Raw genomic sequence first — 130,260 nt, 5'->3', positions numbered from 1 at the left:
TTCTCCATCTCTCTTCTAGGTCCCTTTTGGCCCCCATCACAAAAAAAGGGCAAGATCCGAGTAAATGGCCAAATTTCTAATTTTTTAAAGTAGAGGATAAAATACTCAATTCATCGGAAAACTATCTGGGTGACGGACACAAGATCTCACAGCGAATATATGTTGGAGTCAGGAGCCCCAAGTTCAAATCTTCAATCCAAGTCATGATGCTTTCAACTACCCTTGAATGCCTGAATCTTGGCTCTACCATTTACTATTTGTATGGCGGTTGGTAAATGATTTTATCTCTTTGAGCCTGAATCTTGGCTCTACCATTTACTATTTGTATGGCGGTTGGTAAATGATTTTATCTCTTTGAGCCTGAATCTTGGCTCTACCATTTACTATTTGTATGGCGGTTGGTAAATGATTTTATCTCTTTGAGCCTCATTTTTTTATCTGTAAAATGAGGCTCAAAGAACTCTTCCTGCAGGTCTCAAAGGTTTGGGATATCTTTATAAAATGCTGTCCATATGTGAGTTGTTAATAATAATGATGACGGGGGCAACTAGGTGCTGCCTAGCTGGAGAGAAGGTCTGTCTTGGAGACAGGAGGTCCTGGGTTCAAATCTGGTCAGACACTTCCCAGCTGTGTGACCCTGGGGAAGTCATTTAACCCTTTGCCTAGTACTTGCCACTTGGAATCAGTATACACTATTGATTCTAACATGGAAGGTCAGAGTTAAAAAAAATTTTTTTAATAATGATGATAACATAATGGCATTTATATAATGTTTTAAGGTTTGAAAAACACTCTGCAAATATTATTCTATCCTTATAACAACCTTGAGAGGTAGGTGCTATCCTTTACAGATAAGGAAACTGAGGCAGGTAGCAGTTAAGTAATTTGCTGCGAGTCACACAGCTGGTAAGTGTCTGAGGCTACGTTTGCACTCCAGTCTTCCTGTCCTCTACCCACTGAATGGCCTGGCTGCCTCAGGTTAATAGGATGCCAGCATCATTTTAGAGCCAAAAATGCCACCTAGTGCAAATCCCTCGTTTTATTGATGAAGTGACTTGCCTGTGGTCAAATGGGAGTAAGAAGCAGGGACCAGAATTTGAACCCAGGGCAGCTGACTCCCCATGAAACTGGAATCAGGAAGAGTCCTCTTTTTTTTTTTTTAATAAAAACTCTTATCTTCCGTCTTGGAGTCAATATTGTGTATTGGCTCCAAGGCAGAAGAGTGGTAAGGGCTAGGCAATCCCGGGGGTCAAGTGACTTGCCCAGGGTCACACAGCTGGGAAGTGTCTGAGGCCAGATTAAGAGTCCTCTTTTTGAGTTCAAATCTGGTCTCAGACACTAGCAAGTCACTTAACCCTGTGTGCCTCAGTTTCCTCATCTGTAAAACAAGCTTGAGAAGGAAACGGCAAGCCACTTAGTATCTTTGCCAAGAAAACCTCAGATGGAGTCAGGAAGAATCAAGTCATTTCTATTCTAGGTATCAGGCATCCTGGGGTTGGGTTTTATTTTTATTTTCCTGCTGGCAATCTCTAGGAGCTTCCTTTGAATCCTAAGTTGACACGCTATCCTTGTTCATTTTCTTCCCTGGAAAGGGATGGAGATGTGCTCAAAGCCTCAAGTCACAGAAGCCAGTAAGAGAAGATTCAAGAGGGGAAGGAATGGAAGAAAAAGCAATGAGATGAGATTAGCCCAGGGAGGAGGATCCTTCTGAGTTCGAGGGACCTTAGAGGCCATCTCATCCAACCCTCTCATTCAACAGCTGGGCTGCGGAGACCCAGGAAAATCTAGAATGGTTGTTAAGTGGCAAAGGCAAGATTTGAACCCCTATCCTCGGGCTCTACAGCCAGTAGGCTTCCACTGTATTAAATGCTGTTTCCTAGACATTTTCCCCTTGGAGAATGCTATTATTCTCCCTGGGTAGAAGGCTAGAGTCTGAAATGTGACAATAACTATGAAAGTGGCAACGGAGACTCAGATATTTAAGTTTTTCTTTTGTTTAGTCATTTCAGTCACATCCAACTCTTTGTGACCCTATTTTGAGGTTTTCTTGGCATAGATACTAGAGTGGTTTGCCATTTCCTACTCCAGCTCATTTTTACAGATCAGGAAGCTGAGTCAAACAGGGTTAAGTGACTTGCCCAGGGTCCTACAGTTAGGAAGTGTCTAAAGTCAGATGAGAACACAGATTCTTCCAACTCCAGGCCTGACTCTCTATCCACTGTGCCATCTCAATGCCTTCTCGATGTTCTTTAAACAGACTACACTGATAATGAGAAATACTGAACTAAAAAACTTTAGTTACCAGTTTCTTCTCTCACCAGACCCTTCACTTTGAAGCTTGCTGACCTCAGGAGTTGAATCTCCTTTGCCTTCTTCCTATTTCGAGGTATAGACAGACACAAGTCCTTCATTGGTGAAGCTTTTAATTTAATTTGTTTAATTTATAATTAGCAGAAGGTGGGTGGCAATTTCCGATTCTGCCACAATTTCCATATAACCTTGGACAAGTTGGCTATCCTCTCTGGGCCTCAGTTATCCTTTTCCATAGAATGAGCTAATAATTTTTGTCCCACCTACTCCATTAGAAGAAAAGGACAAAACTGAAAGTTCTTAGAATACCAAGAATAAGAATAAGCATTTTTATCTAAGCAACCTTCTGTTAAATGATCGAAATTACAACCACTGCCTGGGTTGCACCCTTGAAGATAACCAGACCAGCTAAGGGGGAGTTCTAAAAGCGATGTATTCCTCAGGCAAAGCTTTCACTGGCTCTGGCCATCTCTGGATCATGCTCTAATAAAGCCAGTGTGTTCCCTTAGAGGGGCCAATAAACCAACCTTCCATTCCCATAGTCTACCTTTGGATCTGCCCTTGCAGACAAATCATGTGTAGAGTAAAAGTGCAGCCCCTGCCAAGGGAGCATGGAAACATCTAGAAGAAGTGGGGTAGATCATGGGGGGGGGAGACGTCAAGCCAGTTTCAGAAGCATTTATGAAGTCCCTCCTTACTAGGAACTGAAAAGCTGGATTTAGAGTCCCAAGACCTGGGTTCAAATTCTGGCTCTCTGCCTTGTGGCCCTGAGCCACCCACCCATCCTCCCTGGGTCTCCTCAGTGGCTCTGAATGAGCTCAGAAGCTCTGCTGGTTTTACACTGATGATCCGCTCCTTGAGCATGCAGGAGAGGAAGTCTAGCTAAAGTTTTAGACTCTTTCCTTGGCCAGGTTTATTTTTTGTGCCCAGGCCATTTTCCTCCCCCCTCCTCCCCGCCTTTATTTCCCTATTTCCCAATGTGGTCATCATTCCAGCAGCTTCTGAGACAGGTCTAAGGCTAACATGATATTTAAGCCACCAAAGAATAGATTCGTTCCCACATGTAGGACTGCGGAGATTCCTGGAGTTGAGGTTCTTGCCTGTGGCAGAGAGATACCAGAGCCAGCCTATAGGTGGGTTTCTCTTTGTTTTCTGGGTCTCTGCTAGGTCAAGTTCAGTTCTAGCCTTATCCCAGGTTGGGTCCTGGGCTGCTGCTTAGGTGTGGAAAGCTAAGGGAAGAACAGGGAGGACATTTTGATTCTACTTTCTGCAAAGTGAAGGGTAAATCTAGGGCAGTGATGGTGAACCTACAGCACAGGTGCCAAAGATGGCACACAGAGTGCTCTCGTGGACACATGGCTGCCTCCCCCACCCCATCCCCCAAAAGTTTGTTACTAGAAAGACAGAGGGACTTGGAGGAGCTGCTCCCCTCCTCTTCTCTACACTGAGGACATTCCACACTTCTCCTGCCCCACTGTCTAGCCACCCTATGGGAGTGTGTCCTCCCTCCCCTGTGTGAGATAAGGGGGGGCATGCCTGGCACTTGGTGGGGGGCTGTTAGCTTGGTCTGGGGCATGGCTTGGGGTGGGGCCCGGCACACTATCTCTAAAAAGTTCACCATCACTGGTCTAGGGGAATCCATATAGAATAGCATTGGTGAAGTATCGGCACAAGTAAGGCACAAGCCTGGGCTCAGGGGAGCTGCTCTCCTCCCCCTCTTCCCAGCACCTGAGGAGATTTTTGTATGCCCTGTCCCACATCTAGTTGCCCAGAGGGAGCACTTCCTCCCTCCACTCTCTCCAAGAATGGGGTCAGAGTATCACAGACAGCTTGAATTTGCTTTCTGGGCATTCAAACTCAAAAATCTTCACCAAAGCTGATCTAGGAGTTATGAAAAGGGAGATACCATGGCTTGATTCAGTGAAGCTACTTAGACTTTGCTCTGAGAATTATGGCTGGTTTTGTTAAATTCCATTTGCCTACAAAACTCAATCAATATGAACCACATGATCGAATGTTCCAGATCATTGATTAAGAGAGAAGTCCACTTTAAAACCATTCTGAATTTCATCTCAAACATATTGACTTGGTAAAGATGATGAAATAAATTGTTAATGGTGGAAAAAGTATGAGGCAGATCATTGGAGAAGCTTCCCATGGTTCTGGAAAGCCATTTGGAAAAACGCAAAGTCATTAAATTACTTATGTCCATTGCCTCAGAGATCCCATTACTGAGCACATACCCCATTTGGGACAAAGACAAAAAGGGGACAAAGACAAAAAGTTACATATTAACTGAAATATAGAAGCCTCCCCTACCCTTCCTTAATCAAAACCAAAATGGAAACAAAATGTTTTTACTGAGTGGGAAATGGCTAAACAAATTACAGCATTGTGAACATAGCATAATATGGTAAAGAAAGCACTGGGTTTGGAATCAAAAGACTTGAGCTTGAACCCTAGTTTCATTCAAGGCTTACTATCTAAGTCTCATTTGTTTTGTTTGTTTTTAAACCCTACTAAGTATTGAAACTGTAAAAGGTGAAATTATGGTTGAGATTGAAAAAAATCTAAATTTAAGTGGTCGCCAAGGGAAATCCCAAATAATAAAATACCCAAGTCAGCTGCCAAATTTTATGGTGATTTAATTGATAGTGGAGAAGATTAAGAAGAAGGAAGAAGGAGTATGTTTTTTCTCACCCTCTTCCCCTGCCTGATTAGTAATATAAATTAGTAATATAATATATATAATAATTAGGAATGTAAATAATAAAAATTTCACCCTTTACAATTCCAAGGCAGAAAAATGGTAAGGGCTAGGCAGCTTGGGTTAAAGTGACTTGCCCAGGGTCACACAGCTAAGAAGTGTCTGAGGCTAGATTTGAACCCAGAACCTCCTGTGTCTGGGCCTGACCCTCCATCTACTGAGCCACCCAGCTGCCCTTCCCCACCCCACCCCCCAAGTCTCATTTGTAAAAGATAATTGTATTGGATGATGGAAGAGTTAGAAGCCCACTGGGAAAGGACTTGAGATCAGTGGTGTTAGAACAACAATTTCTTAGGGCTAGCCCTAGAATCCTGAAGGGAGACACAGTTAGTTACCCCTTGGGGACCCAATCTGTCAATGCACTGGGGAACTGGGAAAGTGACCAAGGACTGGGGGAAGGGGGAAAACAGGACTGATTGACACTTTGGGGGCTAAGCAGAATGTAGAAAAGTGAAGTCACCTTGATGGCAAACCAATCAGCATTTATTCTTATTGTGCTTTATAGCTCACAAAACATTTTCCTCCCAATAGCCCAGTGAGGAAGGTAGTGGGTGAACTACCATTTTACAGATGAGGAAACATTCTCCCAGCTATGCATATTACTTTTTGGACTACAATTCCATACCTCAGCTTTAGTTTCACTCTAGAATTTCTCTTAGAGCTTACTCCCTCTTTATCCCCCAAACATCCCTCTGTCATGTAGGCTCCTCTTTTCTAATTTTTAAGTACTTCCCAGAGCCTTCATTTTGAGAAGAGGCATAGGTCAGCCAACCTTCATTCCACACTCCTCCCTTCCTATGTGCTTCCAACTTTCTGGACTTCAATGCCAAACCCTAGAGGGGTATGCCTCCCTTTCTCCCTTTTGTATATTATCTTCCTTCATTAGAATGAAAGCTCTTTGAGGGCAGGGACTATCTGTCATTTTTGCTGATGAAATGGGTACCCATCTGGATAAAACTGTGGTTTCTCTGAATAGTGGTTTGGGTTTTTTTTTTTTTTGGTACCAATTTAATAGATTTATTTCCCTAGTAGCTATTTTGATGAGATTGGCTCTTTTATAGCTTAAATTTAACTTTGGAGATTACTCACCTCTTTGAAATAAAATGGCAATGTTTTCAAAATGGGAATATCCACATACCTACTAAATGAGGAATTTTTGCATTGATATTATTTTATTGTTTATGGTACCTTTTAGCAAGATGTAATTTCCTCCCTTATCTTTTTTAATCGGCTCTATTTTTGCTTTAGTTTTGTCTGAGGTCATGATTGCTGCTCCTGCTTTTTTCACTTCAGATGATGAACAATACATTCTGCTCTAGCCTCTGACCTTTACTCTGTGCTTGTCTCTCTGCCTCAAATGTATTTCTTGTAAACCGCATATAGTAGGATTCTGATTTTTAATCCACTCTGCTATACACTTTGTTTTGTGGGTGAATTCATCCCATTCACGTTCAGATGTTTTTTGCATATCATATTGTCCTAATTATCTTGTTTCTATATCCTCTGTTTATGCATACTCCTAACTGCTGTACCACTGATTTAAAAAATTTTTTTTAAAGAATTACCCATCCAACATATATTTTGACCTTATTGAGTCCCTTGCTTAGGTCTGGCATTTTGATCAGGAATGCTTGGAAATCTTCCATTTTACTGAATGACCATTTTTCTTCTGAAAGAATATACTCAATTTTTCTGGATAGGTGATTCTGGGTTGTAAACCTGGATCTTTCACCTTCCAGGATTATCATATTCCATGCCTTTTGATTCTTTAATGTGGAGGCTGCTAAATCCTGTGTAATACTGATTGTAGCTCAATGATATTTGAATTGTTTTTTTTTTTCTGGCTGCTTGCAGAATTTTCTCCTTGATTTGAGGGCTCTTGAATTTTGCTATAATATTCCTAGGAGTTGTCATTTGGGGATTTCTTTCCAGAGGTGATCTGTGGACTCTTTTATTTTTATTTTTTACTCTCAGGGCAGATATATATATATATATATATATATATATACACACACACACACACACATACACACACACATAATATCATGGCAGTTTTTATTGATAATTTCTTGTATTATGATGCCTAGACTTTTTGTCTTGTTCCTAGCTTTCAGGTAGTCCAATAATTCTTTTTTTTTTTTTTTACAAATATTCCTGATTTTTATTAGTAGAAGCAACCATAATTGGAACAATGTTAATCAATCTCATTCCTAAAAAAAGAAACCACTAATTTCCTGCATAGCAGGCAGCTAGCAAAATGCTAAGCTGCAAACACCCTTACCACAGAGAATGGTGAGTCATTTCACATACTGAGTCCATGTCAAAGATACAAGGGCAAGGCCTTCCATGCCAAAACAACTACTTTAAAAAGGTACCCGTATTACTCCTGTCTGTAACCCGGGGAAAAGGAAAACTAGGAGAAAGGGGGAAAGCCATTCTCTATTCAAGTAATGTTAGTGTAGTCATTCCCACTTTGTACCAGAGATGGTCACATTCACCATATAGTCAACACTTCAGACAAAGAATCAGGGAGACCCATCAAACACTGAAACCACGGAATGTTCACTTTATGTAAAGACCTACCAAATATGAACAGGAAAACAAGTGATCACACACACAACACACACACACACACACCCACACAAATGTCCTGGTCTCAATACACAGTGAGGAAGCAAAGGGAAAGAAATGTGGAATTTAAGAGAAAAGAAGACATGAGCTGGCTGAAGGAGAGGAAGGTAATCACAGTTCTAATCTTCCAGACTTCGGAATGCATTCTGCATATCTTCAAAAAGTTGAGCATATTCACTCTTGATTTTGGCTTCACCCTCTTTCACTGGGTCCTTGAATTTCATGGAGGTAAGTCTGTAGAGAATTTCCCCCATATTTTCTCGGATAATAGCCCAAGTGATTTTATTATCACTCTGGGCAGTCGTTTCAATAGCTCTTCGTGCCAAATCATAAAAAGCGATCATGTTAGAGAGTATGCCTACAGTCTTGTAGAATGGGCAGAACCTGTCATAAGACGAATATCCATTTTGCTGCAGGAAATCATCTTTGAGAAGTTTTGCTACCTCCAGAGTAATTTTATCCCCTTCTGCTAAAGAAGCCTTCCCCACGAGCTGTACAATTTCTGCCAAATCCTCTTCTTCCTGCAGGATCTCCTTGGCCTTGGTCCTCAGAGGAACAAATTCAGCAAAGTGCTTGTCATAGTACTCATCCAAGGCGCGTGTATACTTGCTATAGCTGATCAGCCAGTTTACTGAAGGGAAGTGCTTACGCTGAGCTAATTTCTTATCTAAGCCCCAGAACACCTGAACAATACCAAGAGTGGCAGATGTAACAGGGTCAGAGAAGTCACCACCAGGCGGAGAAACAGCTCCTACAATGCTGACACTCCCTTCCCTTTCTGGATTTCCAAGACATTTTACTCGGCCCGCTCTTTCATAGAAAGAAGCCAAACGAGCACCAAGATATGCAGGATAACCACTATCAGCAGGCATTTCAGCTAAGCGCCCTGAGATTTCTCTAAGGGCTTCAGCCCAACGAAAGGTAGAGTCAGCCATCATACTGACATTATAGCCCATGTCACGGAAATATTCAAACAGAGTAATTCCAGTGTAAATAGAAGCTTCTCTAGCAGCCACAGGCATGTTGGAAGTATTGGCCACCAAAGCGGTTCTCTTCATTATAGACTCCACCCTCCCATCAACTTCCATTGTTAACTCTGGGAAGTCTCTGAGTACTTCAGACATTTCATTTCCTCTTTCTCCACAACCCACATAGATGATCACATCACTGTTGGAATACTTAGATAAAGACTGGGATATCACAGTTTTTCCACAGCCAAAAGCGCCAGGGATAGCAGTAGTTCCTCCTTGTACACATGGGAAAAGTGCATCAAGGACTCTCTGGCCAGTTAATAGAGGGTGATTGGCTGGCAGCTTTTCAGTGACAGGACGCACTTGACGGACTGGCCACACTTGGACCATGGTGAACTTTTCTTTTACTCCCTCAAATTCAAGCTCCAAGACAACATCCGAGGTATCATAGTTGCCAGGTGGAGCAATGTATGACACTGTACCTCGGCTGCGTGGTGGCAACATGATTTTGTGGTCGATGAGGGAATTTTCATGTACTACTCCATAAATATCACCCCCAGTGATATGACTGCCAACCCGAAAGTTTTTAGAAGGTGTGAAATCCCATTTGATATCTTTACTAAGAGCAGATATATTGACTCCTCTAGGAATGTAGATGCTTTGAGTTTGTGTGCTGATGTCTTTTAAGGGCCTCTGAATTCCATCAAAAATGGATCCCATTATGCCAGGTCCAAGCTCCACTGAGAGAGGTTTACCAGTTCGGAGTACTGGATCACCAACAGATACGCCAGATGTTTCTTCATACACCTGGATAGTAGCCATTTCACCTTCCAATCGAATAATCTCTCCAACTAGTTCACTATGGCTCACTCTTACCAGTTCATACATTGCTGCACCGGCCATGTTACTGGCAGTGACCACAGGTCCTGAGACTCCATATACATAGCCAAATGCACATTCATGGTCTTCATCACTGATTTTGGGTAATTGGGAGAAATCCATCTTGTTTGTTCACCGCGAAGCGAGCTGTGAAGGACTGAGCAGGCGGCCGGGGTGAGAGGAAGCCCTTCAGCTCTGTCACTCTAGTCCAATAATTCTTAAAGTGTCCCTCCTGAATCTATTTTCTAGGTCAGTTATTTTTTCAATGAGATATTTCCCATTTTCTTCTTTTTCTGTTTTTTTTAAATTTTATTTTATTGTTTCTTGGTATCTCATGAACTATGATTAGCTTCTAGATGCCCAATTCTAATTTGTAAACAATGATTTTCTTCTTGAGCTTTAGAGTCTCCCTTTTCAGGATCATTTCTTCTTGCATTGCTTTCATTTTTCCTCAACTTCCCTTAATTTATTTTTGAGATCCTTTTTGAGCTCTTCCAGAATCTGAGAACAAGTCATAGTTTTCTTTGAAGCTTTGCATGTGTTTGCTTTGCTTTCAGTGTTCTCTTCTGTGTCTGTGCCTTGCTCCTTTTCTCCATAACATTTTTTTATAGTTAGGGTTTTTTTTTTGGATGTTTGCTCATTTTCCCAGTCTTTTTCTTGACTTTTACTTTTATTTTAAAGGTGGGTTCTATTCTTAGGGAAGAAAGGACACTCTCTTAAGCTTCAGTTCTTCCTTGATGCTATCCTTAGCCTTATTTCTGGGTTTTGTTTTGTTTTTGCAAGTTTCAGTTCTTTCAAGGTAGCTCTGAAAGGCACCTCCCACTGCTGATTCAATCACCCACTGAGAACGTTGATGGCTTCCAGAGCTTAGAGTACTATGAACTTCCCTATACTGGGGCTCAAAATATAGCTTCAGGCTTGGGCAGGGTTTCACTCTGGGCTTGATCAGGTCCAGCACACAGTGGACTGCCTTGCCCTGAGGTTTTGCTTTGAGCTTGATAAGGCCTACCTAGATCTGGACTCCCAGAGGCCAACACTATCTTGGCTGGAGATCAGGTCACTGAGGGGGGAGCCTAGCTCTGAGTTTGCACAGACCTGGGGTGTAGCACATACTGCCTCAAGCTGGGATTCAGGTCCCCACAACAAGCCTGGGCTGGGGCTCCTGGCGTTGCTCTGGATTTGTACAGGTAAGCAGCATAGACTGCCTCATGCTGGGATTCAAGAACTTATCGCAGACTTGCTTGGAACTTTATGGGGTGTGTGTTGGGTTGCACTGCTGTTGGCGTAGGCAGAGTCTTAGGGTCTGGACGTGGCTTGAGCCCAAGTTCAGAACCTGAACAGTAGGTGTAGGGTGGGAGGGTTTGCTGCTGGCCTGCTTCAGTACTCTCTAGTGTAGCCTCCTGTTGGCTGTGCTCCCCTCTGACCCCACGAAAGCTGCTTCACTCCATCTCCTTGTTCTTTCACCCCAATGCTCATTTTGTGGCATCATTTTAAGGTTGGTTGGAGAGGATCCTCATGTTGGTTCGAGCTTTCCCTGCTTCTTTCTACTCCACCATCTTGGCTCTGCTTCTATAAATGAGGTTTTTTGAAGAATCATGGGCAAATTTGCAAGCATTACTTAATAACTGTATATACTATCTGAGGGAATCAGTGAAGCTATGTATTTATTGACACAGTGAATCTTGACAAGTCATTGCTAGAATGTGCCTCTGATTCTGGTTAAAGGCCCAGGAAAGGAACCAAGCATTTCCCTTCTCACTTGGCAATGTCTTGGGGTACTTGGCCAATAAGAGTCCTCCTGACTTTCCTTTCTATGTTCTTTTTTTCCCTCTGAAGCATTTCATTAGACTCATAGATGATCAGAATGATAACTGATGTCCCTCTCAGTACTAAATTTAACCTAGTCCCCTCTAAAAGGAAGACCCAGGCAGATGAAGGAAGCAGAACACAGGTCTCTGGATTTCTGATTCCATTTGCCCTCAACATCACTATTTCTCTCCCTTTCCCCACTGATGGATGCAGAGTCATGATCCCTTTCTCCTAAAAAATCTCACTCTCAGAGAACTACTGATTTCAGTCATTTAAAGTTTTGTTTGCATTTCTTTCAATATATTGGCTCTCCCAAGATATTTCCACACTAAGCATTATCTCAGAGGGTGAACTGAAAGGCTTTATCCCCTGTTGTGGGTTTTCAAGCCACCTCCAGTCCAGGAAGGCTTGAGAGAGGGATTAGAGAACCTTCCTAAAATAATATCATTAAATAATTAAAAATTTAATTTAATTTAAAAATTAAAAATTAAAAACAACTTCTGTTACATTAACCTAATTTCAGGATTTTTCTGAGTCAGAATTAGCTTGGCCTGTTTGCTTGGGCCTTTGATCCTCTGGGTCACTATGAAGGACCAACATTTTCCTGCTCTGGCTTGTACAATGCTTTGAAATAACTGAAGATCCTATTCAAGAGTCATTGTGGGCATAGCAAGATTCTGATGGGTTTTCTCCTTTGTCTAAGTACACCAGAGGTAAATTTCTTCAAATGTTTCAGTCATTCAATGGGAACTTTTTAATTTTTTTTAAATGCCTGTAGGAGACAACTTTAGGTTGCTTACAGAAATCTTAAGTGTCAATGAAGACATAATTAAGACTGAATACTTCCACGCTACAGTAGAGCAAGGGAGTGGAAATTTCAATCGGCCAACCACTTATTGGGTCCACTTTTGTTTTTATCAGCCTTCTATTGCTGAAGCAATGCTAATTGGTTTCTTCCTGTCCCTTGTACCAACATTCAAATGGTAAGTGAGATTCCAGCTTGGTCAGGGTCACTTTTCCTCATTTGCAGTCAGTACAAGCATGGGTGGCCCATTCTGTATGTATGCTCATGCCCCTTGTTAAGGAACAGCAAGATTGATTTGAGTTTCATTTCATTCTGAATGTACACACTCCCCCTCTATCCATCAGCTGGCTGGCAAAGATGTTAATGGCCAGCAGGATGTCTAAAGGCAAAGCAAAGGGCACTCCGAGCCCCTACCACCTCATCCCACCCCCTGAATGATTGGAGGAGTTTTCTATATTGTGTTAGAGAGCAAATAAAAGCAACATATTGTCCTCCGGCTCTAGGAAATTTGGCATGCACTGAGCAAACATTTAGAAAGTGGACAGATACAATGGTTTGCATCCCAAGCCACTTCTTCCATCTGTTTTCAATTTGGCTGGAGGGCTCGGCCTGTGAAATCTAAAGCTGAAATTGTTCATGGGGGCAAGATGGTGTAATAGGAAATAAATTCTGGAGTCAAGAGGCTGTTTGAGACCAGGATTTTCCAATGAATTTCAGAGTGACTTTGGGTAGATCACTCAGCCCCATGTTCACATGAAGGAAACTGAGGCGAGACGGGTTAGCAGAGCATCTATTAAGCACTTACTACATAACAGGCCCCAGCCTCTACTCTGTCACAAGGTTGGTGTGAGAAAAGCACTTTATAAACTAAGTTAATATTTTAAAGTTAGGAAAAGGTTTTGATTACAGATACAACTTTATACATGTATTCAGCATGCATTCGTATTAATGAATGGCAACGGTGACAACATTCAAAAAACATCTATCTGAGCAGCAGAGAGAGGAGTCTACAAGGAGCAGTGGAGGGCCAGAATCCCAACTGAGAAGAATGGGAAGCCAGAAAAGAATGAACAGAACTTGTAACTAATACTTGAAAGCACTGTCAGCCATGCTGTGTTATCTGAAGGAGCCGGTCTCAGGAAATGCCTAATGTAGGATCAGGAGATGAAGAACTCTGAAATGAAAGAAGCTTTGTTGATTGTACAGTGGGAGTTTCCAAAGGACACAGTGGTTGGGGGGGGGGGGTGGCCAGATTACTTTGAAATTAGTGGGAATGAAGAAGCAGGCAGCTGGATAGCCAACACCTATTTGGGGAGATTTGAGAAACTCTCTGAGGTGCAGGAGAGCAAATTCTCTGTCTTTCTCTGTCATCTCTCTCCCTCTCTCTCTGTCATCTCTCTCCCTCTCTCTCTGTCATCTCTCTCCCTCTCTCTCTGTCATCTCTCTCCCTCTCTCTCTGTCATCTCTCTCTCCCTCTCTCTGTCATCTCTTTCTCTCTGTCATCTATCTTCCTTTCTGTCATCTGTCTCTCTCTCTCCCTCTCTGTCATCTGTCTCTCTCTCTCCCTCCATCATCTCTCTCCCTCTCTGTCCTCTCTCTCCCTCTTTCTGTCATCTCTCTCTCCCTCTCTCTGTCATCTCTCTCTCTGTATCATCTATCTCCCTTTCTGTCATCTCTCTCTCTCCCTCCTTCTCTCTCTCTCCCTCTCTCTGTCATCTATCTCTCTCTCTCCCTCCATCATCTCTCTCCCTCTCTGTCATCTCTCTCCCTCTTTCCATCATCTCTCTCTCCCTCTTTCCATCATCTCTCTCTCTCTCTCTGTGTCATCTCTCTCTCTCTCTCTCTCTCTGTGTCATCTCTCTCTCCCTCCTCTCTCTCCATCTGTCATCTATCTCTCTATCTACTCCTTGGGTATAGAGCAACAGGAGAGGACGAGCCACTCCAAGGGTTTCTGTACCTCATCTAGGAAATGAAAGTCCCTAATCCTAAACTTGGTGATTGTGTGAAATGGCTTCTTGATCTTGCCTAAACTGAAACAAGGATCAAAGGAATAAAGTGACTTATCCAGTAAGTTGAAGGGTCAGGTCTCCTAACCTAAAGACTAGGGCTTTTTTCAAAGGGTCTAGGCTTTGCCATGATAATCTTTGATCGAGTTCATAGTGTCCTTATTTTACAGATTTGAGAACTGAGGCCAAGAGGGGAAGTCATTTGCATGCCTTACCCTTTTCTTCTTCCAAAACAGCCTTTCTGAGTCCCAAGATCTCTCCCATGACCCGAGTCCTGAGTTCTCTATATGTCCTATGGTATTTGCCCCAGGCTAGGGAATGCTGATTATACTGCTGGTTTCTATAACTAACTAAGAAAAACTAACTAATTGACTGCTGGTAAGGATTTAGAAATAAGATAAGATATTAATAAGCACATGAAAATGTGTTCTAAATCTCTTATAATCAGAGAGATGCAAATCAAAACAACCCTGAGGTATCACCTCACACCTAGCAGATTAACTAATATGACAGCTATGGAAAGTAATGAATGCTGGAGGGAAAAGTGGAAAAGTGGGGACATTAATTCATTGTTGGTGGAGTTGTGAACTGATCCAACCATTCTGGAGGGCAACCATTTGGAACTATGCCCAAAGGACTTGAAAGGAATGCCTGCCCTTTGATCCAGCCATATGACTGCTGGGTTTGTACCCCAAAGAGATAATAAGGGAAAAGACTTGTACAAGAATATTCATAGCTGAGCTCTTTGTGGTGGCCAAAGATTGGAAAATGAGGGGATGCCCTTCAATTGGAGAATGGCTGAACAAATTGTGGTATATGTTGGTGATGGAATACTATTGTGCTAAAAGGAATAATAAAGTGGAGGAATTCCATGGAGACTGGAACAACCTCCAGGAAGTGATGCAGAGCGAGAGGAGCAGAACCAGGAGAACATTGTACACAGAGACTGATACACTGTGGTACAATTGAATGTAATGGACTTCTCCATTAGTGGTAATGCAATGACCCTGAACAACTCGAAGGAACCTATAAGAAAAACCACTATCCACATTCAGAGGAAACACTGTGGAAGTAGAAACACAGAAGAAAAACAACTGCTTGAATTCATGGGTCGAGGGGATATGGCTGGGAATATAGACACTAAAGGACCATCCTAGTGCAAACATCAACAACATGGAAATAGGTTCTGATCAAGGACACATGTAATACCCAGTGGAATTGCGCGTCAGCTACAGGAAGAGTGGGGGAAGGGGAGGGAGGAATAGAATATGATTTATGTAACCAAGGAATAATGTTTGAAATTGACCAAATAAAAAATATTTAAAAAAGAAAGAAGATAAGAGATTGACAGAGTTAACCACAGCAATTCCCCAAACTAGCTTCCATTTCAACACTTTCTGGAATTCTCTGCCTCTTCTTTCCCTCAAAATTGCTCAGATAGCATTTCCTCAGGAAGCTCTTTTGGTTGCCCTTGGCTGCTGGAGTCCTGTTCCATCTTCACAACTACCTCTGCTCCCATTTTTTTCCTGCCCTATATTTGTTCTTTCTCCTAATAGGATGCCCTCGTTAGCCTCCTTCCATCCCCACCACGTACACTCACATATCCCATGCTGGTGCCTTCCTTTGGAGATAACTTCCCATTTATAGTCTCCATATCAGATATTTGTACGCTGTCTCCACCATTCCCCTGTGAGCTCCTTGGAGGCAAGGATCTTTTATTTATTTATTTTTTTTGCCACTTGGCACAATGTAAGTGCCTAATAAATGCTTCTTAACTAAACTGAGATCAGGGACACTCATTTTTATCATTATGTACTGAGGATACAGTCAGTGCTTAATAAATGCTTGCACATTGATTGGTTAGTTTGTGCCTACCATAGGTGTTCTGGACTATGGAACTAAAGGGCCAAATGAGAAAGATGTACAGTAGGGTCTTTGCCTTTCATCTCAAAGCCTAGTGTGATGAGGACTTTCTATTCATTCCTGGAAAGCAGCCTACACTCCCACACACTTCTCTCAGATGTCAGATCTATAAAACTACTGATTTAAATCCAAAAAATAGATGTTAGCTTTCCCATGAAGTAGCTGTGAATTTAAAGTGGATGGAGATATGGACTCAGGGCACAATGTCATTTTGAGTTTGACTCAACCTAAAATGTTTGAAAAATAGATGAGAATGCTGGAATTTGAATGCCTTTAGGTTCTATAACAGCACCCTCCAGTAATTTTGCAAATTAGTTCTACACTTTTCCAGTTGTTGGCAGGCTTCAACATCTTGCCCTTTTTCATGTAAAAATAAAACTGTCAAATTCAGGGTCTTGTTTATGACTCAAAAATTTGGAAGGATTATAATTCCAGCCATCTTCTCTGAGGTGGTAGGTGCTCGCTCCATCATTGTCTCTAGTTCTACTCCCTGGTTTACTCTTAGAGGAAGCTTTGGGGTACAGTGGACAGACCACTGGACCTGAAGTGAACCTACATTTAAAAAAATTTTTTTAACCCTTTCTCTGTATTGTTTCCAAGGCAAAAGAGCAGGAAGAGCTAGGCAATGGGAGATTAAGTGACTTGCCCAGGGTCATGGTGCTAAGGAAGTGTCTGAGGCCACATTTGAAGCCTGGACCTCTTGTCTATAGGCCTGAGCCACCTCGCTGCCCCACTAAGCCCAAATGTGGCTTCATTTATTAGTGGTGTGACCCTTAACTTCTATTTTCTTCATTCCCCTCAGCTCTAAAATGGGGATAATACAACTCTGCTAATTATCCAAATTTGAATTCCTCTTCCAATGTCCATGCTAATCATGCCATTTTCTTTATATGGTAATAATTAATAGCTGCTCTGCAATATGTCCTCATTCTGTAAAAGCTTGGGAAGTTGTGATCCTTTGGACACAACCACCCCTGTGGCACTTTAGCATGGATTCCAAGCCAGAAGGTAAGGTGTTTTTGTTGGTTTTTTTTAACTACACTAATACTTTTGGGACACCAAATAATAAAAGGAATAAATGAGGGGGCAGCTGGGTAGCTCAGTGGATTAAGAGCCAGCCCTAGAGATGGGAGGTCCTAGGTTCAAATCTGGCCTCAGATACTTCCCAGCTGTGTGATCCTGGGCAAGTCACTTGACCCCCATTGCCTAGCCCTTACCACTCTTCTGCCTTGGGGCCAATACACAGTATTGACTCCAAGACTGAAGGTAAGGGTTTAAAAAAAAAAAGAAATAAATGCAAAAATCCACATTTAGATGAAATCAACTTTGCAAGGACAACGTGGATAGGCTGTAGTTCATGTAAAAGACAAGGGGAAGGTTTTCCTGAATTAAAAGCTTGACATTCATTGGTAGTGAGAAAGAGCAATCAAGAAAGTTAAAATATTAGTTTATATTAAGTAAAGTCTTCCAAGGAAAGGGGAATGGTGATTCCTTTGGGCTCTGCTCTGATTACACCAAGGTGGGAACCACTGGGCTAGTTTCTGGGAGCCCATTTTAAGGAGATGGAGAAGCCGGAACATGTAGGGTGACCAAGAGGGCAGAAGGACACAGAAAGACTTTGAAGCAAGATAGGAACTTGGGTCTCCCTGACACCAGCGAGGGCTGTGAGCCAGGACAAGACACTCAACCTCTTTGGGATTCAATTTCCTCCTTTCTAAAGTGGGGAGGACGCCCCCCACCCCCCACCCAGGGTTGTGGCAAGGATCCAGGGAGTGAAGATGCATGAAGCATTTTGCAAAGCTTCAGGCACTCTCTACATGCTGATGCTGCTTATTTAAAGAATGAATGATCAGTTGTTGGGTAGGTTGTTAAAGGAATTATTTCTCTCTCTCTCTCTCTCTCTCTCTCTCTCTCTCTCTCTCTCTATATATATATATATATATATATATGTATGTATGTATGTACACATGTCTAGATGGCCCCAATATGCTTTCCAGCCCTAAAATTTTTTATTCTATTATTATTCAAGGAAACATGATCAGATAAAATACAGAATTATTGAATGCCACACTCCTTAAGAGAATTATAGGATGAATCATCATAATGGTAGTCGATACTTATGACACTTTCGTCTTTGCAAAGTATTTTACTCTGGACTCTCAAAATAATTCTAGAAGTGAGATAAAAATGAACAAAAATAAATGTATGAAAGAAAAAGTGATTAAGTGCTTTTTGTGTGCCAAGTATTGGTAATAGAAATAGAAATAGCAAATGCAAGTCAGACCCTGCTTCTAAAGAGGGCAGCTCTCCAAATTTATTAAGACAAGGCATAAACATGTCAGGAGGCTGCAGTGCATATTGGCTGGTCAAAGGATAAAGCCCCAGAAAGAACTCAAAAGGGAATGTGTGAGGGGTAGCTAGTTGGCGTTTAAGGTGCCTTCAAGGTCTATAATCAAGTAGTTCACGGAATATAGAGTAAGTCATGGAATCACATACTTAGAATTGGAAGGGACTTTAGGGGCCATTCAGTCCTACCCCTCTCCCCTACTTTATAGATGGGAAGACTGAGGCCCAGAAAGTATAAGAGACTCACTCGGGGTCACTTATTAAAATGTAAGCCCTCAAACGTAGGACTTCCCGAAGGCTCTGTTTGCTGGGCCATCCATGTGGCCACCACCAGTTTGGCGGAGGTGGAAAATGGAGAGGAATCGACATGCAATAGAACCAGAAAGGTAGGTGAGGCAGCATCAGACTGAGGAGGGCTTTAAACACTAAGTAAAGGCATTTGGCTTTTACTAGTATTTAATAATAAATAGCATTTACATTGAACTTTAAGGCTTGCAAAGCACTTTACAAATATCTCATTTTATTCAAGAGGAGGAAGTGATTGACTATCGATAAAGGCCAGAGAGAGGTCAAAGAGGATGAAGGTAGCAGAAAAGCAGCTCAGAGCAAGCAGAAGGCTAGCTGTAAGACTGTGGATAGGTAACGAGTGAGTAGATGAGTAAAAGATGGCTAGGTTGCTTAGTGGATAGATCAGCTGATCCAGGAGTCAGGAAGATCTGAGTTCAAATCCAGCCTCAGACATTTACAAGCTGTGTGACTCAGGGCAAGTCATTTAACTCTGTTTGTCTCCATTTCTTCATCTATAAAATGGTGTAAGATTTAAATTAATATCCAGTAACTCCAAGGATTATATTTTATAAAGTTGAAATAGAAAGAAAAAAAAAACAGAAGTTCAAACCTAATTATCTAACAAATAGTAAACCCACGTGTGTAGATTCTCCTGACTGGCATACAGCCCACTTTCCCAACTGCGATCAGAGGAAAAAGAGAGGGTGGAGCTATAAAAACTTATATCTTCCCTATGTTAGGGTAGATACATAAATGGGATGCTGGGAGAGCAAGTCCCTGAGTAGCAAATCCCTATTACACAATGGACAATAGAAGGAAATGGCACACCACTTGGGTGTCTTTGCCAAGAAAACCAAAATGGTGTCATGAAAAGTGACACAAAGGAACATAAGAAGAAGAAAGGATATCACAAAAAAATTAGCACCAAACTTGTTCTCTTTCTGGATAGGCAACTGGAACCTAGATGAGGATCATCCAGGTAGGATGTTTGCACTAGTGCTTACAACATCTTTGTGTAAATACATTAGCTCACCAATCTGTGCCTTTTGTCACTCTTGCCTTAGGTTAAGGATTGAGGAAAGACAGTCCTTAGCTGCAGGGATAGATCTTAGGTCAGGACTCCCCAGCTTCTACTATACTGCAGACTCGTAAAATCAATAAATTCCACACTGTAGACCTTTGCTCTCCACCACCAGGGAGATGAAAGAAGAAGGGGGGGGGGGGGAGTCAAGTTTGTAATCCTGGAGTCCTTGTTGGGACTCTCTTCCTCCTCCCAATTCAGATTCCCAGGTGACTGCCTCGAGGTCATGTCAGGGTATATTCTGTTGGTCTGGACTCTAACTCGAGGGCTTATGAACGCACCTGTACCCTTTCCTTAATCGTTGTTCAACAGACAATAATTGGTTCGAAGGAAAGGCATTTACTATGAAAGTATCGTGAAATAGTAGCTGTAACACATTGCTCCTGTGAACACGGGGCACACTCTACTCCAAACATACCCCGTATCATGGGGAGCCTGGAGAGTACACCAGTAGAGAAATATACACATGGAGAATGTATATGACACGGTTGTGCCTTGTTTATTTTCTCTTCTCTGAGTATCCCCATAATGCTTCCCTCTTGGGTTCTTCCATAGGGCAGGCCACCCAGCTGGGTTCCCTGAGTCAGCTTCTCTCTATAGTTTAACTCTCAAGTGCCTGGGCTAATTCTCTCTTGAATCCATTGATGGTTCTCTTCTCTGCTGCTGGGAATCGCCCTCCTCAAAGCTGTGTCCTGGATCAACTCTCTTTCCTCCTGGTCATAGCATTTTCTTCCTGGGGGCTGATTGCTCTGCTGCAAAATGTCATGACCAGTGTAGGAGTGGGAGGGAAATGAATCCTCTCCCCTGTCCCTCTGGTAGAGGAACAAGGCTCTCTCAAGGGCTGGGATTCTTCTTTGTACCCCTTTTGTACCCCTTTGTACCCTGTTCTCTTCTCTGTTGCCAGGAGTTACACACTTCTCCGAACTCTCATGTCTCAACTGTCCCTAGAGCTGGCAAGTTTGTAAGATCCTTGAGGGCAACGATGGTCTTTTGCCTCTTGTTGCATCCCCATTTGGCACATAGTAGGTGATGAGTAAATATTTATTAATTGATCAAATGATCAAAGGCATCAGGGGCATGGCTGATTTTTATAGCTAAGGCAAAGTGCTTTCTAATTACACCAAAGAGAACTCCTTTACCCTTCCCAAAGAGACAACTCAGTGAAAACTGTCTTCGCATAAGACTCTACTTCCTTGTTTTAACTGTTTGAGTCCTGCATCTCCTGTGCTTTCATCCACTGGGCAAGGGGGAAGGATAGACCCCAACAGAGCAGAGATTTTCCAATCAAATCCAATCAAATTTCCAATCAAATAAGTAACTAGGTTTTAGTAAGTGAGGATAGTGATTCAAAAGCCTCTTCAGAAACAAGGGATGTTCTACTCCAACCCTCATCCTTAGGATTCTGGTCTTCTCCCTCCATTTTCCCTTTGGCACTATTCCCTTGACACATCCTCTTCAGTTCATTCTGTGCACAGCCAGACACAGGATATGTGTGGCTAGTATAGAAATGATGTTGGCTCAGTACTGGTACCATACTCCTACACAGAGCAGGCGTGGGAATGCCCTAGAAAACAGGGGACAGTTTTTTAGTCATCTTCAGTTGTCCTTCCTAAATCATCCTTTTCTTCTGTACTTTGCCCAAAGCCAAACTATTTTTCTGTTTCCCAAGGAAGCCGCTCTCTTTAAGGGCGATGTGCTTTCCCTTAAAAAAAAAAAAATCCTTTAGGGAGCTCAATTGAAACCAGACTGAGACCTCAGGAGGTCACGTGACCCTGACTCTGATTCAGGAAGGTCGCTGTGGCTCGGGCCTCCTACTCGACCTAAGAAAATCCCAGTGAGGAAAGTTAGCCTCACTGCCAGGCCTACTCTCATTCTGCAGTTGACAGTGGAGACACATAAGAAGATTGATTTGTCACTTAGGAATTCATCTCAAAGAGCCAATGAGGTGGTCGTGATGGAATCGAGGCCAAAGGAACGCAAGCTGGCCAGAATGCGGCGGCTTCCCTCACGGACACAGAAACGGTCCCTCGCCAGCTGCGGGCTCATTGCTCCTTTCCATGGACCGCGAGTGTATGACAATGGCTTGGCCTCCAGTTATCGCGGCACCTTCTGCTTCAGAGAGGGGACACCTGGGAAGGGGGCGTTCTCCTCCTAAAATGGCAACTGTTGAGATTTTAGCTCTTCCTCAGCATTCCTTGGAATTTAAGGCAGAATGTTAAGCAGCTCCCAGGAACTCTAAAGAATCCGTCTCACTTCTCTCCCTGGCTTTGTCCCGGCTGGTCTAAGGGGATGTGTCCATCCAGGCCCGCCTCTCCCAAATTAAATGTGATGGAGTGGCTGGGTGGATGGCTGTGATTTTCATCTTTCTTGAGCAGTGACAGATGATGCCGCAACCTCGGAGCAAATAAAGTCATCAAGTCCCAAGCACCACTGACATAATCAAAAAATCAGAGGCTGGAGAGCCACAGGCCTTCCATTTATTATGGGAAATAATGGGAGAAGAGCGAGCAATTAGGATCGACTTTGGGATGCGCTGCTGGGAGGGAGTGAAGATTTGTAATTCCTGCCCTCGGGCCATATCAAGATTTGGAACCAGAGCCCAATTTGAAATAACACAAACTAAAAAAACTTTATTAGACGAGGTGTCATTTGGAGTCCAGTTCTTTGAACTAGCCCTAAATTCCTGCGGGTTATAATCTAATGCGCAATCGCGGCACCCGGTTCCAGGAGGGGCCGGGTATGGTAGGAGCAGGATGTGTGACGGGTCCTTGAAGCCTTGCCTGGACCTCCAAAGACCTTTTATTCTCTTGTCCTTTTAACCCTCCTGCCTCACGCGAACCACAGTGCTGAGTGCAGGGCCAAGCAGTTCAGTAATTGAGGCTGATTATAACCAGAGGTGTCCACTGAACGACCCTAAAGGCATGTCAAGTTGGGGGATGGCGAGACGCGGAGGTGAAGGCTAAGGGTCTCATAGCCCAGGGGAATCCCACGTCGCCTGTCCCCTAACTCTAGAAAGTTGGGTCAGGGCCAGCTACAACTTGAAATGTGGAGTCCAACTTAATGGGGGAGGGGGATGCCAAAATAGCTAGTTAGAGTTCAGTCTCCGAGTAGTCCACTTAGGGGGCGGGGAGACGCGGAATGTGACGTCATAGTAGAAGGGACTGAGGGATGGAGGGGAAATGATTTCGCCAACATCCGGGAGCCATTAAGCAGCTCGGACTGCAGCCTGCCACCAATGAGAACGCAGCTCCCCTGTTTCTTTCATTAGGGTCCGGCGCATCCTAGAAATGGAATTTCCCCTGATTGGTCCAGGAAGTGAGGAGAAACTGCAGAATGGGTCTGTCTTACATCTCTTTGCTACCTGCCTCTGGGGGACATAAAGGGGGTCGCATAACTTCCAAGGACACCGAGACTTTTGGCTTGCACACCGACTTCAATTGATAGCTGGCAACCCTTCGTTCTTACCTTTCAGGGGCTACGTTGGAGCTAAGCATCTCTGCGAAGCCTTTCAATAAATCCCTCAAAGGGGGCAGCTGGATGGTTTAGTCTTAGTGGATGGAGAGCTAGGCCCAGAGATGGGAGGTCCTGGGTTCAAATCTAGCCTCAGATACTTCCTAGCTGTATGACCCTGGGCAAGTCACTTAACACCCCCCCCCCCCATTGCCTAGCCCTTACCATTCTTCTGCCTTAGAACCAATGCACAGTATTGATTCTAACACAGAAGGTGAGGGTTTTAAAAAAAATAAATCCCTCAAAGACCAGGATATATACTACAACACATTAACTCAGAGATCTGGGTTTAGGAAGTCAATACATGTTTGCTTCCAAGGATTTAACAAATAGAAACTCCAATTAGCTAAATAACCATGGATGAGTTGCTAATTAAAGGGCCCCAGGAAAACAAAAATATGTGTGTAACAATATATGCATACACATATGTGGGCATATATATTAGAATGTACACATCATTCATTCTTTCCTTGTAGGGATCATGGGGAGAAAAATTGATTCTTTCCACCCGTTAATTTTGCTTATGTGCTTTACTAGATAGAAACAAGGAGGAAAGAGGGAAAAGACAGAAAGAAACAGATTCAAAAGAGAACTCAGTTTTTCTTCTGCTGTTAGGAGGGAAGTATACTATTCAAGTGAATTTTTCAGATTAACAAAGATTACACCTTTAAGTGGCAAAATATTTTTGTTTCAATCATTAAAATTTTTTTTTTAATTTTGTTAGATATTTCCCAGTTACATGTAAAATATTTTATCATATAAATTTTGGGAGGATTCCAAATTCTCTCCCTCCCCTCCACCTCCTTGAGAAGGCAAGCAGTATGATATTAATTATACATGTGAAGTCATGCAAAATGTATTACAATATTGGGCATGTTACAGAAAGAAAACACAGGCAAACTTCATGCACACACACACACACACACACACACACACACGCTCCCCCCAAAAACCAAAGTTAAAAAAAAGTATGCTTTAATCTGCATTCAGACTCCAGTTCTTTCTCTGATAGCATTTTTCATCCTGTATCCTTTGTCATTGTCTTAGATCATTGTCTGGATCTGAGTAGTTAAGTCTTTGATCATCCTTACCATACTGCAGTTGCTGTGTACAATGCTTTTCTGGTTCTACTCACTTCATTTTTTTAAAACCCTTCCTTCTGTCTGAGAATCAATGCTAGGTATAGTTTCCAGGCAGAAGGATGGTTATGGCTCTGCAACTGATGTTAAGTGACTTGCTCCAGGACTTCACAATTCTACCAATAATGCATTAGAATTGTCCTAATTACACCCCCTTCTGCATTTGCTGTTTTCTTTTTTTTTTACCATGTAAGCCACTGATAGGTGAGGTGATATCTCAGAGATGGTTTAATTTGCATTTCTCTAATCAGTAATGATTTGGAGCACTTTTTCATATTGATAGCTTTAATTTCTGAAAATTATTCATATTTCATGATCACTTATCAACTGGGGAATGGCTCTGATTTTTTATAAATTTGGTTCAGTTCTATATGTTTCAAAAATGAGGCTTTTATCAGAGAAATGTGTTGTAAAATTTTTTTCTGTTTCCTATTTTTCTTCTGAATCTGGCTGGATTAGTTTTGTTTGTACAAAAGCCTTTTAATTTCATGTATTCAAAATTGTCTATTTTATTTCCTGTGATAGTTTTTATCTCACTCTTCCCTTACCTATAGATCTTACAGGTACATTTTTCCATGATCCCCTAATTTACTTATGATATCACTTATGATATGTTTAAATCGTTTATCTTTTTTGACCTTATTTGGTATACAGTTGAGAGACATTGATTGGTCTATGCCTTCCTTCTGCCAAGCTTTCCAGTTTTCCAAGCAATTTTCTTCAAACAGTGAGTTCTTACCCCCAAAACTTGGATCTTTGGGTTTGCTAAACACTAGGGTTATTATGATCATTTATTACTGTGTATTGTATGCCACATCTATTCCATTGATCCACCACTTTATTTCTTAGTACCAGATTGTTTTGGTGATTATTGCTTTGTAATATAGCTTAAAATGTGGAACTTCTAGGCCACCTTCCTTCAATTTTTGTTGTTGTTGATTCCTTTCCTTAAACTTTTTTCATTGATTCCTCTGATATTCTTGAACTTTTGTTCTTACAGGTGAATTTTGTTATTTTTACTAGCTTTTTAAATAATTCTTTGGTAATTTGGTAAATTAATTTAGTAGGTAAATTAATTTAGACAGAATTGTCATTTTTATTCTATTGGCTTAATTTGTACATGGTGATATTATTTTTCAGTTGTTTAGATTTGTCTTTATTTTTATGAAAAGTATTTTGTAATCGTTTTCATACAATCCCAATACTTGTCAGCAGATAGGCTCCTAGGCATTTTATATTGCTTGCAGTCATATTAAATGGAGTTTCTCTATAACTTCTGGGTTTTATTGATATATATATATATATATATATATATATATGAATACCAATGATTTGAGTGGATTTAACTTATATGCTGCAACTTTGCTTAAGTTGTTAATTATTTCAATTAATTTTTAGTTGATTCTCTGAGTCTCCAAGTATACCATCAGATCATCTGCAAAGAGTTATAGTTTTTCTTTATCATTGCCTATTCCAATTCCTCAATTTATTTTTCTTCTCTTATTGTCATACATGTTCAGTATTTCTAATACAGTATTGAATGATAGTGGTGATGATGGACATCCATGCTTCACCCCAGGTCTTTTCACATAATGCTTACTCTTGGTTTTCTACAGATATTACTTATTTTAAAGAATGTACCACTGATTCCTATAAGTGTTTTTAGTAGGATTAAGTGTTGTATTTTGTTAAAGGCTTCTTCTGCATTTAAGGATATAATCCTATGATTTTTGCTTTTGTAGTGGATAGGAGTATGCTGATAGTTTTCCTAGTATTGAACCAGTCCTGCAGACCTGCACCTTGTCACAGTGTATGATCTTTATAATATATTGCTGTAATTGCCTTGCTGATGTTTTATTTAAAATTTTTGCAACTATATTAAGGAAACTGGTCTATAATTTTCTTTTTCTGTTTTTGCTCTCCCTAGTTTAGGTATCAAAGTCACATTTGTGTCATAATAGGAATTTTGTGGCACTCCTTTAGCTATTTTTCAAATAGTTTATGTTGTATTGGGATTAACTGTTCCTTAAATGTTTGGTATAATTTATTTGTAAATCTATTTAGTCCTGAGGATTTAAAAAAAAAACAAAAACCCTTGCCTTTTGTCTTGGAATCAATATTGTGTATTGGTTAGAAGGCAGAAGAGTAGTAATAGTAAGGGCTAGACTATGGGAGTGAAGAGAATTGCACCTCCCATCTCTGGCCCTGGCTCACAATCTACTGAGCCACTTAGCTGCCCCTGGGGATTTTTTTCTTAAGGAGCTCACCAATGGCTTGTTCAGTGTCTTTTTCTAAGATAGGATTAAGTATTCCATTTCCTTTTTTTATTAATTTTGGCAGCTTATATTTTTGTAGATATTAATCATTCTCACTTAGATTTTCAGTTTTACTGGCATATAATTGGTCAAAATAACTCCAAATAATTAATTTAATTTCATCTTCATTGATGGTTTGTCTTTTTCATTTTTGATGTTAATAATCTGGTTTTCTTTCCTTTTAAAAAAAATCAAATTTACCAATGATTTACTATTTTATTGTTGTTGTTTTTTTCCTTAAAGCCAGCTCCTACTTTTATTACTTCAACTTTTTTTACCTTCAATTTTATTAAGCTCTCCTTTGATTTTCAGGATTTCCATTTGGGTGTTTAATTGAGGATTTACAATTTGTTCTTTTTCTAGTTATTTTAGTTGCATGCCCAATTAACTGATCTGCTCTTTTTTTTTTAATTGTGGTGAGCATTTAGAATATTAATTTCCCCCAAGTGCTGCTTTTCTTGCATCCCACAAATTTTGGAATGCTGTCTCATTGTCATTCTCTTTAATGAAATTGTCATTTACATGATTTGTTCTTTGACCAGCTCATTCTTTAGGATTAGATAATTTAATTTTCAATTAATTGGTAATCTATGTTTCTGTAGCCCTCTATTAAATAAATATTGCCATTGTGGTTTGAAAAGAGTGCATTTAGGGGGCAGCTATATGGCTTAGTGGATTGAGAGCCAGGCCTAGAGATGGGAGGTCCTAGGTTCAAATCTGGCCTCATGTACTTCCTAGCTGTGTGACCCAGGGCAAGTCACTTAACCCCCATTGCCTAGCCCTTACTACTCTTCTACCTTAGAACCAATACACAGTATTAATTCTAAGACAAAAGTTAAGGGTTTAAAAAAAATAGAAAATGAAAGAGAGCATTTAATATTCCTTCTTTTCTGCATTTGGTTGTGAGGTTTTTATGCCCTAATCTTTGATCAGTTTTTGTGAAGGTGGCATGTAATTCATTTAAATTTTCCTTTAAGAATTTGGATGTTATGTCATTTAGAGCATCACATTCAGTATTGGTATTACTTCAATGTCTATGGTGTCATTTAGCAACTTTGTGTGACTGAGCATGGGTTTTTGTTACAAGAGAGTGCTTCTTGTAAAGATTGACATGTTTTCTAGAACCTTATCAAGAGTATCCAGGGAACTCTCTAGAGACTGCTCCTATGTCTAAAATGCTCAGCTATGGAAGACCTAGCTATTATAATCAAGACAATGATCTAAGACAGTGTTGGCGAATATTTTCAAGATTGTGTGCCCAAACTGAACTTTCAAGCTGCCTTTGAGCCCCCTGCATTACCACAGCCAGCAGAGGAAGTGCTTACATTTGGCAGCTGGGCACAGGGATGGGGCATGTAAAAAATGTCCTTGGGTGCTGTGGAGAGGGGGAGGGGAGCAGCCCCTCCAGCATGCCTGGGCATCTGTGCCTCACCTTCACCAACATGGATCTAAGGCAATTCCAAAGGATTCATGATGAAAAATTCTATCTACTTCCAGAGAGAGAAGTGATTAACTCTGAGTACAGATTGAAGCATACTTTTTTTACTTTGTTCTTTTTTTTTTTGAACAGCATGACTGGTATGGAAATATATTTTACATGATTTCATATGCATAATTGATATTACAGGTATCCCTTCCATATTACAACTTTCCTCATCATAGTTTTTGATGTATAGCAGGTTGGCAGAAGAAATTAAATGGGAATTTGAGGGGGGGAGTTTTGTGGGAGCCACAGATTACAAAGGCAAAAATGATAAAGAGCCACAGATAACAAAGACAACACATAAAAAGTTCAGAAAATCAGAAATTATATGTGTAGCATTATATGATATCAACATATTTTATATTTGCTATCATAAATACTGTGTATATTTTTTCTTTTTTAATGTTAAAATAACTACAGAGTTAAAATTTGTGAAAAGAATATAAAAGCCAAAAAATTTTGTGTAGATATTCCAAATTGTACCATGGACCTAACCCCAATGTTGTGGAAGAGATACCTGTATATTGCTTGCTTTCTCAATAGGTAGGGGAAGCAAGGAAGGCAAAAAAAATTTGGATCTCAATTTTTTTTTAAATGAATGTTAAAAACAATGAAAAAATTAAAGAAAAAAAAGTCTTCCCAAGCTTCTTTTTTGGCCATTTTTATAATGTAATATTTCATTACGTGCACATTCCAAAATTTATTTAGCCATTCCCTACTTGATGTTTGTTGAGTTTGTGTTTTTTTGTTCCTTCAAAAAGTTCTGCTAAAAATATCGTGATGTATATTGAACTTTTCTTTGTGACTTTAAAGTTATTAAAATACATACCCAAATAAATTGTAAGTTCTTTGAGGGCAAGAGTGTCTTTTGTCACTTGTTGTGTCCCCATTGTTTCTAGTACAGTACCCGGCACACAGTAGGGACACAACAATTGTTTATTATTGATGGTGGAATTTCTGGGCCAAAGGGTATATGTAATCAAATGACTGTCATAATTCAAAATTGCTTTCCACAATTGTTGTGCCAAATTAAAATTCATCCATGATGCTTTAATGTACGTATCTTTCCACAGTCTATCATTATTTATGATTTTTGTCTTTTGTCATCTATGCTACTTGAATTCGTGACCATTCCCACTTTTCCCAGGGAAGGGGCTGCTGAGCCGAGAAGTTCCTTAGACAGCTGCAGTACCTTGCTTTTTGTTCTCTGGCACGTAGAGGACACAATCACTAATAGTCCTTTGGTTCAGGATATTGAGTCATTGGCCCTAAGGAAGGTGATCTTGGACCCTTATTTCCCCTGCCCTATCAGAATATTCACTTTTTATCCAAATAGTTTTAGGTGTCAGGCTTAGGATCAAAACTCAGCTGTGCAGGTAGGATGTAATGCAGCTATTGTGAGGGGAAAGGGCCCAGGCAACCCAAAAAAGGAGAGAAGAGCATTTAAATGCCTACTGTGTGCACAACACTGTATTAGGTCCTGGAGGGAAAAGATTTAGACACCATAGTCAGAAAGCCTCTCATTTCCTACTCTGTGGGAAGAGATTCAATGTGTAATTCTCAGAGTAGTATTTGTCTTGTAGCCCCAATTCTCAAGACCCCTTAGGATTATTATTCCTTAGAATAAAACTGCTCCCTCCAATAAAATTTTTACTTTTCCTGACCTTTTTTTTTTTTAAATAATAACCCTTACCTTCCATCTTAGAATCAATACCAAGGCAGAAGAGTGGTGAGGGGTAGGCAATGGGGGTTAAGTGACTTGCCCAGGGCCACACAGCTGAGGTCAGATTTGAACCTAGGACTTCCTGTCTCTAGGCCTGGCTCTCAATCCATTGAGCTACCCAGCTGCCCCATCCTGACCTATTTTCAAAAACTTTGAGAAGAGTTGATCTGTAGCCCAGGAAGCATGCCAACTCCAGTAAAAGGCTGAGATAAACTAAAGGAGGAACAGGGAGTTTTAAATGTATTTCTACTGTCCCAGGCTGAAAATCACAAGATAGTCATAGGGGTTTGGTCTTTAAGGGTCTGTAATGCTGAAAATCAAGCACTCAAGATTTGAACCGTCACAGCCCTCCCCCCCCACCCCCCTTGGACAGAGGGAAGGAGGAAAATCTTGTGTCAGGATTATTATAAAAGTCTGTGATTGTATGCAGAAGGAAAAAGGACATTTTTGTCCCAAGCAAGCAGCTTGTGTGGGCAGAATCCCTTCCCCTTCCCCATTCTCTGCTGTTTTCTCCAAATAAAGCTGCAACCTGTCAGCATCTTATCCAGGTCTCCTGTCTGCTCATTAGAGTGGCTTTGGGGTGCAGACTTTGAGATTCCACTCCACACACTACCAAATTATAAACTCTAACATCATGAGTTTAGAGAATTATAAAAGAATGTGTGAAGTCCCAAGAGAAAAGTTGTTTCCTAAGGGGGGAATCAAGGAAGGCTTCGTGGAAGAGGTGACATTTGTGTTAGTTTATAAAGATAAGAATTCCACAGACAGAGAGGAAGTACATTCAAGCACATAAGTCAGGAGAGGGGAGGGGGCTGAGAGTAGACTTGTTTGACTTGGGTAATGGAGTATGTAAAGAAGAGTAATGTGGGAGAAAGCTGGAGATGTTGGGGAGCTCTAGATTATGCATAGTCTTGAATGCTAAGTAAAAAAGTGTTATTTTTATACAGTTAGCAATAGGGAGCCATTGAACATTTTGAACATTTGAGTATAAGAGTAACACAACCAGGCCTTGCCTAAGAAAAATGACCAGAAGTATGAAAGTAAGAGAGCTTGAAGGAGAGAAAGGAGAGATCTGAAAAGACCTATTTCAATTTCATCCCCAATTGACAAATGGTCAAGGGATAGGAAAAGGCAGTTCTCAGATGAAGAAATCCAAACTATTGATAATCCTATGAAAAAGTGCTCTAAATCCCTTCTGATTAGAGAGATGCAAAGTAAAACAATGCTGCAGGGTATCACCTCACACCTGCAGACTGGCCAATATGGAAGCAAAGGGAAGTGATGAATGCTGGAGGGGATGTGGCAAAGTAGGGACATTAATGCATTGCTGGTAGAGTTGTGAACTGATCCAACCATTCTGGAGGGCAATTTGGAACTATGTCCAAAGGGTGATAAAAGACTGTCTGCCCTTTGATCCAGCCATAGCACTGCTGGGTCTGTACCCCAAAGAGATAATAAGGAAAAAGACTTGTACAAGAATATTCATAGCTGCGCTCTTTGTGGTGGCCAAAAATTGGAAAATGAGGGGATGCCCTTCAATTGGGGAATGGCTGAACAAATTGTGGTATCTGTTGGTGATGGAATACTATTGTGCTCAAAGGAATAATAAAGTGGAGGAATTCCATGGGGACTGGAATAACCTCCAGGAGTTGATGCAGAGCGAGAGGAGCAGAACCAGGAAAACATTGTACACAGAGACTGATACATTGTGGTACAATAGAAGGTGATGGACTTCTCTACTAGCAGCAATGCAGAGATCCAGGACAATTCTGAGGGACTTATGAGAAAGAACACTATTCACATCCAGAGAAAGAACTGTGGGAGTAGAAACACAGAAGAAGAACATAGGATTGATCATGTAGATCAATGGGGATATGATGGGGGTTTTGATGTTAAAAGATCATTATTGCAAATATGAATAATATGGAAATGGGTTTTGAACAATAATATGTATATAACCCAGTGGAATTGCTTGTCAGCTCCAGGACACGGGAGGGAGAAGAGGTAGGAAAGATCATGAATTATGTAACCATGGAAAAATGTTCTAAATAAATAAATTGTAAGAGAAAAAAACAAAAATTCAATTTCATTTCCAGTTCTGAATTCCTTCCTTCCCTTGTCACCTTCCCTCACACACTGAGAAAGCAAAGAAAAACAAAATGCACTATGAATATTAAAATCAAGCAAAACAAATTCCAACATTAGCAATTTGTCTTCTAAAATAGTTTGTCTTTCTAGTGTTTGTCAGCAATGTAGAAATTTTGGTTTGCTTTCTTCACTTTATATCAGTTTATATGGCTTCCCAGGTTCTTTCTGAAGCCATTCCAGAGTGCTGATCATTTCTTAAAAATAATAACATTCCATCACATACCTCTACCTAACTTGTTCAGCCATTCCCCAGTTAATGGGCATGCCCTTAGTTTCCAATTCTCTGCCATGAAAAAAGAACTATGAATAGTTTTGTACATCTAGGCCCTTTCCCTCCTCCTTTGATTTTTTCTGGGAGTAAAGACCTAGTCATAGTATCATAGAATCAAAGGTTAGGCACATTTTATTAGCTTTAAGTGCATAGTTCCAAATGGCTTTCCAGAATGGCTAGACCAGGCCACAACTCCAACATTATGTATGATTGCGCTTTTTCCCCCAAAGCCCCTCATGGAGAATTTTGAAAATCAAGCTGAGGTGCTGATTGTAGAGATCATTCCTTGTTGATCGTCGTGCCTCTGATGGTTATTTTAAACTTTTAAAAAATTTAATGATGCTGTTTAAAAAAAATCATTGTCACTTCTTCATGTCCAACTTTATCTTCTCTTACAGCAAGGAGTCAAAACAGAAAATCAACACTTCAGGTGCTACTGAATGTGCCAATCTACCAGCACTGAGTGAGGCCAATGTTGACTCTGTTGCTAAGCTGTGACATGTAAACAAAGCACAGTTCAACTCTATACACTGCATAGCAAACTCTTGAGTCTCCTGCTGTCAACCCCAAAGTGCAATTGCTGGCAGTGATGCAAAGTTGTGAGGAGTTGGGAAACAAAGCCTGGCTAGACTGATTAGAGTGACTTGGGGACACCTTCGCTCTTGTTTTTGACAGTTTTCCTTTAAGGCTACGGACACCTCTTCTATTAAGCCTTCCTTGACAGCTCTGCCCCACCTAAGGTAGAATTTCCTTCTTTTCTACTATTTTTATTTTTACCAACTTTTAAAAAATTAACAAAGAGGGGGTGGAGGGGATACGATTGAGGAAAGACTCTAAATGAACACCCTAATGCAAAAACCAATAACATGGAAATGAGTTTGGATCGAGGACATATGTGATACCCAGAGGACTCACGCATCACCAATGGGAGGAAAAGAAAATGATCTTTTTTTCTAATGAATAATTGAAAATGACCAAATAAAATAATGTTTTAAAGGAAAAAAAATAAATAAAATACCTAAATAGCTTAAAAAAATTAACAAAGAGCTATTTTCTCTCACTTCTAATTCCACCCTGTGTCCTGCTGGGGAAAAAAAAAGAAAAACAAATCCTTATAACAAATATGAAAAGTCAAGCAGAATAAATTTCTACATTGACCAGGTCCAAAAAACCTTACATTTCAGTTTGTACTCCACGTCCATATTCTTGGTCAAAACATGCTTCATCAGGGATTGTTGGGAATCATAATTGGTTATTATGTTAATCAGGTTCTTAAGTCTTTCAAAGGCATGTATCTTTATAATATTTCTAAGGTATTCATTTCACTTAGATGCTTAGTTCATACAAGTCTTCCCAGATTTCTCTCAAACTATCCCTTTTATAATGTTTATAGATAGCATTAATAGTATTTTGTAAATCTCAAATGTTGTCATTTGTTCAGCTACTTTCCAATTGATGGGCACTCCCCCTTTTGGTTCCAATTCTTTGCCATATTAGGCGTGTCTAAAATATTTTTTGTATATACATCCTTATCCTATGACTTTAGGTATAGATCTAATAGTGATAACAGTGGGTCAAAAGATATGTACAATTTACTTTCAGGGCATTATCGTAAATTGTTTTCAAGAACGGCTGGACCTATTTATGGCTACCCCAACAGTGCATTAATATGCCCATTTTACTTATCAGTCATATTAATCTTATGGGTATGAGAGAGAACCTCAGGTTGGCTTTAGAGTATATTTCTCCAAATATTGATTTGGAGCATTTTTTTATATTGACAATTTAGATTTCTTCCTTAGAAAACTACCTATTGACCATTAGTCAGTTTAGGGAATAACTATTATTCCTTATATATTTAGAAATAAGACCCATATCAGAAAAACTTCCTACAAAAAAATTTCCCCAATGTTTTCCTTCTAATATTTTAATATTTAGTTTGTGTAAAAAACCTTTCTATTTTACATAATCAAATTATCCATTTTATCTTACATAATCTTCTTTATCGTTTCTTTGGTCCTCTAATGTCAAACAGGTATTTTCTACCTTTCTCCTCTAATTTGTTAATAATGCCATCCTTTATGTCTAAGTCATATCCACTTGGAGAATGTCTTATTTGATGATGTGAGATAGTGCTCTATAACTAGTTTATCAGACAACTTTCCAGCTTTCCCAGTAATTTTTGTCAAATAGTGAATTTTTGCCCTAGTAGCTGGAGTCTTCATGTTTATCAAAAATTAGACTACTATATTATTTTCTTCCATATGTCACATCCTTAATCTGTTCCATGGATCCAGATATTTCTTAACCAGTAGTAAATAATTTTGATGAGTATTGCTTTATAGTAGATTTTGAGATCTGGTACTATTTGGATACCCTTCCCACTTTTTTCATTCTTTGTTTGTTTGTTTTTTCCCCCTCAGTATTTTATCCCCCCATTACCTGTAAAAATAATTTTTAACATTCACCTTTTAAAATTGTGAGTTCCAAAATCTCTCCCTCCCTTCCTCAGACAGTAAGTAATTTGATATAGGTTATACATGGGCAATCTTGTAAAAGATTTTTAAAAATAAAGAAAATAAAGTGAAAAATTGTGTGGTCCAATTTATATGTGGTCTCCAGATCTTTCTCTGAAGTAGATAGCATTTTTCATCATGAGTCCTTTAGAATTGTCTTGTATCATTGTATTGCTGAGAATAGCTAAGTTATTCCCAATTGATCATCATAAAATTTTGCTGTTGTATGTACAATGTTCTCCTGGTTTTGCTCACTTCACTTTGCATCAATTGATTAAATATTTCCATGTTTTCTGAAATCACTACTTGTCATTTCTTACAGCACAATAGTATTCCATTACCATCTTATACTGCAACTCCTTCAGTCATTCCCCAATTGATTGCTATCCCCTTGATTTCCAATTCTTTGCTACCACAACGGGGAAAAAAAAACCCTGCTACCAACAATTTTGTTCAAAAAGGTCCTTCCCTCCATCTCTTTTAAAAAAAATCTCTGGGATACAGATTTAGTAGTAGTATTACTGGATCAAAAACATCTGCACAATTTTAGAGCCCTTTAGGCATGGTTCCAAATTGCTCTCCAGAATGGTTAGATGAGTTCACAACTTCACCAATAGTACATTACTATCCCAGTTTTCTCACATTCTCTTTGCCATTCATCATTTACCTGCACTTCATATTTTTGCTTCTCTGAACTTTCCTACAAAAATTCTAAAGGTTGCTTCTATCACAGAATGACAGAGAACATTATGACTAGCATGGTGCTGTCTGGATCAGCTTTGGTGAGAAAAGTCCAAATGCTTCTTAAAGACAGTTTATTCGGGGTTCAGCCAAGATGGTTGAGAAGGGGCGCAGACTCACCTGATGTCTATCAAATTACCCTCCAAACAACTCTGACCTAACATCTCAAAATGAATTCTGAAGAAATACAACCCACCAAAAAATGGAGTGAAATATGTTTTCAGATCAAAATAACAAGGCTGGCACAAAAGATCTATTGCACCAGGGTAGACGTGCGGCATTAAACAACATGCTAAGACAAGCCCCATCACAGTGACGTGGGCGTTGCTAAATCAGCAGGAAAGGTTTCTGGAGCTCTTACATCATTCATAGATGTAAGGGCAGAATCAGGCAACTGCTCACAAAGAAATTACAATTTGCTGCTTCTGGGTACAGTCTCGAAGTGAGGAGTGGCACTAGCACATACCAGTTCTTGTAGTGGCAGTAAACAGGACCCTGATTGCAGCTCCAAGGCAGAAAAGAGTGCTTATGGTTACTTGCAGACCAGAGCACAGGCCAGGAGAGAATTAAACACATACTCTTTCTATCTAAACCACTTAAGAACTGAAAAATATAAATTGCCAGAGCTAGCTCTTCAGTTGTACAAAGAACCTGAAACTTAGAACAGTGTTCTCTTTACCATGGGAACAAAGCTCAGCTTTAACAAATTTTTAAGCCCTTGCCTTCTGTGTTAGAATCAATATTGCATATTGACTCCAAGGCAGAAGAATAGTTAGGGGTATGCAGTGGGTGTTAGGTGACTTGCCCAGGGTCACACAGCTAGGAAGTATCTGAGGTCACATTTGAACCCAGGACCTCCCATCTTTAGGCCTGGCTCCTAGTTCACTGAGCCATCTGGCTTCCTCCAACAATTTTTTAAGTTAAAAGAAGCCTGGAAAATGAGCAAACAATTAAAAAAGAAATCAACATAGTTATTTTAGTAGCAGGAGAAATCAAAACACAAATTCAGAAGACAAAAAAGTCAATACTGCTGCATCCAAAGCCTCCTAGAAAACATATGAATTGGTCTTGAACCCCCAAAGAATTAATAGAAGAGCTCAAAAAGTATTTTAAAAAATAAATAAGAAGTAAAAGAAAAATTGGGAAAAGAATAAGAGTAATATATAGGAAAACCACGAAAAAAGAATCAGCTTGGTAAAGGAGGCACAAAAAATACTGAAGAAAATAATGTCTTAAAAAATCAGATTAGTTGGTAAGAGAAGTATAAAAATCTACTAAACAGAGGAACTCTTTAAAAGTAAAACTGTTCAAATGGAAAGAGATAAGCAAAAAGTCACTGAAGAGAAAAACTTCTTAAGAGGCAAAATTATGGCTATATGGAAAAAGATGATCAAAAAATCACTGCAGAAAAGAGCTCTTTAAAAAGTAGAATTGGTCAAATGGAAAAGGAGGTACAAAGGCTCACTCAAGAAAATCATGTCTTAAAAATTAGAACTGGGTAACTGGATGCTAATGACGCCATGAGACATCAAGAAACAATCAAAGTCAAAAGAATGAAAAAATAGGGAAAAAAATGCAAGATATCTCATTGGCAAAACAACTGGCCTAGAAAATAAGTCCAGGAGAAATAATCTAAGAATTATTGGACTACCTGAAAGCCATGATCAAAAAGAACTTAGAGATCATCTTTCAAGAAATTGTCAAGATAAACTACCCTGATATTCTAGAATAAGAAGGATAAATAGAAATTGAAAAATCCACCAATCACTTCCTGAGATCCCAAAATAACCAAAAACAAATATTATAGCTAAATTCCAGAAGTCCTAGGTCAAGAAGAAAATATTACAAGCAGTCAAAAAAACCAAGAACAAATTCAAATATCAGGGAGCCACAGACAGGATAACAAACGTTTTAGCAATTTCTACATTAAAAGATTAGAGGGCCTAGAATATGATATTCCAGAGGAAAAAGGACCTAGAACTTCAATGGAGAATCACTTATCCAGGAAAACTGAGCATAGTCTTTTAGGGGGGAAATGGGTATTCAATGAAAAAGAATTAAAAATTTATTTATTTAAACATATTTTTCCATGTTTACATGATTCATTTTCTTTCTTTCTCCTCTTTCCTCCCCCTCCCAGTGCTGACAAGCAATTCCACTGGGTTGTCACTTGATACCTATTTCTATATTATTCATTTTTTCTATAGAGTGATTTTTTTTTAAGGCCTAAACCCAAATCACATACCCAAAAGTGATGTCATATGTTTTTCTTCTGCACTTGTACTCCCATTGTTCTTTTTCTCAATGTGGTTATCATTCTTTCCCATAAGCCCTTCAGGAGTATCCTGGCCTACTGCATTGCTACTAATAGCAAAGTCTGTTACAGTGGATTGTTCCACAAAGTTTTACTTTCTGTGTACAATATTCTCCTGGTTCTGCTCATTTCACTCTACATCAGTTCATTGAGGTTCTCCCAGTTCATAGGGAAAGCTTCCAGATCATCAATCTGAAAAAGAAGACTTTCAAACATTCCTGAAGGAAAGACCTGAGCTGAATGGAAGTTTAACTCTCCAATACAAGACTCAAGCAAAGCATAAAAAGGCAAACAGTGTAAGATGGGATTTTAAGATGGTAATTGGGTTGTTGAATGAGATGAGTTGACTCTCAGTCTGTTGGTGATTTTTCCCCGACACAGAATGATGGCTTCTCTTTCTATCTTTCAATCTTGAACACGCAATCTGACTCCCATTTGAAACAGTAACAGGTTTATTCTAAAGTGTTGATTAGAATAAGGTGAGGTATGTGGGCTAGGGATTTCCTCTCACTGAGAATTTCAACCTTTTCCCACACCACTGACCTTGCAACGGTCACTTCGATCCTCGGCAGAGTTGAGGCGACTCTCACTCCCTCTCTGTCGCTATTCCCAGTCCCATCTGACTCCCTAAGCTAAGGCCACACACATTAGTCTTTAGCGAAAGCCCGAGATTGTTGTTGAGTCAGGAACTGATGTCAGGCATGACCTAGTCAGCTAGGTGTTGGCGGAGCCCGCCAAGGTAACTCAGAAGTTCAGGTTGCTGTCACTGGTGGTTTCCTCTTGAGACGTCACGCCATGTTATTTCAGAGTCTGGGATCAAAGAGGTTTATCTGGAACTGGTAGGTTTCTCACAGGATCCAGGATAAAGATGAGTAGTGGAGAGAGCTAGTTTAGGAGCTGTTTACTTCTCCGGGTGAGTTACCCACTTCAGAATCCTGCCCCAGGATTCCGAGATCTTCCTTTGTACGTTCTCGTTTCCTACATTCCATCAGACTTCTGGGTCTCCACTCTGATCCATACCTTCTTTCCAAAATCCTTGCTATCAAAAGGAAAGAGCAATCAACAGATAGATATTCAGTAAGTTTAAACGCTGTACATCTCTTCATGAGAAGATGCTTCCAAAGAATTTTATCATTATCAGGGCAGTTAGTTTAACATTATTAGCTGTGAGTTGAATATGATATCTAAAAAATAAAATTAAGGAGAAAGGAATGCATCGGGAGAAAGGGAAAGGAAGAAATAGAATGGAGTCCATTATCTCACACAAAAGAAGTATGAAAGCTTTTACAGAGGAGGGGAAGTTGGTAGAGGAGAGGAGCACTTGAACTTGACTCTCTTTGGAACTGGCTTAAAGAGGGAAGAACATACGCAATCACTTAGGTATAGAAATCCTTATCCTACAGAAAAGTAGGAGAGGAAGAAGGGGATGAGAAGGTTGGGGCTGAAAGAAAAATGGCACATTCAGAGACGTGGTGGTCAGAAGCTAAATGCTTTTGAGAATGGAGAGGGAAAAGGACAAGCCGTGTTGGAGGGGAATAGGATGGAGAGTAATACACAATAATCATAGTGGTGAAAAAAAAATTTTTGTAAATGTCTCTAGTACAAGGCCTCATTTCTCAAATACAAAGAGAAATGAGTCAAATATATAAGAATAGAAGTCATTCTCCAATTGATAAATGGTTAAGAATATGAATAAGCAATTCTCAAAGTTATTAAAGTTCTCTATAGTCATGTGAAAAAATGTGATTAAAAAAAAACAAAAAGGACCAATATGTACAAAAATATTTAAATCTTTTTTTGTGGAGGCAAAGAATTGGAAAATGAGGGGACACCCATCAATTGGGTAATGGCTATGTGCTATAAGAAATGATAAGCAGAGTGGGGCAACTGGGTGGCTCAGTGGATTGATGACAAGACCTAGAGACAGGAGGTCCTAGGTTCAAATCTGTCCTCAGATACCTAGCTGTGTGACCCTGGGCAGGTCACTTAACCCCCATTGCCTAGCCCTTACCACTCTTTTATCTTGTATTACTATACTATATGATACTATACATATACATATATATATATATATATACACACACTATATTATAATAGTAATGTTATGGTATATTATTATACTATATATACTATACAATACTACAAAGTATTAATTCTAAGGCAGAAGATAAGGGTTTAAAATATATATGTATATACACTTATATACATAATGAAATGACAGCTGGAGTTCAGAAAAAGCTGGAAAGACTTACATGAACTGAAGCAGAGTGAAGTAAGCAGAACCAGGAGGACACTGTACATTATGATGGCAATACTGTAAATAACTTTATTCTCAAGCAATACAATGATCTGAAACAATACCAAAGGATTCATGATTAAAGAAAAAAAGCTCTCTGCTTCCAGAGAAAGAACTGATGGAATCTGAATCCAGACCAAAGCAAACTTTTTTCACTTTCTTAATTTCTTTTGGTTCGTTTCCTCTACAAAAGGATTAATATGAGAGAATGTTTTACATGACTGAACATGTACAATCCACATCAGATTGCTCACCTTCTCAGCAGGGGTGGGAGAGGATGGAAGAAATTTGCAAAAATGATGATCCTAAAACAGTCAATGAAAAATGAAAAAACAGAAGAGAGTGTCTTTCTCTATTAACTCGAATTCTGAGAAGAAAGCAGTGGTCCAATTTCCCTCAGGGGTAGAAGGAGCTTGACCAGTTCTACATGGTTGTTGGCAAAATCTAGAGATGCCTACATGTGTTTACAGACTTTTCCTCCCTTCTTCCTCTCTTTTATTCTCGTTGTCATATGAAGAAATCCAGGGCCACCTCAGTGTGGTCAGTGTTGTCAGCACTGATGGCCTCTGGGAGGAAGGAGGCCATCTAAGCCTCTTAAGACACGCCCAGCATTTAGAATGGGAGGAGGGGAAGAGAGGTGAGAGGAGACAAAGAGATAATGCTTTCTTCCTTCCAATAAACTGACTCCTTTGGTATTCTCTAAGGAGATGAGCTTGACAAGCTCAAGAGTTGATTTCTAGGAATCTCATCATAGCCCGAGACCAGGCAGAAGAAAATGGGCCACTTCTCAACAGCATAGATGAATCAGTCAGCTTGAGTCAGCAAAATGTGGATTCGTTTTGGATTCCCTGCTGGTTTTCCCCTTCCAGCAAGATGACTGACCCTCCTTCCCTGATACACACCCCTTTCTACTGCATAGGAGACACATCATTCCTTATTCCCTAAAAATCTTGTTAACAGTGCCTAGAATGAGTGGGAATATTAGTTTTCAAGTTCTCTCTCAGGAATTGTTTTCTATTCAAGGAAGACTGTTTAGGTCTTTGGTTCAAGTGAAACTCAAGAACAGTCATTGTATTATTTCTAAGCATACAAAACAAAACGGAGGCCTTGGCTCTGTGCTTCTCCTCTAGCACAGTGCATTCTACTTGAGTCATTTAATAAATATTACACCAAAAAGAGTCAGATCAGAATGGTGGTACTATAAATAAGCATGCTGGACTTGGAGTCCAGACTTGAGTCCAACCCTGACTTCAGATACTCCCTAGCTGGGTGACCCTGAGCAAGTCACTTAACTTCTGTCTGTGTCAGTTTCTTCAACTACAAAAACAAAACAAAACAAAACCTACAACCTAGCAGTCCTATCTCCTTGAGACTTTCAAGGAGATAGGATTGCTCCATCCAATGAGATCATATTTGTAAAGTGCTTAGCCCAGTGTCTGGCACATTTGTAGGCATAATATGTGTCATTATGATGATAATGGTGGCAAACAGAATTAGCTCACAATTAGTGTGAAAGTGGACACATTGTTTGAATTTGAACCCCATGTTCTCCCTTGGTTAGAACCAATGACCATATTTCTATATAATTATAATTTAAAATAGTGTAAATTAAGAGTACATGCAACCACCTTAACAGATTCATCATCAGCATCAATTGGGACCAATTGACAAATGGTAAAAAGATACAAACATGCAATTTTCAGATGAAGAAATCAAAGCTATCAAATATATTAAAATATTCTAAATCACACTTGATAAGAGAAATGAAATTAAAATAATTCTGAGGTACAACCTCACACCTATCAGATTGGCCAACATGGCAGTAAAGGAAAGTGATAAATGTTGAAAGGGATGTGGCAAAATTGAGTCACTAATGCATTGTTGGTAGAGTTGTGAACTGATCCAACCATTCTGGAGAGCAATTTGGAACTATGCCCAAAGGGCTATAAAACTGTGCTTACCTTTTGATCCTATAATACCACTACTGGGTATGAATATCAAAAAAATTATTTAAAAAGGGGGAAAGACCTACTTGTACAAAAAATACTTATAGCAGCTCTTTTTGTGGTGGCAAGAAATTGGAAATCAAGGGGATGTCCATTAATTGGGGAATGGATAAACAAATTGTGGTATATGGTGGTGACAGAATATTGTTGTACTATAAAAAATTATTAGCAGAATGATTTCAGAAAAAAGCTGGAAAGACCTACAAAAATTGATGCAGAGCAAAATAAACAAAACCAGGAGATCATTGTACACAGTAACAGCAATATTGTATGATGATCAACCATGAAAGATTTAGCTATTCAGCAATATAATCTGGGAAAATTCTGAAAGCCTCAACAGAATGCTATCCACCTCCAGAGAAAGAACTGTTGGGAGTCAGATGCAGACTAAAGCATACTAGATTATTTAAGGTTGTATTTTGGGGTTTGGGGTTTGAGTATTCCCTTACAATAATGACTAATATAGAATATGTTTTACACAATATTATATTTATAACCCAGATGAAATTGTTCACCATCTCCAAGAGGAGAGCAAGGAGAAAGGGAGACAATTTGTATCTTATAATTTTGGCAAGCATATGTTGAAAATTGTTATTGCATGTAATTAGGAAAGTAAAATATCTTTGAAGGAAAAAAAATCAATTGATACCTGGATGTGAATGACAAATTCTCTTACTATTTTTTGTCTAATATTAGAGTGTAGTACACTCATTTTCCTATAGATGGCACTCGAGGGCAATCCAACTCTCCTCCAATAAGCTTCAACCTTTATTTAGCCAATTAGAAGCCAAGAACTGAAGCTGTCTTCACAGAGACCAATCCAGGCTAGCATTTCTAGCCCTCCAGTCTAATCCTTCACTCATTGGATCATATCAGAACCTCCTCAACAGCTCAGTTACTTCCTTCAAATATCACAAAATCCAACTAGCTGCTAGTGATGGAACCAAAAGTCTTAGTCATTCCATAGTTTTTGAATAGCTATGTATTATTTTATTCAATTGAGTTAAACTAAAGTGTCTTAATATGTGCTCCAAGCACTGTGCCAACTGTTGAATATACAAAAAGAGGCAAAAGACAGTCCCTGACCTCAAGGAGCTTACAATCTAACAGATCTAATGCAAACAAATATATACAAAGCAAGCTATAGACAGGACAAATAGGAAATAATTAAGAGTGGGAGAACACTGGAATTAAGAGGTGTGAGGGAAGGTTTCCTATAGAAGATGTTTTTCAAAATCACTTAGAGTCCTTTGTTAATCCTTTTAGCCTGAGGCATGCCTCTGACCTTAACCTCTAGCCAATAGTGCCATTCACTGGTAAAAAAAAAATTACAATGAGTCTAATAAGTAAATTAATAACACTTAACATGGATTTTATCAACATAACCCAAATTAGAAACATGTTGTCTATACTTGGTTTAAAATGACTCATATGTTCAGAAAACATTTTTCAATATGCATATATAACCTGTGAAATAGAGTTGATACTCTACATATCATACCTTAAGAAAAAAACAGGAAAATATTTTATTTATACTCAAAGCTCAAAATGAAAGTATGGAGAATACTTTGTGGGAGATAAAAAGTTCTATAAAAAACAATGGGAGAAATTTTAAAATCCTCCAGAAAAAATCTCTCCATACTTCCTCATTATTGGAGCCAATTCAATCTCTGTCCCACCCTACCCTACACAATATTGTTCCTCTTACTCAACCTATCCCTTCCCCAACCCTGCCTTTACCTCAGTCTCTCCTCCCCCTGCTCAACTAATTCTTTCCCTTGTCCCTCCTGCCCCTGCCCAAGCCTCTTCCCCCCCTGCCAAACCTATTCCCCCACCCTGCCCCTACCTCTTATCCCTCTACCCCTCCTACCCAGAACACCTCCCTCTTCATACTCATCCCTCTTCCCCTCCTCCCCCTGCCCCTACATTTTATCCCTCTGTCCCTCCCTGCCCAGAACCCCTCCCTCTCAGCTTACCTACTCACCCCCTCCCCTATGTATCCTATTAAAAACCAAACATCAAACCTACAGATAGAAATACAAAATAATCTGGCTGAAACCCTATACTCCCTGAAGTTAGTGTCCACCTTTAATAAGAATGGGGATATAGTTTCCCTTAGGCACTATTCACCATTCACCCCCCCCTCCAATAGTGAAAGATTCAAACAAGACATCTTTTGAAGATGAACCAATAGTGGTAAAAACAAAAACAAAAACAGAGGGTATCTTTCGCACATATGACCCCAGGTGGGTGGATGTTGAAAAGCTACTACAAGCCTTCTTTACATAGAGGGAGAAAAATAAGATTATCTCTCTGGTTAATCAGGCCCAAAGAAGGAAAGCAATTAATTGGTCATGTGATGACCCAAAATGGAATCCCAATAATGAACAGGATTACACAAAATTATGCCAATCTAGAGAGACATTATTAACAACAATGAGGGCTTGTTTTGACAGACCAGCCACATGGATGAAATTTGAAAACTTGAACCAAAAAAACAATGAAACTCCCTCTCAATTTATGGACAGACTCATTGAGCTAAGAGGTAGATATATAGAACTGTATGTTACCAGAGAAAGGGATGCCAGACAGATTAGACAGCAGTTTGTACAAAACTGCTGTAAAGAATAAAAACAACTGCTTCATCACATGGGTTGATGGGGATATGATTAGGGATATAGACTCTAAATGATCGCCTTAGTGCAAATATCAATAATATGGAAATAGGTATTGATCAAGGACATATGTAAAACCCAGTGAAATTGCACGTGGCTATGAGAAGGGGGTAGGGGGAAGGGAGGGAAAGAACATGAATCTTTTAACCATAGAAAAATATTCTAAATTAATTAAATTTTAAAAAACCAGCTGTGAAGTCATAAGAGATTATTTTAGAATCAACTGTCTAAATTGGTCCAGCAGAAGAATTAAGGAGATAATAACCTTGAAGAATTAAGGAGGAACAATATTGTGTAGGGTAGGGTGGGACAGAGATTGAATTGGCTCCAATAATAAGGAAGTATGGAGAGATTTTTTCTGGAGGATTTTAAAATTTCTCCCATTGTTTTTTATAGAACTTTTTATCTCCCACAAAGTATTCTCCATACTTTCATTTTGAGCTTTGAGTATAAATAAAATATTTTCTGTATATATAGTTGGAGGCCACCAGAGAAAAAATGAAGAAGACAAGGAATCAATGGAGGAATTAAAGAGAGAAAACATTTTAAAAGAAAAATTTGAAAAAAAAGATCATGGAGTGATGCTAGGACCTTTATAAAAATCCACAAATCAAACCACCAAAATGTTATTTATGTGGAAGAAAAGGCCATTTAAGGTTAAATTGCAGAAACTGGAATCAGGTATTCAATAACATGAATTTTAGCAATGGTAATTTTACAAATAAGAGATATAACAATTATAAACATTATAATAGAAATAATTACAGAAATTATATTACAAATGAAGAAAATGATACACAAAATACCGAACAACAATACATCCAAAGTGGAGCTTATCCATGTTATGCACAGAGTGAAAATCCCTCTCAGTGTGGAGGATCCCAGAGAAATGCCAAAGCACCTTTATGAATGTATGGGGGTGGGGACAAGAACCTTGGAATCAGAAAATGAAATCTTCAATCTTCCAGAACCTGATGTGTTAATGCAAATTATTCCTATCCATTCCCCCCAAATAGTAATGAACTACATGTAACCCTAAAAGTAGGGAACTTATATTATGGCTGCCTTTTAGACACTGGAGCATCTAGATCAGTTCTGGTGAGTAAACCAGATGTAAAATGTGATCCTATTGGATCTATAAATGTAGTAGGTATATCAGGAACACCGCAAAAGGTTCCAACACTTTCTCCTCAAATGGTATCCATGGGACCCTTATCTATAGAACATTCTTTTCTACTAATACCTACCTATTATGTAAACTAAAAGCAACAATAACATGTGCTCCAGATGGCTCCATGTCACAGGAATTACCTGAGGAATCTTTACATTTGCTCCCTGTACTTCTCTCAGAAAGCTAGGAGGTGAAAGAGCCTCCCACCTTTGAAATACCAGCTGATATACCTGAGTCTCTTTGGGCCACATCTTCTTCTGATGTAGGCCTACTAAAATCAGCTGAACCTGTTCAGATTAAGATTAAAAATGAGCCACTTCCTTCCATTTCTCAGTACCCCCTATCAAAAGATGCAATTGAGGGAATTACCCTGGTAATAAATTCATTAATTGAGCAAGGAATAATAATTCCATGAAAATCAGAATATAATACACTTATTTTACCTATTTAAAAGCCAAAATTAGGCCCAGATGGAAAAGCTGTATATCAATTCATTCAAGATTTAAGAGCTTTAAATAATCATGTCATAAATAGACATCCTGTGGTTTCAAACCCACACACAATAATTTCCTCTATTCCCAGCACAGTCATATACTTTACTGTAGTGGATTTTGTGCTCAGCATTTTTCTCGATACCAATTCACAGAGATGCCAGAAATATGTTTGCTTTTACCTGGAAAAGTTCATAGTAGACCTGGTGTCAATTGCTACAAGGGTACATGGAAAGCCCTACCCTGTTTGCACAAATTTTGACCCAAGATAAAGATAATATTCAATTTAAATATAGTCACTTAGTTAAATATGTGGATAATTTGCTCTTGGCTTCACCAAATACAGCAGCATGCCAAGAAGATAGTAAACATCTTCTGTTAGAAGTACATGAGAGAGGTCACAAGGTCTCAAAGGCAAAGGTTCAATGTTGTCTCCTCAAAGTGGAATATTTTAGGGTTCATTTTAACTGCAAGTTCCCTTTCTATTTCTCCTAAGCATATTAGAGATATTAAAAAATTAAGCCCTCCCACAAAGAACAGTTAAGAGCAATGTTAGGAGCAAGAGGTTTTTGTAGACAATGGATTCCTTGCTAAGGGGAAATCACTAAACCCCTTATAGAACAAAAGATTCAGTCACTGAACCGCTTAGATTAGAACCAGAACACCATTTAACTCTGTCAGATTTAAAACAGGCTATCTTGTCTGCCCCTGCTCTAGGTATCCCAGATTATAATACATCATTCACTTTATACATGCATGAACAAAAAAAGGGGTGGTTTTACGTGTTTTAACCCAAACTTTGGGACTGGCTCAGCATCCAGTTGCTTATTTTTCAGTCCAGCTAAACCAAGTAGGTTCAGGAGTATCAACATACCTTAGAGCAGCGGTTCACAACCTGTGGGTCATGACTCCGGCAGGGGTCAAATGACCAAAACACAGGTGTCGCCTAAAGCCATCGGAAAATACATATTTCCAATGGCTTTAGCCACTGAGAAATTGTGCTACTTTACAGCAAAATCTCAGAAAGAACAGGAACCCTGCTGCCCATACATTGTACTAATATTAGTTACCTATCAGCAGTCCTCCCCCTATGAAAGGCAATGGATTTACCCTGTTGCCTGGAGACCAGACTCAAACAGAGACCCAGAGAGAGCACTGGGTGCTGGCTCCGGAGGGGTTAAGAACGAGTCCTGGAGCGGATAACAGAGCCGAGTAGCCCTAGCAAAGTGAAGCCTCAGCTCGAGCTGAAGGGAGACAACAGGAAAAAGAAGGCAGCATCTGCGGCCCCCCTCCCCAGGCAGGACTTACCTCCCGCCCCAGCACTCAGGCTGCCTCCTGCTGGATTAATATTTCTCAACATATAATTAAATATTGTTTTTGTGATTAATCACTATGTTTAAATTATGTTTGATTTATAGCAATGAGAATACATAATGCATATCAGGTATTTACATTCCAAATCATAACTGTAGCAAAATTACAGTTTTGAAGTAGCCACCAAAATTTATAAATATTGTAAATATTTAATTTTTATTTATTTTTAATATATTTTTTAATTTTTTTAATATTTAATTTAAATATAAAATAAAAATATAAAAATAAAATAATTTTTTGGTTTGGGGTCACTGCACCATGAGGAACTATATTGCGGGGTCACGGCATTAGAAATGTTGAGAACCACTGCCTTAGAGGCATAGCTGCCACAGCTTTATTAGTAATTAAGGCAGCTAACTTGGTATTGGGATGCCCATTGACAATTATGTGCCCACATGAAGTAGAAGCATTGTTGCTCAGACATAGAACACAGGCATTTTCAGATCAAATACAAGATAGAGAATAATTTTATTAAACAATGAAAATATCACTTTAAAACATTGTACATCTCTTAACCCTGCCACTTTGCTTCCTGATTTACCAGTTTCAGAAGAACCATTACATAGCTGTGAATCTTTAGTGTCCATAGCTGAAAAGCCTTGAGATATTCTCCTGTACACTCCTTTGGACAACCCAGATCTAGTCTTATTCACTGATGGTTCTTCTTTCATGAGGGATGATATATGTTACACTGGAGCTACAGAAGTAACAGAATTTACCACTATATGGTCAGCTTCATTGCCCTCAAATATAAGTGCTCAAGATGCAGAACTTATAGATTTAAAACATGCCTGTATTATTGCCAGAAAAAAGGACAACAATTTACACAGACTCTAGATATACATTTGGAATTTGCCATGCAGTGGGTATGGCTTCAGAGAGGATTCTTAACCTCAGATGGAAAAACTATAGCCAATGCAAAAATTATTAATGAAGTTCTTTCTGCTCTCCAGCTACCCAAAGCCCTAGCCATAGTTCATTGCTCTGCCCATACAGGTGGAACTGGCCCTATTTCTAGAGGAAACAACCAAGCAGATACCACTGAAAAGCTATTGGCCACAGAAGAACCCGAATTTTAACTTTAACAACAAATAATGAATCAGATTTATCACTTTCCTATAATGAAAAGGAAGTAGAAAAATGGAAGCAAAATTTTAAAGCTAAAGAGATTAATGGAGTATGGATGTCATCTGAAGGAAAACTCCTACTCCCTAGAAATTTATCACCAAATATGCCAATACCTGCATAAAAATGTTCACTTTGGCACCCAAGGCATTGTAGACTCGGTTAAAAGAGTATGGATAGGCCTTGTACTATACAGTACACTATAGCCTCTAAAGTGTATACAGTCTGCCCCACCTGCCAAGCATATAATCAGTATGCCTTTTGTGGCAAGGCATTTGGTGGGTGCCTTTTGACTTACACACCTTTTGAACACCTGCAAATAGATTTTATTACAATGCCAAAAGCTGGACATTATACATTTTATTTAGTCATAGTAGATCAGCTGACCAGATGGCCAGAAGCGTTTCCTACTGCCTGAGCCACAGTGGCTTTTATTGCCAAGGCACTCTTAAAAGAGATTATTCCTCACTTTGACCTGCCTGCACATATTGATTCAGACAGAGGAACTCATTTTATCAATTCGCTTTTATCTCAGGTTTATTCCTGTTTGGGGATAACTCTCAAATTCCATGTATCATATCATTCCCAGAGCTCAGGCCAAGTTGAAAGAATGAAGAGAGCTCAAAACTAAGATTAGCAAACTATGTACTGAAACACATCTAGAAAGGGCCTGAAGCTCTCCCTCTAACTTTATTTTATCTCTGAAGCAGGCCTAGAGGAGATCTATACATCTCACCATTTGAGATGTTTTTGGACATCCTCCTATACAAGCTAAACATTTTTCTCCTGCATATACATCATTATTAGGGAGAGATACTTCTATTGCTACAAGAATTGCAGAACAAATTGCATGAACTCCATGAATTCAGAGCTGCAGTACAAGCAGGACCTATATAGATTTTTCACTTCATGACCTAAACCTAGGAGACAAGGTATACATAAAGAACTTCCAGCATACTGGAGCAACTCAGGCTTTCTGGGAAGGTCCATTTCAAGTTAACCACTGCAACAGCTGTAAAAATTGGAGAAAAGGACTCTTGGATTTATTGCTCACATATAAAGAGAGTGGTTTTTATTGAAACTGACTGACTATACCTCATAACTCAATCATATATTCCAAGCTGATATGATTGTTGGTCAACATCCTCCTCAAGGGGGATCTCAGGGAGGATTGTATAATTGCCACAAAACTAAAAAAAAAATCTTCTGAGAAAGAAAGATTTTAGGAAAAAGAGCTCGATAACTCTTTGAATCTAGAAGATGAATTGTTTGAAGAAGGCACCATGAAGATGCCTGAAGAAAATGTCCCCAGTCAGAAGATCCAGCATGAACTTTGGAACATAACTGATTGAACATCGGGGGGTTGAAGACAAGTATTTTCAATGTAAACTTGTATGCCACAGGGGATTGCCCCCCCAATTTGCTTATTGTCAATGAATCTAACAAACATTGGTTTGTTCTCTCTCTCTCATTTCCCTCTTATCTCTATTGAATATTGTATGTACCTTTAGCTAGAAGATCTTTAGAGATACAAGATAGTTATATAAAATGATTCATTGGGGAGACTAGTCTCCCAAAGAATCACAGGGGGTTTTGTGTAAGGAAATTTTTGGTTCTCTTTGCCTAGTTGGAGTTATACTTTGGAATAACAATAACTTAAGTACCCTTACTTAGTACCTCACTAGTCTGAAGAAAGGATTAACTCTCCTTTGTCTACTTTTGAATTAATCAACAAAAAGAATACACCCATACTTCATTCTAAAGTAAGGGAAGTCCACAAATTCTTACTCCTAGGACGAGAGTTAACACCTTTAGAGGTAAGAAGCCAGCAAAATACTTGGAAGAGCTCTACCCTTTTTTCTAACTCAGCCAGAAACTCTTGAATTCTGTTAAGAGTTCACACACTTGGTAGAAGTAGGCGGACTTCCGGTCAAGATGGTGGCTTAGAGAAAGCTAAAGTCCAGATCTCCTGAAACCCTTCCTTACCGATCTCAAACCGAATGCTCCTAGGGCACCGAAATTCAAAACGATCAACAACATAGACCCTGGGAGTCCTCCTCCTGGACCTGGACCTGAATCAAAAGGTACGCCCCCCCCCAAAAGCCAGAACCCGAGACCACTCCGACCTAAGGGGTAGGCAGAAGGAAGGTCCTAGGACCTATCCCCCCCAACCCAGAGCGCCAAGTCCGAGTCCGAGGCAGCAGAGGCAACCTCAGAGCCCCACAGCCTACTATTCTGAAGGCAGCTTCCTGAAAACAAACTGACCCAGTCGAGGGGGCACCCAGACAGCAGGGAAACAGAGAGAGACGAGGGAGCTCTTAACCCCCTGGGAGGAGCCCTTGGAGCTCCAGGAAGCCACAGCCCCTCCCCCTCAGAGAGCAGGGTCATCTGGAACAACAGCAACCCTCAGGGCTGGCAAAAGGGCCTTGGGAGCTGGCTATTCTGAAGGCCACATCCTGAAAACAACCTGACTCAGTCGAGGGCGCACCCAGACAGCAGGGAAACAGAGAGAGAGGGGGGAGCTTGTAACCCCCGGCTGGATCCTTCCATTGGAGTCTCACGAAAAAAAGTCCCTGCCTCAAGGCATACTAAATTCAACCCAGGGAAAGCTAATCTCATTAGGAGCCCTCGGAGCTCCAGGAAACCGCGGCCCCTCCCCCTGCAGAGTGCTGCAGCTGACCGGCTAAGGCACAGGAACAAGGGCCAAGCTAGGCTCAGAGTGTGGAAGTAAGGCAACGGAGAAGCATTAGGAGGATGCCGAGGAGAGGAGGGCAGTAACAGGGACACACCAGCAATTCCTGGCTCCCCAGGAAGACAGAATAACAACTGCATAGAACGAACAATCTGCCTAGGGCTAAAACCTCTGAACGCCAGACAGAGATAAGAAAAGCTAATCTTCCCCCACTCAGATAGAGATGGCAAACTACACATACACAGAAGGACAAAAGTCCCAAAATTCCAAAAGAAACAAGAAGGGGGCGACTTTGGACACATTTTATGGAGCAAAAATACAAAACACAGGAGACAGAAGAGGAAACACAAGCAAATGCTCCAATACCTTCCAAAGGAAATGGAAACTCTCCACAAACCCATGAAGAATTTGAATCTGAAATGAGCAAAAAGATGGAAGCCTTCTGGGAGGAAAAGTGGGAAATAATGCAAAAGAAATTCACGCATCTACAAAACCAGTTTGACCAAACTGTAAAAGAAAACCAGGCTTTAAAGCAAGAACTAATAAAGCAAAGCCAAAAGACCAAGAAATTAGAAGAGAACATAAAATATCTCACTGACAAAGTGACAGATATGGAAAATAGAGGGAGAAGAGATAATTTAAGAATAATTGGACTTCCAGAAAAGCCAGAAATAAACACCAAACTCGACATCGTAATACAAGAGATAATCAAAGAAAATTGCCCAGAGATTCTAGAACAAGGGGGCAATACAGCCACTGACAGAGCTCACAGAACACCCTCTACACTAAACCCCCAAAAGACAACTCCCAGGAATGTAATTGCCAAATTCCAAAGCTTTCAAGCAAAAGAAAAAATCCTACAAGAAGCCAGAAAAAGGCAATTTAGATATAAAGGAATGCCAATCAGGGTCACACAAGACCTTGCAAGTTCTACTCTAAATGATCGTAAGGCATGGAACATGATCTTCAGAAAGGCAAGAGAGCTGGGTCTTCAACCAAGAATCAGCTATCCAGCAAAACTGACTATATACTTCCAAGGAAAAGTATGGGCATTCAACAAAATAGAAGATTTCCAACTTTTTGCAATGAAAAGACCAGAGCTCTGTGGAAAGTTCGATATCGAAAATCAAAGAGCATGGAATACCTGAAAAGGTAAATATGAAGGAAAGGGAAAAGGAAAAAATGTTATCTTCTTCTTTTACTCAAACTCTCTTCTATAAGGACTACATTTATATCAATCTATGTATACTAATATGTGGGGAAAATGTAATGTATAAATAGGGGGAAAAGAAAGACCAAATAGAATAATCTTTTTCACACAAAGATTCACATGGGAAGGGGGGGGGGGAAGAAAACTCCTATAAGAAGGAGAGGAAGAGAATTTTTACTTAAACCTTACTCTCAGGGAAATCAACTCAGAGGGAAAAACATCCAGATCCATTGGGATCTTGAATTCTATCTTACCCAAAAAGGGTAGGGAGAAGGGAAAACCAAGGGGGTGAGGGGGAGAGGGAAAACAAAAGGGGAGGAAAAGAGAGGGGGAAGGGGATGGAACAAAAAGGGAGGGACTAAAAAGGGAAACATATCAAGAGAGGGGACAAGGGGGACCAATTTAAAGTAAATCACTCGACTAAAAGGTAGAGCCGAAGAAGAAAAGGTTAGAACCAGGGAAGGTTATCAAAATGCCAGGGAGTCCACAAATGACAGTCATAGCTTTGAACGTGAATGGGATGAACTCACCCATAAAACGTAGACGAATAGCAGAATGGATTAGAATCCAAAACCCTACCATATGTTGTCTTCAAGAAACACACATGAGGCGGGTCGACACCCACAAGGTCAGAATTAAAGGATGGAGTAAGACCTTCTGGGCCTCAACTGACAGAAAGAAGGCAGGAGTGGTAATCATGATATCTGATAAAGCCAAAGCAAAAATAGACCTGATCAAAAGGGATAGGGAAGGTAATTATATTTAGTTAAAAGGGACTTTAGATAATGAGGAAATATCACTAATCAACATGTATGCACCAAATAATATAGCACCCAAATTTCTAATGGAGAAACTAGGAGAATTGAAGGAAGAAATAGACAGTAAAACCATATTAGTGGGAGACTTAAACCAACCATTATCAAATTTAGATAAATCAAACCAAAAAATAAATAAGAAAGAGGTGAACAAAGTGAATGAAATCTTAGAAAAATTAGAATTAATAGACATATGGAGAAAAATAAGGATAAAAAGAAATACACCTTCTCAGCACCACATGGCACATTCACAAAGATTGACCATACATTAGGTCACAGAAACATAGCATACAAATGCAGAAAAGCAGAAATAATGAATGCATCCTTCTCAGATCACAAGGCAATAAAATAATGATCAGTAAAGGTACATGGAAAACCAAATCAAGAACTAATTGGAAATTAAACAATATGATACTCCAAAATCATTTAGTTAGAGAAGAAATCATAGAAACAATTAATAATTTTATCGAGAAAAATGACAATGGCGAGACATCCTTTCAAACCTTTTGGGATGCAGCCAAAGCGATAATTAGAGGTAAATTCATATCCCTGAATGCTTATATTAACAAACAAGGGAGAGCAGAGATCAATCAATTGGAAATACAAATAAAAAAACTCAAAAGCAATCAAATTAAAAACCCCCAGCAGAAAACCAAACTAGAAATCCTAAAAATTAAGGGAGAAATTATTAAATCTAAAGTGACAGAACTATTGATTTAATAAATAAGACAAGAAACTGTTACTTTGAAAAAACAAACAAAATAGACAAAGTACTGGTCGATCTAATTAAAAAAAGGTAGGAAGAAAAGCAAATTAACAGCATCAAAGATGAAAAGGGGGACAGCACCTCCGATGAAGAGGAAATTAAGGCAATCATTAGAAATTACTTTGCCCAATTATATGGCAATAAATACACCAATTTAGGTGATATGGATGAATATATACAAAAATACAAACTGCCTAGACTAACAGAAGAGGAAATAGAATTCTTAAATAATCCCATATCAGAAAATAAAATCCAACAAGCCATCAAAGAACTTCCTAAGAAAAAATCCCCAGGACCTGATGGATTCACCAGTGAATTCTATCAAACATTCAGAGAACAGTTAATCCCAATACTATACAAATTATTTGACATAATAAGCAAAGAGGGAGTTCTACCAAATTCCTTTTATGACACAAACATGGTACTGATTCCAAAATCAGGCAGGTCAAAAACAGAGAAAGAAAACTATAGACCAATCTCCCTAATGAATATAGATGCAAAAATCTTAAATAGGATACTAGCAAAAAGACTCCAGCAAGTGATCAGAAGGGTCATCCACCATGATCAAGTAGGATTTATACCAGGGATGCAGGGCTGGTTCAATATTAGGAAAACCATCCACATAATTGACCACATCAACAAGCAAACTAGCAAGAATCACATGATTATTTCAATAGATGCAGAAAAAGCCTTTGATAAAATACAACAGCCATTCCTATTAAAAACACTAGAAAGCATAGGAATAGAAGGGTTGTTCCTAAAAATAATAAAGAGTATATATCTAAAACCATCAGCTAATATCATCTGCAATGGAAATAAACTAGACGCATTCCCAATAAGATCAGGAGTGAAACAAGGATGCCCATTATCACCTCTACTATTTGACATTGTACTAGAAACACTAGCAGTAGCAATTAAAGAAGAAAAAGAAATTGAAGGCATCAAAATAGCCAAGGAGGAGACCAAGTTATCACTCTTTGCAGATGACATGATGGTCTACTTAAAGAATCCTAGAGATTCAACCAAAAAGCTAATTGAAATAATCAACAACTTTAGCAAAGTTGCAGGATACAAAATAAACCCACACAAGTCATCAGCTTTTCTATCTATCTCCAACACAGCTCAGCAGCAAAAACTAGAAAGAGAATCCCATTCAAAATCACCTTAGACAAAATAAAATACCTAGGAATCTATCTCCTGAGACAAACACAGGAACTATATGAACACAACTACAAAACACTCTCCACACAACTAAAACTAGACTTAAACAATTGGAAAAACATTAACTGCTCATGGATAGGACGAGCCAATAATAAAAATGACCATCCTACCCAAACTTATTTATCTATTTAGTGCCATACCCATTGAACTCTCAAAATATTTCTTTACTGATTTAGAAAAAACCATAACAAAATTCATTTGGAATAACAAAAGATCAAGGATATCCAGGGAAATAAAAAAAAAACACATATTATGGGGGCCTTGCAGTCCCAGACCTTAAACTATATTACAAAGCAGCAGTCATCAGAACAATTTGGTACTGGCTAAGAAACAGAAAGGAAGATCAGTGGAATAGACTGGGGGAAAGCGACCTCAGTAAGATAGTATATGATAAACCCAAAGATCCCAGCTTTGGGGACAAAAATCCACTATTCAATAAAAACTGCTGGGAAAATTGGAAGGCAGTATGGGAGAGATTAGGAATAGATCAACACCTCACACCCTACACCAAGATAAATTCAAAATGGGTGAATGACTTAAACATAAAGAAGGAAACCATAAGTAAATTGGGTAAACACAGAATAGTATACATGTCAGACCTTTGGGAGGGGAAAGGCTTTAAAACCAAGCAAGACACAGAAAGAATCACAAAATGTAAAATAAATAATTTTGACTACATCAAATTAAAAAGCTTTTGTACAAACAAAACCAATGTAACTAAAATCAGAAGGGAAACAGCAAATTGGGAAAATATTCATAGAAACCTCTGACAAAGGTTTAATTACTCAAATTTATAAAGAGCTAAATCAATTGTACAAAAAATCAAGCCATTCTCCAATTGATAAATGGGCAAGGGACATGGATAGGCAGTTCTCAGATAAAGAAATCAAAACTATTAATAAGCACATGAAGAAGTGCTCTACATCTCTTATAATCAGAGAGATGCAAATCAAAACAACTCTGAGGTATCACCTCACACCTAGCAGACTGGCTAGCATGATAGCAAAGGAAAGTAATGAATGCTGGAGGGGATGTGGCAAAGTAGGGACATTAATTCATTGCTGGTGGAGTTGTGAACTGATCCAACCATTCTGGAGGGCAATTTGGAACTATGCCCAAAGGGCGATAAAAGACTGTCTGCCCTTTGATCCAGCCATAGCACTGCTGGGTCTGTACCCCAAAGAGATAATGGACAAAAAAGACTTGTACAAAAATATTCATAGCTGCGCTCTTTGTGGTGGCCCAAAACTGGAAAACGAGGGGATGCCCATCAATTGGGGAATGGCTGAACAAATTGTGGTATATTTTGGTGATGGAATACTATTGTGCTAAAAGGAATAATAAAGTGGAGGAATTCCATGGAGACTGGAACAACCTCCAGGAAGTGATGCAGAGCGAGAGGAGCAGAACCAGGAGAACATTGTACACAGAGACTAATACACTGTGGTATAATCGAATGTAATGGACTTCTCCATTAATAAGTGGTGTAATATCCCTGAACAATATGCAGGGATCTAGGAGAAAAAACACTATTCATAAGCAAAGGATAAACTATGGGAGTAGAAACACCGAGGAAAAGCAACTGCCTGACTACAGCAGTTGAGGGGACATGACAAAGGAGAGACTCTAAACGAACACTCTAATGCAAATATTAACAACATGGAAATGGGTTTGAATCAAGAACACATGTGATACCCAGTGGAATCACGCGTTGGCTATGGGGGGGGGGAGGAAAAGAAAATTATCTTTGTCTTTAATGAATAGTGCTTGGAAATGATCAAATAAAATATTATTAAAGTTGAAAAAAAAGAAATTTGCATAAAAGCAAAAAAAAAAAGAGTTCACACACTCAAAAACATGTGAATCCAAAAGTGAGAACTCAGAGGTATAACAACTTTGGAAACTATGATTGGCCCCTGTGAAGAAGGGCGGGGATAGGAAACCACCATAAAAGATACAAAATCCATAAGTTGGCAGTCTGGTGAAGTTGAGTCTTGTGGAGAATATCTCCTGGAGATTGTCTTCAAGAAACCTCATTGGAGACTGCTGCGTGGATCCTAACTTCAACTTAGATTCTGACTCCTGGACTACTTGGTTGGGTGAGTGAAAAGGCTGACTCCTTTCCTAGTTTCCTAAGAGACTAGTTTCCATCTTGGAGGAGGCCATGTGATTACTCACTACTGGACCTCCTGGATGAGGAGTAGTATAGTAGTTTCTCTTCTCTTTCACATTTCTCTATTTTATTGTTTCTCTTCTATTTTGGTAAATAAACTGCATCTAACCATTAAATTTCACCTTTATACCACTTTGCCCTTTTTCTTGGACTCATCTTGGCATTACTTCTCATTTCTCCTGTTCTTCATTCTTTGTTGAATTTTTCCATTCAGCTTTACATGCCCAAGCAGCAACTGATTAAGTCCTGTACCACTTTAATCTGATCAGACCTGAGTGGAGCTGGGTGTCCTATGACATGAAAATGAGTATCTCCAATGCTCTATCCCCCCCCCCATTCTCATCTGATAATTCCTTTCTTATGACTCAAATCCAAGTATAGTCCCTTAACTATGTAATTAACAGCTCCACTCTGGTGAAAATCATCTTTTCTGCTTCACACAATCCCACGTACCCAGTGAAAAAGGGAGGGAGATCCTGAGTTGTTATTATAGATGAATGATCAAGTGGGTTTTGGTAACCTGAGTTGTCAGGGTATTCCCTCCTAGAGGCAGAGAGCAAGATGGCTACCCTTTGTCTTGGATCAGTGCACTTTGGTGGGCAAGATGTTGCAGCAATCTGTGTCAGGATAGAGAACGCCTCAGGAGAAGAGTATAGTTGGTTGGCTAGGAAGTTTGCTGAACCTAACCTCTCCTTCGAGGTCCCCTTCTGAACAGAAAACTGCCAGAGAGAGCAGTAACAATAGATGACTCGGGAGTTAAACATATCCTGGTCTTGAAAAAGCTCTCCTTCCAGGGAAAAACCTCCACTCATCAACTTTCTTGACTCTTCTTGATACTTATCTAACTGCTTTTAATCTATTAACAGATATTTATTTAAGGATAGAGCAACGAGGGTGAGGTTAGGGAAGCGGGTCAACAGGGTTTCCCTAACTAAGAGACACAGGTCAATGGCAGGTCCTTTCAGCCCTCAGCTAACCCCAGGGACTGGCCTGGAAGCCCTCTCTGTCTTCTTCTATGCTAGCTAACCTAGGCTAAACTAAGATGCAGCAGTGTCTCTAGGTGAAGCTGGAATGGATGAGGAGGTTCAGGCTTTGAAACTGGTCCAGTCTACCCTTCAGGGTAAAACCCTCTCAGGCAAGCTGAATGATCAGTCCACACAGGTCTTGAATTCAGAGAGACAGGTCAGTAAAGAGTCACAGTAGGCTTCAGATATGACAGGGAAAATCCTCAGGAATGGGGTTATTCCAGTCCTGAAGTGGGTCTAGCAGCTGTTTTCTCTCCAGGGTCAGAACTGAATTGCCCCAGAGTTTGTTGCTCTCCCAGAAACCCTTGCTCCTGAACGTTCCAACTGCTCTTGCCTGTCATCTCTGCTTCTCCAGCATTCCATCTCATGTCTGTGTAAAATCCTTTGCTTCTCCAAAGAACATGAGTAACATCTCTACAGTCTATGGGTCATGTACTGTCAGTGTGCTCATCCACCCTAGTTCAGCAATAGCACCTGTATCACCTGAAATAGCTCCTGTAGGTTGGTTTACATGGTGGAAGTAATGGGGGTTTGTAGAGAATTTCACTAAAAATGTAATATGGTAGGATTGTTTATAACTGGTTATTGTCTTACTTACCAATGTATCTAGGACTGGTCTCATTTGCAGATTTTCTGAAGCTCACACTGACTTCCAAACAAGTACTTTATTTTGCTATCCTTATGTAGATCTCAGGTCTAACACTACTTAGCCTAATAACCCTACACTAATTTTGTTTGTAGGGAGCAGGCATTTACATCACTCCTACCAATATGCAGTCTTGTGGGACTCCTGGTCTCTCTTATCAACCATTCTACAGGCTCATTTTGTCATTCTTCAGCTTGCAGTTTGGGTAGTTGGTGGCACCACCATAAATGTGACACCAGCAACCAAAAAAATAAAAAAACAGTGCATGGGGGCCAGTCATTTATCTTTTTTGTCTATGCAGTCCTACCTTTTATAGGGGGAACCAGCATATGAGCAGTCTGTGGAAGTTTTAAAACTGTTCATTTCAACTTCCTTTGCCATCTCTGGTCTCCAAGTTAAGGTTGATTCTCTAGCATGTCTGTTTGCAAAACAATAAGGTACTAGAACTCATCATGCCTCTGAAAGAGGAGCATGTATTTTATGATAAATCAAAGTTTTATTGCTTATATATCTGCAAGTCTAAAGACATACAAACTTCCCTACATACCTTACAGCAAGTAATTGAGGAATCTCACATTAACAGCTGAGACTCCTCCTGATGTGCTCTCATGTCCTGGTTATCTTGGTTACAATTAGGAGGGGTTGGGTAGCACATCTTCCAAGGCTTTATTTTTCTTGCTTGCACTCTTCACAATCCTTGTTGCTTATCCCTAGCAACTAGATGCTCTTCTCACCCCACTTCTCTGATGCCCCTTAAAGTAGACTATCATTCTCTCCAGAAATCTTGAATAAAGCTTTTTAAATAAGTGACCTTGGTGTTAAAAAATTCCAGGATGAAGGAATGGAATCATTATATTAAAATAGCATTAGCAACTCCACTTTGCATTATCCAACATTTTATAAGAATATGTTTTGACTTCTTATAAGTCACTTGATTTTTGGAAAGTGACAACTCTGAACCCTTCCCAACTCTGAAAGTCCCAGTCCTCTCCACCAACAACAAAGAAGGTGACTAAATCCCTATAATCCTATTTTTTCTTCCTTTCAACTGTGTAATAATTGTGGAAAGCAAAGTTCAAGATCCTTGTATCCTTGTACTGAGACCCTTGTACTCAATTTATTTTTGCAATCACATGCCTTGCTGAATAAATTATCTGGATTAGATTCAAAATCTTTATTTCTCTATAACAAAGACTTTCAGATGGATGATTGGAATTGTTCTTTTGAACCAGGAATAATGGGTACAAAGAAATTGAGGTGCAAGGTTAGGAAAGATGATATAATTCACCAAAAGGTTAAATAGATTACCTTGTAAAATAGGTAATAGACTTTCCCTCATTGGAGGTTTCTTAACAGGGGTTAGATGATCAATTTGTTGGCCATGATATGCTAGAGATTCCTTCTTGGTATGAGTTGAACTGAATTACCATGATGATCCCTTCTAACTTTAACATCCTGTCATCCTGTGACCTTTAAGGTAGCCTAGTCTACTTTTATAAAGTTCCACTATATAGGAAATATTTCTTTTATATCAAGGTTAAAACCCGCTGTTGTTATATCTGCCACCCAGTGCTCCTCATTTTGCAATGTGGGGCCAAGTCACACCAGTCTGATCTCTTATGCCTGAAACTTTCTAAAATACTTGAAAACACCCTATTAGGACTCTTTTTTTTCTCTGACAAGTCTTTTCCAGTAAAGTGCTAGGTAATCAAATCATCATATTGATGAAGTTCCTTTATTTAAAACAAGGGTTCTTAACCCAGTGGATCTACAAACTAATTTTATTTTAAGTGCTTTTCTCACAATAGCCCTTATGAGATAGACAATGAAAATAGTAACCCCATTTTATAGAAGAAATAACTGAGGTTCATAAGAGATGAATAAACTTGCCCATAATTACAACTTATAATTAGAGCCAAAGCTCCATACTCTAGTTCCACTGCTACAGAACTATTCATTCACAAATCTAACATTCTTTTTGGACAAATATAGTCATCAAAATGACCTTCTTTATAATGTACGTTATATCCTTACCTCTGAAGCCTATATAGCCCATCTCAGAAAAAATTAAGAGAATTGTAAATATCTGTATCTCTCAGGTTGATTGGATAGCCTCTGCTACTGAGCCTACACAGTATTGGATCATAATTATCAAAAGCCATATTGGCCTCTTCCTGAGCAGCTGTTCTTAGATAGGAAAGGGTAAGGGGGAGAGGCCAATGATGAAGAACAAACAGGTGGCTCTTGAATTGTGCTTGGGGCTGCCTCTTCCAGTAATCCCATCCCATCCCAAATAGCGCTGATGGCAGGTGGCATGGTCTGCAGAGGGACTGACTCTGGCACCTTGGCAGATGTGTCTAAGTAATGCACAGATGCTTGATTCCAGACTAGTCAGAGAGGGAATCAAACTGGTCCACTCTTTGTATGGGAAAGCAGCATGATGCAGAGATGAGTTACATGTCTAGCATTCAGAGTCCAAGAAGAGATTTTGAACCAGTGTATACAGCCTTCTTAAAAAGCACCAGAAGAGACCATTTCTTTCCATGAACATAAATCCACAAACAGGCCTCAGCATTTCAATTAAAGCACATTATTTCTTGAGTCAAAAAAAAAAAACAACAAAAACCTCAACCAATCAGAGGACTTGGAAGGTCAGCAGCAGCATTTCAAAGCTCTTTCTACCAATAAGCAGTCAGAAAAGGGAAATTTAGGATGATACGAAGAACCATGAGAAATTCTCTCTCCTTCTGCTCTTTAATTGAATTTTTATTGAAAACTTATTTTCATCACCTTCATTTCTAAATATTTTCCTCCCTTCTTAGTCATCTCTTATAATGAAGGATAAGGAGGAAAAGTCAGTTCAGTCAATTAAATCAAACACATTTTGGATATCTAGGTGGCACAGTGGATAAAATACCAGACTTGGAGTCAGAAGCCCCTGAGTTCAAATCTGGCCACACTAGCTGTGTGACTAGGCTAACCCTTTTTGCCTCAGTTTCCTCATCTGTAGAATGAGCTGGAGAAAGAATGGCAAACCTCTCTAGTATCTTTGCAAGAAAACCCCAAATGGGATCGCGAAGTTGGTCACTACTGAAAAATTACCAAACAGCAACAAGTTCTGCAAAGAAGTGAAGAAAAAGTACAATCTGCCATTTATTATTTAGCACAAATCTTGGACATCATAATTTTTCAACATTCAGTTTTGCTGTTCATACTTTTCACTGTTGTAGTCATTGTGTGGATTGTTTTCTTGGATTTTACTCTGTATCAGTTTATATAACACTTTCTATTTTTCTCCAGATTCTTCATATTCACTGTGCCATGTAAAGATGATGGAATATTGCTATGCCATAAGAAATAATTTTTTCATCTAGTCAGTAATATGTGGCTATTTTTTCTGGTTCTTAAGTATCATTAAAGTGTGACTGATATTTAGAAATATATGAAATATAGCAGTGAGATCATTAGGACAAAGGATATGGGCATTTTAGTCACTTATTTTATATTATTGTGGACTAATTGACATCTCGTAATAATAATAGTCTAACTTGGATATAAAATCAGACACAGGATCTAGGGATAAAAGAGAGCTTAGTTTTTGAAGAGCTTGGCTCAAATGATGCGCTAAGGCCCAAAGAAGTCTTTCCTATTAAGTTATAGAAGGACCACAAGACAAGGAGTCAGGGATCTTCCCCTGTACTGACCCCTATTGCCCATTCCCAGCAGGTGTTAGATGCCTACATTCTGTTGGCTGTTGACACAGCTATGCTACCAGGGTTTCTTGGGGCCTTGCCACAATCAGGACTCCCTTGGGACTATTGATAGGCTGGGTCTCCCCTGGTGGATGACTACCCCAGTTTGATGATTTCTGTGGGTTCAAAGGATATTTGGGTGGCACAGAGGATAGGGTGTCTGGTCTGGAGTCAGAAAAATTCATCTTCCTGAGTTCAAATCTGGCCTCAGACTCTTTCTTACTTACAGACTCTTAACAAGTCACTTAATTGTCTTTGCCATGATTTCCTCATATGTAAAATGAGTTGGAGAAGGAAATGGCAAACCATTCCAGTATCTTTGCCAAGAAAACCCCAAATGGGGTATCACAAAAACTCAGATATGACTGAAAAATGACTGAACAACATAGGTTCAAATTCTGTGAGATCAGATGCCCCAGGATGGCCAATTCCCTAATAATACATTTAATAGAAGAAATAAAAGAACAATTTTCTGGGATGATCAGTTCCCTGTTTAAGGATAAAAAAGATGCAAGGAGGCCAAAAAGTATCCCAAATTCTTTTTATCCTTGTACTTCTTTGGTAATTCATTTATGACTTGTTCAGTTTCTCTAGGATTAAGATCTTTATTTCTTATTTGGGGTATTTTATAAATCACTCATTTCCTTTCAAATTGTTGGTTGTGTTCAATTCTCAGTTATATGTAGTTGCTTCTGATAATTCTATCTTTAACCCTTCCTTCCTCTCTGCCTGTCCTGTGCTTCCCTTTTAGGGAGAAGATCCTGAAGGTCCTGGTCACAGTTTCTAGTTCTACCAGTAATATTATAGTGTGGCTATCCTCTGTACCCAAAGAGGACCAAAATAACATCAGTATGTCAGTATCAATGTACAGTGTGTTGGACTGAATCTGATCAGACCACTCTGAGCTCAGAAGACTCTACTACGGTCAGAGACAAATAGCCCATGTGTGCATTTGAGATGGAGATGTCAAAATGGATACACCTCGTGTTTCTTTTGCGCTACAACAATTCTGCTTTACTCATAGAGCACAGCACCTTCTTTGATGTGGATACACCATGCTAGCGAGTCCAGTACCAGAGGTCACTCATATTTCATAATTGAAAAGGATTTATGACAGAGAATGCTATCCCATTTCCAGAGAAAGAACCAATGGAGTTGGCATACAAGTCAAAGCATACTATTTTTCACTTTAGTTTATCTGTATTTTTATTTGGGGGTTTTGGTTTTATATGCATATTCTCTTACAACAATGACCAATATGGATTGCTTTTGCTTTATAGAGGGCAATAGAGACAACCTTGGTCTCCTGGAGGATAATCTCCTCTTGCCATATAACCCAGAGAGTCTTAGCCCAGCTTTTGTATGGCCAGTGGATCCCAGGCTTTATAAATCTTTGCTGGAATGGAATCAGCACCAGGTTCTTTGCCAGATGAGAAGAGCCTAACAGCACTCAAAACCTCTTCTTTAGTTAGAAGTTCAGCTACCTAGGGATGGACTTCAACTAGAGAGAGAGATATATAGCCAATCGCTTCAGCACTGGTTGACGACAGTCTGTTGAGAGCACCATGGAGGTGTCAAACCCATTTCTCTAGATTATGTCCTTACCACTGATCAGTGACTCCATCAACTCTCAGTGGTTGGGATGTATCATAGGTCTTTGGCCCATAAATAGCCTTGAGCCCACAATAAGCACGTTGAGTTGTTCTTATCAGTTTAAAACTGAATTTCATCTGCCTTCTGAGCCAAGAATCCTACATCTCTAAGTTTTATTCGCACTTCGCTTTTGAGGGAGTTAAATGCTGCCTTAGAAATCAATGAACTGTCCTGCTGATAAACTCTGTGGAGTTCTCATTTTTCATTTAGTATAGGCTGGAGCAGTGGCAGAAGTAATACGCTTTTCCCGTAGCTCCTTTCTAAGCAGAAGAGTTTCAGGGATGTGCTAGAGATGCAGACGTCTCAGACTGCAGTCACGTAGAGGCAAGATTCTCTGACTTCACCCAAAGCTGTCTGGGTTCCATGACCCAGGAGTTTCCCCAGTCATAGAGGATTCAGCAAGGTTTGCTTTTACCTACTGTGAGTGACAGCTTATCGTATGCCAATGCAGAGGCAGAGGCAGGACCACTTGGAAGCTGTTTGCAATGATGCCCAAGACATCTAGGTTCTTATGGTAAGGAAAGATAATGAAGGTATAAGGACTGAACTAGATTCAAAATACAGAGTATAGAGATAGCACTGATATAGGGATGGGGCAGCACACTTCTGAATGTGCGGGGAGAAAAAAAGGGAGCATCGTTTACTATGCAGTATGTCTTGCTTTGAATTGAACATAATCCAAACATACTATAAACATGGGAGTAGCTTTCAAAGTAAAATTAGAGAAGGCCCCATCTATGAGATGGAATATATCAATTGCCAAATAAATGACCACTTCAGTGGGCAATGCTACTGCCCCATCATTCAAGGTTAGTCCTTTACTTAGAAAATAGCACTTCATCAATCACAATAGAATAATCCATAACCCAAAATTAACCAGGAGAAATCAGGAGCTCAAAAGACAGAGATGAGCTGGGAGCCCACTATTCACACAGCTTACAATGAAAGAAAAATTAATAGCAGACACAACTGGTTTGCAAAAACACATGAGATTTGGCATCTCAATCTAGAGAGTGTAAGGTATTCTTTTCATATCTGATCACAAGAATTTCCTCTTTACAAATCCAAATTTATCTGGTCACAAAGCATATTGATCCATATTGTTGACCTACCTCCCAGGAGTCCATAGACATGATAAAAAACCAAAATGGACCCTTATTTGCACCAATATTCATAATACATGTTAGCTTCTCAATTGTGGTGGGAGGATATATACTCAAGGGAAGCTACAGGCATTTGTATAGCTCCAACCCAGTATATTTTAGCTTCAGTGGATGTCAGAAGTATCAAAGAAACTAAATCTTAATGGAAGGCATGGAGATTACTGTTCACTAGACTCTAGAAATACTCTGGGTACTAGCTGAGTATGAACTTTAAGGCCACTGTGGAGGAGGGGGTTCATAACCAATCATCTGGGTTTTTAGCAATTCTAGTTGGCTTGTAGATTATATACTATTTGATGACAAAAAGAGTATTTATAGATTTATGCCACTCTGAAGTATAATGTACAGAATTGTGTATTCTACTTATTCATGGCAGTTCTGAGAAAGTCTGCCTGGTGCAGGAAAGCTTACCAGTTTATTCACCAATGGCTATTTTTACTTAGTGACTAGGAAAGAAAGCACAGTCTTTAGACCTTGAAGACATCATTCCCAAACTTGTGTTGATCATAACAGACCAAAGAGAAGGGAAGGTTCCAAGAACATAACTTTCTCATTAAGGCTCCATATTGTAGTAAGCAAAGAAAGATTGCAAAAGGATTTTGCAAAATGAACTGCATTTGTTTGACAGGGACATGTGACAGAATCACATGGGAGCCTGGGTCAAGATTCTAAGGTCCCAACTGAAAAAAGTGTCCTGGGGGAAGCTTTTGGAGATAGTGGAGATTTCCATCTTTCTACAAGGTTTCTGGCCCTTTGTAAGATACCAGCTCTAGAGGAGAAAAAATTGTTTTTACTGGCTGCTAGCAGCTGGACAGAAGACCAAAGAAGAACCACTTCTCTGCTGGACCTACTTTGGACATTTCCTCTGGAATCTTGGCTCATTAACTGGACTCTGTTTTGGGAAGTCCTGTTTGGGGAAACTTAACTTATTTAGCCTAGATAAGTTAGCCATTAGGATATTAATAAGGAAATTTAGGTTTGGGGAATAAGATTAAGTACTTTCTTCTCCCTTGTTACCCTCCTTTCTCTCCCTTTCCCATCAATAAACATAAAATATTTATGTTTCCTCCTGTCTCCTTCCCCTTTAACAATAGCACCATAACAATATATAGGCTATATATTGTAGCAGACCCTCCTGGGCACTAGATAATTGGATTTCATATCCATTCAGTGGTTAGGAGGCTTAACTCAATAATACTAAAGGAAGGCCTGCCTAGATCAAGGAATAAACACTACTAGGGATCTGAAATCCTTAATCCTTGAGGGACTAGGGAAAAACAACCCCCCAAACTCTATGGAAACCTAAAAAGGACTCTGAGGAAGAATATCTAGAGTCCACTTCAGGGTATGTTTTTACCCAAGAATGGATGCCCCTGCAATATCTTATACTAAGCCTCCAATCATATGGGTTATCTACCATCCAGAAATTCTCTAGAGGCTGTGTTGTGGACTTCAAAGGCAGAAAATAACACAAGTACCCATGAAAATCCTCTTATTGACAGTATGTATCATTTCAGCCATTGCTAGCTCTTAAAACTCAAATAAATTAGATTAAATTCTTAAGAAAGATTATTGCTAGTTGCTTGAGAAGATAGGACAACTTTCTCATTTAGGGATAAAGCAAAGGAACTCTAAGATATCAGATGGTGAAATAATCCTATGACCATTAAAAGACTTCAATAATGCTATTCTTCCATCCACCAAAACCCCAAGTCTTATCCTAAATGAAAAAAAAACAAAACCCAAAACCTTAGTCATCAAATTGGATGAGAAAAAGGGAATATAAGAAGGCTAGATGAGATGACCCTATATTTCCTATTGAGTAGAGAAAAAACACCTGAGAATAGGAAACAAGGGAATATGGAAGATATAATAGCTTTAAAGAGAAAGGGTACAAATTTTCATGTGTATGGCAAGAAAATCCAGCTCCAAAGGTTAGAGAAAGGAACGCAAAGAAGCTATAAGTTATGATGAGAATGCTGATTGGCCTAAAGACTTCCTTCTAAGCTTTAATCCTTGGAATGGGAAGAAACTCAACATCCCTTAGTGAGTAGATAAAAACCTGTGAGACCAGAGACTCTTGGGCCATATGATCATGATTCTCTAGAGAGAGTATAAGGTTGTTGAGTCTTCTGATGAGGAGCTAACAAGGAAATTATAGACTGCTGGCACAGGCTGTTAATGACTAGTTCAATTTGAGCATATATTTGTTCCTCAAATATGGCTCCAGGAGCAATCCCAGGGAAGAAAATAGACTACTAACTTTTTGTGTAAGAGGACAGCTCCAGGGTTCCTTGGTACCTGTTCCCCTAGTTTCAACCAGTATTCTGTTTTGCCCATATTTTTAGGGCTTGCATAGCAATACATTTATTGTAGAACATCCAAAAAGGGCAGAATATAGCTAAGCTGTTTTGAATATAAGAAAAGGAAGAGAGATCTATTTTTTATGCCCATGAAAACTTGGCCAAGCCAATCAAACCTCTTGGGAAGACTATAACTAAAAGGGACATCTACTCTCACATCTAGAAGAGTTAATATTTGTGCTATGTAGCTGCGAAACAACTAAACTATTTATGTACAGCTGGCACTGCATGAAGCTCTCCCTCATAGAAAGACCCTAAAATCTGTATCTGAAGAAACAAACCATTTGAAATGTACAAAGTCAAAAAGAATATTCAAGAGCAGAGTGGGGACCTCAGAAATGTGTTTCCAATTATTGAAACATTTCAAATGCTTCAGCCATTCATGGACATTCCTTATCAGAATCACCCTCTCTAGCCTCTTTCTACTACTTTTATATCCCTACGAAATGTTCTAGCCAAATTGGTAGTCTCCTGAACATCCTATGCAGATGACTGCCTCCGTGTCTTTGGTTAGACTTCTTCCCTATGCTTAAATTATCCTACTAATTCCTAACCATTCTTTTAAAATCATGTTCAAATGCCATCTCCTCCAGAAACTCTTCTGTGATTACCTCTGTAAATTAAAGCCTTCCCCCCAAGCCTCAGGGTACTTTGCCTCTCTGAAACACATAGTGTTTATCATTTAATAGTGATATTAATTAGCATGCTTTTTAAGCATAATATATGTCCTCCAATTCTTTTGAGATCCAGTTTTTACAATCTCTTGGCTTAAAATGAGTGCCACTCTTTTTGGGGGAGGTGGGATTCAGTTTAATAGAACTGCTTAAAGACTGAGAAATTCATGTTTCACGAGTTCCGGCTGTTTTCCTGGGATCTGTGTTGGCCCAAAGGGGATTAGAGATGAACCCTGGTTTATGTGAGAGCTCCAGGGCTTAGTATCATGACAGAGTTTAGGCATTACAACTCCTTCTCATGGTCTGTTTATCCCAAGGAACTCCAAAGCTTACCTAAGTTGCTCATAGAGTTATTAAAAATGCTTGCCACCATATATACTGCTTGATGGGGGAAAAAGAGAACTTCTAGGCATTGAACAAAATCCTTGTGATGGATTGCTTCTCAAAAATTCAGCATTTCAGCAACTAGGACACCAGTAATTCAAAATGAGTCAAGAGGGGATTTAGGAGTTCCCACTTGTTGGTAGTGAGTTCTGTCATACCAACAACTCACACTGATGGAAAAAAGGTACAAGCAAGAATTCTCGGACTTTCAAAACATATCAAAGAATGTGTGCTCATTGATAAGGAACAGGGTACATTGATATGCTGTAATTATACCTTATTGGGGGGGGGATGCCACTTTGCAGGCATTAATACTTGTTGGACTTGATTCAAATGTGATATTGTCAATGACTGAAAAAAGATGCCCAACAAAGGGCAATAGCAGGCAAATTTTAACTATGGCTCAGATATGAATGTTCATGGCAGATTAAAGATGCTATGAGTATGAATTGAATTTTGAGACTTGAAGCCATCAAGACAGTATGCCCATCATGTGTGGTAGTTTACCACTTAGAGACTGTCATTTAATTCCCTGTCTGCAGATCATATAGTACTTTCAATAAATGGTACAGCTTCCAGGATTACTGGTGCAACTTTTCCTAACAAGTCCCACAATTTAGGGCTAAATTCTGAAAAGTATTAGTTTGGCCAGAAGTGGGGAAAACGAAAGAGTGTAACTACTTCTAGCAACTTACCTAGCAATTTGCAGATGCTATACAGAAGGTTTAGTTGAAGAAAATCTTTTTTTTTTTGTTTCCTTTTTATATGACATTTCAATTCCAACCCCCTTCTCTTTGAACCCTCTGTCCTGAGATAGAAGAAACCATTAAGACAGCTGATGCTGACATCTAACCATATATACAGTTTTCCATCATGGGAGCCCCTAATTCTCTGCCTTTAGTAGGTGTGGCAAGGGTAGTGTGTTTCATCATCTGTTCTTTGAGATTCATTTTTTTTACTATGTTCAATGAACTTTTAATAATCTTTTTTAAATTATTGCATGTTTACTGTTTTCTCAGGTCTGCTTATTTTGCCCTATATTAGTTCACATGTTATGATTCTTTGACTTCTTTATATTTGTCACTTTCTACTCCATAATGTTCCATTATGTTTGTAAACCCAGTTTCTTTTTTTAAAAAGTCATTCCCAGAGCAAAAGATCTACTTTACTTCAAGATCTTTATTACCACAGATAGTACAACACATTTTTTCATCTAAGTGGGATCTTTATTTCTAACTTCCTTGAGGTATATATGCCAAGTAATGAGATCATTTGGGTCAAGGATTTGGACAGTTTATCACTTTTCTTATGTAATTCCAAATGAATATTCAGATTGGCTGAACCACTTTACAGATTCACCACTGTATCTATTGGGCCTTTCCAAAATTACGAACTATCCCTTTATCACCAAATCTAATGTACTTTTCTCAATCTTTATCTACAGACCTTGATGTCATTTATCACCCTCTTTTCCATGATGCTCTCTTTGCTTTGATTGTTCATGCCTCCTTCCTTGTTCTCCTACCTGTCTGCTATTCAATCTCTTTTACTGGATTGTCATTTGGGTCATGCCTACTAACCATGGATGACCCCATAGCTCTATCCTCTGCCCTTTTTTCTATAGATATTTTATTTGATGATATCATCAGCTCCCATGAATACAATTGTCATCTCTATGCAGATTATTCTCAGATCTATTTGTCCAGCCTTAATTTTTTCTTCTAACCTTTGGTCTCAAATCTGCCACTGCCAACTAGATATCTTGAACTAATATTTTGTAGATATCCTATACTCAATGTGTTCAAAACTGATTTCCTTATCTCCTCCCTTCAATTCTCCTTTCTTCTGAGCTCCTGTTACCAAGGAGGGCACCCATCATCCTCTTGGACACCATGGCTCCCAACCTAGATGTCATCCTCAACTCATTCTTTCAAACCACCTCTTCCAAATATCTAATCTATTGCCAAGTCTTGTCTCTGGACAACCAATATCTGGTTCATCTCCTTGCCTCAAGTTGTTCCCCTCTCCAATAATCCTCTACCCAAATATCAAATTATTCTTCAAGTGTAGGTATAACCGTGTCATTGCCCTCTTCAGTTAACACCAGTGACTCCCCATTGCCTACAAGATCAAATATAAAATCCTTTATTTGGCTTTTAAAGATCTCTATAAAACCTGGTTCTCTCTTACCTTTCTAGTCTTCTTAACACTGTACACCCTTTTTTCTACATTTCACATACTCTGATTCTGGGACACTGGCCTGCACATTGTTCCTCAAAGACACTTTATCTCAGCTCCAGACATCATCACTGGCTGTCCCATATGCCTGTAACTCTCCCTCCTCAGCCCTACTTCCTAGCTTCCCTCAAGTCTCAGCTAAAGATCAACTTTCATATGAAACCTTGGTGCCTTATTCTTAGTGCCTTCTCTCTGAGATTAGCTCCAATTTTCCCAGTATACATCATCCACTAAGAGATCTTTAAAAGCATGGATAATGTTTTGCCTTTCTTTGGATCCTGAAGGCTTAGAATAGTGCTGGTTTATTGTCTCTTCCTATAGCCCCTCCCACATTTTAGGATCTTCAACAATTTACATAATGGAAGGTGAAAATTCAGTGGCTTTAATTTACATTTTTCTCATTAGCGGATTGGATTGTTTTCACATGGTTATTTATGGTTTGCACATATTTTGAAAGCTGCTTCATAGCTTTTGACTACTCATCTGTTAGCAAGTTGCCCTTGATCTCTTTCATTTCTGTCACTTCCCTATATGGTTTAGATATCAGACACTTGTTGATATTTAATATTTTCCCCCTCTACTTTTTTCTAATTCTATATTCACTTACTTTATTAATGCAAAAGACTTTGTTTTATGTAAATCCCAAGAGTAATGATTTAAGCTCTTCTGTCTCTTTATATTTAATAATTCTCTCTATATTGGCTCTTTTTGTGGTGGCAAAGAATTGGAACTTGAGGAGATATGTATCAATTGGGGAATGGCTGAACATATTGTGGTATATGTAGGTGATAGAATACTGTTGTGCTATAAGAAACAATAAGTAGGATAATTTAAGAAAAAGCTGGAAAGACCTACATGAATTGATGCAGAATGAAACAGAACCAGGAGAACATTGTACCAACCCTCCATAAACAAAAAACCTTTATGTCATCTCACAGGCAGATATCTCACCACTATACGCACATCTTGATGTATAGATCTATTGCCTAGCAGAACTCTCTCATTATAAAAGTTTGCTTCTGTCATAAAGAACAGAGACCATGCACCATTCTATCTGGCCCTGCTTCGAATCTCTCTTTCTCCTTTTTCTCTCAATGCTGAAACCCTCACTCAACACATAGCATACCCCTAACCAGAGGAACTGACCATGTTTCATTTCATGAGGTTGTTCTTCACAGATGATTCATCCTTAGGCTGATCAGTTATGTAGCATTTCCCCAGAATTCAAGCTATAAGTCTCAAACAGAGAAGCTGTGTTTATATGGAACAAGGGCTCAGCAAGTCAGCCTCACCAAACTCTAATGCTAAAGGTCTTTCATAGAACTTAGCACCCTGAAAAAAGATGTACTCTGAATCTCACTCAAAAGTGAGCACTGGCAGACTGAATCTGAAACGTGATGGATCTGTTAGTGCCCAGAAACACCTGTCAAAGAAATGAGTCCACAGGGAGAGACACGTAGACTAGCTGTTAACAGATGCCTCCAGATAGCTTGGTGGGGATATTTAGTGGTTGACCCCTTTCAAATTGGCATTTAATTCCCTGCCTCAACCTGCTCCCAATCCCCAAAATTGTATGCCATCAGAATATTTTGAGGGGTGGCCCTAAATTCATGGTTAAGCTCTGAAAAGCACTACAGAAGAAGCAGAGCATATCATCTCTTCCTAGTGCCTGCCCACTGGCTTGTGGGTAACTAGACAGTTGAGGAAGGCCAGAGATTACTTAAGATATCTAACAGTAACAAGAGTTTGAATAATTCACTCCCCCATGGCACCACCTGAGAAAGAGAGCTCCAGGCTTCCACAGCCTAAAGAAATAGCCACCATGGTGCCTCTGTCTGCATTAAAATATGGCAAATGAAAAGCGTGGCTTTCAATCCAAGACCCGTAACATCCTCTTTGGGTAACCTCAGCTTCAAAAACTTCCAGAGAAGCTATGGAAACGGTTACGGTCTTTAGGAAGAAGAGGAACTTGGAGAGCTTCAGCTTCAACACATCTGATATTCTCCTTATGTAATGAGTGAGAGGTAAAATTCTCCTTCATGGGGAGTTAATGAGGGAAATGAGAAGAACTCCTGCCTTCTTAGAACTGTCTTAACTGTTATTTTATGAAGAAACACTATAAAGAGACATTTTCAGAGAGAAGAGACTCTTCAGAGGAAGGACTTTAGGATGTCCCCCCAGAAGACTGTCTGAAAAGACGACCCAGATTCCACAAACCTACTCCAGTTAAAGCCTCAAGTTTATACCACACTGAATAGTGATAAAAAGCATCCAGATGAGAAACTATAACAAATGACTTTATCCACCCTACTGCTTCACAAAACGTCAGCCAGAAGCCCAAGAGTAATAGGAAATGGGGTCCATCTAGCAAAGTTAGCGTCAGCTTAACCAAGCTGAACAAGACGCGTATAGTATGCAAGGCTCGGTATTCAGAGCCAAAAAAACCAGAGGACTTCCCTGAGAAATCCCCACATGGTCAGAAAACCTTAGGATGAGGAGGATGGAAGTCATAGTTCTGGGCTGCAGGCAGCAAGCATTGATCAGCTTGGTGCTAACAAGACTGGGTCAGGCTAGGCCCAGGCAACTCTGAGGTCCCCCAAACTTCATCCCAAGATGCCAGGGAGGACCTTGAACATCCAACACTCAAGCCTCAAAGACTCCAGAAGGGATTCCAGGCAATACCAAGTGATATCAATCATTCCACTCCAAAACAGCAAGAAACAAATGCTAGGACTGCTGCAAGGCCCCAAATCAGGAACTAAAACTGGAGAATTAAGTGGATAGAAAAATATTGGCCAATATTAAAAAATAATTACACTGCTAGGGACTCTTCTGCCAAAAGACCATTAATTATGTAATAACTATAAGCAAAGACTCAAAAGGGAAAAAAGATAATTTTCCTAGAATAAAGTATGATCAATGAAATTAAAACTGGAAGAATTAGAAAGCTGATAAAGGAACAAAATATTCTAGTGTATAAAGGAAGAAATGATAGAATTTACTATTACTCAACATTGAGATAGTATGAGAATATAGAAACGTAGAAGTGTATGGGAGGAGTAGACTATGGAAGGAGTGTAACTTTATACTTCAATGAAACAAAAGGATAAACACAGCTTAGGTTAAAAATACATAAAAATTAACAGGGAAACAATTGGGGACAGGAAGGAGGGATGATTAAGGGAGAGGATAAACTAGGGAAGGAATAATCAGAATCAAACAAACTTCCTGATTCTGAAGGGAGGGTCAAAAAGGGTGAAAAACACTGGAATCTGAGGGCTTCCTTTAGTTCACCTCAGACACCTGGGAGAACATTGAGGAATGTGGCATATTCATGTAATAGAATATTATTTGACCCAAATATTGCTGGGTTGATGGTCCAAAGAGTACAAAAGAAGAAAGGTACTTACATGTACAACAAACATATTTATATGTTGTATACATATATAGCTCTATACATAGTAGCCAAAAATTTGAAACCAAGAGACTGTCTTATTGAAGAATGGCTAAAGAGACGGTATATAAATATAAATATCATGCCATGAGAAATTATGAAACTGACAATTTTAGAAGAAACTAGGACAACCTCTATGAACAGATACAAAGCAAGTGAAAACAGGAACATTTTATATAATGATAGCACTATAGAGAAAATAACTTTGAATGACTTTAGAATTTAAATTTTAAAATTTAATTTATATTAAAACTTAGAATGGTTTTCTAAATTCCAGAATCCTGAAGATGAAATATGTGTCTCATCTCCAGGCAGAGAGATTTTATATTTAAAATGCAGAGAAAGATAAGCATGGTCCAAAGAAACAAAATTCTCCACTGGCCATACCTTAAAATGTATGTTTATGATGAGGGCATTATTTTTGTTTCATTTGTTGGTTCAGTGGGCAGCATTGGTAGGGAAAGAATATAAAATGTACATAAAAATAAATTTAAAAAAAACAAAGATAAGAGACAAGAGGTGTCAAAGTGACTTTTTATCCTCTGGACTAGATTCTGAGGCAATGTGTCTTTGGAGACTTCCTAATACAAGAAGAATGGAAGGATATGTTGTGGCTAAATCTTAGCAAGAGGACAGGAATTTTCTTACTACATGAATGGGATAGGAGATACACTTGAGTTGCAAAGGACACAGTCCAGCACATCAATTCCTGACCATTCATGGAAAGATATAGAGAGATTCTTTTAACTAAGATGGAAGACCACCAAATAATTTCAAAGAAATTCTAGTTAATGATATCAGAATCCTGCAGTCCTTATCCACCCTCCATAATAGTGATACCAAAGAAGAATGGAAAGATGTGTACAAAACAGTACTTTGAACAAGAATAGTAAAGTGAACCAGTACGTTATACCAAGGATTCAAGATGCCCTGCATTATTTGCTAGGCAGCTAGTGATTTTCAGTCTTGGACTTGCATGTATACAAGAACAGCAGTGTGGTGCAGTGGATAGAGTGGTGGATTTGGAATCCTGAGTTGGAATCCTATCTCAATTACTGGTTATGTGTCCCTGGGCAAATCACTTAACCTCTGTCTCAGTTTTTTCACCTGTAAAATGAGGATAATAAGCAGCACCAATTTCACAGGGTTGCTGAAGATCAAATGACAATATATCAAGCATTTAACAAAACTTAAAGCATTATATAGATGCCAATTATTTCTTTTATAAGCTATCAGACTCCCATGTCTGAGAAAGGCAAGGAAAAGAGGGCAGCTTTTATTTGTCCAACTTGATTTTACAGCTTTGAACATATGTCTCAAGGCATTTTGGAAGCAGCAGCTGCTTTCCAGTGGTTGATGGAGAAAATAGAGACAACAACCACCTGGTCATGTTAGTGTATTTCAATGGCATCATTGTTTTTGGAAAAATGCTGAAAGAATATGAGGAGAGACTACTGATTGTTGGAATGGCTGGAAGAAGCTGGTCTAAAGCAGTCAATAGACAAATGCCAATTTTGCAGAGCTTCTGTGAAGAATGTGTGCCCGTTGTATTCCAAGAAGTGAGAAAAATGTAGAAGGAAATGATATAATTATCTAAATTAAGTAGAAAAAAGGGAGAAGCATTCGTCTAGTGTTCATACCCACTTGGGTGGAAGGGAAGGGTTGGAAGTTATCCCAAGTTTGCTAAGAGTTATCCTGCCATTGCGTAGACATTGAATGAACTCACTCATGGACACGTGGCTAAAGAGTCAAAACTAATAAGGCAAAAATTTACCTTAAAACATACAAAGTCTTTTGGAGATAGATGGAAAGGCAATAAGAAAAAAGCCCACAAAAAGTTAATCAAACAGACATTTTGTTCTCCACAAAGATACTGGTCTCAGTACATTAAAATAGCAGAGCTTGGACTGAGTGCTTGGCTTCGAGATGGGCTAACATTGAGGAGTTCAAAGACTCTCTATAACTAACCTTCAAATGTGTACTGATGTCCATCTGACATATTTTGACCAAAGCCAAATGACTCTATTTGCTAGAGATGGGGAGCAATGCTAGGCAACTGTGATTTCAATATATATACTCCAGGTCTGGTAAGACTAATATGGATGCAGATGCCTTGTCCAGAGTGCCAGGTAACACTGGAGCTATAGTGATACCAGAAGGAGATCTGAGAGCTGTGCCAGCCAAGAAGCTGGGCTACAACCAATAGGAAGTCTAGTTGAAAGCTCAAAACTTAAGACATTCTGCTAAATGAATGTGCAAACTGTGTTTGTTGCATCCATCTTCCTAGACTCCCACTGCGAGTAGGAACACAGGTTTGATGAAATACTAAGGGAAGTGATACAAGCCAAAAACCAAGAAAATGGTTCTAATCCTCTTAACTCCTAGTCACAAGAAGACACTAGTGCTGAGACAACAGCAAAAATTTGAGTTGTGCAATGGAGTGCAGTTTTGGACTGCAATTATGTTCCCACTCATGGAATCAGGAAGCAGCCAGTACAATCAAGAGAATCCTTTCCAATAGCCATGAAGGCCTTTCACGATTACTTTAAAAATATGGGATGAGGCCCTTTGGCAGGAAGAAAAAGATTTTCCTGACCCAAGATGGCGGCAATTGTCACCAAGAAGTAAACAATTTTGGACAGAATTGTACAAAGTAAAGCATTACCAACTTGGATGGTCTATCTGAAGACTATAAATAACAGCAAGCCTCTGGAACTTGTCTCTATTACTTTTCCATCTCTGGAAGGACATAATAAAAATAGGTCCTAGCTTAGTGGAGACTGATTTTTATTTTAGGAAGCGCGCACAAGCAACCAGGTACTATTTCCAAACTTTTGAGTCAAGTATCTTTCAGTGTATAAATTCCCTGTCAGGAGTCACTCTGACTGAGACAGATCATGAGTGCAAACTACTGAAGGAAATACTGGCCTTACTCAGCCTCACCCATTCTAGAACCACTCCCTCCCCTGCCCATTTCATAGGCACACTGCTGAGCAACAGGAAGACTAAGACTGGGGTAAAAACCAATAAGTCAACACCTATTTTCTAGAATGTGCACATAACCAGAAATTCTGCTGCAGGCGTGATGCTATTTTTACTTGTGTTGGGGCAAGAACTATCCTTACACGCCGATTTGTGTTTCAGAACCTCACATGAAGGTGATGCAACTATTCCGCTCCGGTGCGTGTCTCCTTTGAGAGAGCCTGCCCTAGCCGCCATGGCTTCAGCTCAGAAGAGCTGGGACAGAAATGGACTCAAAGCTGCACGGCCCACATCTTGGCGAGGGGACCGTTCTCCTGACATGCCAGGAGTTGGGAAGCAAGCCAACAGACTCCACCTAGAGGCTGGCTGTGTTCTGTTTACAAAATCACCACAGAGAATGGAGGGGATCCTTACAGGGCTGTTCTCTGCTACTACTTATTGCCTGTAAGAATGTCAATGGGACGTGCCAGTGAAGAGATGCAGAGAAACAAAGTACAGTCAGGTTAGCTGATGCTGAGACGGAGATTATCTAATAATTGTATAAAGACGTCCTGGCTTAGATAAGTGTGATAAAATAGGTGTGTCCAGGAAAAGAGAACTAAACTCAGAGGCAGCTTCTTTCTTCTATGATGGAGCCTCCTAAGAAAAAGCTGACCCAGAGACAGAAATGAACTGATAGCCAAGCTGCCTGGTATCAGCCAAAGTGTAAACAAAGCTAATGACCCTGAATGCTTGCCTTATACCATTTCTTAGCTCAAGTATACAGCATTAGAGCTCAGATGGTAACAGGGAAACTAAACCTCCATCCCTCCAGTGAGCGGTAACTAATTAGACACAAGACACAATTCACATGGTCTTTCCCTAGCATTGTCAGCTAGATATGTGTTCATATTTTTTTCCCCAAGTTCAATAGTATACACAAGGTATCGTTTAGCATACTTATTATTGTTATTGTGTATATATTCAGGACTATATTCATGTGGCAGCAATATCTTGCTCATTTTTTGCATACATGTTAAATAGTTTGTTTTTTAAAATGTATATGCCCAGGGAAGGTAGGTAGATCAATGGACAGAGTACAAGACTTGGAGTCAGGAACATCTGAGTTCAAATCTAGCTTCAGCCACTTACTAGCTGTGTGACCTTGGGCAAGTCACTAAGCCCTGTTTGCCTCCAAAAAAATTATATGTCCAATGAAATTGTTACAGATAACTAGCTTTGCTTTGTTTTATTCTTTAGTTTGTTAATGAATAATTGAAGACTACTATGGCATTGCCCTTCTTTTTGTTTTGAGATGTAAACCGACATTTTCCTGTCCAGTGGCCACTGTTGAGTTTTACAAATTTTCTGGCAGAGTGCAACATTTTAACAATATCATCTTTTAAATTTTTAAACATGTTAGCTGAAATGATGTCACTTCTACTCGCCTTACTGTTAGCAATGCTTCCTAAAGCACACTTAAATTCACTCTCCAGGATATATGGCTCTAGGTCAAGAAATGTTCAAACTATTAAACAATTGCACTCATTTCGCACACTAGCAAGATTCTGCAAAAAGGCTTCAGCAATATGTGAATGGAGAATTATCAGAAGTGCAGGCTGGTTTTTAAAAAGATAGAGGAACCAGAGACCAAATTGCCAACATTTGCTGGATTGTGGAGAAAGCAAGAGAGTTCCAGGAAAAAAAATCTACATTAGCTTCATTAACTATTCTGAAGTTTTTGACAACACAGATTATAATAAAATGGGGCAAGTTCTTAAAGAGATAGGAATATCAGACCATCTTACTTGTCTCCTGACAAATCTGTATGAACGTCAAGAAGCAGCATTTAGAACTGAACATGGAACAACTAAGAATGTTAAGATTGGGAAAGGAGTAGGACAAGACTGTATATTATCAACTTATTTATCTAACTTATATCCAGAGTATGTCATGAGAAATGCCAGACTAGATGAATCAAAAGCTGGGCTTAAGAGTGCCAGGAGAAATATTAACAGTCTCAGATGCAGATGATACCATTATGGTGGTAGAAAATGAAAAATAATTAAGAAGCCTTTTGATGGAGGTGAAAGAGGAAAGAGTAAGATTTGGCCTGACGCTTACTTTTTAAAAAAAAGAAACTAAGATCCTGGCAACTGGTCCCATCATTTCTTGGCAAATAGAGGGAGCGGAAATGGAATCAGTCTTAGATTTTATATTTAGATTTAAAGATCACTGCAGATAATATCAGTAACAATATAATTGAAAGATATTTGCTCCTTAAAAGGAAAGTTATGACAAACCTGGACAGCATACTAAAAAACAGAAATCATCTTGCTGATAAAGGTCTTTATAAACAAAGCAATATTTTTTTCCATAGTAATGTTTGGATGTAAGAGGTGCTCTATAAGGAAAGCTGAAAGCCACAGAATCAAGGCTTTAAAATTGTAGTTCTGGAGTGGACTTTTGAAAGATCCTTAGATAGCAAGGAGATGAAATCAGTCAATGCTTAGAGAAATCAACTCTGACTATTCATTAGGACAAATACTGATGCCCATTGGAAAAGATTCTAATGCTGGGGAAGACTGAAGACAAAGGGAGAAGGGAATGGCAGGGGGTGATATGGATAGTGTTGAAGAAGCAACAAACATCAGGTCGGAGACTTTGGGAGATAGTGGAGGGCAGAAGAGCCTGGCAGGCTATGGTCTATGGGGTTCATGAGGAATTGGACCTGACTGAACTACTGAACAATGAAGAACATATATTGCATTTAATTTGGGATGTTCACTTTCACAGATCTCTTTCAGGCTCCTATCAGTGCTGCTTTATTTACTGCATATATTGCTAATGCATAATTTGTTTTCAAGGATACTACATTTGTCTGAGTTATCAGGAACACAGGTGAAATCTTTCTTGCTATTTAACTCCTGCATTGTGTTTATGCTATGTAGTAACAAGTCTCAAGTTTATCTCAGCTGATTTTTTTCAAGGAATTGCCAAAGTTTTGGCACAAGGAGGGAATGCAACGTGACTATTCATAGACAATTTAGGATGGTTCCCTGAAACAGCTTTAAGAACCACATTCTCAATATGTGGAAGGAGGTATGTTTCTTGATTAGCTTGTAAGTCCTCTGAACCTTCAATAACACAAATGAGCAGAGAGACCAGAGGAGAGAAAGAAGCAAGAGTTTGAGAGAGAAAGGTGTAAACATTTTTAATGGGAGAGCCCAGAGGCATCAGCATGAGGGAAGATTTCCCTTAATTCCCTGGCTCTTGTTTACTATTTGCTCAGAGAATGGGCTTTCCCAAGATCTAAGATCATGTGCCTATGCCAAGCATTTGGTGGGAGGAAGCTAAGATGCTGAGAGAGTAAGGCATTATCCTCTCCTTGGGAGTAATCAAAGAAAGTGATTTTTAATCCGAATCTCCTAAAAGAGAACACTGTACTCGTATACTACCAATATGTAATATGTAAGTAAATCTAATTCTAGCCTAATACCTTTCTTCTTTCTTACAGATAGGAGAGTTAAGAGAGCATCTGACCGCAGAACTCCTTGCTCCTTGTAAAGGTAGAAATTTCTGTTGTCCTTGGTAATATATGGGCTAGATACAAGATATTTAACTGCCACACATAGGAAAGTCATCCTATATTAGATGGTCCTTTCATCCACATTGCATAAGGCCAATGAGGGGTTAATTACCTAAGTAGTTACTGTTATGCAATAAATTTTTGGTCTCCTGATTAGGTTACTTTCCCAACGGTTAGTCATTATGGGACAGTTAAAAGGTTGTTATATTTGGAATCTGAGGAACTGAATTTGAATCTTGACATCTTATTAAGCAATCTTGGCTAGAAAAAAATTTAAGTATTGTATTATTATTATTTTAAATTGCAAATTTAAATTCTTGAGAGTAATTTTAGGTTAAGAAACATGCTACCGCTCCAAATCCAGAAAATGAACTCTTCTTAGAAGGCACCATGAAGATGCCTCCACAGACCACAAGCTACATCAAGAAGATCCAGAATGAACTTTGGGTGTGGTTGATTGAACTAAAGGTTTATTGAACATTTAATTTGAATGCATACTCTTATGCCAAAAGGGGACTGTCCCCTAACTGGCTTTTTGTCAATGCGCCTAGCAATTATTTGTTTTGTTCTCTTTTCCTCTTATCCTCAAATTATTGCAATTTCAAAGTTGGTATGTTTACAAGACCCCCTGGAGAGACTAGTCTTCCGCAGGTCTCAGGGGGAATGTATGATTGAAAATCTGTTACCTATATCCCAAGAGTCCACTGACTTCCTGTCATTAAGTACTTCCTATAGACAGAGGATAAAGGGCATGGGTTTTGGAGGCTCCCACTCTCTGATTTAGAATCAGCATTGATGGTGGTGAGTGGGGTTGACTAAAAAATGACTAACCAGCCATGGGCATGTGGTCTTTATTTTGTATCTTTTTTATTCCTTGATTTCTAATGATCATTAATAAACCTCTTAAAATATACTATTGAGATTTAATTTTAACTTTTATAGTATATTAAACATCTACTAAGTATAGAAGATAAAAATAAAAGTCCCCGCTCTCAAGCCTTATCTATCAGGTATAAAGACCATTTTAAAAGGAACAGCTAGAAAGAAAGGGCAGACCGTTTCTATGAAATGGGAAAAATCTATATTAATTGTCAAAGGATGTGGGAATATCATAATCTATCAGTGAACATTTGATATCTAATAGAAATAGAAACATGATTTTATTTTAGAATGAAAAGCCAAAATGTGCATAAAGTAATAGCTTTCCCATGTAATTTGGAAATTTTTGGAGAACTGATTTCATTGGCAGAGTCCTAGTGCCACCTCAATTGCCTTTCAGAGCCACCAGGATTCAGAAAGGTTAAGATTTTCACAGGTAATTGCTGCTTTTTGCTGCCACTTCCAGCTTGAAAAGGAAAAGAAAAAGGGGCTTTGAAACTATTGTGGTATCCAGAACCATGCTCCTGTGAGCTCTATACTGAATGGATAGCACAGCATTCAGGGATAGGCATACGAAGGAGTTATTGAAGGTTTAGTTCTAGACCACAGCAATAAAGTGAATCATGTGAATTTTTTGGTTTCCCACTATATGTTATGTTTTCATTATATTGTAGTCTAGTGAGGGTGCAATAGTATTATATCTAAAAAATGTACATCATTTAAAAATGTTTTATAGCTTAAAAAGGCTAACCATCATCTGAGACTTCCAGCAAGTTCTGATCTTTTTTGCTGGTGGAGGGTATTGCCTTTAATGTTGATGGGTGCTTACTGATTAGGACGGTGGTTGTTGAAGGTTAGGGTAGCCATGGTAATTTCTTAAAATAAGACCACAATGAAGTTTGCCACATTGATTGACTCTTCTTTTCACTCGAACACTTAGAGGCCATTGTTGGGTTATTAACTGACCCTCTTTGCAATATTGTGTCTCAAGGACTACTAGGGAAGCCCAAGGATGGAGAGAGAGGGGTGGGGGGAGAGAGGGAGAGAGTTATGAATGAGATAGAATTAAGTGTGCTATTCTCAGAATAAGCATCCAGTTTATACCCCTAGTTAAGAATGGAATGTGTAGATCAGTGTGTCTTAGATTCAATAACTTCTTGATTATTTGTCTAGAAGATTTCGGAGGTAGCCTGGCACCTGAGGAGGCAGCCAGCCCAGCTGCAGATGCTCCCTTATTTCTTCTTAACTTTGAAAATTTAGGGTGAGCTCAACCCCCTCCCAAGTGATGAGCTCATGTATCTTGCTATTTTCTGATTGGGGTAGACATTGCGCCTAGATTGTAAGTCCTTGTCCCCAGACAAAGAAAGGTTGAACAGAGGAGGGAGGGGGGAAGTCTCACATCAGGAACCTATATAATGTTTGTATCTGCACCTATGCTTCACATTTCTGCCTCACTTAGGCAAGGTGCCCTTTTTCTTGAAAAATAAGTAACTTCTGTCTCTTCTACTCACTTTCTGACTTCAGATTTTTCATTGTAATTTGGGGTGGGTGGTACTTCATCCCACTCAATCACAACAGTAACATCAAAGATCACAGATCACCATAGCAGATATACTAATAGTGAAAAAAGTTTGAAATGTGAGAATTGCCAGAGCATTGAGAGACAGTGTAAAGCACAGAAGTTGGAAAAATGGTGCCCAATAGCCTTGTTTGACATAAGGTTACCACAAGCCTTCAATTTGTAAAAACATAATTATCTGTGAAATGCAATAAAACATGGTCTGCCTAAAATGAATAAAGGTCCATCTAAAGTCAGCTTGAGGAATTTTGCAGTTCTTTGACTTAAAAAATAACCTACTTATTTATATTAAGAGCACCTTCTAAATACTTTTTTAAGGGTGGCGGTAAATGGAAAAATTTTGTAAAGGCCATATTTAAGTAAAGAAGAGGTCTCCTGTAGCTAAAGAATGGTGAAAATAAAAAGCTAAGCAGTTAAGAGTAGTTTTGTGTGGTAAAATGTTCCATAACATCGAAGACTGAATTTGGAATTTTGAGTTACCCTAAGCACACGAGTTTTCCTTCCTCATGCATTTCTCTACCAGGTTTCTGCATGTGTATGTACTCATTCTTCATCTTATCTATTGAGTACTTTGGTGGAAGAATATATTCTGGGTTGATGTGTACGACGGGATATAGTTCTCATTTGTGCATTCGCTTGAATATGTTAACATTTGTATTTCTTTTAGCTTAATGGTTAGAATAAGGTCTTTAAGTGCCATTCTTTCGAGTGTCTTATTGTGTATCTAGAAGACCCATTGAATGAGGGTTCGAAAGTTAGTGATAAATAAAAGGGTCGTGTCCTCCTAAATTTGAATGTGACTGTGTAGTGGTAGTCTGTCTCTGGAAACTTAGCCACACCCAAGAAGCTATGTTGTATCGCAGACCTAAGGGATCCAGTCAGTGCAGTGTAGACAATACTCCACTAGATGAGGTCACTCCATTTATTCCTATTACCTATCAAATCAATAGGAGTCCAATGAAATCTTCATTTTTCCTATACTATAGAATTCCTCTGGTACCCTAAAGAATGACTTCCCCAGGGGCCTCATTACAGGTATCATTTTAATGCTACTCGTTCCATAGAATTGTGGTTTCTTTTTTTATGAATTAACTCGGTAAAGGAGTGGGGCAAGCCTGATCTAGTCACTAGTGAGCCGCTGGTGCCGATTCAAGGAAAACCAGGTTCAAGTCTCCCGTAGAGGCGAATAGGCTTTGGGACCCTGGTCGAGTCTCAATGTCTCATTACCCCAGGCAGCTATCTTAATACTCTAACTTGCAGAGATTACTAATATGCATTGAGAAAGACACTTGACTCATTGGGAGGGCCATCTGCCAGTGAAATCACAGGTCTCAAGCAAAACAAAATGAAGGGAAGCTCAAATTGGGAGTTAAGTGGGGAGCCACTGAGATTTTCAGGCCCTAAGATTGACAGCTGCTTGATGGAGACAAAGCCGAATGAATTAGAACTAGAATTCAAAGACTGGAATTAAGTTGAATGGTTCTAGGTAGATGGGAGTGACCATGTTTTGGTTTCTGGGGGCAGTTTTTCAGTAATAAGAACCTCTAGAATCAAGATCTGAAAGAGACAGATTATTCCTTGAGAAAAATATCAGGGAAGGTTCTCTCTCCACTTCCCCTATTCTAAACCAAGTCCTATTCCCTTCATCTATAGCCTTCAGGTTGAAGGGGTTTTGTGTTTTATTGAGGAGGAGGACATTTTCCTCTAAAAGTTGTAAATTTAATTTATTTAAAAAGAACATTTTTAGAGCCCACCTCCAGGGCACATAGGCCATAATACCATCATTTGACCTTAAGGATATGCCTGAAAAGAAAACCTTGAACTAGATAAAAATAATTAGGCTCACTCAATAGACCTTTCTCCAGATACTGATATTCTGCTCAAATCATTTCCTAATGCTTAGCATACTCCCATCTCACCTTATTTTCTTGTCCATCCTAGTGGTTCTGATCCCCCAGCTGTCAAATAAAATTTGTTCTCTAGCTGTCTTTTTTCTTATTCCCATTTCCCCACCCATACCGTTCCAAATTTGCCTGTCCCTTTTTGTAATCCCCTCAAGAATATTTGCCCCATAATTAATAATTGTCTTTTCATCTTAAACCTTCTGTCGTGGGTCACTGAGAAGATATGATTCCCTCCTGACAAGCATTGCTTCCCTGGATATCCTTTCTAGCAGTGGTTAACAATTCTTTTCTCATCCATGACTCAACTCATTGCACAGGGGAAGACAAATCCACCTTACTTCATATTACTACTTCTAAGCGTCTTTCCTCTACTATTGCCATTCAGCAACTTCTTGAAGGTTCATGCTATCTAACCCAATCCAGATTATGGGGGCCATTACTTATCAACATCTGAAATTCCATTGAGTTCAATGCTTTGCTCAGTCTTTCTTTAACCCAACTGCTGCTCCCAAACTAGGAGTTTTTGAACATATATTGATTTGATTCCTCAATATCTCACATTCTCCCTCAAACTACTCAGTTCCCATGATCTACTCCCCCACACTCTCCTCAGCTACACACAACTATTGATTTAATCATCCATAAGTAATTTTTTCCTATTTGTGAATGAGAAAATTCCTTTGATAATTTTTAATCATTCCACCTTTTCTTAGGCTTTGTATAACATTTAATTAACCCTTTGCTTTGTCATTACTAGACTACCCATCCCTTTATCCCTCAATATTTTCCCACACTTTTCTTTCTTTCCTGAACTGGCTATATTCTACCTTTGTAGGCTTGATCTGTGGTGAACAAGTTTTAATGCTACACCATTAGTCTATTCCTGAATCCCATGCCCTAACAATCATGTCTTGCCAAACTCAGCCTTAGACTCCTTCTAACTTGCCTCCATTATTTATGAGTGGGGTTGAAAGTGACAAAAATGCTGAATGGCTCCATCACAAATTTATGTGGTCATTATGACGTCAATTGAGACCCATTGCAAAAAGGCAGCCTTTCTACTTCTCTAAAAGATTCTCTATTCCACTATTCACAGGAGCTATTCCACGTTTCATCTGTCCTCAAGCTTCTCAGAATGCCATATATCCCATGGCATTTCTCTCACTTTTATTTTTCCCCTCATCTGTTATTCAATTTTTTAAAAAAAATTTTCCTGATACTCTATTCAAACAAATGACCGTTTCAATATACAAATAAATGAGTTGAATATGAAACTGTAATCAAGACTGCCTTGTATGTCTATATCCCCAAAGCTGGCTAGCTTTTCAGATAAAGATCTCAATTCATCTTTCACCAAAAAAAAAATATTTTGAAGTCATTCACCAAAAGATCTCTCTTTTCATTTTATACTTCTCTGATATCCTCCTCCTCCCCCCTACCCTAATATTCTTTTTCACTCTGGTTTCTCATGAAATAGTTCTTCTCCTTGCCAAGGGTAACCACTCTATATGCACCATGGATTCCCATCATTGTTTTCTCCCACTTCCTTTTCCATTTGAGCAATTCTAGTTTTTAGTATTTTCTTCAGTGATTTTTTATATATCTTCTACCAATCTGTTGACTCATGATTTTCTTGCATCATTCTTTTCCCAAGTTTTTTTCTATCTGTCTTAGAGTTTTAAGATTTTTTTTTTTGAGCTCTTCAAGGGGTTCTTTTTAGGTCTAACACCATTTCACAATTTCTTTTTAGGCTTCACATGTAGTTGTTTTAGTATAATTGTCCTCTTCTGAATCTGTTTTGATCTTCCCTGACAATGTGTTAACTTTATATGGTGAGAGTTTTTTGTCTTTTTAAATTTTATCAGTCTATTTTGTGACCTTTATACAGTAATTCAGCTTTGTTTCTGGAAAAGAGGGGGCACAGTCCCATGCTTCTTGAGCTTAGAGCTAATAACTTATTCAACCCAAGTACAAGCACTGAAGGGGGAAAATGAATTTTTAATGAAATAGAGAATTTCTAAGTATTCCTGATGAAAAGACAAAAGTTGTGCAAAAACTTTCAGACTCAAAAGTAGGAATCAAAATAGACTTAAAAAGGTAACTAAACAAGAATAAACTGCTTAAATTAAACATGAGGAAAAAATATATGTATCTCCTCTGCACTCCTCCCTGGGAATGTGGGATGCTGCAGCTTTAGCTGCATAACTGGGCCACCAGAAACATTGACCATTCACCAGAGAGTATGTGCACATGAGCTTCCTTCAGGCACACTGCCATATCTTGTTGACCCTGGGACTTTCCTTGCTGGTTCTGGGAAAATGTCCTATCAGGCCTGAGAGCAAATCTTTCCAACCCTGAGAACACCCTTATCAGCACAGTCCCAATGCAGCCTGTGTGAACACCCCAGTCTTGTTGTGTAGGCCTTTGTTTGACCCTCCCTATAAGAGTCCCCCTTAGGATAGGATGGTTTAAGGGGATCTATACATCAGCCAGTCTTCACATTTACCCATGTGTAAGCTGTCTATAATAAACCTCTTTCTTTTCTTAGCCACTCTGTCTCTTTTGTCCATTCTCATTCTTTAGTATCCCCTGTGTGCTTATGGGGGGGAACTTGTTGTCCTTAGTCATTCCTCTTATCATCCAACAAGAGGATTCTAGAGATGCTAAGGGATAATTCTTTGTCCTCCTAATTATTAGGACACTTTCCCCCTCTTTGTTTATCTGTTTGAACGGCTTCTGCCCAAGTAGAATGAGCTTCTTGAGGGCAAGGACTGTCTTCATACCTCTATTACTCATCAATGCTTATTAGATAGGCCTTTGAATTATAACCAATTCCATCAAGTTAAAAAGTATCTTCTCTATTGGCATTTGTTATATCTCCCATCTTTTAAAAAACAAACTTTTAGAACGTAGGGTTGAATGGGACTGATCTTACTAGCAGCATGTATATCCCCAAGAAGGGTTTTCAAAGGATGAAAAGAGTACAAGGAATACAAACAAGCCTAGATATTAGAGATATCAGGAGATGTATTCAAGATTTGAGGGTTTTTTTTTTTTAAGCCTTTCCCATGGGGAAAGATTGCCATCTAAGCCAAAAGTGCTCTAGCAATAACTTGTTTTTGTTTTGTAGCACTATTACAGTAAGTAGTCTATAACCCATGCAGAGATTGTAAGGCTGAAGGTTGAAGCCTGCCACTAGAACTCCCCAAGCACTCAAGAAGGGGCCATAGTTTCACTCCTCATTTGGAGACTTGGATGACCTAGGGGAGAAGGAAGGAAAAAAGGAGTTAGTATCTGCTATTTACATGATAAGCTGGATCCACTTGGTGGCTCCTACCCTAAGGATAAGTGTGGTATGGAGGGCAGAACATTTTCTTGGAAGCAGGAAATGTGTGTTTAAGTTTTAGTGCTGATCCAGCAGCTATTGTGGACTTGATGGAATCAACTTCATCTCTGGGCCTGAATTTCCTCAACTGCATAATTAGGTGGTTAACTCAAAGGACCTTTCTAGCTGCAAATCTATGATTCTAAGATGGATGACTGGGTTCAGATGATGATACTGTGGTAGATACTGTGGTAGAGTCCTGAGTAAGTTTGAGGTAAACATAAAGGAGTTCACACCTGCTGGTCCAGGTGACAATGCTTTGAGTGCACAAGTAATAGGGGGCTATGGAGAGCAGCTGGACAAAAATTATTAGGCTCGAGTTTTCAAGAAATTTCAAGTATTTAACCAGGAGGCTTATGCAAGAGAACCAATTGAAGAACCTAAAAAAGTCCACAGGGAAATTTAAACTTGAAATGCTTCTCTTACAATCTGTTGGTTTTCTTTTAAAGGTGGATGACCTGTTCAGCATATCCCCATGATGACTGTTTATTGGAGGGAGTGCCCCTGAGCTTGGATTGGGGCTGACTCAGGGATCCCAGATCCAATCATTTGAAGGACCTCCCTTCCCACATCTTGAAGGGAAGGAATAGGACCCTACCCCCTTCAAAAATACAAACAAAAAATCTCCCCATTTGGCTTGGGTGAAAAGCCCTCCTTGTAGGTCCCTGTAGTATCTTTCTCACTGGAGGTGGGCTTGTGGAAAGCCTTTCCCCAATTTGGGGGGTGGGGTGGGCAATCTTTGCAAGTCTCCTGACTTTTCAAATGCTCCAGAGAAGAAGAAAAATCCTAACCCTCACAAATGGAACAGCAATCTATGCCCAGTCCATATCACTCATCACTGGGTGAGGGTTGGGGGGGTGAGTTTGTGATTTTTAGCTCCCCAACTTTCCCTCCTCACTTAAGGGATGGGACAGGACACTTGATTTACCTCCCCCACACTCCCACTTGCCCGAAACAACTGCTTTAGCCTCTCAATTCACCTTCCTCAGTGGGTGGGGGCAATTATTTTAGCCCTCCAAACTCTTCTCCTTGGGATGGACATAATAAATATTTTAAACCCTCCAAACTCTCACTTCTGGTCAGTGATCTATTATTCTAGCCTCCCCCAAAACTTCTTACTAGGGGGAACAATTTTTTAGTCCCCCCTAACCTTATCTGCTGGGTTGCCTGATCTTTGAAGCTCCCAAATATTTTCTCAGGGGAACAATAGTATGGCCTTCCTTAAAAAAGCTGGGGGGTGGGGGAGGGCATGGAGTTGGGGTTAACGGCTAAAGCCTTCCAAACTCCATTTTGGAAATAATCATTGAAGCCAGCCTCACTCCAAGCTCCCTCCTCACGGAGGAAGCCGCTGTTGAAGTAATAATTTCAGCTGGGGAGCAATGATTGGTACACCCCACCCCCTTCAAATAAGACTGTCATTACAGATCCAACGCTCTTTTCACAATGGGAGAGGGAGCCTAATTCTTGTACCCTCATCCCGCAAATCCTCCCTCTTCTTTATTGGATCTCTGTGTTCTCTCTTTCTTTTCAAAGTATCAGTCATAAAACTTCAAAATCAATCCCTTCCTGCTCCAAAACCCACAAACGGCCTGCCATCCTTTTACAAAAAATCCTATTAGAAAGTAACTCAACTCAGACACTTTTAACAAGTGTTTTTAAAAGACTAAAGATTCTCAACCCACATTTCTCTTATATTGGATGACTGGGGGCGGAGGGGGGGGGGGGAGTCGATTTGATCCTTCTGCCCCTCCAGCCTCCCCAAATAACTTGGCAACTGAGGAGCTTCAAAGAAAGACCCTGGGATTGCTACAGAGAGGCTTTTCCTAAAACCACCCCGTCAGAAAAGTAAAAAACGTAAGTAGATAGGGGAGAAAGAATGCTAGGCTTACATAAAAGCGCTAAAGAGAACGCTAGAAATAAAAGGGCACGTGCCCTAAATAGGGAGGTCACTCGATTCACGTGGTCTGCGTAAGGCTGTGGGATGGGATGGGGGCACCAGAGGGAGACTGAGTGACTTTGATTGGCTCTGGGGCCCCCATGTGACCGTCTGGCGCCTCATTGCTGCGTGAGGCAGGTGGGGTTCGTTTCTTTCGTTGTTTGGTCAGTTTCACCTGTTCTTAAGTTTAAAGAGCCAGGCTCTATGTGTAGTTCTTCCCCGCCCCTCATTCCGCTTGTTCTTTAAATAAAGTGCTGGACCTTTGTGCCCGAGGCATGCCTTTCACCCTTCGCTAATTAATGACTGCAGATTTTAGATTCTTCCTGGACATGGGGCTGTATTGCTTGCCTGTTAAAGTAGCTCTTGAAGGGGAAAAACTGAGTTCAAATTCTACTCTAGGATGATAATTGGTTCTGTGACTTTGAGCGAGTCACTTCAGTTCTCTTTATCTTAATCCGCTAAAAATGAAATGGCAAATGACTCCTGAATTTTTGCCAAGAAAATCCCATGCAGGGTCAGGAAGAGTTAGATACGACTGAGCAATAAGGGCAGGAGGTTTCCACGTGTGAAAGTTTTCATCCTTGACCAAGTAGGAGGGCACATTCGAACTCTGTCCTTTCTATTTTTTGTTAGGTTGCTTCCTCTCCATCCTACCCTCCTCCAGCCAAACTCCCCCCAAATCTAGAGTCATTTAGGCCTGTTTACTTTTGGAAGGCTCCTCAGTTAAAAGCAGGGATTTGTCATAAGGAACGAACTAGTGGCAAAGCTACTTGAAAGGGGAAAAAAAAAGCTACTTGAAATGAGGTGGAGTTGTCAAATATGAAGTCAGCTTGACTTGTGCAAATGGAGTCAAAAATTCTATCCCTCCTGTATAAGGAGATTCTTTTCCTACTGGTTACTCAGATTTAAGATGGAGATAGCTTGTTATTTTCCAGCTGTGCTACAAGCTGCAATTCATTCTACTTCTAAAAGTGAACTAATCTAAAAAGTAGCAGCAAATGATGAAACTAGAGGAAAGTACAATCTATATGATTATAAAGTTGTAGGGTTTCAGAACTCTTGGTAAGGGTGACCATGTAATTATCTTTTAGAAACCTCTCTTTAAAAAATTATTTAAATACAGAGGAATGCTAGATAAAAAGACAAAATAAGAATATTCTTTCTCATTTCCACTCTTTCCATATCTTAAACAACTCTCACTTTCTCTGATGGTAATTTCTGCTAGCTATTTAGAACCTTAAAATTTGAATATTTCATTTAAATTCAGTGATGAAGTTGTTGAGGAAGCAGGGAGAGAATGTCTTAAATAATTTACCTTAGTTTCAAACTGCCACAAGTGGAAAACAGGTTTCTTTTTAGGTCTTATGAGCACCTGATCAGATGTGGATGGTTCTTTTTAGGGAACTTGATTTAAATTTTTGCTAGGCAAAGATTAGAGAAGACTAAAAGGTCTCAAAATACTTAAAATTTATTCTGTTTTATTATCTGGGTTAACAGGTATCTGAAATAGTATGGTTGGAGCTAATGATAGAAATATATTTACTAACAATTGATTATTAAAAAGCCCCTTCCCAAGATGAAGTGGTGCACTTCACAAAAAGAGTCCAGACACCCAGAAGTTCAAATTAATGGAACCAATATTTATGAATTTATTGATTAATAAATGAATCTACTGGCCAGGACAGACTTTCCTATTGAAAGCTGCTCCGGATTGAAGTTACAATGTAGTTTTTATAGGGTGCAAGATACAAAGCAAACAACGTCCATTAATGAGACATAACCTTGATGAAACAAGCAAGCCTTATCATCTAAAAACCAGATTTGGCATTAGCACGTTCTCCTATACTCACTTCATTGTTAGTAAGGCAGTCACTTTTTGGATACTGACCATATGCTGTTTGGGATCTTAGCTGACTGACCTTAACAGGAAAGCTCATTTCTGATTTCTGCTTTCTCCAAGGAGAAGTAGGTTTTCTGATTAATGACTTAGTTTACCTCACTTCAGAGACTTTTTAAATATTAAAAGTGGTACAAAAATGTAATTCTTTGAAACAAAGAAAGAAAGTATTCAAGTATTCAGGTCTGATCCTATAGTCAAACTTCATTCATTTTTGGTGGTAGGCTTTCCCAGTTCAATGCCACGTTTGGTGACTGTCTTTTCCCCAATCTCTGCCCTGTTCTCAAAACCCTAGCATTTAAACCATAGACTCTTCAGTTTATTAACATTTGACATACATTATTACATTCAGACTTTAGTAGCTTTGTGAATTAAAAGCCAAAGACAGCCAGCCCCATCTTACAACTGAAGCTAGTGACTTTGATGGCTTGTGAACAGACTTAAGTTTTTGGATTTTGAATTCAGGTTTTTCTAGAACAGTTCAGTAATATGCAGTCTTTTCCATGTCAGATAACATTTAATGAACCCCTTGTTTCCCAAGAAGGGAGGGAGGTCATATCAGGGTTTTGTGTCACATAGTTCCTTGATTATATTTGCCAGATCACAGACTTGTGGAGTTTTGCTTGACTTTCTCTGTTGGCAGCCTCTGAGAGCCATCTTTTTTAAAAGCCAAAGACTTTCCCCCTTGAGGTATTACAAGTTGTCCTCTCTTGTGAATTAATAAATTGGCATTCTAGTTGATAACTCAATTTCATGAGTCCAGCTGGTGTGAATGGCCTTCCCCCCAAAAGGCTCTACCTTTGAGTGAACACCAAAGCCTGGGACCAACCCAGGCACTTTAGTAATAGCACTCAAATACAAATCTCCCCTTTGAGGCCAGACCTTCTTGCTTCTGGCCACTTAGTGATTCATCTTCTAAGTCTTTGGACCTTTCTCCTATGTGAGTTTTTTCTAGTCAGGATGATCTCTAATTGTCCTGGGGAATGAGGAAGGGTCTCTGCTCATGTTATTCTCCATTTTAAAAATATTTTTTCTCCATCTTTCCTTATCTTGCCTTTCAGAAGAACTTCCCTCTTTTTAAACAAGGCTTACTTAGGAGGCCTGGTCATATAATTAATTTGAAATCTCTATTGCTTTCTATTGCCTGTATTCTTCCTAATAAAGGTCTTTTGAGAGCAGAGGCTGTCTTAAGCATGTTTATATAGCACTTTACATATAAAGGCTTAAGTGAGTAGGGTCAACCTGATGGTAATTTAATTGGCTTTGTAATTACACAACCTAGTAGCCTTATTGGATCCAAAACTTCTCTAATTTGGGGAAGCCTTGTGAGTGAATTACTCTAGAATGGGCCTTTTAGGTTTAGGCCCATTATATGGTCTCAAGAGATAAGGATCATATTGGAGGTGGTACCCAGGAAATGGAAATTAATCATAACCAAAAATGTAGGTATATGAAGCTCTAGTGGGAAAACTACTAATCCAAAGAAACTAGTACTAAATCTAACCTTATAACAAGAATAACACCTTTCCTAATTAGGTCAAAATGTTTCATCCAAAATATAATTTGATCCCTGCAAATCTGAGGTAGGCAATACATTTCTATTGAATCTTAGTTTCCTTTGTAGTCATAGCCTTAGAGCAGTAGTCTGAATAGTTGTTGTTACCAGTGTTGAATATGATAGAAAAGTTATTGAAGCCCATACGCAAATGCCCATGGTCAACATCTATGGCACTGGGAAGACTGATATCAATAAAATAGAGAAAGCAAAGCAATGCATTCATTGGCTTTATAATTAAACTAGAAAGAACAAATTAAATACCAAATTGGAAATCCTAAAAACTAAAGGTGAGATTATCAAAATTGAATGTAAGGATGTAAGAAAATGATTGATTTAATAAATAAAATTGAGTTGGTTTTATGGGGGGGGGGGAGAAACCCAACAAAATGGATAAGCCATTGATTAATATGAATAAAAAAAACAACAACAAATCACTGGCATCAAAAATAAAAAAGGAAGGATTTACCATTAATGAAAAGGAAATCAAAGCAATTATTAGGAATTTTTTTTGCCCAATTATATGCCAACAAATTTAACAATTTAAGTGAAATGGAAAGAAATTTGCAAAAATATATAAATTGCCTAGATTAGCAGAGGAGTAAATATAATATTTTAAATAATAGAATCTTTCCTCAGAAGGATGATATCCATTTCACTGGGTAGGTGATTCTTGGCTATTATCATAGGTCCTTTGCCCTCTGTAATATCATATTCCAGGCTTCCTCTGATCCTTTAATGTAAAAGCTGTGAAATTTTGGGTAATCCTGCTTGTGGCTCCATATTTGAATTGTTTCTCCCTGGCTGTTTGCAGTATTCTCTTCATAGGCTCAGAGCTCTGGGATTTGGCTATGATATTTCTGGAAGTTTTCATTTTGAGATCTATTGATCTCATATTGAGATGACTGGATTATTTCAATTTCTATTTTATCCTTTTGTTCAAGAATATTGGGGAATACATGTTGTAATGCAGTGGAATTGCTTATTATCTCCAGGAAAGGAATGGGAAGAGGGGAGGGAGAGAACATGAATCATGTGACCATGGAAAAATACTTTTAAAATAAATTAATTAAAAAGAGAAAATATAATGATGTAAGAATAAATAATAGAAAGGAAAATAGCATTTCAAATAACCACAAAATGCATAAAATATCTGGGGATTAATTTCTCAAAGCACACAAAAGACTTATGTAGTTTCAAATATAAAGTGATCTTTAAAGAAATAAAGAGCAACTTAAAAAGCAAAAAAAAAGTTATATGGGCAGTTTTCCTTGATAATGTCTTGAAAGATATCTAGACTTTTTCTTGATCATGGCTTTTAGGTAGTCCAATAATCCTTAAATTATCTCTCCTTGATCTAGTTATTTTGCCAATGAGAGAGTTAATATTTTCTTCTATTTTTTCATTCTTTTGATTGTTTTATTATTTTTTGATGTCTCATGGAATCATTAACACTTCTACTTACACAATTCTAATTTTTTAAGAAATTATTTTCTTCAGTGAGCTTTTGAAACTCCCTTTCCATTTGGCCAATTCTGCTTTTTAAAGAAAACTCCTTGCCTTCTGTCTTAGAATCAATACTAAGTATTGGTTAGGCAATTGGGGTTAAGTGACTTGCTGAGGGTCACACAGCAGTGAAGTATCTGAGGCCACATTTGAACTCAGAACCTCCTAGCCAGGCCTGGCTCTCTATCCACTGAGCCACTCAGCTGCCCAATGGCCAATTCTACTTTAAAAAGTTCTTTTTCTTCATTGCATTTTTGTACCCCTTTCCATTTGGCCTATTCCATTTTCTAAGGAATTCTTGTGAATGGATTTTTGTGCCTCTTTTGACATTTAGCTTATCCTTTTTTTGGTGTTATTTTCTTCAGTGTGTTTTTTTTTCTTCTCTCACCAAGCTATTGACTTTTCTTTCAGTGCTTTCATCTCTTTTCCTCATTTTCCCTCCATTTTATTTGATTTTTAAAAATCTTTTTTGACCTCTTCTAATTCCCATTTTTCCTTGAGGTTTTGCATGTAGCTACTTTGTTCTCATTGTCTACTTCCAAGTTTGCTTTTGCTCTTCCTTATTTTCATAACACTTTTCTATAGTTATGGTTTTTTTTAATGCTCGCTCATTTTCCTAGCCTTTTTCTTGACTTTTATTCCTATATTAAAGTTGGCCTCTGTTCCCAGAGCAGAGAGAACATTCTCCTAAACTTCAAGTTTTTCTTATTTCTATACTCAGAGCTAGTTCTACAAGTTTCAGTTTTTTCAAGGTGGTATGAACTAAGGAGAGGTGTGGTCAGTCTTCTACTAGCCTGTGCTCAGGTGTGTAATTGACCGTAAGCATTCCTTTCCACTCTTGAACTGTGACCTGGGTCCTGTTTCTGCTAATCTTCCCCCTTTCCCTGGGACTGTGACCCCCCCAAAATTTGATCTATGCAACAAAGTCTTGTACCCAGTGCCAGCAAAGGGTTGCCTGCAATCTCACAAATTTTAAGATCCCCTCAGGATCTGTGGGCTGAGTTCTGGAAGCTATCTCCAGTTGCTGATTCAGTTTCTGTCAGGACTTGCACCAGCAGGGTGCACTTGTGTGTGTGGGGTGCTTTGTGCTGAGTTTTAGGGCTTGTGCCAGGGCTCAGAACCTCAAGGGGTGGGTGCAGAAGGGCTCTGCTATTGGGGTCACTGCTGGCTTTTCCCAGGTTCAGAACCTCAAGCAGTGGGGGAGATAGGGTACCTGTTTATGCTCAGGTTCCTCTCTGTAACCTCACTAAGGGCTGTGCTCCACTCTGGTCTCCGTGAAACAAGATCTATCCTGTCAACTTTCCCAATTGTCTTCAGGGAGGAAGGTTGTTTACCTCATTCTTGTGTTGATTCTGCCTCTCTTTGAAGTGTTATTTTAAAGTAGGTTGGAGCATATTTTCGAAGAATTTAGGGCTTCCATGTCTCTCTTCTGCCATCTTGGCTCTGTCTCAAAGTATTTTTTTTTTAAATATATTTTATTTGATCATTTCCAAGCATTATTCGTTAAAGACATAGATCATTTTCTTTTCCTCCCCCCCACCCCCCATAGCCGACGCGCAAGTCCACTGGGCATTAGATGTTTTCTTGATTTGAACCCATTGCTTTGTTGATAGTATTTGCATTAGAGTGTTCATTTAAAGTCTATCTTCTGTCATGTCCCCTCAACCTCTGTATTCAGGCAGTTGCTTTTTCTCGGTGTTTCCACTCCCATAGTTTATCCTTTGCTTATGAATGGTGTTTTTTTTCTCCTGGATCCCTGAAAGTTGTTCAGGGACATTACACCGCCCCTAATGGAGAAGTCCATTACGTTCGATTATACCACAGTGTATTAGTCTCTGTGTACAATGTTCTCCTGGTTCTGCTCCTCTCGCTCTGCATCACTTCCTGGAGGTTGTTCCAGTCTCCATGGAACTTCTCCACTTTATTATTCCTTTGAGCACAATAGTATTCCATCACCAACATATACCACAGTTTGTTCAGCCATTCCCCAATTGATGGGCATCCCCTCGTTTTCCAGTTTTGGGCCACCACAAAGAGCGCAGCTATGAATATTTTTGTACAAGTCTTTGTGTCCATTATCTCTTTGGGTCAAAGTATTTTTAAATCATGGTATGCACAGTTTTCATCAGACAGCATAGTGCCTAAACTAAGGAAAGGAACTGCTCTCCTGATCTGAGCAATTGCTATGAATTGTCTAATAACCTGATATCCTCAGAACATTAAACCTTTGTTTCCTTGGTATTTTATCTTTTCACCTGCAACAGGTTCTAATAGTCCATGCCAGGGCAAGATGATTCCAGCAACTGATTCCATTGGGACTTGTTTATCGTCATTTGTGCAGAGGTTGCTAAGTAAATTCACAAAGATAACTGATGCCCAAGATCATGACCTCTGCTCTCTGTGATCCCCGTGGATGAGCCAAAAGGGGTAAAGGGCTTTGGGACCAGCTTAGGCTTGGAGGAGGTTGAAAGGGGATTGTAAAAAATAGACTCGAATACAGGACTACAATTTCCACGAGCCTTTGCTCCACTTCCCCAGAATGCCTTGTAATCTCACCTGGGCCGAGATCGAGAAGGTATTTAAGCTGATTCAAAGGCTTTTGAGAGGGTCTCTTGGCTCTTTTTGGACTTCCGTTTTGGAGCAGGCGCGTCTCTTGCATGATGTGAGGTTATTTTGTCTAGGCCTCTGGCCTAGGCACATGTTTCTTACTTGTATATTCTTTAAACTTTAACCTTTAATAAACCTCTAAAAAATATAATACTTCTTGCAGAAAGAAACTAATTTCTACCTGCCTCAGATGCCTCAGTCTCCCCATATTCCCTAAATTTTAATCTTTACAGGACCTACTGCCTTTCAGAAGTATTTGCCTTTGCCATCATTATCCCAGTTTCTTGCTCAAATTTCATTAGTTGATCAGCCTAGCCCCCTGTTAAAAGTTGAAATTAAATGAGAAATATGTAGGTCTATTCAAAGATTTACTTAGGCAGAGAATGTAAAGGATATTCAACAAGACTATTGTAGCACTTTGCTTAAGTTGACACAAGTTTCTCCGTATGAAAACTTGTCTCATCAGCAAATCATGGTTTTTGTCCCTGTTTGGGACATCCGCCAAATCAGAAGGGCCCAAACTCCATGTGACTAGGCTTTTTTATGGTCTCAACTAACCAGGAATCTGTTAAGAGGTATGTGGCTTGAGCCAAGCAAGTGGCTCAGGGACAACTTTGTTGCCTTTAAGGGGGGAAAATACGTAGCCTAGTTCTTGTGGCAGAGGGAGGGAAAATCCTGATGGTGATCTCACTGCAGGAGCCATGAGAAATACCATATAATTTCTATACAGAAAATTCTTTTTTTGAGGGGTAGGTCTCCCCATCTCTACCATGTTGGAAATGTAGCCCAGATTTACCACTGATTGGTTCAAGTTTTTATCCTCTGTTTCCATCCTGGACCACTTTACCCCCTCTGCTCCTGGGGGCTTATCTTATTTGCACTAGGCCAAGTGCAGATATCTGATTGACTTCAGCTCTGCTAGAGCTCAGAACTCCCAAGTACCAGGGATCACCAGCCTCACCCCTGACTAGTGACAGGGTTTATAGCAGTGCAGCACCATCCTAGGCTAGCCAGAAAACTTGATGCCCACCTACCCTATCAAGAAGACTGGAACAGGTAGATTACTGAGATCCCTCGCTTTTCTAGGAGGAGCACGAAGTCCATAAACCAAGGTGTGGCCTTCCGAGGCAGATCGCCATCAGTTACAGTATGCATTATGTACATGTAAAGAAAGTGATTAAATTGGACCTACTTCATGTAGTAGGCGTATCTTGGCTGTAAAGAACTAGATGGCAAAGGTAGCACAATATATGGTACCTGCAGGAGAAACGACAGCTCCTGGTACTTGGGCTTACGTATCACCGACTACAGTTCTGATGCCAAAGATGACATGTAATCCAGAGGCTGACTCTAATAAATAGACCTTTCTTGGCTCAGTCTGTGGAGCATCCTGAAATGCCCTTTTCATGAAGGGGAAATGGAAATAAGCATTTAGATAGCACCTCCTGTGAAGTCCTGTGAAGTCCTGAAGCCAAGGATCAGTGAAAAGGGGAGAGAATATTAATAATGTTCAAAATGGATGAGTTCGAAAGGGCCAAACTACAGTAAGTAGTTGAACTAGAGAGCTGCCTATAATTAAAGCTCAGTCTGGCTTGGTGAAAACAGGCTGCTAGAGGACCAGACACCCTTGTTGACAATTTCCTTTTATTTTTAACCTTGGCTATCTTGATGACAAAGATGTTCTCTACAGCTTGGAAATTTAATATTATTACTTTGCTCTTTAATATTGGCTGAAGAAACAAATTTTGCTGCTTCTTGCAGAAATGAATATCTGGGAAGATATTGATAACTTGTCACCTTTTTATCTAATTAGTTCATATTGTACAAGGTGTACCCAAGCTGGTGCAGCCTCATTCCATCAAGTTTAATAAATAAGGTCATCTGACTGCCTCCCATTACTAAATTCTCTGGTTAACTTTGTACTTGATTAAGTGTGATCCTGACTGTGGACCTGTGTATTTCAATGCTCCTTTCTGGATATTTGCAGTATTTTTTCTTCCTTAGGTCAAGAAGCTCAGAACTTTGGGCTAGAATATTATTGAAGCTTTTCCTTTTGGGTTTTTTTCCCTCTAGGTAGTTTATTTTTTCCAGATGTGAAGGGTAGATTCTTGGTATTTTTCCTTACTCTTCTGGTCTTAGTAGACATGGCAGGTTCCATTTTTTTATTTCTTAAAATAATGTATAGGATTTAAAAAATCATGGTTTTCAGGAAGTCTTGGGGGGAGATAACTTGACCTGTTTCAGGTCAGTTTTTTTTTAATTTTTAAATAGTTAACTTTATTATGTGATGACTAGTGAAATAATATTCATATTGTCACATTCATTCCATTCCAAGGCTTTATGGGCTAAAGTTAAACTAGATACTCATACTATACATTGTTTATGGATATTTTCTCATTTTAAAATTCTACTTTCATTCTTTTAAAAATATTTGGGTTAATTTATTGCAGTGCTAGGCATTTTTAATAACATTATAGTTTAAAAATTTTAGAACAAATTTCCATTTTTAAAAATGGCAATACAAAGCATGATGATTCCCTTCTATGAATTCATCCGTTTGGAACCCAGTATGGCACTTAAACATCATTTTATTCAAAAGAATTTCTTTCTCCACTAGTATTTAATGCTAAAATTGGAGTACTCAAGTTCAGAGATGGTTTTTTCATTGGAAAAGTCTGTCCGATCAATCTGAGAACTGGGGCTCCCGACTCGGCTTAGCCAGTTCTTCATAGAGTTGACTTTATCTTCAGGACCTTGAACTTGGCCTTTTACCGTTCCTCGGCGGGTGTTCTTAACCCAGCCCACAACTCCGGCCTTTTTAGCTTCCTCTTCTGTGCACATTCTGAAAGAGACACCCTGCACTCTGCCGAACACCTCGTAGTCCACAGATATAAGGGGCATGGCGGCGGCGGTACCCGTCCGACTGATTAGCGCAGTGACTGGTACCCGTAGGACTGACTAGCGTGGCAGCGCCCGGCGGCAGGGGCGGGTACCCGTAGGACTGACTAGCACGGAGGCAGCGGCGGGTACCCCTCGGACTAGCGCGGTAGTGGTGGTGGCAGCGAGTACCTGTCGAACTAGCGCGGGGGCGGGGGGGTGGGGGGTGGCGGGTATCGTCAGACAGGGAGCATGGCGCGTGACTGAGGCGCCCTGGAAGGAGAGGGGGGAGGGGAGCCATCCTTCCTCAGGTCAGCTTTTTAATGAACGATGATTTACATTTTCTGTTTTTCTGATCTGTTTTGTTCTCGTTTTTTGTAACCTCCGGGAGTCATGGGTTATTTTTAGGGAGACCATTTCTTTGGTAAAGGTTATCATTTTTTCTACTAAACTGCTTGTTCTTCTTGCCAGAGCTTTATTTCTATTTTACCTCCTGTATCATTTCTTCTAGAGATCCTTATGGTCTTTTTAGAAAACTATTTTTTTTTTCCTTTGAGTCTCTTCAGTTGTTATGGAGTTTACATGTTCCATCTTGTGGAGGAATCTCTAGATGACTAATAATAAATGTTTATCTCCATAAAAAAGTAAGCGCTCACTGTGTGAATTACTGTGCTAAGAACTGGCAAGACAGGCAAAAGAGTAGGCTCCTTCTCCAGCTCCCATTCCAAGGGAAGAGACAACAGGCAAAGATCTGTGTGCGTTGGATGGGGAGGAGGAGAGGAGGGACCAAGAAAGGCCTTTGGCAAGAGGTGTTTTTTGAACTGAACCTCACAGGAAGCCAGTGGGAGAATTTTATGTAAATCTGTATTCTTTTTAAAGGAAAATTTCGTTTTGAACTTGAAAATGCATTTTGATCTTATCCCTACCCTTGGATTGGATTAAAAACAAGGCCTGAGGTTAATCCATATAAGGGTGTCCCAGAAGATGCCTGTGTCTTGTCCCCTGTGACTGCTGGCATCCAGAAGACTGGCCTCAGACCCGAACAGAGTTGAGTCAAGTCTGCCCAGTCGGAGAAGACCCAGAAAAAGCCATATGGATTGGGAAAACTGGCAGTCCTTCTGGGCAAGCAGAGGGACTGAACGGAGATGTGAGGTGAGCGGTAAGCTCTAGTAAGGTAGGAAAGAGGGACTGCAACCAGCTATGTGGCAGTGTGCCTTTTCTTTCTCCAACATGCTTTTACATATTTAATAAATAATTTAAAATTAATGTATAGTCTTCACAGAATTTTAATCATAACAGGCTTATTTTATAATGATCAAATATATTTGATCAAATATAATTAAATGATCAAAATAATGATTGTATCTTCAGAACATTTTTCTCAAATTCTACTGAGCAGAGATGGGCAACATAAGTGATGGAGCATTGTTACTCCGCCTTCTGACGGACAGGTGATAGACTGAAGATGTAAAATGAGATTTCTTGGACATGACCTTTGTGGGTTTATTTTGCCTGATTATGCTTATTAAGGGTTTTTCCCCCCTCTTATTTAGGATTGGGTAAGAAGAGGAAGGTGGTAACAATTAGTGATGCCACAAAAAAGAGGGTCATTGAAACTTTTTTTTTTTAATTCTGAAAGTATAAAAGGAATTTAGGGGGGAAAGCATGAATAGGACAATTTTTAAAAATAATGTGTTGAATATGTGCAAGCTTTTTCTAAAAGCAAGGCATTTATGGTTTAATATCCAATGCTTTTTTTGTGTTTTCCTATGTTTATGGAAACTTTCTTCATGTCATTTTTAAATTTAAAAAATAAATTCTACCTAACCACCTTTGTCTAACTTCTTCACCATTAGTTTACTGCCCTCTAGCTGATGAATAAAGCAAAAGCCCAATGTCTTTGTTCCAGAGTTCTCGTCCCAGACTTGGCAGTAGTTTGGAAGTGTGGAGTCTTAAGAGTCCAAGTTGAAGAGACCATGGCTAGTTTTGAGTATTTGCTTTTTAACTTTTACCCCCATTATGTCTAGAAGAACTTTGTGTAGATAGACCTTAGGCTTCAGCATATATCTTTTAATCAGAAACTTGGAGCATTTTTGGCTTGTTAAAAAAAAATTTCTTTTTGAAATTGCATATTGATACAATTTTCAATAATCATTTTCTGACATGTTGTGATCCCTGTGTTCTTTTCTCCTCTCCCCAAGAATGCAGGTAATGTGATACAGATTGTATATATGTTGTCATACAATATATATATATTTGCATGTTCATTATTTTGTGAAAGACACATATAGTTTACACTTGAGAAATTCAAAGAGGAAATAAAGTGAAGAATGATATGCTTCAATATGCACTCAGACTCCAGCTGTTTCTTCTATGTGGTGGATAGCCTTTTTGGTCAGGAGTTCCTTGGAGTTGTCCAGGATCCTTGCTTTGCTGAAAATAGTTAAGTCATTTGCAACTTATCATACTGTGACATGGAAATCACTTTAAAGACTGATATATATTAATTTAAGGTCGCCAAGGAATTCAGCTATGTAATTCCTAAATGAAAACTCAAGTCAGCAGTCAACCTTTTATGGAGTTTAATTACAAAACAGGAGGAAGAAAGGAATTAGAGATAGAGGGAGAGAGGGAGAGAGAAAGGGGAGAGAAGGGAATAGGGCTTAAATACCCCTTCTGTTTAGGCTGGGCCAAAAGGCCCAAGCCCTTAGATAGCTGGGGCAAAGAAAAGAGATCAGTCCCTATTACTCACGTGACCAAAATGGAGAAACAGTCTCAGAGGCCCCCACCTTCAGCTTCCTTCAGAGCAAGCTTCTCAGAGCATACTCCAACCACTCAGACAAACTCCTCAACCCCGCCCCCCAGTCTTCAGACCCCTCTATCTTTAAGGAAACCATCCAAGTTCCCTCCCCTCAGTTCTCACATCTACCAATCACTGTCCATCAATTTCCCTGTGCCAATGGAGGCTCTAGCTTAACCCAGGACCACCCAGAGGTCTCTGGCTTTGCACATGTCTGTTGAAGGTCATATTTATCTTTGATCCTTTGCTACAACCCTTCCTAAATCCTGTTAACCTGAGTAGGGTAGAGATTGGAATAATTAAATTTTGATCTAGGCTGCAGCCCTTACTCAATCCTGTTAGGACTGAGTAGGGTGGAGATTGATTCCAAGTATCTCCATTGTATCAATTCTAAAATCAATCATGACTCAAAGAAATCCCTGTTCTATGCTTAAGCATAGGTCAAAGTCCTTTCCATTGTTCAGCAAAAAGGTTTCTGTCCTAAAGTAATCTTAAGAAGGGAGGAGGAGGAACCTCCCATGCCAATGGGGTTCACATTCCAATAGCCAAGACCCACTATCAATAGGAAATTTTTCAAGTATGAAATTTCCCAATGGTGAAATTTCCAACATTTATAAGTCTAAGAAATTTTGAGGTTTACAGTACCTTATTGATGTTATTATACGACATTCTCCTGGTCCTGCTCACTTCATTTTTGCATCACTTCATATAAGTCTTTCTAGTACTTTTTGTGATCTTTTGTCATTTCTTATGATACAAAGATATTCCATTACAATAATTGTGGTACAAATAGACCACAACTTGTTCAGCCATTCCCCTATTGATGGGCAGCCCTTCAGTTTCAGTTCTTTCCACCACAAAAAGATGCACCAGCAACAAGTTTCAACATAGATAACTCCTCATATTGAAGTTAAAAATTTGTACAGAAAAAGAAAGGCTTGTCACAATTCTCTTCTCTAATTGTCTTGTGAAAAAACAATATTCTCAGCAGTGCTTACACAACTTTATAGGAGTACAACAATTTTTAGAAAACAATCTAGGGTTATGCAAATAAAATGACTTTTAAATGTCCATACTCTTTGACCTAGAGAACCTATTCATTTGGCTTCACATTGCTAAGAAGGTACCTATATAAATTCATTTTTTTAAGTATTTACGGCACCCTTTTGGGGGGAGTGAGGAGGTTCTGTAGAACTAAAAACAGATGCTCATTGATTGGGGAATAGCTAAATAAGTTGTGGTATATGTATATAATAGAATATTATCGTGCCATAAGAAACAATAGCATAATGGAAAGACAAATGAACTGATGCAGTGAAGTAAGCAGAGCCAAAGAAACAGCATTTAATGACTCTTATTGTTCAGTTGCATTCAATTCTTCATGACACCACATAGGGGTTTTTTTGGTTTGTTTTTTGACAAAAACACTTGAGAAACCACTCTAAGATTTTTTATTTTTATTTATTTGTTTGTTTTTTGCCATTTCTTTCTCTAGTGAAAGAGAACAGAGATGAAGTGGCTTGTGCAGGGATCAAACAGCTGGTGAGGACAGATTTGAACTTGGGTCTTCCTGACTTCAGGCCCAGAACAATTTCCACTGAGCTAATGAACTGCATCCAAAATTCTTGGCAGCACTTTGTGAATTTTAGATTTGCTCTACCCTGCTTAGTTTTTAGAATTTTAGCAACCAAGGAATGTATACACTTAAGGATTAACTGTGAGGAGGATAGCCTATGACCGACCTGTGCTAGCAAGTGACAAATCAGAAACAACTGACAGACCCCCTGAGCTGCCCTAAGCCAAGCTTAAGCTACCATTGGTACATGTGAGGTGCAGGAAGTGATGTAAAGAACAGTCTATATATTTCGCGTCACTTCCTCTCTCTGGCCACTCTCTCTCTGAGACGTTGGGCTCTCGCAGCAAGGTTGGGAGCTCCTAGCGGCAGTTGGCATTTGTGGCTTGGCAGTGAGCTTACTGGGAGAAGCTTTGTAGCGTCGTTAAGTGAGGCATCTTCCCTGAGAGTCCTGGGTGAGTGGTTAGGCTGATTCCTCCTTTCCTTTACCTCCTAAAGCAGTATCCTCCTAGAAGACCCCTCCTCTTGGAGGCCTGGTGGCTGGAAGTGGAGCTAGATTTAATCTTGGAGGAGGCTGTGGCTGAGGCCTCTGAACTTTCCTTAGCTTAGGCTAGGCCGAAGAAATCTCATACCTTTTCCTCTCTCTCTTCTTCTTAATTTCTTCCTACTATTGTAATTAAACCACCATAAAAATCCCAAACTGACTTGAGTATTTTATTGGAACAGAATTTAAATCCCTGGCGACCACTAAAATAATATATTCAGTCAACAACCCTAATTTTTACCCCTAACAACTTCAAGAATGAGAACTCTACCAATAAGCTGCATTTAGTGGAGGCATTCACAGCTCCCTATATAGCCTTTTCTCTGCTTAGTCTTTTCAGTCATGTCCAACTCTTGGTGGACTACATTTAGGATTTGGGGGAGGAAAAAATCCTAGAATGGTTTGCCATTTCCTTCTGCAACTCATTTTAGAGATAAATCAGAGGAAAATAGGGTTAAGTGAATCGCACAGGGTCACATAGCTACTAAGGGTCTGGGGCCAGAATTCAACTTGGCTTTTCTGATTCCAGGCCCAGCACTCTAGCCACTAGGCACTCTAGTCACCTAGCTGCAATGACTCTACAATAACATAAATGTAAAAGAACAACCTCCCACAAAACAAAGTTGAATGTTAAAAAATGACAAAGAACATGAAAGAGAAGACACCTTCCACCATTCTTTGCAGAGGTAGGAGATCTGTGTAAATATGTTATACTGCATATGTATGTTCTCTGATGATGACAATATATTGGCTTTGCAGAATTTTTTCTCTTCCTTTTTCCTTTCTCTTTAGAATGTTTTTTGTTTTCATCATGTGGAATGGCTCCCTGGGAGAAATCCAAGGACAAATATAAGGCAATACAAAAACAAAAGATCACTAAAATTTCTTTAAAAAAAACAAAACATGAAGGGAAATAATCTAATATGAACTAATCAGTCACTAGTTATATATCTGTAGAGACAGAATCCCCAAACTGTTTTAGATGGTGTTTCTACATTTTCTTTTAAACATTGTGACAAGGAAATCACTTTTAAAAGACTGATATATATTAATTTAAGGTCGCCAAGGAATTCAGCTATGTAATTCCTAAATGAAAACTCAAGTCAGCCGTCAACCTTTTATGGAGTTTTAATTACAAACAGGAGGAAGAAAGGAATTAGAGATAGAGAGATAGAGGTAGAGAGAAAGGGGAGAGAAGGGAATAGGGCTTAAATAACCCTTCTGTTTAGGCTGGGCCAAAAGGCCCAAGCCCTTAGATAGCTGGGGCAAAGAAAGGAGATCAGTCCCTATTACTCACGTGACCAAAATGGAGAAACAGTCTCAGAGCCCCCACCTTCAGCTTCCTTCAGAGCAAGCTCCTCAGAGCACACCGCAACCACTCCTACAAACTCCTAAAAAACCACCAACCCTGAGTCTTCAGACCCCTTCTCTCTTTAAGGAAACCATCCAAGTTGCCTCCCCTCAGTTCTCCCATCTACCAATCCCTGTCCATCAATTTCCCTGTGCCAATGGAGGCTCTAGCTTAACCCAGGACCGCCCAGAGGTCTCTGGCTTTGCACATGTCTGTTGAAGGTCATATTTATCTTTGATCCTTTGCTACAACCCTTCCTAAATCCTGTTAACCTGAGTAGGGTAGAGATTGGAATAATTAAATTTTGATCTATGCTGCAGCCCTTACTCAATCCTGTTAGGACTGAGTAGGGTGGAGATTGATTCCAAGTATCTCCATTGTATCAATTCTAAAATCAATCATGACTCAAAGAAATCCCTGTTCTATGCTTAAGCATAGGTCAAAGTCCTTTCCATTGTTCAGCAAAAGGTTTCTGTCCTAAAGTAATCTTAAGAAGGAAGGAGGGGGAAACTCTCATGCCAATGGGGTTCACATTCCAATAGCCAAGACCCACTATCAATAGGAAATTTTTCAAGTATGAAATTTCCCAATGGTGAAATTTCCAACATTTATAAGTCTAAGAAATTTTGAGGTTTACAACATCCAGGTACTTATTGCCTGTATCCAAACTGGTTCCCTCAAGTTAGTGTCATAAAATGAATGTGTAGAGGTATCTAGTGACTCAGTGGATTGAGAGCCAAGCCTAGAGACAGGCAGTCCTGGGTTCAAATCTGGCCTCAGACACTTCCTAGCTGTGTGACCCTGGGCAAGTGACTTAACCTCCATTGCCTAGCCCTTACTGTTCTTCTGCCTTAGAACCAATACATAGTATTTAATCTAAGACAAAGTAAAGAGTTGATTGGGTTTTTTTTTTTTAATGTAGAAGCTGTGATCAGTAACATACTTATTTTTTATGATAGGTGGAGAAGTGTACAAAAAGTACTAGAAATGAAAGCTTGGACTTCTCAAAGCAAAGCCTGATAGTTTAGTCATAAATGAAACATAGTAGATGATCCCTATTGATATACTCTTCTTTAGTAACTAATATGTTCAGGACAATAATTGCCCATATTTCCAATTAGCAACTTGAAAATGGCTTCATTTGTCACAGATTGAATTGGAAGAGACCTTGGATGCCATCAACAAGATCTTTCTCCTTCCACACTACATTTTATATAGGAGGAATTAGGGTTAGAGAAATTAACTTTCTCAGGGTTATTCATGTGGTATGAGAGAGACGGAACCAGAATTGGAGCTTCCAGTTCTCTGACTTAAAATCCAGCGTGGCTTCCTGCTGCTTAATCTGCTTTTCAAAATCAGAACCTTTGTTTTTTTAATTTGATTTCATTCCACATTTTTCTCTTGAAGTAGGATTTGCTATACTGGACTTTCAAGAACAAGCGATGTACCCTAATCAAGGGAGAAGGGAGTAAATTGCTTGGATCAGGAAAGTCATTCCCCAAAGGGTGTGGGAGGTTAAGCAACCAGGGAATCCCCACCCACCTGAAAAGTAGCCCTATGAGGCCTGTTGGGGCATGCTAACCATAACCAGAAAGATGCCCTACTGACACTAGCCGGTGCCAAGCAAGATATTTCCTCTATCCCCTAGGAGACCTCTTAATTTTGAAGGCCAGGCCTCTAGGTACTAGTATATAAAAGAAGGCTGTAGAAAAATGGGGATTTTTCTTGGATTTTTCACAGATTCACCATTGGCTCGTGCACCGCTGCTTGCTTCTTCTTTCCTTCTGTATATGGCAATATATGGCTAGCATGGTCCTCTTGCCCTCATAGTATAATTTTACTTCCTTTACTGTGAGACTTAACTAGCTGCTCACTTCTCTTCAGGTGCTTGATACTCTCCAAAAATGGAATTTCTTGAGCTGTAAATACACTGCAGAGAAACTAAAATGTCCTTGTTGAGACTGTTGTGGGCCAGGATAGCAGTGGAACCAGAAGGCATGGATTAACCGTTTCCATGCTCTTACAGCACCAGCCGGGAACTTGTGAATAATTCAGTCCTGGAGCCCACCTGCAGTAGTTGAGGTTGGGCTGACTTTACCCATAGGAAGATTGGTCTGGGACCCAGATATAGACACCTTTGGGCAAGAAAAACATAAGTTTTTAGGAATCCGGTGGCGAGTTCAGCAAACATTCCTGCTTGTGGCCTCCACTTGCCTTTATTTTCCTAAGCTTGCTAAAAGATACCTCATAACCTGCCTTTACCAGATGTATTTGAACATTTTTATTAAACGGATTGTTTAGACCCTTCGTCTTGGGTTCATGACATTAGATCTGGGAGAAGACACATTCTCGCCAGGCCAGACTTGGGCTGTTGTCCAGTGATTTGGCTTTGAGATTGGAACATTTTGCGCACCATAAAATGGAATAAAAGCACGGATGGTAAGGAGAATTAAACAACTGGTGATTTCTGTTTCAGATAAAATGCTCCACGAAGGGTAAAGCATGTCGGCTTTCCGTGGTCTGAGTCTTTTATACCCCAAACGGCAAGGAAGCCCAAGCCCTCGTTCAAACCCAAGTCTTCTTGCCAAATGAAATGCCCCATTCCTTTCAAGGGAGACCAGTCCAGCTGACAAAGAATAAGAGTTTTTCCTACAATTTGTTGTCTAGTCATCTTCAGTTGTGTCTGACTCTTCTTTTGCGGTTTTCTTGGCAAAGATACTGGTGCAGTTTGCATTTTCCTATAATACTTCCCTCCCTAACAAAGATTTTTAGGGCTTCTACTACAAGTTAAGGGGATCTTAAAATTCCAACCTTGGAAGGATCCCTAGCCTTAGTGGAACCGAAAGAGCTAAATACAAAGAATGAAAAGATGAAAACCTAATAATCCAAAGACATCTAAAAAAGTACAGTTTCACAGTAGGTACAACTCCCGAGGGTTTTTTATTAAGAGCTCTTAGTTTTTATTAACCCCTAAATAAACTCCCTTCATCTTTTGAACCTTGTAAATCTGAGTAGGGGAAGGAATCAGATGCTAAAGTCCCCAGATGTATAAGGAGGGCAACACATTCCTTTGTTCCCCAAAGTTTACCTGGAAGGAGCTCCTATGCAAAGGTTATACTTTCTTCCAGCCTAAATCTGCCTCTTGGTAAATCCCATTCCTTCTGGGAGGACTAGTAGGACTAGTCTAATCTTTTCATATGACAATACTTATACTACCCGAAGTTAACTATCATAGTAAGCCCCTTGCCCACTCCATCATAAGGGCAGGGAGGTGGTTCAGTGGATAGAGCACCAGGCCTAGGGATGGGAGGTCCTGGGTTCAAATGTGACCTCAGACATCCTAGTTTTGTGACTCGGCAAAGCACTTAACCCCAATTGCCTAACCTTATGGATCTTCTGCCTCGGAACCAATACTTAGTATTGATTCTAGGACAGAAAGCAAGAATTAAAAAAAACAAAACTCCATAGTCGTTTCAACTAAGCCTTTCAGCATCCTGATTAACTTTCCTCTGAATGGCAACCATTTACACATGGCTCTCTCCATGTAAAGGTGATCTGAAGTCTCTTTAGGCTATATATATGAATAGTTCAGGAACCTGGCCAGGTGGATGTGAGACATGATAATCTTACTCCTGAATTTAGCTTTCTGTGTCTTCCTTTGCTTATCCACATGAGAGAATGGAAGGAGTTTGATATTAACCCCGGAATCCCAGAACCCTGATACTCTTAGCAATTTTATTGGGTAACGCCTGATGATTGAGGATGGCCTATCCTTACATCAAAATTAGGAAGCCCAGAATGCTTACTTTAAAAAGTCTATACCAGAGGTCCTGTCTCCTGGAAGAGGAAATTTTAATTAAAAAATATTTGTACCTGAAAGTATTGAGAGCTCCTGCCTTATGGGTTTTAAGCTAATAGGATTTAAACGTTATTAAGAAATCTGTTCTACCCTCATTTTAGAGAGGAGGAAACTAAAGAGCAAAAGAGATTGGCCTAAAGGTATATAGGTAATAAGTTTTCAGAACTGAGTTCCACAGCCTGGTTTGTTGGGGTCTAAATCTAGGGTGCTTTTTCTATTCCCCCCACAAAATTCCTTTCATGTTGTTGCATTATAACATCTGGGTTTTCTATAATTCTGTAGTGCATCAAATTCACTGTCAGATGTCTTGTTTCCCAAAACAAGACTATAAAAACAAGACTACAATTGCCCCAGGGCACATTGTACCCAACATTTAAAAGCAACAAGCATGTACTGAGCACCTACTGTGTATCAGATGGGGATTCAGAGAAAAGCATGATACAATCTCTGCCCAGGAGAAGTTCATACTTTAATAGGGGTGACAGCAAATACTGTGTATGAACTGATGTGTAAGAAGATTAAAAAGACAGGAAGCTGCAAGGTTATGAAGAGCTTTCAAAGTATAAAAAAGGATTTTATATTTTTTTCTCTAAGCATTGGGGAGGGACTGGCTCTCTTTATAAAAATCGGTTTTATAGCTGAGTGGAGAATGAATTGGAATGGGAAAGACTTGAGACAGAGAGACCAAACAGAAGGTTACTGCAACAATCTAGGTACAAGGTAAAGACATGTGCTAGGATGGTGGCAGTATCAAAACAGAGAAGAGGGCATATCTAAAAGGTGTTGCTAATTTATGGTGGCAAAAAAAAGTTGGAAAATGAGGGGATGCCCTTCAATTGGGGAATGGCTGAACAAATTGTGGTATATGTTGGTGATGGAATACTATTGTGCTCAAAGGAATAATAAAGTGGAGGAATTCCATGGAGACTGGAACAACCTCCAGGAAGTGATGCAGAGCAAGAGGAGCAGAACCAGGAGAACACTGTACACATCAAATGTAATGGACTTCTCTATTAGTGGCAATGCAGTGATCCTGAACAACTTGGAGGGATCTATGCTACGAGAAAGAACACTATCCTCATTCAGAGGGAAAACTGTGGGAGTAGAAACTTACATGGGTCCAGGGGATATGGCTGGGCAGATAGACTCTAAATGAACATCCTAATGCAAACACCAACAACATGAAAATAGATTCTGATCAAAGACACAAGTAATATCCAATGAAATTGCACATTGGCTGTGGGAAGCATGGGTGGAGGGGAGGGAGGGAAATAATGTGATTATTGTAACCAAGGAATAATGTTCTAAATTGACTAAATAAATTCAAATTTTTTTAAAAGTCATGAAGGGAATGGCTTTTAGAATCAATAAATCATTTTTGTCACATTAAAAAAAATAAAAGGTGTTACTGAGGTGAAATTGAGAGGATTTGAAAACAGCTTGGATCTGATAGTATGAGGGAGTGAGGAGTCAAGGAGAATATCTAGGTTGGAAGCATCAGTGCCTGGGAGGGAGGTGGTACCTTGACAGTAACAGGGGAATTCAGAAGAGAGGAGGGCTTTTGGGGAGGATAGTTAATGAGTTCAGTTTGGGATATGTTGAGTTTAAGTTATCTATGGGACATCCATTTTGAGATAGTCAAAGGACAGTTGAAGAGTTGAGACTGGAGTTAAGGAGAGGGTTAAGACTAGATAAATAGATCCATTAGCATAGAAATGAAGACTGAATCCTTGGGAATGTTGATACAATCAAGCAAAACTGTATGGAGGGAAAAGAAAAGAGAGCCTAGGAAGAACACATAGTTAATGGGCATGACCTGAATTAAGATCCAGCCAAAAAGAGAAGAAATAGAAGAAACAGCACCAATGGGAATCTAGAAAGAAGAGACCATCAGGGAGAAAAAAGTGATGAGCAGTGTCAAAGGCTGTAGAGAAGTCAAAAAAGTTGAGAATTGAGAAAAGACCATTAGCCTTGGCAGTTAAGAGATCATTTTACTTTGAGGAGAACAGTTTCAGTTGAAAAGGTTGGAAACCAGACTACAGAGTATACAGAGTTAAGAAAGAAGAAAAACAGCAGAAGCATTGGTTCTCAAGTTTAGCCATGTGGCAGACCCTTTCACCCTGACAAGAACAAAGACTTAGCATTCATATAGCCCACCATATTCAGCTTAATCCAGACTGAACTTCATAATGAGTCTGTCCCAAGGCCATTTTCATGCCAGTCATTCGGACAATACTATTCCTTTTTCTCTCTTCATATTTCCATATCCTGTTCTGGAAAGGGTATATATTGTGTCATTTTGTCAACTTTCCTCTGGTTCTGCTCACAAAAGTCTTTCTCCCTGGCCACTATTTCCCTGTTGTCAGTCCTTATTGGAACATAAGCTTTTTGTCTTACTTTTTTGAGGGCCTAGCTTAGTGTTTGATACCTACTATGTAGTTAATAAATGCAACTGACAAATTACTCCTTCTAAATGCTAAATATTTAGTTAAAAAGGTTGTCCCTTTGTCATGGGTCAGGGTGCAGAGCACAATATGTTGGCACAGTAGAATTAAAAACTGAAACTTTTCCGACAATCTTCCCAAACCAATATTTTAAAAGTGCCTCAAAATGACAGAAGTCAAAAGCCAACAGCAAGACAAAGTGAGGGGGCTCTCTTGCTAAACACAACTTGAAAGACAGGCAGAGAGAATTGATTTTTCATGGGATAAAGGGGAACCAGAAATAAACACCACACAGAGGAGTGCTGGCTGACTACCCCCACCCCACCTACTGCACCAGGTTTCAGGACTGGGCATAGGCTAATTTCAGGATCCCAGGATGCAGGATACACCAACAAAAGAGCGCCTCAGATGCACCCTTTGAAGTCTCAGGCCCTGGCACTAGCCTGCAGTGGGGCCTGGAAGTCCATAGCACTGGGCCCTTTCAAGCCTGCAGTGGTGTGATGAAGACCTAGCCCCAAGGCAAAATAGCTCACAGTGCTGCAAGTCAGCAGCAGAGGAGGTAGAATCATCAGCTTTCAGAATTCCAAGGCCACAGAGAAAAAAAAAAACCTGGGAAAATGAGCAAACAGCAAAAGAAACACTTAACCATTGAAAATTTCTATGGGACAAACACCAAAGTACAGAACCAGCAGAAGATGGTGAGATCCAAGCAAACACATGCAAAACTTCAAAGAATGACAGGAATTGGTCTCAAGCTCTGGAAGAGCTCAAAAAGGAATTTAAAAAATCAAATAAGACAGGTCAAAGAAAAATGGGGGAAATAAATGAAAGTAATGCAAAAATAAAAGTTTAAAAAGTAAAATTGGTCAACTGGAAAAGGGGGCACAAAAATCCAATGAAGAAAAGAGTGTTGTCAAAAGTAGAATGGACCAAATGGAAAGGAGGATCAAAAGGTCATGGAAGAAATTCAGTCTTTAAAAATTAGAATTGGGCAAATGGAAGTTAATGACTTCACAAGGCATTAAGAAAGAAAATAAAAAGAATGAATAAATAGAAGAAAATATGAAATATCCCATTAAAAATGACTTACCTGGAAAATAGGTCCAGGAATGATGAGTTGAGAATGATTAGACATATTAGAAGGAATTACCCCAAAAAACTGCCCTGATATTTTTGAACAAAGGGGTAAAATAGAAATTGAAAGAATCTTCAGGTCACCTCCTGCAATAAATCCCCAAATGTCAATTCCCAGGAATATTATAACCAAATTCAAGAGCTCCTAGCCCAATGAGAAAATATAGCAAACAACTAGAAAGAGAGAATTCAAATATCATGGAGCCCCAGACAGGATTACACAGGATCTAGCAGCTTCCATATTGAAGTAATATGATATTCTGGAAGGCAAAGGGAACTGGGTTTACAATCAAAAATCACCTACCCATCAAAGCTGACTATGCTTTTAGGGGAAAGTATGGTCATTTAATAAAATAGAAGATTCCCAAGCATTTCTGAAGACCAGACTTAAACAGAAAATTTGTCCAAATATAAAATTCAAGCGAAGCATAAAAAGGTAAATAAGAGAGAAAATTTAAGGGTTTCAATAAGGTCAAATTGTTTATATTTTTATGTGGAAGGATGATAGCTGTAGCTCTTAAAAATTATCATCAGGCAGCTGGGTAGCTCAGTGGACTGAGAGCCAGTCCTAGAGACAGGAGGTCTGGCCTCAGACACTTCCTAGCTATGTGACCCTGGTCAAGTCACTTGACCTCCATTGCCTAGCCCTCACCACTCTTATGCCTTGGAGCCAGTACACAGTATTGACTCCAAGATGGAAGGTGAGGGTTTAAAAAAAATTATCATCATAGTAGTTAGAAGAAGTAATACAGAGAGTGTGGCAGTAAGCTATTTAGCATGATTTGTTAAAAAACAAACTAGGAGTATAAAAGAGGATTGTACTAAAAAAATGGGAAGAGGGAAGTAAAATGGGGTAAATTATATCACATAAAGAGATACGGGGTGGGGGGGTTGAAAATACTATTACAGTGGAGGGAAAGGGAGGATGAGGCTGAGTAATACTTAAACCTTATTCTCATTGGAATTGGCTCAAAGAGGGAAGAACAGCCAGATTCACTGGGTTATAGAATCTTATCTTACCCTCTTGAAAAGTAGAAAGAGAATAATAAAGGGAATTGTGGGGAGGGCAGTAATATAAAGGAGGAGGAAAGGGAGTAGTAACTAAAAGCAAAACACTGGGTGGAGGGGGAGAGTAAAAGGGAAAAGGGCAAGATTAAAAGAGGAAATCAAGGTGGTGGGGAATACACAGTAATTATAACTGTGAATGTTAATGGGATGAACTCACCCATAAAACAGAAGCAGATAGCAGAGTGGATTAAAAACCAGAATCCTACTATATGTTGTTTACATTTGTGGCAGGTACACAGTGAAGGTAAGAGGTTGGAGTAGAATCTGTTTGGCTTCTACTGAGACAAAAAAATCAGGCATAGCCATCAAAATCTCAGACAAAGCTAAAGCCTTTATCATGGGTCATTCACATGGCTGACCTGTAAAAGTTTACCTTTTGACTTCCATTTCAACACCAAAGTCTTAGAAATCGTATCTAACACCTTTTCTGTTTAACAGAGAGTAGGAAAGAAGCCCAAGTTCAACAAGATTTATGGCTAAAAGAAGAAATTACTCAATATACAAGGCATTGCATTTAAATACCCACAGAAATTCAAGAAAAGTTCACTAACAGACATTGACAAAGATTCTCCTTCACAATAAAAACAAAACAAAACAAAGCATTAGTTCCTTCAAAATCAAAGGCAATATCTGATTCATCTTGTTTCTGTTTCTATGAAACTTAGGTCTTATCTGTAAATATACAGAACTGGCAGTCTTCATATAATAGTTAAACCTATAAATTTAGTGACTTCCACCTAAGCTGATTACTTTGAAGTGCCACCTCTATTTCTAAGAATAATGGGCTTCTCTTTTTCCCAAAGAAAAGTACCTAATGAAAAACTTTATAAATAGATATATACAAATCAGTATCCTCAACTATCCCAGTATGCCATTTTCACTTGCTCATTCATTCTCATTTTGGGATGTGTCTCAGACAGGAAAGGGTACTTCATAGAAAGTCCATGCTTCCTTGCATATGGGAGAGGGCTTCCAAGTTTCCACAACCATTGAGGATTTATAGTAGGTCAGAGCTTCATGAGGCAAAGATCTCCCAGATTTATTGGAAACCCAGGACAATCTTGATCTCTAAGGATCAGAGGTCCTCAGTGTGACTAAGAGGAGTAGGAGGAGGAAGAAGAATCAGAAGTTCCATGTCAGCCTCTCTTCCCATTTATTCCTCAGCGCTGCCTAGAAAAAAAGGTCTTAAAGGCACTGTTATAGTTCTTATTGAAAGCTGTATAGATTAGAGGATTAAAAAAGGAATTGGAATAGCCAAGCCACAAGAAAATGCTCTTCCAGATGGGAGGGATGTTGTAGGAGCTGAAAGGACTGATGAGCTCAGTGATGAAAAATGGGATCCAGCAAAGCACAAACACCCCAATAAGGATGCCCACCATGATAGCTGCTTTTTTCTCTTTCTTTTCCCTCCATGTATCCCCATCAGTCTGGAAGGTCACCATGGCATGACGAACAGTAAATGCCATCTGAGGTCGATGAAGGGCCTCATTTACCTGCAATGATTAATTGAGATGTGTTAAGCTTCAACTATGTGTCAGGCCCTGTGCTAAGTGCTAGAGATACAAAGACAAAAAAAAAGTCTTTGCCCTCAAGGAGCTTCATTTTATAAGCAGAAGTTTTAGATGGACATTCCCTATTGTGACTAGTTTCTGCTTGTTCAGATATCTTACAAAAGACCAAAATTTGATTCATTCTCTGCATAATTTACCTTGAAAGCAACACCTTTTGCAGTTAAAACTAGGGAATTTTGTTGAACTTTACCTTGAATTCTGTAGGAATTCCAAGGCATGGGTTTTTAGCCTTTTTTTGTGTTATGGACTCCCCCTGCCTCTGATGGCCTATGGACCTTTTTTAAGAATAATGTTTTTAAATGCATAAAGTACATAGAATTACAAAGGAAGCCAGTTGTATTTTAATACAGTTAAAATATCAGAAGTTTCAAATTCCTGAGACCCTCTCACATCTATCCACTGATCCCTTCTCTAGGTTGATGGGCCCTAGATTTTAAGAGCCCTTGCTTATAGGTACTTTTTTTAGAAGACAATGAGAGTAAGAGATGAATTTCATTTCTTGGGTGATAGTATTTAAGATCAGATATGTACTTCAATACAACAATAAATTATTAAAACACCCTTAATGTTCTTAATTACAGAGGCCACAGGAAAGAGAACACAAGCAAAGGTGTGCCTCATGGTTTTTGTTCATGAAGCTATCTAGTGTAAACCTCAAAATTCCTTAGACTTATAAATGTTGGAAATTTCACCATTGGGATATTTCATACTTGGAAAATTTCTTACTGATAGTCTATTGGAATGGGAACCCCATTGGCATGGGAGGTTCCTTCTCTTCCCTTCTTCAGATTACTTTAGGACAGAAACCTTTTGCTGAACAATGGAAAGGACTTTGACCTATGCTTAAGCATAGAACAGGAATTTCTTTGAATCATGATTGATTTTAGAATTGATACAATGGAGATACTTGGAATAAATCTCCACCCTACTCAGTCCTAACAGGATTGAGTAAGGGCTGCAGCCTAGATCAAAGATTTAATCATTTGAAAATATGACCTTCAACAGACATGTGCAAAAGCCAGAAACCTCTGGGCGGTCCTGGGTTAAGCTAGAGCCTCCATTGGCACAGGGAAATTGATGAACAGTGATTGGTAGATGGGAGAACTGAGAGGAGGAACTTGGATGGTTTCCTTAAAGATAGGAGGGTCTGGAGACTTGAGGGGGGGTTGAGGAGTTTGGTCGGGGGTGATTGCGGTGGACTCGGAGAAGCTTGCGCTGAAGGAAGCTGAAGGTGGGGGCCTCTGAGACTGTTTCTCCATTTTGGTCACGTGAGTGATAGGGACTGATCTCTTTTCTTTACCCCAGCTATCTAAGGGCTTGGGCCTTTTGGCCCAGCCTAAACAGAAGGGGTATTTAAGCCCTATTCCCTTCTCTCCCTTTTTCTTTCTCTCTATCTCTAATTCCTTTCTTGCTCCTATTGTAATTAAACTCCAAAAAGGCTGACGGCTGACTTGAGTTTTTCATTTAGGAATTACATGGCTGAATTCCTTGGCGACCTTAAATTAATATATATCAGTCTTTTAAAGTGATTCCCTTGTCACACTAGGGAATTTACACCAAGATTTCATTATGTCCATTTTACAGGTAAAGAAATATATATTCTAAAAGGTTAGAAAGTTAGCTCTCAGAAATCAAGAACTGATTCTGGTTTTGTTTTTATAACCTTAGGGCATATCATATAGATAGGCATTTAATAAATACATACAGAATTGAAATAAGTAATACAGCCTGAGGCAAATTTCCAACCAATCACAACAGGATCAAAGATTTAGAAACTATCTATCATAATCTCTTCATTTTACAGTTGAAGAATCCAAGACCTAGAGAAGTAGGGAACTTACCCAAGGTCAAAAAGGTAGTTCATAGGAACAAGCAATCATTGTGGATGCAAAGACAAGTAACAGTACCTGCCCTCATGGAGCTTACATAGGTCTACAATTCAAAGGAATCTTAGAGATCATCTAGTGGTTCTCTCATTTTTTTTTTTAAAACCCTTTTCTTCTGTCTTGGAGTCAATACTGTGTATTGGCTCCAAGGCAGAAGAGTGGTAAGGGCTAGGCAGTGGGGGCAAGTGACTTGCCCAGGGTCATACAGCTGGGAAGTGTGTGAGGCCAGATTTCAACCTAGGACCTCCCGTCTCTAGGCCTGGCTCTCCATCCACTGAGCTACCCAGCTGCCCCCTCCTCTCATTTTATAGATGAGGAAACTATAAACAATAAATGGGGAGTAAAATGTCAGAGATGGGATCTTGATCTGTAGCTGTCTCTTTCCATTGAATCCTACCAGCCTCTTGATTCAAATTCAGTACTTTATTGACTATGGTCCTTCCATAAATAGATGTTTTGCATGAGTTAAGGCTACTTGAGGTCCAATAACTGACAAGACACAATAGGTGAAACTGTCTCTCACAAGGCTACCTATTACTGTTTGCAAATTTTCCCTTCAAAGCTGTCCTTGATGTTTATTTCAATTTAATATCACTTTAATGAATATATTCAGGATCAGGCCATGATTACTTGTAAATCCCACTCTTATCCAGTGGTGATCCTGAAGAAGATCCAGTGTCCAGGTTGGCAATAACAAAGAATCAGGGAGAACAATGTACAGAGTACATGCTTACATATGGGGTAGATCACATGCAAGTATTCTGAACATGGGTTTAATGTCACATTTAACCATCAACATGATATTCTGTACAGACATGTTTAGAGTTTGGACACCAAATGAACTTTTCTTGACTTGTGATTCCCTGCATCACTGCTCAAGGTACCAGCTTCTTTCCCTTACCCTCCTTCCTCCAAAGTCTAATTACACTCCTGACACTATGTAACTTTGCATCTTCTTTGAATTAAAATCGTTCCTGATAACAGAAAATGGAGGGAGGGAAGTGAGAGAAAGAGAGAACTTTAATGATGACTCCTGTTCTTATTTTTCTAATTCTCTTAATCAGAGGCTTCACTTATTAAAATAAGTCCTTATCAGAAAACAGCTTGAGGAAGAGAGCATTTTGACAGCAGTAGTTGCCTGAAGGTAAATTCTACCTGTGGAGAAAAATCAGGAGAAAAAAGACAGGAATCATTCCTTATCTAGTCTTTGACCTTGCCTTTGTCTTAAAGCTATAGCAGTTCCTGATTGGTTGTCAAATTCTTCGGTAACACACGATATCCTTCAATGATCAGTGTTCACAACTACTCTGACACCTTTTTGTGGAGCGGGCGGTGCTGTAAATAGGGAGGAAATCCCAGAAAAGGAAAATTCAAGGGAGAGAGAAGAGGAAAAAATAAATTCAGAGCCTAGGATTAACTTTCTTATTAGCTCAGGTGAAAAATCCCTGCAAAACTATAGTGGTTACCTAGGAGACAACTAGAAAACTTCAAGACAACTAAGAATTCTTGCAAATCATAATCAAGAAACCATGGGTTGTAAGCACAAAAGATTACTTTCCCTTAAATGTAATTAAAGCTCACATTTAGATAGTGTTTTATGCTGTGCAGAACAGTTTTCTTCATCTCAGTCCTATGAAATATTATGCCACCATCTTTCTCCATTCTCTGGCCCAGTAGATTCCAGAATTTTTTGACAAAGTAGAAAGTTGAAATCTTGGCTGTGATTTTCACTACCTGCATGACAATGGAAAAATCCCCTCATCTCTGTGGGTCTCACCAATAGTACTACACAGTAATGTAAAGTTGAAAGAGACAGATAATCTTACAGATGAGAAGACAGTTTCATAGTAATTTCCTCAGGGGGTACTTAGCTAAGTGTTTGACAGAATTTGAGACAGGGCCGTCCTGCTTATCACTAAGCCTCACTGATTCTCATAATATACCTTTAGGTGGAGGTGTATATACCCACCCACCCACCCACATACACATTGCAGGTATCTCCTAACCACCATAGTCATGCCCCCACCCCCAAAGTCGGGGCAGAACAACAAGGTTATACCCATGGGACCATGTTAGCTGCCTGTGACATTCTAGAAGGATGGTATGCAATTATAGGTTGTCTAGCTTAACTGCCTTATTTTATAGGTAAGGAAACTAAGGACCAAAGAGGAGAAAATAGCTTGCTGGCTAAAGTCACACAAGGAGTTAATGACAGAGCAAGCCTAAAAACCAAGCGTCTTTAATATGTACAGGAGTGGATCCCTACACAGATCTAGTATACACAAGGGGACCCTAATTCTATGATCTCCTTGTTACAAGTTTGAAGGAAAAACAAAAACAAATTAAAAGTTGATGGACCCAGGCGGTGAGGAACTGGGGTGAGTGGCATGGGAAGGGGAGGACATAAATGTAAGTTAGTCCACCAACCTCCACAACTTCAGGCACGGGTGTGACGCTGTTGGGCTTCTTGGAGCCTATGCGGAACTTGGCAGCTTTGTAGATCTTCCAGTAAACAAAGAGCACCACGCAGAGGGGAAGGTAGAAGGCGCCCACAGTGGAGAAGACGGTATAGGATGGCTCCCTGCTCACCTGACATTCTTCATCGTCGGCCCAGTAGGTCTCCCCCCAGCCGAAGAGGAGAGGGGCCAGCGAGATGACTGCAGACAGCAGCCAGGTCAAGGTGATCATGACATTGGAGATGCGCTTGCGAATCCGGAGGGTGTACTCTAGATGACGGCTCAGAGACCAGTATCGGTCCAGGGCGATGGCCGTCACGTTCCAGATGCTCGCAGTGCAGCACAACACGTCGCAGGAGATCCACAGCTGACACAGCCGCCGTCCCAGCTTCCAGCGCCGGCCGGACAGTTCGTGCACCAAACTCAGGGGCATGACCAGGGCTGCCACCAGCACGTCAGAGATGGCCATGGAGGCTACCAGGTTGTGGGGCACCCGATGGAAGGTACGCACGCGGAGAATGGTGGCCAGGACCAACAAGTTCCACGTGAAGGTCGCCACGGCCAGTAAACCTAGCAGGGTGAGGACTAACACGCCAAAGATGGAGAGTGGGGGCAGATGGGGGCTAAGGTTCTCAGGGCTGCTGCTCCCATTGGTCGGGAAGGGGGAGGGAAGAGTGAGGAAGGCGTCTGTGAAGTTCAAAGGCCAGTCCATTCTGGTGTTTTTTTTTTCCTCTCAGGAAGTTTGGGAGGGTGATCTAGGCTGTGGGATCAGAGTGAACCCGGAGGCGGCTGATCCAGCTGTGCCAGCCTCAGATCAGCAGCGTAGCTTCTGCCGAGCGTTGGTGAATTAAATCCCAGTGACCTGCCAGGGAAGACGTTGAGGTGAAAGGAAGAGGTGGGGATACAAACCACTTCTAAGAAACCCCTAGGTGTGGGAAAGCGAAACCTCCCCGACTGCCAATTCTGAAACCCTTAGAGACTGTCAGAGGGGGCTAGGATCAGGAAACCCAGAGCCCTGTGTCCAGCGCTGTCCCCTGCTGCAGACCGCTGCTGCTCCTGGCTCAGCTTCAGCCTCATTAATCCCTTGGCTGCCCGGTTAAACTAGCTGGAAGAAGGTGTCCTATGTTGAGGGGAGAGTCAGAGAGGCATCCCTGGGCTTAGTGGTTATCTTCCAGAGATCCGAGGTCTCCGTTTTCTGCTATCGCAACAGCAGCGTCTCTTTGGCTCAGTAGGGGTAGGGGTGGGAGGAGAGAGGGGAGTCAGAGTGAAATAAAGGCTGGTACCTGTTTTCACAGCTCCAGCTCTTTCTCCCTACGACATCAACATCGCAGCTCTGCAAAAAAGAATGCTTGCAAACCCAGCCGGCCCTAGTTTTGTCACGCTAGAAATGAAGCCCTACAGCAAACATCATCGGCCAAATAGCACCGTCCTCTTTACCTCTTGCCCATTCCTCCAACCCCCTTTTTTCTCCCACAAATCATGAAATCCCCAAGCTTTGGTTAAAAGGTTCACTAGTGATTTTCTCAAGCCATTCCAGGATCTGTCCGAGGTTCTGAATGGGCTCCCCGCCGCCTGACTTAGGATCTAGGATCTGCAGGTAGAGGAGGTTTATATAATAAACTTTTCTAAGTAATGCGTCCAGCACCCCTCCCCCCTTCCCTCTCATCTTGGGCTGGAGACTTCTGGTAGGATTGAGGTACAGTTTGACTTTCAGGAAGCTACTCCACTGAAGCTGTAAACGCCAGGTCACAAAGGCCACCTGTGCAAACTGGATTGGAAATCAGTGAGGGACAGAAACTAGTTTTACAAACTACATCTCTTAACTGTGTAGCTTTGGGTGAGTCAACTTGGCACTCTGGGCCTCAGTTCTCTCATCTGTAAAGTGAATGAATGATTGGATTAAATAATATCTAAGCTCCGTTCCAACTTGAGAATTATGAATTTTTGAACTCCTCTTTCCTGTCCCCTGCAAGGAAGGCAGGAGACAATTTTAGTGTGCTTCAGAGGCAGGGTTTTCAGCACCAGCTTGCTTTTTTATAGTTGCTCTCCCCCATGCAGTCTAATGTTTCTGATCTGAATAGGCTTTTTTCCCCTTACAGGATGAAAGATAGGAAGTTTAATGTAGTTTGCTTAAGCTGGCAGTACATTTTCCTAGAATATTACATTGCTGACATGAATAAACCACTCAACACATTTTCTTAACTTCCCCAAGTCTTCATTTTGTTCCTGGTTCTGTGGCATGAATCTGTTTCATGTAAAAAATTTTCAGGTTATGAATATTAATTGCCAGACGGATACATGATACTCTCTTTTGCATAGTTCTTTAGAAACTAGTTAGTTCTCATACAAGAACCCTCCCTGAGTGAAGTCAAACTCAGTTGTTTATGCCACAGTAGCTTGCACATGACATTAAAACTAAAGCTACCAGATACTCTGCTTTGCCTAAATTGACTCATCTGATTGAATCCCAGGTCAGTTAAACAAATAATTGTATTTTTCTCCACCCTGAAGCCAGGAGTTCTTGGAATCAATATATTATTGGTCATATGTGGGTCGACAGATATGTAGGTAGAGGTATTGTAGCTCAGTAGAGTGCTAAGTCAAGAAAGACTGAGTTCAAGTCCTGCTTGGTTCATATTACATATGTGTCTGTGGATAAGTAACAAGCCTTTAATATCTTATAAAATAATGAGAGTTTCTACTACAAAAGTTCCCTACATGGATGAAATCACAATTCTGAACAACAAAAATAAAATAAAAATTTCACAAGAATGGAGATATTGTGAGATTTACAAAATCACAATTATCCTTTGTGGGGAGAGAATTGATGATTCAGAGTTGGCCATGATGATGGCCATGGTTTTTAAAGGATGTGGGTAGTTTGAACAAATCCTAAATGGAAATGTCAAGTTTTAATACATAATTTTTATTTAGCATCTCAAAATTTCCCACATAAATTGTAAAAAAATTAAAGAATTTGTATACTGATTAAGAAAGTTAAGAATTTGCACAGGATATGTTATAATTGACCTTGTTCATATAAAACATGCAAATCATTTGTTGTGATGTGTTATTTCTATTGTTAATGTTATCTAAGAGTTAATAAGCTTAAAATTTTAGGTCTAATCATAGGAAAGTTAGGAAGTCATCAAGGCTACTTCCCATATGTTAATAGCATATGACAACAGAAATTTCTCCCAATGGATTATGTGAAATAAATTTGTTAATCATTCAACATGTTAAGAATGTCTAGATGTTTATATCTTTTAGAATACAACAATCAAAAAAACCAAGCTGCTATTGCTACAGCTTATGTCTCTTATTTTCAAAGTGATTTAATATTCATTTTCTAATTTCATCTTCACAACTTTCTTGTGAAAGCAACTAGAATTGTCAACATTTCTTTAGATGAAGAACCTGAGTCATAGAGCATATGGTATGCCTAAAGTCAGGTAATAGTAGAACAGAGACTGGCATTCAGGTTTGCTGACTCTTAAAACTATGAAGTTTCCAACAAACTACCCTGTGTTTTAAACATAAATGAAAAGGCACCAGGCAAAGGGATGCACTTGCCACCCTTCATTTAAAAAAAAACCTGATATCACTTGTAGTATCACAAATAGATGGAGAATCTTCAATAATAATGGCCCTCCATCAAGACTGGATGAAGAATTTGAATCTTGGACACTTCAAAGGTTGTAAGGTAGCAGCAAAATATCCCTCTGTTTATTTGCATCACTGTCTCTTGGAATGCTTAGTTTCTGTTTCTGATGGCATTCTAGTTCTTGGGCAGTGGGCATTCATTGGATGATATTTATACAAGTCAAAGAAACATTCTGAGATCTTGCTTTTGTAGTATGTGAGTTCTAGCAAAGACATTGGCTAACCTCTAAGTCTGACTCAGTCACTCAATTAGTATTTATTAAGTGCCTACTATGTGCCAGCCAGTATGCTAAGCACTTAAAAGATATGTATATGTACAATCATGAAAAGCAGTTGAAAGTGATAGGGGAGTACACATTAGTGACAGAGAATATAGTAGTATATTCAGAAAAAAGGATTTAATAAAGGAGGAACACAAGTGAGACATTAACAATAATTTTCTCATGCTTAAATAAACATTGAGCCTGGAGCCATCTGCTAAAGGAAAATGTGACATATCTTTCCAGGAAGATATGGAGAGGATCACAAAGCTGGAATGCATCTTAAAATACATTAACATAGTTTAGATCCCCATGAGTCTTATATTATTCAGCTAGTCTTTATATGACATGGACCATAGGTCTTTCACTATAATGGTTGCTTTCCTCTAGATGTTCTCCAGCTTCTCAACACCTTCTTAAAGAATGATAACTCAAATTGAATACAGAAATCAGATGTGGTCTAACCAGGGTAAAGTAGAAGGACTATTGCCTCCTCTTCCTGGAATCTATGCTTCTCCATACAGACCAGGGATCTCTTGATAAATTTAAGAGCCTTGTGTCTATTGGCCCATGAAGGTTTCAGTACTGTGGATTACACCTCCTTTGAGTTATTTTCTCCAATATCTCAAAGGTCAAAAGAGATGTAGCCAATAGTGGGTTTTTGTGACATTGCAGTGTTTATGCTTGTTTTCTTCCAAAAGTAGCCCCAAAGGTCCTCTCATTGCACTCATAGCTCCACATTAGCACTCTGGGCTTCATGCCCATTTCAAGTTTGAAAAGAGATTTAGGTCATTTAGATCACAAATGCTGCCAATCGTTTTCTTTACCAGATAAATCTGCATGCCTGTAACTTCCCCATAGTTTCCTATTTCCTCTTATCACCTATCAGAAGGTCTTGGCCCATAGCCTGGCACCCTGGAAACTCAGTAGGGAGTTGAGAGCATATGATTTAATTAGTTTTAATAATACTATGTCTAGGTTGGATGATTGATTTGCATATTAGAATTAAAATAGACCTCCATTAGAGTTTCCTCTGACTTCATCCTGCTCAAGCATAACCAACTATCTTCTCAGTCTCCTTTGAAGGAGTCATTTTGTTCCCCCACCCCGTGTGTGGTGTGCCATATCTACAAGAACTCTGTCCTTGGTTCTTCCTTTGTCTATACACACTCTTGAAGATCTCAGCAGTTCCTATGGAGTCAATCTTCAGCTCTATTCAGATGATCCCCAAATCTGAATGCCCATTTCTTGTTCTCTCTCTTGAACTCCAGGCCAAATGTGGGTATCTCTAACTAGACTGGATTATTAGATTATCTTCACCTTTTAAATATTTGTTTAAATGTTTTTAAATGTTTAAATCTTTTAAATGTCTCAAATTCAGTATGTATGAAACCAACTTCATGGTTAAATAAGCATTGAGACCCTGGAGCCATATGCTAAATGAAAATGTGGAAATATCTTTCTGGGAAGATATAGAGGGGATCCCCCAAACCCACTTTTTCCTCCTTCCCTATTTCTGTTGAGGGAATCATGATCCTTCAAGTCACAGAAGCTTGTAACCTGGGAGTCATTCTTTCCATTGTTACTTGCCCCACAATAGTCAGTTGCCAAATCCTATGGGTTTGATTGCCATAAAACCTTCCCTATCTATCCTCTTCTCTGCATTTAAACCATGGTTCAAGCCTTCATCTCCCCATGCTTAGGCTGCTGAAAAAACCTCCTACTTAGTCTCCCTAAATCCAGCTTCCCATCTTTCCAATCCATTCTTCACACAACTGCAGAACATTAATAAAGTACAGATTTGGCCATGTCACTCTAACTCAAGAAACTTTTGTATCTCCCTATTACCTCTAGTTTAAAATACAAATCCCCCCGTTGGCATTTCAAAGTCCTTCATAATAGGACTCTTGCATCTTTTCTCAGGATGATTATACATGCATCATCCTTCCAAAGTTTTATTCCACCAGCCTTTGGGCTCACAGCAGCCTTGAATGGTGATGCAGTGCCACATGGTCATTAATTCATATCCCAGGTCTATTAGTATCTGACCTGAGACAAAGGGAAAAAGAAATAAAGTGTGAGGAATGAGAGTGGCCAGACAGTGAAAGAGCAAAGAAGGTAGTTGATGAAAATGGATTAGCATATTGATAATGGAGTATGGTACCAGGTCATGGAAGGTCTTAAAAATCTTATCATGTGGGGCAGCTAAGTGGCTCAATGTATAGAGCATCTGACCTGGAGGCAGGAGGTCCTGGGTTCAAATTTGACCTCAGACACTTCCTCTCTAGGTGATCCTGGGCAAGTCACAACCCTACTGCTTACCTACCTACTCCTGATTGCTCTTCTGCCTTGAAACTGATTCTTAGTATCATTTGTAAGAGAAGGTAAGAGCTTTTAGAAAAAACAAAAATCTTCCTTTGAATTCAACTGGAGCTGTTCACTCACCTGTGCTCAGTTTTGTATCTCCAGTTGCCTCTAGAATGTGACTGGTGATGTATTATTTCTGGTCTCCCACCCTACTAGTACCTTCCTTTACATGCATATATCTTGTATACTATCTAGTTATTTACATACTGTCACCCCAGCAAGCAAAATACTCGTTGACTAATTTAGGAATCATTTCCATTGAAATAATATATTTGAAATTATGGTGATAGATGGGCTTTCTAAAAAAAGAGATTGAGAGAGGGCAAGGGATAAGAGAGTGCAGAAGCCTTTCAGTCATAGAAAGAGAGGCCAGATTTGGGGGATATTTTATGATCCACTCTTGGATGCCCAAAGCTAGACCTGTGCAGAATTTGCCTTTCTTTACATTGTTTTTTATTTGTTTTGAACTGTGCATGCACGGGCGCGCACACACACACACACACACACACACACACACACACACTTTGGGGGGGGGGATGTTGACTGGGTAAATAGTTATTTTGGAGTGAACTCAGCAGTCCATGAGGGAAACAAAAAAGAAAGGCTGTTTTTAAATTATTGAGAGGAAAATGAGCAAGGTTTATGTTAGACTATCTCAACTGGTCAAGTGAAAGGTCTGCAGCAAATCTGGGACTTCAAATCTCCTCTAAATGGAGAACTGTGGACTTGAAAGAAAGGGAGACATCCATTAGGTAGAGAGGACACAGAGCATTCTAAGCAGGAAGGAAAAACTTGAGAAAAAAGAATTGAGTTAGGAAACCTAAGTTTAAAGGTGTGATTTCACTTTAAAGGATCTCTAGAGTTCAATAAGCCTTAGAAGTAAAAAAAAAGTCAAATGAATTGCCTAAGATCACATAGGCAAGTAATGAACTAGTCTTGGGGAAGAGCCAGAAGTAGAATCCAGGTTTCCTAGTTATCTTCTCATATTTCTTTAGGATTCTGGCAAACCAGTAACATAGCTAGGAGTTTGAAAGTTCTAAGCTAATATTCAGGTGAATTTATTCTCTTTTTCCTTCAATTGCAAAATAAGCAATTGTTTAGTTCCTTCCCTCCTCCTCCTCCTCCTCCTCCTCCTCCTTTAATATATAGGACCTTCTTTGGCTTGTATTTACAGCCATAGAGAGAGTCAGGATAATGGAGAGAGACCATAGGCAAGAACTGACCTATTTTAATTTGCATTCTGCTTTTCTATGCAGATGAGCCATG

General features: G+C 39.5%; 3 protein-coding genes and 2 long non-coding RNA genes across 9 annotated transcripts; 1 reads left to right on the top strand and 4 right to left on the bottom strand.

The window, feature by feature from the left end:
* Positions 1-7,620: 7,620 nt before the first annotated feature.
* LOC130454619 (V-type proton ATPase catalytic subunit A-like) lies at positions 7,621-9,762 on the bottom strand. Its single transcript, XM_056799953.1, has one exon. It carries the CDS (start codon positions 9,679-9,681, stop codon positions 7,828-7,830), a length of 1,854 nt encoding a protein of 617 aa, XP_056655931.1. The 5' UTR covers positions 9,682-9,762; the 3' UTR covers positions 7,621-7,827.
* An 11,638-nt stretch (positions 9,763-21,400) lies between these two features.
* On the top strand, positions 21,401-116,592 carry LOC103100417 (uncharacterized). 3 transcript variants are annotated; one of them, XR_008912361.1, is made up of 4 exons: positions 21,401-23,153; positions 32,804-33,145; positions 81,822-81,873; positions 110,763-116,592. It is a non-coding gene; the product is annotated as an uncharacterized LOC103100417 (long non-coding RNA). The 3 variants fall into 3 exon arrangements; XR_008912362.1 differs by lacking the exons at positions 81,822-81,873; positions 110,763-116,592 and adding an exon at positions 45,431-47,942 and having other exon boundaries at positions 21,407-23,153; XR_473228.3 differs by lacking the exons at positions 81,822-81,873; positions 110,763-116,592 and adding an exon at positions 64,166-67,296 and having other exon boundaries at positions 21,409-23,153.
* Positions 89,267-91,733, bottom strand: LOC130453562 (uncharacterized). Of its 2 annotated transcripts, none has more exons than XR_001625093.2 (2): positions 91,530-91,733; positions 89,267-89,515 (listed from the first exon to the last, which is right to left on the bottom strand). It is a non-coding gene; the product is annotated as an uncharacterized LOC130453562 (long non-coding RNA). The 2 variants fall into 2 exon arrangements; XR_001625091.2 differs by lacking the exon at positions 91,530-91,733 and adding an exon at positions 90,621-91,523.
* Positions 101,712-102,232, bottom strand: LOC100019935 (acylphosphatase-2-like). Its single transcript, XM_016426264.2, has one exon. The coding sequence runs from the start codon at positions 102,040-102,042 to the stop codon at positions 101,755-101,757; it is 288 nt and encodes a 95-aa protein (XP_016281750.1). The 5' UTR covers positions 102,043-102,232; the 3' UTR covers positions 101,712-101,754.
* A 510-nt stretch (positions 116,593-117,102) lies between the features above and the next one.
* HTR5A (5-hydroxytryptamine receptor 5A) lies at positions 117,103-127,729 on the bottom strand. 2 transcript variants are annotated; one of them, XM_007504655.3, is made up of 3 exons: positions 122,676-127,729; positions 121,830-121,982; positions 117,103-118,284 (listed from the first exon to the last, which is right to left on the bottom strand). In XM_007504655.3, exons 1-3 carry the CDS (start codon positions 123,414-123,416, stop codon positions 117,952-117,954), a joined length of 1,227 nt encoding a protein of 408 aa, XP_007504717.1. In that variant the 5' UTR covers positions 123,417-127,729; the 3' UTR covers positions 117,103-117,951. The 2 variants fall into 2 exon arrangements, with proteins under 2 accessions (XP_007504717.1, XP_001372583.1); XM_001372546.4 differs by lacking the exon at positions 121,830-121,982.
* Positions 127,730-130,260: the final 2,531 nt, after the last annotated feature.

Source organism: Monodelphis domestica, chromosome 5 (assembly GCF_027887165.1).
Source record: "Monodelphis domestica isolate mMonDom1 chromosome 5, mMonDom1.pri, whole genome shotgun sequence".
Classification (NCBI taxonomy): Eukaryota; Metazoa; Chordata; class Mammalia; order Didelphimorphia; family Didelphidae; genus Monodelphis; species Monodelphis domestica.
Note: the sequence above shows the minus strand (reverse complement) of the source record. Positions and strands in the feature narration are given on the sequence as shown.

Excerpts from the sequence above, each read along its gene's own strand:
- LOC130454619 (XM_056799953.1), bottom strand. The coding sequence starts at position 9,681 with ATGGATTTCTCCCAATTACCCAAAATCAGTGATGAAGACCATGAATGT.
- LOC100019935 (XM_016426264.2), bottom strand. The coding sequence starts at position 102,042 with ATGCCCCTTATATCTGTGGACTACGAGGTGTTCGGCAGAGTGCAGGGT.
- HTR5A (XM_007504655.3), bottom strand. The coding sequence starts at position 123,416 with ATGGACTGGCCTTTGAACTTCACAGACGCCTTCCTCACTCTTCCCTCC. Across the intron at positions 121,983-122,675 it reads CCGTGCCTGAAGTTGTGGAG|GTAGTGAAAATCACAGCCAA; the intron begins GTTGGTGGACTA and ends ATTGTCATGCAG. Across the intron at positions 118,285-121,829 it reads GCATAAAACACTATCTAAAT|GTAAATGAGGCCCTTCATCG; the intron begins GTGAGCTTTAAT and ends TAATCATTGCAG.